At 44.4% G+C, this 144,179-nt stretch overlaps 3 protein-coding genes across 8 annotated transcripts; 2 read left to right on the forward strand and 1 right to left on the reverse strand.

Moving 5' to 3' along the window:
- Nucleotides 1–29,670: 29,670 nt before the first annotated feature.
- On the reverse strand, nucleotides 29,671–82,903 carry RMI1 (RecQ mediated genome instability 1). Of its 3 annotated transcripts, XM_077474855.1 has the most exons (4): nucleotides 82,809–82,903; nucleotides 46,105–46,228; nucleotides 43,323–43,426; nucleotides 29,671–33,932 (listed from the first exon to the last, which is right to left on the reverse strand). In XM_077474855.1, exons 3-4 carry the CDS (start codon nucleotides 43,325–43,327, stop codon nucleotides 32,390–32,392), a joined length of 1,548 nt encoding a protein of 515 aa, XP_077330981.1. In that variant the 5' UTR covers nucleotides 43,328–43,426; nucleotides 46,105–46,228; nucleotides 82,809–82,903; the 3' UTR covers nucleotides 29,671–32,389. The 3 variants fall into 3 exon arrangements, with proteins under 3 accessions (XP_077330981.1, XP_077330982.1, XP_077330983.1); XM_077474856.1 differs by lacking the exon at nucleotides 43,323–43,426; XM_077474857.1 differs by lacking the exons at nucleotides 43,323–43,426; nucleotides 46,105–46,228 and having other exon boundaries at nucleotides 82,809–82,891.
- A 349-nt stretch (nucleotides 82,904–83,252) lies between these two features.
- Nucleotides 83,253–96,986, forward strand: HNRNPK (heterogeneous nuclear ribonucleoprotein K). 4 transcript variants are annotated; one of them, XM_077474858.1, is made up of 15 exons: nucleotides 83,253–83,414; nucleotides 89,720–89,804; nucleotides 89,970–90,067; nucleotides 90,202–90,258; nucleotides 91,160–91,203; nucleotides 92,021–92,093; nucleotides 92,186–92,299; nucleotides 92,440–92,568; nucleotides 92,646–92,956; nucleotides 93,076–93,109; nucleotides 93,546–93,561; nucleotides 93,693–93,757; nucleotides 93,838–94,007; nucleotides 94,672–94,751; nucleotides 96,291–96,986. In XM_077474858.1, the coding sequence occupies exons 2-14, from the start codon at nucleotides 89,756–89,758 to the stop codon at nucleotides 94,709–94,711; spliced, it is 1,200 nt and encodes a 399-aa protein (XP_077330984.1). In that variant the 5' UTR covers nucleotides 83,253–83,414; nucleotides 89,720–89,755; the 3' UTR covers nucleotides 94,712–94,751; nucleotides 96,291–96,986. The 4 variants fall into 4 exon arrangements, with proteins under 4 accessions (XP_077330984.1, XP_077330988.1, XP_077330985.1 ...); XM_077474862.1 differs by lacking the exon at nucleotides 96,291–96,986 and adding an exon at nucleotides 95,377–95,517; XM_077474859.1 differs by lacking the exon at nucleotides 83,253–83,414 and adding an exon at nucleotides 83,997–84,125.
- A 10,502-nt stretch (nucleotides 96,987–107,488) lies between these two features.
- On the forward strand, nucleotides 107,489–110,353 carry LOC143976001 (zinc finger MYM-type protein 1-like). The gene has a single exon (XM_077478524.1). The coding sequence runs from the start codon at nucleotides 107,658–107,660 to the stop codon at nucleotides 110,241–110,243; it is 2,586 nt and encodes an 861-aa protein (XP_077334650.1). The 5' UTR covers nucleotides 107,489–107,657; the 3' UTR covers nucleotides 110,244–110,353.
- The last annotated feature ends 33,826 nt before the right edge of the window (nucleotides 110,354–144,179 follow it).

Genomic DNA, 144,179 nt, shown 5'->3' on the forward strand with positions numbered 1-144,179 from the left:
GGAGAAGAGGCCGGTGGCGAGGAAGAAAGCCGGACTCCTCCGCTAGCAAAAGAGCTACAAGAAGATAGCGGAGGAGTCCGGCAAGAAGACCCCCGAAGACGGAAGACCCCCGGAGCTGTGCAATAAAGTATTTTATCTCGTGTGTTGTGTTTTTTTTTTGTACTTTTATTTTACAGGTGAATGGGTAGGGGTACATTGTACTCCATACTCATTCACATAGGGTGGGGGGCTGGTATCCGGGGGCCCCCTTATTAAAGGGGGCTCCCGGATTCCGATAAGCCCCCCGCCCGCAGACCCCAACAACCAATGGCCAGGGTTGTCGGGAAGAGGCCCTTGTCCTCATCAACATGGGGACAAGGTGCTTTGGGGTGGGGGGGCCGCGCGGCCCCCCTTCCCCAAGGCACCCCCCATGTTGAGGGCACGCGGCCTGGTACGGCTAAGGAGGGGGGGGGGCGCTCGCTCGCCCCCCTTTCCTGGTCGGCCGGGTAGCGTGCTCGGACAAGGGTCTGTTGTGGACATGGGGGGACCCCACGCCGATTTTTTTTGGCGTTGGGGGTTCCCCTTTAAGTCCATACCAGGCGGCGGGGCCAGCGACGTCTCCTTCGCGGGCCCCGCCTACCTGGAGACGCGCTCGAAATGAGCGGACTTTCCTCTGCGTGTGTGGGCGAGTCCGTTCATTTCAAAAGTACGGCGGACTTATTACGCCGTATTAGTCCGCTGAAAAAGTGCCGTGTGTGGGCAAGTAGCCCGTTCGAAAATTCCGACGGACAGTTTGGCGGACGTCCGCCAGACTAAGTACGTCGGACAGACGGCTACGTGTGTACGCGGCTTAACAGACCCTACGGCTTGCCATACACGGAGTAAATTTCTTTTCTGCAACCAAGGATCAGAGAAGACAGTCATTATTGCTAGTGGCTATAGCATTCGCTAGCGATAATCACAGGTAAAACCCGGCACACTTGTTTCACCCAAGTGGATTGATCAACTCGGTACATTCAGCCTGCCCATACATGGTTCGAATCCCAGATTCCTGCTGAATCGGACAAAATTTAAACTGTGTATGGCCAGCCTTAGTCATTCTATCCAAAACCCCCCCAAAAAAATACAATGACTTGCAAAGAAAAAAGGCATATTATCAGAAAATGTCACTTTTACCTTAAGATATGTTATGTTGCAGCTGAATACATCAGGCCCACTACTCCCTTATCACTGAGTTGTAAGTACAACTGTTTTTGATGCTCATACAGGACATCACTAATGATTTACATACAATTAAATTTAATGTATAGCTTGTTGATTTTAATACAATGCACAAAGATGTCTGCTTTTTCAAAATATGATTTCCTGCTGGGAAGGTATAATTTAGCCATATTATGTTCTGTCACTTCTACTTTAGCAGACACTGAGGACCCGCTGAGCAATTACTCCATAACCTTATAATGAAATGCAGCTACCAGCAACTAATTATACTCTGAAGTTGATTAACGTTCATTCCTTAAAACTGAACCACTCTCACTCATCTGCATTGATTTCTAAAAACAATAAAAATGCAAACACATCTGAATAGGAGATGCTGAAATGCTGGAAAATATGTGAATACTAAAACATTAATATGGGATATATTTTATAAAACCTAGAGAAATTGCCAGTAATGACTATTCAGGTTTCTTTTTTCCCCTAGAAATATTAAACATGAAACATGTCACTTTGGACTACTTCACTTAAGTTCTTGCATCTCAAGGCTTTATACAGTATATATAGTAATCTTTGAGATATGCAACACAAAATGACATCCTAATCATCTCAAGAGGGGTAAATGGCTTCTAAGCACACTAGGTAGGGATGAGCAAATGCGCTCATCGATTCACAGGCAGTTTCGCAAAACCTGCTAAAAATTCAGTAAACCCAAACTATTGACAAAAAAGAGGCATATCAAGTCAAGCACTGCCATGGAGGTCATGAGCCAATGTCGAAGTAAACAAAAAAAAATCAATGTACAGCAGGAAGAAGGCCTTTTCATATAGCTTAGGGTTACATTGAAAATATTCAAATCCTTTAAACTACAGGTTTAGGAAATGTGTTAAAGCTGTACATGTTGGTATTTAAAAGCTATGTTCACCGACAGCCTGAGACATCATATTCTGGCAGTGCACATTTGGTTGTGGAATTGTTTTCATTCTTTTAGTAAGTAGCCTACATACACTATATTACTAAAAGTATTGGGGCACCTGCCTTTACATGCATATGAAATTTAATGGCATCCTAGTCTTCGTCCGTAGGGTTCAGTATTGAGTTGCCCCAACCTTTGCAGCTATAACAGCTTCAACTCTTCAGGGAAGGCTGTCCACAAGGTTTAGGAGTGTGTCTATTGGAATGTTTGAACATTCTTCCAGAAGCGCATTTGTGAGGTCAGGCACTGATGTGGAAGGGAAGTTCTGGTTCGCAGTCTCCGCTCTAATTCATCCCAAAGGTGTTCTATCGGGTTGAGGTACAGGCCAGTCAAGTCCCCCCCGCCCCAACTCACTCATCCATGTCTTTATGCACTGGTCCAAATCATTTGGTGGAGGGGGGATATGGTGTGAGGTTGTTTTTCAGGGGTTGGGCTTGGCCCCTTAGTTCCAGTGAAGGAAACTCTTAAGGCATCAGCATACTAAGATATTTTCGACAATTTAATACTTCCAACTTTGTGGGAACAGTTTGAGCATGGCTCCTTCCCGTTCCAACATGACTGCGCACCAGTGCACAAAGCAAGAACCATAAAGACATGAATGAGTGAGCTTGAAAGACATGAATGAGTCCTGACCTCAACCCGATTGAACAACTTTAGGATGAATTAGAGAGGAGACTGCAAGCCAGGCCTTCTCGTCCAACATCAGTGCCTGATCTCACAAATGTGCTTCTGGAAGAATGGTCAAACATTCCCATAGACACACTCCTAAACAATCATTTTGGTAATATAGGGTACCAAAACTATTTGGTAGTATAATGTGATGTTTTTTACTAAGGGATGTGCCAGTTAAAAAAAATAAAAAATAAAAAAAAGAACCCTGCTGACTAGACAGAGCTCTGTATTGTTTACATTCACATAGCTCTGTCCTGTCATCCTCTTTGACAATCAGCAGATGCTGGTGGTCAATCATTGGCTTCTGCTGTGACTTCTGCTGTGGCTTCTGCTGTGACTAATCACAATGTAACACCTACCAGGAAGTGCTGGATCACATACTAGGTACATGATCGAGCACAGGAAAGTCGATCTACCGCCGTAAACCTATGTGATTATCACATGCCTGACGAAGGGGCCTGCGCGGCTCCAAAACATTGCACTTATCTCTGTGATGTGATCTCTTTCATTAAAAGAAACCTTTGGGCGGAAGTTGTCGATCCATGGTGTGCTGACGAATATGTACACGTAAACCTATCTGAGGTGGTCAGCAAGTTATGCACTCTTCTTTCGGATCCCAGCATGTCTACTTATCATGAAATGTTCACATATGTTGTTTTATGGAGGCTTGTTTGCACTACGGCGATGCATACATTTTAAATCCTAATATCCTACAGCTCTGTTGCAGAATTTACATTTTTGATGTTGACTTCATTACCTTTGGTTCTTATTTTTATTTAAGGCTGGGTTCACACCATCACCACATGGCTCTCACAGCAGGGGTCTGGTGCTTCCTGGTTCACCGTTTCAGATCTGATTTCAGCCCAAATTTTGGGCTGAATTCGGACCTGAAACAGACCAAAAGATGCACAGCGTTTTGTGCAAAACGTGCCGGATCTACCATGGAGATATGTGAACCAGCTCCATAGAGAGCTGGTCAAAATCTCCTGCTATTGTGAATTGGATGCAGAGAATCGGCATCCAATTCCTAATGGTGTGAACGCAGCCTTAGATATTTTCTGTCACAATGGCTTTCTGTAGTTGCTTGAAAGCGAAATAAAAATGTATAAATAAAAAAAAAAACGCTCCAGGAACTGCTGTTATTGGTAATATACTTTTTTCCTAAAAAAAATGTATTGCTAAAAAAATAAAGGGCTGGGACAATGCTTTAAGCCTAAATAGATGTTTAATTCAGAGGCACATAGCAGGAGTTTTATAGCTTTGCAGCTGGGAAACAGCATCTAAAAAAAAATTTGTTAGCGAGAGGACAATACACTTTTATACTGATGGTGCCTCAAATTAAGACACATGGCAAGAGTTTTCCTACAAAAAATACAATTATAACTTTGCAGTTGAGATACAGCTATTAATAAAAATATTCTCAGTGTGAGGAAATTTTTAGACTTAATATGCATTACATTCAGAGTTTCCTGCAAAAAAAATTATAGTTTTTCATGACTACTACAAAAAATTTCCAGCAAGAGGTCAAAGTACTTTTAGACCGAATAGGCTCCAAATCCAGAAACACATAGCAAAAACAGAAAAACAGCTGCTAAAAAAAAAAATCACAGTAATATTTTAATGGAATGGGCAGACAGAGACTTCTGACACTGGGCAATACATTTTGTTCCACAATTCCTTGAAAGTCTTGCTATTTCATTGTGCCCTACACATTTTCAAGGTACCCCATGCCAGAAGCAACAGAAAACACTAAAATATAACCAAACCTCCACCATGTTTTTTTTTTTTTCTTTTTCCACCTCAGTAAAATATCCCGAGTAGTGATGGACGAACTTCCGACGGGACGTTTCGCGAACGCGAAACGCGAACGGACACAAACGTTCGCGAAAACGACCGTTCGCCGCGGGCTCCATTGACTTCAATGGGAGGCGAATTTCGCAAACCTTTAGGTCGAATTTGCGGCCACGGGGTAATTATTAGGGGGTAGCACGTAGTCCCACCACCTGGACAATAGCATAATACATGTATGAGGTGAATTTGGGATCGATAACTACAAGCATTTTTTTTTTATTTGGGAAATTGTTCTGACAATTCAGGACTATGGAGCTAATGAAGGCAATGGAGGAGAGGGAAGGTCAGGGACCAGGGTAGGCAAACAAGAGGGTGCAGGAGATACAGAGCACTGACAGCAGCACCGTAATACAGAGCACTGACATCAGCACCGTGACATACAGCGCTGACAGCAGCTCCGTGACATACAGCGCTGACAGCAGCTCCGTGACATACAGCGCTGACAGCAGCTCCGTGACATACAGCGCTGACAGCAGCTCCGTGACATACAGCGCTGACAGCAGCTCCGTGACATACAGCGCTGACAGCAGCACCGTGACATACAGCGCTGACAGCAGCTCCGTGACATACAGCGCTGACAGCAGCTCCGTGACATACAGCGCTGACAGCAGCTCCGTGACATACAGCACTGACAGCAGCTCCGTGACATACAGCGCTGACAGCAGCTCCGTGACATACAGCGCTGACAGCAGCACCGTGACATACAGCGCTGACAGCAGCTCCGTGACATACAGCGCTGACAGCAGCTCCGTGACATACAGCGCTGACAGCAGCTCCGTGACATACAGCGCTGACAGCAGCTCCGTGACATACAGCGCTGACAGCAGCTCCGTGACATACAGCGCTGACAGCAGCTCCGTGACATACAGCGCTGACAGCAGCTCCGTGACATACAGCGCTGACAGCAGCTCCGTGACATACAGCGCTGACAGCAGCTCCGTGACATACAGCGCTGACAGCAGCTCCGTGACATACAGCGCTGACAGCAGCTCCGTGACATACAGCGCTGACAGCAGCTCCGTGACATACAGCGCTGACAGCAGCACCGTGACATACAGCGCTGACAGCAGCTCCGTGACATACAGCGCTGACAGCAGCTCCGTGACATACAGCGCTGACAGCAGCTCCGTGACATACAGCACTGACAGCAGCTCCGTGACATACAGCGCTGACAGCAGCTCCGTGACATACAGCGCTGACAGCAGCACCGTGACATACAGCGCTGACAGCAGCTCCGTGACATACAGCGCTGACAGCAGCTCCGTGACATACAGCGCTGACAGCAGCTCCGTGACATACAGCGCTGACAGCAGCTCCGTGACATACAGCGCTGACAGCAGCTCCGTGACATACAGCGCTGACAGCAGCTCCGTGACATACAGCGCTGACAGCAGCTCCGTGACATACAGCGCTGACAGCAGCTCCGTGACATACAGCGCTGACAGCAGCTCCGTGACATACAGCGCTGACAGCAGCTCCGTGACATACAGCGCTGACAGCAGCACCGTAAGCAGCCCCAGGAGGAAGTCAGCACAGCACAGGGATGGTGTGATCCCCTCATAATAAGAACCCCCAGGAGGAAGTCAGCACAGCACAGGGATGGTGGGAGCCCCTCATAATAAGAACACCCAGGAGGAAGTCAGCACAGCACAGGGATGGTGGGAACCCCTCATAATAAGCAGCCCCAGTAGAAATATGACACCGCTCAACCTCTTCAAAGAGGAGGGTAGGGGCATATAGTACGGTGTGCTTTTTTGGGTCAGGGAAGTGAGCCAAATGAATTAAGAAGGTCTGTGTGCTTGATTCCAAAAATTGTTTATAGACATATACATGGTCTACTGATCACATGTGTTGAATTCCTCCGAGATCCATGCCTCATTCATTTTTAGAAATGTGAGGTAGTTAACACTGTGGTGAGCTAGGCGAGTACGCTTATCGGTCACAATCCCCCCTGCTGCGCTGAACGTCCTTTCGGACAGGACACTGGATGAGGGGCAAGCCAACAGTTCGATTGCAAATTGGGCAAGCTCTGGCCAGAGGTCAAGCCTGCCCACCCAGTAGTCTAGGGGTTCATCACTCCTCAGAGCGTCCACATCGGCCGTTAACCCAATGTAGTCGGACACCTGACGGTCTAGGCGTTCCCTGATGCTGGATCCGGATGACACCTGTCGATGGGTCGGCTGAAAGAATGACCTCATATCCGAAGTCACCAACACATCTTCAAACCGGCCTCTTCTTGCAGGCGCTGTTGGATTGGTACCCGCAAATCCTTCTCTGGGAGTGGGAATTGCTCCTCTGCCAGCGCACGCAAAAGCAGAATGCAGCATTTCTCGAAGCAAGGCCTGGAAGTGCTGCATTCTGACAGCCCTCTGCGACGGCGGTAACATTTCCGCCATTTTGTGTTTGTACCGGGGGTCTAAGTACGTTGCCACCCAGTACTGGTCCTTGACCCTCATGCTTTTTATACGGGGGTCCCTATTAAAACACTGGAGCATGAAGGCCCCCATTTGCACTAAAGTGGAAGCGGTGTGGTGGCCTGGCTCCTGCTCATCATCCAGGATAATGTCGTCCTCTTCATTCTCCTCTCCCCATCCTCGCACAACAGGGATCCCAGAAAGGTTTAAAGCATGCTCTTCTTGCTCCTGCTCATCCGCCCCGGCACCATCCTCCTCTGACTCCTCATCAGACTCCTGTTGTTGACTTGTCTCAGATAGAGTAGCCCCCCCTGGGAATTCATCCAGCATTGCGACTTCCTCATCTTCCCGCTCCTGCTCCTCCACAGCCTGATCAATGACACGACGCAATGCACGCTCCAGAAAGAAGGCATAAGGTACCATGTCACTGATGGCGCCATGGCTGCGACTGACCAGTTTGGTGATCTCCTCAAATGGCCGCAGAAGTCTGCATGTGTCGCGCATGAGCAGCCACTGGCGCGGTGAAAAAAAACCCAGCTCCCCAGAACCGTTTCTTTCGCAGAGTTCATACAGGTAGACGTTAACTGCACGTTTCTGCTGGAGCAGCCTATCAAGCATATAGAAGGTTGAGTTCCATCGCGTCGGGCAATCGCAAATAAGACGTCTGACCGGCAGATGGTGTCGCCGCTGAATGTCAGCAAGGCGAGCCATGGCCGTGTAAGATCTTCTGAAATGGGCCGAGATTTTCCTTGCCTGCCGCAAGATGTCCTGGACCCCAGGGTATTTGACAAGGAATCGCTGCACGACCAAGTTTAAGACGTGTGCCATGCACGGCACGTGCGTGATTTTGCCCTGTTTCAATGCGCTAAGCAGATTGGCACCGTTGTCACACACCACTTTACCAACTGTCAAATTGAGCGGTGTTAGCCACTCATCTGCCTGTGAACGCAAAGCTGAAAGGAGTGCCGGGCCAGTGTGGCTCTTTGCTTCCAGGCACAACAGACGCAGCACGGCATGGCAACGTCTCACCTGGCATGTGGAATAGGTTCTGGGGAGCTTGGGCGGTGCAGTGGAAGAGACGCTAGCAGCGGAAAAGGAGGAGGCAGCTGAGGAGGAGAGGGAGGAGGATGGAGTAGGAGGAGGAGAAGAAGAGTCAGGCCTGCATGCAATCCGTGGCGGTAAAACCAAATCTACACGGGTGCCACGGGTTACATGCTTGACGGCCGTCAGAAGGTTCACCCAGTGGGCAGTAAAACTGATATACCTTCCCTGCCCGTGTTTGCTAGACCACGTGTCTGTGGTCAGATGTATCTTGGCACCGACACTGTGTGCCAGAGATACATTCACTTGCCGCTGAACATGGCCATATAGCTCTGGGATGCCCTTCTCTGAGAAATACTTCCTTCCTGGGACCTTCCATTGTGGTGTTCCAATGGCCACAAATTTGCGAAAGGCCTCCGAGTCCACCAGTTTATATGGCAGTAGTTGGCGGGCTATGAGTTCTGACAAGCCAGCCGCCAACCGTTGGGCAAGAGGGTTATCCGGCGTCATCATTTTTTTACGCTCAAACATTAGGCCCACGGAAGCCTGCCTTTTTGCAGAAAAATGTGAGCTTGGCGTGATGGAAGGTGGAGTGGAGGACAATTGTGAGGAGAGAGGAGAAGGAGAAGTAGAAGACGAGGCTGGACGGTGAGAGCCTGCAGTGTGGCTTTGTGTGTTCCGTTGCTCCCACTGGGCTCGGTGATGGCTGCTCATGTGCCTTCTTAAGGCGGTCGTCCCTAGGTGAGTATTGGGCTTACCGCGACTAACGCGTTGACTGCAAAGATTGCAGATGGCAACGCTATTGTCAGCAGCGGACACGTTAAAAAAAGCCCACACTGCGGAGCCATGTGCCGGTGTCCTGGGAGCGCCAGATGTGACCGTACATGGTCGATGACTCGCTCCTGATACATTTGCAGTCTGCTTTGTCCCTGCTGTGCAATGTAAGTCATTGCTGCTTCTCCTCCCTATCTGCTGGTCCATATCTCCCTCTGAACTCCCCTCCTCTTCCTCTCTTGTGGGCACCCACGTGACATCACTAGACACGTCATCATCAACGTCACCTTCCCCACCGCTATAAGTAGAGTAGGCAGCAACACCGGGGACCAACCTCCTCCTTGGGCTGATCTGGGTACTGGCGTCAGACTGCTGAGTAGCGCTTGTTGCTACCTCCTCTTCCTGATCCAATACCAAGAGTGGCTGCGCATCAGAAATGTCCTCTTGATATGGATCGGAAAATAATTCCAGTGACTCAAGCGGAAGGTATGTGGTGGTGGTGGTGGTGGTCGTGTTGTTGGTGGTAGTGTCTTTGGGGGTGCACATAGCAGAGAGTGAAGAAGAGGGTGCAGATCGAGAGGATGAGGAGGGTGCAGAAGAGTAAGGCTGAGCGAGCCACTCAACCAAGTCTGGTGCATCCTTTAAAGTAATTGAACGCACCTTCTGCAACTTCCCACTTTGGCTCAAGCCTGTTGCTCCTGCCCTACCCCTACCACCCCTGCGGAAGGGCCTGCCTCTTCCTCTGCATGTCATTTTTTAAATGACCCTGTGACAAAACTCTTAGTCCCTATACCGCTGAAGGACTGCTGCAGTATAGGTGAGCGGTCAGCAGTGGTGCACGTCAACCCTATCTATTGTGGACCTATAGCGGTCCTTACAGAACAGCAGACTGTACCGCACTCAAGCCTATGTACCGTAGCACCCTATACCAAGTTACCAGTCCTTATAAGAACTTTTGTGGACCAAGCAGGTTGTGTATTAGTGTTTAGCAGACTGTACGTCAGTCCCTATACCGCTGAAGGACTGCTGCAGTATAGGGCAGCGGTCAGCAGTGGTGCACGTCAACCCTATCTATTGTGGACCGATAGCGGTCCTTACAGAACAGCAGACTGTACCGCACTCAAGCCTATGTACCGTAGCACCCTATACCAAGTTACCAGTCCTTATAAGAACTTTTGTGGACCAAGCAGGTTGTGTGTTAGTGTTTAGCAGACTGTGCGTCAGTCCCTATACCGCTGAAGGACTGCTGCAGTATAGGGCAGCGGTCAGCAGTAGTGCACGGCAACCCTATGTATTGTGGACCGATAGCGGTCCTTACAGAACAGCAGACTGTAACGCACTCAGGCCTATGTACCGTAGCACCCTATACCAAGTTACCAGTCCTTATAAGAACTTTTGTGGACCAAGCAGGTTGTGTGTTAGTGATTAGCAGACTGTACGTCAGTCCCTATACCAATGAAGGACTGCTGCAGTATAGGGCAGCGGTCAGCAGTAGTGCACGGCAACCCTATGTATTGTGGACCGATAGCGGTCCTTACAGAACAGCAGACTGTAACGCACTCAGGCCTATGTACCGTAGCACCCTATACCAAGTTACCAGTCCTTATAAAAACTTTTGTGGACCAAGCAGGTTGTGTGTTAGTGTTTAGCAGACTGTGTGTCAGTCCCTATACCGCTGAAGGACTGCTGCAGTATAGGGCAGCGGTCAGCAGTGGTGCACGTCAACCCTATCTATTGTGGACCGATAGCGGTCCTTACAGAACAGCAGACTGTACCGCACTCAAGCCTATGTACCGTAGCACCCTATACCAAGTTACCAGTCCTTATAAGAACTTTTGTGGACCAAGCAGGTTGTGTATTAGTGTTTAGCAGACTGTACGTCAGTCCCTATACCGCTGAAGGACTGCTGCAGTATAGGGCAGCGGTCAGCAGTGGTGCACGTCAACCCTATCTATTGTGGACCGATAGCGGTCCTTACAGAACAGCAGACTGTACCGCACTCAAGCCTATGTACCGTAGCACCCTATACCAAGTTACCAGTCCTTATAAGAACTTTTGTGGAACAAGCAGGTTGTGTGTTAGTGATTAGCAGACTGTACGTCAGTCCCTATACCAATGAAGGACTGCTGCAGTATAGGGCAGCGGTCAGCAGTAGTGCACGGCAACCCTATGTATTGTGGACCGATAGCGGTCCTTACAGAACAGCAGACTGTACTGCACTCAGGCCTATGTACCGTAGCACCCTATACCAAGTTACCAGTCCTTATAAGAACTTTTGTGGACCAAGCAGGTTGTGTGTTAGTGTTTAGCAGACTGTGCGTCAGTCCCTATACCGCTGAAGGACTGCTGCAGTATAGGGCAGCGGTCAGCAGTAGTGCACGGCAACCCTATGTATTGTGGACCGATAGCGGTCCTTACAGAACAGCAGACTGTAACGCACTCAGGCCTATGTACCGTAGCACCCTATACCAAGTTACCAGTCCTTATAAGAACTTTTGTGGACCAAGCAGGTTGTGTGTTAGTGATTAGCAGACTGTACGTCAGTCCCTATACCAATGAAGGACTGCTGCAGTATAGGGCAGCGGTCAGCAGTAGTGCACGGCAACCCTATGTATTGTGGACCGATAGCGGTCCTTACAGAACAGCAGACTGTAACGCACTCAGGCCTATGTACCGTAGCACCCTATACCAAGTTACCAGTCCTTATAAAAACTTTTGTGGACCAAGCAGGTTGTGTGTTAGTGTTTAGCAGACTGTGCGTCAGTCCCTATACCGCTGAAGGACTGCTGCAGTATAGGGCAGCGGTCAGCAGTGGTGCACGTCAACCCTATCTATTGTGGACCGATAGCGGTCCTTACAGAACAGCAGACTGTACCGCACTCAAGCCTATGTACCGTAGCACCCTATACCAAGTTACCAGTCCTTATAAGAACTTTTGTGGACCAAGCAGGTTGTGTATTAGTGTTTAGCAGACTGTACGTCAGTCCCTATACCGCTGAAGGACTGCTGCAGTATAGGGCAGCGGTCAGCAGTGGTGCACGTCAACCCTATCTATTGTGGACCGATAGCGGTCCTTACAGAACAGCAGACTGTACCGCACTCAAGCCTATGTACCGTAGCACCCTATACCAAGTTACCAGTCCTTATAAGAACTTTTGTGGAACAAGCAGGTTGTGTGTTAGTGATTAGCAGACTGTACGTCAGTCCCTATACCAATGAAGGACTGCTGCAGTATAGGGCAGCGGTCAGCAGTAGTGCACGGCAACCCTATGTATTGTGGACCGATAGCGGTCCTTACAGAACAGCAGACTGTAACGCACTCAGGCCTATGTACCGTAGCACCCTATACCAAGTTACCAGTCCTTATAAGAACTTTTGTGGACCAAGCAGGTTGTGTGTTAGTGATTAGCAGACTGTACGTCAGTCCCTATACCAATGAAGGACTGCTGCAGTATAGGGCAGCGGTCAGCAGTAGTGCACGGCAACCCTATGTATTGTGGACCGATAGCGGTCCTTACAGAACAGCAGACTGTACTGCACTCAGGCCTATGTACCGTAGCACCCTATACCAAGTTACCAGTCCTTATAAAAACTTTTGTGGACCAAGCAGGTTGTGTGTTAGTGTTTAGCAGACTGTGCGTCAGTCCCTATACCGCTGAAGGACTGCTGCAGTATAGGGCAGCGGTCAGCAGTAGTGCACGGCAACCCTATGTATTGTGGACCGATAGCGGTCCTTACAGAACAGCAGACTGTAACGCACTCAGGCCTATGTACCGTAGCACCCTATACCAAGTTACCAGTCCTTATAAGAACTTTTGTGGACCAAGCAGGTTGTGTGTTAGTGATTAGCAGACTGTACGTCAGTCCCTATACCAATGAAGGACTGCTGCAGTATAGGGCAGCGGTCAGCAGTAGTGCACGGCAACCCTATGTATTGTGGACCGATAGCGGTCCTTACAGAACAGCAGACTGTACCGCACCCAAGCCTATGTACCGTAGCACCCTAGACAGACCAAGTTACCAGTCCTGATAAAGAGCTTTGTGGAACAAGTGAGTTGTGAATGATTAGCAGACTGCAGCAGAAGGGCAGCAGTCAAGTATAATATTCTTTCTATATTTGGAAGAAAGAATATTATACGTGTACAAGCCTATTACCGTACCACTGATACCAGTCCTGAAAAGAACCTTTGTGGAACTAATAGTAACAGCAAGTCTTTAAAATTATCCTCACTGCCTGACACACTGCTTCCTGCCTGTCCCTATACAAATTGGCAAAAAAGAGTAGGCTGGAACGATTAGCTGGAACAGCTCTTTTGTGGACCTGATAGTAACAGCTAATGATGATGATGATGATGATGATGAAGAAAGACTAATCTGGCTGAGCTGTCCCTAAAATAGCAGCATACAGCGCTCTGTCCCTTTATCTAAACTGACAAAAGAAACTCAGGCTGCTGACCTAACACCTATACCAGTCCTGAAAAGAACTTTTGTGTACCAAATAGCTAGCGTTTTCTCTGTCCCTACTCCACACAGGATCCTTTCCCTACAGTGACAGAAGAAAGAATGTAAAATGGCCACCGGATCGGGTGTATTTATAGGTTAGGGGGAATGTCCAAGTGTCCATGAGCTGTCATGTCTCAATTGGTTGTCCTGTAACACATGATAAACGTGTCACGAAAGGTTAAAGTTCTTGTATACATTAAACACGTAAGTCCGCCGGGGCGAACGACGGAAAAAGGCGTTCGAACCCGCGGACGGCGAAAGTCGGAAATTCGCCGCGAAACGACCGCCGGGCGAACCGTTCGGCCATCACTAATCCCGAGAGACTTATTTCAACTTTCCCAGTTCAAATTTTGGTCTCTTCTCATTTTCACATCATCACAGTTAAAAAATGTCAAACTTTTTATTTTTATTAATCGTGTGTTTTTAAACTTACGTGCAAAAAACACTACCCCCAAATTTAAACCCCTATCTACCCTACCCCCATATCCCCCCCTCCCCATCCTTGTTTTCTGTGTTCTGTCCTATATTGTCTTCATAACCCATCCTTTTTTTTTCTTTATACTTTTCTGTAGATTTAATTTTTTACAATTTTTGAGTGTAAGTCCAAATTTTTCAATTTTCTCTACTTTCCAGATTTGCCATCTTATTATAGTACTCTATTTTATCCAATCAGTCTCTCAAATCTTGCTTTTCACTGTTTAGCCAGTTTTTCGGAATCGGCCCTTTTGCCGCCATAAGGAGTATCGGCATGATTGTTTTCCTTATCTGCTTCCTTGATTTTTTAAGATACTGAAACAGGCACGTCTGAAAATTATATTCTATGTTTATTTTAGTTATTTCTTTTATAATATTCACTATCTCTTGCCAAAACTCCTTTATTTTCGGGCACTCCCACCATATGTGCAGCATTGTTGCTTTTTGATTACATTTTCTCCAGCATAGTGGAGAGCTCTCTGTTTGATATCGGCTTAATCTTGCCGGTGTCCAGTATCATCTGGCTATTAATTTATAGTTCATCTCAATAGTTTTCATGTCTCGAGTACCGCTGTGGACTGCTCCAATCATCCTCTTCCCTTGTTCTTCATCAATTTTTAGTTAAAATTCCTTTTCCCATTGGTCTAGGTAAGCCGGTCTTCCTTGTCCTTCTAGTTCTGTAAGTATTTCATATATTATAGAAATTCCTTTCTTTAAAGAATGTTGTGTGAGCTTTTCCAAGGGCCTCTTTTCTCCTTCACCTCTTATTGGCATTGGGAGTGATTTTACGAAGTGTGTTAATTGAACTAGATTCCAATCGTTCAATTTCCAACCAGTGTCCCTTTCTATATCCTGTCATGTTTTAATTTTTCCCATCACCCCCACATCTTTCAATTGAGGGGTTTTTATTTTATGAACTGAAAATATCTCGTTTCCAGGTTCAAAAAAAATAGTTTCCTGTAGGTGCCATTAGCGGGGAATTGTACTCCCATTTCTCTCTCCGACATAGTGTATCTCATATTTTAAACACATTTTTAGTCAATATATGTAAATCTTGTCCCAATGTCCTGTATTTTTGTGATACCCAAATATTTTTGTGCAAAGTGCTTCTACTTAATGTGTCTTCTATTTCAACCCATTTTTTTTCACCATTTTCCTTTGTCCATTCTATCATCCTTGTCAATATTACTGCTTTATAATATCTGTATACATCAGGGGTTGCCAACCCACCATTTTCCCTTTTCCTAGTGATTAGTGCGTAGTTGATTCTTGACTTTCTTTTCTGCCAAATATATTTTATCAACATCTTTTTTATAATTCTAAAAAAACTCTGCGTTATCCCTATTGGTAACATTTGAAATATATACATTATTTTTGGTAATGTAACCATTTGGAACAAGTTTATTCTACCTATCCACGACAGTGCTCGAGGGCGTGTCTTCGTCAGATCCGCCTTAACCTCAATAATCAATGGGATATAGTTTGCTTCGTATAATTTCTCTACAGTGGGGGTTATCTTTATTCCCAAGTATTTTAGTTCTTCCCTGACCCATGTGAATGGGAATGCTTTTTGAAGATTCTGAGCCTCTTTTTCTTCCATTCCTATGTTTAGAAATTCAGTTTTGACAGGATTTATTTTAAAATTTGAGAGTTCCCCATATTTTGTTATCTCCTTCAAGATATTTGGCAGGGTCACCTCTGGATTTGTTACGTACATCATCACGTCATCTGCATAAGCCGTTATTTTGTGTTCCTTTTCTCCCACTTTCACCCCTCCTATATCCTGATTATTTCTTAGGGTCGCCAACAATGGTTCCATAGATAGAACATACAGGAGAGCGGGCAGCCCTGACGTGTACCATTACCCATCTCAACTCCAGAGGACAGTCTGCCATTCACCTTTACCATAGCAGAGGGGCCACCATAAAGATTCTTGATCCACTGCATAAATCTTGGCCCTATTCCCACAAATCTAAATGTTTCCATCATGAATCCCCAGTCTACCCTGTTGAATGCCTTTTCCACATCTAATGACAGGAAAAGAGCTGGGGACACATTCTTCTTACGTTTACCTAACATCAAAACTGTTTTTAGACTATTGTCTCTTCCCTCTCTTCCAGGGACAAACCTGGTCTGCTCCGGGTTTATCCAATATGGTATTAACTTTTTTAATCTGGTGGCCAAGATCTTTGCATAGATTTTTATATCCGTATTTAAAAGGGCAATAGGTCTGTAACTAGAGAAGTTGGTTTTATCTTTCCCTTCTTTAGGCATTATCGTTATATATGCTAACAACGATTCTTTCTTAATTTTTTCTTTCTCTCCCAGATTATTAAAATATTCACATAGCTTAGGAATCAGAGGTTCTTGACATTTTTTATAATATTTCATCGTAAAGCCATCCGGCCCAGGGCTTTTGCCAACCAGAGTTTCCTTTATTGCTTGTATTATTTCTTCTTCCGTGATTCTTTTTTCTAATTCTGTTAATTGCTCCGTTTGGGCCCTGGGTAGTTTTGCTTCCTTAACATAAGTTTGAATCTTCTTTGTTCTAATTTCCCATTCTTGGACCGACTTGTCTTTTCTTATTGCATATAATAGAAGTTGAATGCTGCTGCGATCTCTGTTGTTTTGTATACTATTTCTCCATTTTCATTTTTAATCTTCTCGATAAAATTTGTTGACTTCTGTTTTCTCACTATGTTTGCTAAATATTTCCCAGGTTTGTTGCCCCACTTATATCTCTCCTGGGCTACTCTATAATAATTGTTTCTCTCTTCTTCCTCCAGTACTGTCTTCAATTGTTCTTTCTTTTCATTTAACTCCCAAAGAGTTTCCTTTTTCAATTGCTTTTTATGTTTTTGTTCCAGTTCCTGGAGTTCGTTCATAATTCTTGTCTTGGCCCTTCTCTGGTCTCTGGTCCTGCTTCCTCTTAGCACCAATCGCAATCAGTTTCCCTCTGATTACCGACTTATGAGCCTCCCAGATGGTTGTCTTTGTCAAGTCAGGGGTATCATTTTCCCGGAAATTTTCTTCTTCTTCCAGCAGATCTTCATTCAATCTCCACACCACTCCCCCTGGGGATTCTCCTCACAGGTTTAAATTTAGCAATGCTGGTGCATGATCTGAAACTGTTATTATCCCAATTTTTGTTTCAGGGATGTCTTCTAAAATTCGATGTTCTACCATAATATAGTCCAGTCAGGAGTATACTCCATGCACCGCTGAAAAAAAACATGTAGTCCTTTATATTTTTATGTTGTAATCTCCAGGGGTCGACTAATTGGTATTAAAAAAAAAATGTTTTAATATCTTCCGTTGTCTAATTTCTCTCTCTATTGAGGTCGCTGTGCTGTCGATCTTTTGATCCATGGGGAAATTAAAATCTCCCGCAAGTATTAACCTTCCCTGTTTAAATTCGTTTATTTCCCTCAAAATTTTCCCCAGATATGTTTTCGGGTTTTTATTTGGGCAATATATATTGGCCAGTGTGTACTTTTCATTGTTTAGTTTTCCTACAAGAAAGAAGAACCTTCCTTCCGGGTCCACCTTCCTGTTTTGAATTTCAAACCGCATTTCTTTTCCTATTCCTATCGCTACTCCTTTTGCCCCTTTTACTGGTGAATCTCCATAGAACCATGTTGGTAGGGCTCTTGAGCGAATTTTAATATTTGAGTCCTGTGTAATATGTGTCTCTTGTAGAAATACTATTCCCGCGTTATAGCTTTCTAGTTCTCTCAGGATCACATATCCCTTCCTTGGTGAATTTAAACCTCGTACATTATATGACACTATTTGCACGCCGACCTCTTCCTTCATTTCTTTTCAATTCCCTGCACATCCCCCTGGGGGGGCACCTGGAGTCCCGGACCGGGTCCCCCCACGGCGACACGTGGGGCCATCCTGTTTTCTACTTATAACAAGGACAACCATTTTTCTTCCAGGAGAGAACACATAAAACCTCCTGTCTGAGGTTATGGGATACCCTCCACAAATATTAATCTAGTGCTAATTCCATTTCTCGTTACATTTAAACTGGCTGGAAAATCCCAGTTGTACTGTAGTTCTTGCTCTTGCAGGATTTTTAGTAAAGGTTTAAGCTGCTTTCTTCTTCTTAAAGTCTTTGGTGCTAAGTCTTGAAAAATTTGTATGTTATTTCCCTCAAATTCCATTGGTAGGTTCCTCCTCCAATTTTTTCAAATTGCGTTCTTATCTTCTCATTTTCTAAAGCATATAATTACATCTCTAGGTTTTTCTTTTGGAAGGCCTGGTGGTTTTCTTACTTTGTATATTTTTTCCATTTCTAGCGCCTTGGTTCCGTCTTTACCCCCACAGTGGATTTAATAACTTCTTTATTGTTTCTTCTAATATGTCTTCCTGCACCATTTCTATTAAATCACGCATTCTCAATTTTTTTTCGTTCTCTATTCTCTCCATCTTCCATTTCATACCTTTGTTCCTGCTGTTCTTTTTTTATTGCAATTAATTCTCCTCTCAATTCATTAATTATTTCTGTGTGGGCTAACATCGTTGTTTCTACCTCTTCTATTCTGGTTAGCATATGTCCCATATTTTTATGTATGTTTATCATTTCTGCTTTTAATGAATTTTCCAAACATTTTTTCCATATCCCCTTTTGTTGGTAACTGGGAAGGGTCCGAATTATCTACACCTCCAGTAGCTTCAGAAACTCCGTCTCTAAGCTCTTCTTGTTCCATCCTTACTTCTGGAGGTGGACTGCCCTCTGCTTGTTCCTTTCCTTGTCCCCTTTTTTTCTTCCTTTCTCTAATTTCCTGCTGTACTCTGATGTTTTTCTCCTTCTTTTCTCCCTGCAATAAGTATCTACTTATAAGACCCGGGATCAAACTAGGTCCGTAACTAGTCCGTGGCGACTTAGTTGATCCCCCTCCTCTTGTGGTCTTTCCTCTCATTTAAAAAAACACTCGTTATTATTTTCAGAGTATCTTTTACCCCTTTCTGCTCAGAGATTCACTCCGTAATTTTTAACAGTATATCATATGCAGTCTGTATACAATATGTGCCACTTCTATACAGTCTATACAGAAAACACCATTATGCTTTTATGATGTAATAAGCTTAAGTTGTTACTGTTTCTGTTACTTATCTGATTGCTGGGGGTATTTCCAAACCACTGCATGGCATAGGGGCAATCCGGTCTGCATTCTGTGGTTTCTGCCTGTAGTCCTCTGGGCCTGCAGATCTCCTCCGGCCACCTCGGCTCTCCTTGTCAATCCCCGCTGGGCTCTCAATATGCTGAGTACTGCTACATGCCTCTCCGGGCGTTCAATGGTGTCCCGTGCACTCTCACAATCCTCCGTGCTGCTTGTCACCGCATGCCGCCAAGACGCCACCGGGACATTTACATCCCCCAGCGGCCATTCCTACCTCCTACTTCCTCCACCGCAGGACGCTTCCAGGGACAAGGCTGATCCCAAGCGGAGGTGTGTGGAGGTACATGGCGGGTCAGAGGCAAAGGCAGAGGCGGGGGCCAGCTATCTTTCTCGTGCCGCCATCTTCAGCTAGAGAGGGGGGGAGATCAGGTCCTTGCGGCGTGTGGCGCATCAGCATCACGTCAGACTCCTCCCTCATGAACAACTGATGACTACCAGCTCTGAAAGAATGACTCAATGTTGATGTTCAAAGCTTATTTGTCCGCCATGTTTTACAGTAGGTACAGTTTTCTTTTTTTTTTCGTGTGTGAGATGTTTACATGCCAGTACTGTCACGGCTTTAGTCATTATTCCTGTGGCAGTAAAAAGATTACACAACAGTAAGAAAGCCTCCCCAACGTAAAGGGAAACCATCTCTTACTTGTTATAGGGCAGGTTCCCCCATTGGAAGATTTTTCCTCGGTCCCTGTTCAAGTGACAAATAGTAAATTGATTAGCTTCTTATCGCTATCTGTCCCTCCGACAATAGTCGACAGGGGCAACTGTGAATCTCCCCTAGCTGGAGCATAAGAATAAAAACCAAAGTTTCTAACCCTTCTCTATTTAAAATCTAAAATAAGAAAGCTTTGACTATAGCTAAACTTTAGGGTAACCTAAAAATTTGAATATTAGAATGGTTCCACTGTTTTCGCAATTGCATAATATTTGTTTCCTGAGGTTGTTGTATAAAGTGTATCTTAATCTATGAACATAAATGTTGTAGCTTACCACTCATTGGATGTGGCGGCTGAATTTGTTTTCTTTTTTTTCCCCAGTGTTTTTCCCTTTATTGTCACCTCTTGATCCTGCCAGTAAAACACTCTCTGTCTTAGCCCTTGTACACATGGTCGAACATTCTGACAACCAAATCCGTTGGATTTTGTCCAACGGATTTTGTCCGAAACTGTTGCATACACACGGTCGGACAAAGTTGTCGGAAAATCCGATCGTTCAGACCGTGGTGACGTTATTTCGTTACGATGGGACTACGTTCAGGCTAGTAGCCAATAGCTTTGGTCTAGGAATTTGATCTGAGCATGCATGGCACTTTGTCCGATCGGAATTCGCTCCACACAATCGGACAAAGTCCGATCGGATCATGTTGTCGGAAAGTTTTATAGCCCTGCTCTAAAACTTTGTTGGTTGGATATTCCGACGGAAACAGTCCGATGGAGCCCACACATGGTCGGATTATCCGACAACGCGGTCCGATCGGACATTTTCCGTCGGAATGTCCGACCGTGTGTACAAGGGCTTAGAGTGACAAACCTCACTCCCTGTAGTACAATTATAGAGGAGAAGCAGCGTAGCCAATCTAAGCTGCTCTCCTGACTTGAACAACAGAACACTTGCCCCTCTTCGTATCTACATAATAGAGGGGGTGGTTTGTAGTTCACAGAAGTGAACTGGGCAGGGCTGATAACACAGCTTGAAATTTTAGTTCACCGTACCTGAGTCCACAGGAAGATAGGCATTCATTGGATTTCTGGCAGTTATAACAAATTATTTTCAATTACACTTTTAACAGACCAAAAGAGGGCAAATAAAAACAGTCACTTAAGGTTTACATACACTAGGCAATGCCTTAAAAAATATTCATACCTCTTGAAATTTTCCACATTTTGTCATGTTACAACCAAAAATGTAAATGTATTTTATTGGGATTTTATGTGACAGACCAACACAAAGCGGCACATCATTGTGAAGGGGTAGGAAAATGATAAATGGTTTTCAAAATTTTTTACAAATAAATATGTGAAAAGTGTGGCGTGCATTTGTATGGGGCCACTCTGAGTCTAAATACTTTCTACAACCACCTTTCACTGCAATTACAGCTGCAAGTCTTTTTGGGGATGTCTCTACCAGCTTTACACATCTAGAGAATGACATTTTTGCTCATTCTTCTTTGCAAAATAGCTCAAGCTCTGTCAGAATGGATGGAAAGGGTCTGTGAACAGCAATTTTCAAATTTTGCCACAGATTTTCAATTGAATTTAGGTCTGGACTTTGACTGGGCCATTCTAACACATGGATATGCATTGATCTAAACCATTCCATTGTAGCTCTGGCTGTAAATAGGAAGAAACAAGAAACACAGCTCAGGTGGGTGAATACAAATAAATAGGTGAATAAAGTGGATTGAAGGACTCCTCTCAAGGGTGCTAGCCACAGCTGGCCCACCGTACAAACTGCAAAAACAAAGAAACAGCTTCACTCCAAGATGAGGAATATTAGTCCTTTATTGATCCATCCAAGTGACACACCACAGAAAAAACGACATTTAGGGCATCAAGGCAGACATGTTTCACACAGTATCATGTGCTTAGTCTTTGCCCATTGCTGTTGTTTCTTCCTTTTTGCAGCTCTGGCTGTATGTTTAGGGTTGTTGTCCTGCACCCCAGTCTCAAGTCTTTTGCAGACTCTAACTGGTTTTCTTCTAAAATTGCTCTGTATTTGGCTCCATCCATCTTCCCATCAACTCTGACCAGCTTCCCTGTCCCTGCTGAAGAAAAGCATCCCCGCAACATGATGCTGCCACCACCATGTTTCACAGTGCGTATGGGGTGTTTAGGGTGACGTGTAGTGTTAGTTTTCCGCCACACATAGCGTTTTGTTTTTAGGTCTCATATGACCAGAGCACCACCTTCCACATGTTTGCCGTGTCCCCCACATGGCTTCTCACAAACTGCAGACTGGACTTCTTATGGCTTTCTTCTTCCATAAAGGCCAGATTTGTGGAGTGCACAACTAATAGTTGTCCTGTGGACAGATTCAGACACCTGAGCTGGGGATCTCTGCAGCTCCTACAGAGTTATCATCGTCCTCTGGGCTGCTTCTCTGATTAATGCTCTCCTTGCCCAGCCTGTCAGGTTTGGCATCTTGGTAGGTTTGCAGTTGTGCCATACCCTTTCCATTTTCTAATGATGGGTTGAACAGTGCTCCGTGAGATATTCAAAGCTTCTGATATTTTTTTTTTATAACCTAACCCTGCTTTAAACTTCTCCATGACTTTAGGAGAAACACCTGTTTGGTTTGTTATTGGCCTTCATGATGCTGTTTGTTCACTAAGGTTCTCTTAAGGCCCATACACACGATCAGACTTTTTGACAACAAACATGCAAATTAGCTGTTTTGGAGCAACATCCGACCGTGTGTACGCTCCATCGGACAAACTTTTTTGGTTTTCATCTGACTTTTGTTGGCTGTGCGAACGGACAAACTTTCTGGCAACAAAAGTCTGATGGAGCAAAGTCTGATCGTGTGTACAGAAAACCATAGGACTTTTGTACAAAGTGCAAACAGGCATGCTCAGAACCAATGCAAAAGATCAGACAACAATACAGAAGTTGACCAAAGGTGGCGGTAAAGAGCAGAAAAACCACATGATTTGGTGAAAGTTGGCTGAAAAAGTCCTGCTGTGTGTATGCAATACAAGTTCAGGGCCGACGCCCTTTGTACAAAAATCCAAGGGAAAGTTTGTACAAAGTCCTATCGTGTGTATGAGGCTTAACAAACCCCTGAGGGTTCACAAAACAGCTGAATTTATGCTGAGATTAAATTACACACAGGTGGACCCAATTTACTAATTCGTTGACTTCTGAAGGCAATTGGTTCAACTATATTTTAGTTAGGGGTATCAGAGTAAAGGGGGCTGATACAAATGCATGCCATACTTTTCACATATTTATTTGTAAAACATGTTGAAAACCATTCATCATTTTCCTCGAACTTCACAATTATGTGCCATTTTGTGTTGGTCTATCACATAAAATCCCAATAAAAGACATTTGCGTTTTTGGATAAAACATGACAAAATGTGGAAAATTTCAGGGGGTGTGAATACTTTTTCAAAGCACTGTAACCTCCTGATTGCCAAGAATTAGCACCAAGGACGCTGTCATCTATGACAAAACACGTAGGGAGGAGCAATGTGCTGACGTCACTGCGGACTATGGGCTGCATTGTGAGCCGGCCGGCTTGTCTGTTCTATGCGATTTCTATTGATGTAAGTGCAACATCCATTTTTATATAAAATAAACCCCAAGATTTTTACACTATGGAGGTTTATTTATTTCTGGGAACCCCTCTGCGATCGATTCCCTGTGGGCGGTGGAGGCTTAAACAGCGTGATCCACCTGGATGATCAAAGGCCCCAGCTGAGTTTATAGCCACAAGTGTCTTAGAGCTTATGTAACAGGAGGTCTCAGGAGCTGGTAAGCGGCCATTCTATGAGGTGGAGGTTCCTTTTTCTCTACTGTCACAGCCATGGTGAAGTTCAGACATCCACAGTCAAAGAATTATTTGGAAATCATGTCACCTTATGGACTTGTTTTTTCTCATTAAGACTTTTCACCACTCCATTAATAATATCATTTTCTTATTTTATCCCCGTTTTATTTGGCTTACCTCTGATATACTGCCTGCAAAACTACAGTGTTAGCGAGATCAGGACTGATCTCTGCTAGCACTAGCAGTGCACAAGCAGCCCCTGGTTGCTAGCCAGGAGCCCTTTTCCCATAGTTGCTAGGTACCTGTAAAGTCAATGCCCAAAATGTAAAAACAAAAAAACAAACAAAAAAAAAATACTAGGGAGGAGGTGTACAGGATTCTGAGAATGACAAATTAGAGAGAAGGGAAGGCCTCACTGTCAGGATCAGGCTCAGAATATGAACCTATAGAAAACAGCAGCACACTATGCTAGAAACACATAATTATGCACAGATGCAGCAGGGCGTAAGTACTACCACTGCACTACTTTTTGGTGATCTGGCAAGCACTAGCAGCGTAGTACATCCTAGCCTTTTAGACACCAGCACTGCAGTATTTTATGGTGAAGTGGCGAGCACCAGCACTGCAGTAAAAGCTGGTGAGGTAACTAGCACTAGTAGCCTAATGCACCTGCAGCCACCATGAATTTTAGCACAGGCCAATAGAGCCCATAGTAGCCTTGCAAACCCTAATTGGTAACCCCAGAATCAGCAGCACTTGGTATACCTCCATATATAGCCCAGCCTGGGGCACAGGTGTAAACAGCAAACCTAACAACGCCCCTTGACTTTAACAGTTTTTTTTTTTTTTTTTACCAAAGACCTCTATACTTTGATTGTGGACCAAATGAATGATTATGCCTTTGTGTACATCAGCACCAACCAAAATTCATACCTTTCCAGGCCCTTCGAGTGGAAACCTATGAGAGTTTCTGAATTTAAAAATACTTTGGGCCTAACACCTAACATGGACATTACAAAAAAGACATATTGGTTCACAGACCTGATTCATCATATGCCCGTGTTTTCTGCTGCAATAGCCAGGAAAGGATATGAGATAATAATGTGTTTTATGCATTTCAATGACAATAACCTCTGTTGTCCCCAGGGTGACCATGACTGGGATCGGCTCCACAAGATTCGGCCCCTCACAAATTACCTGTCCCAAAAATTTGCAGATGTGTATACTCTCCAACAAAACATCTGCATAGACGAGTCCCTTGTACATTTTTCTGGCAGGATTGCAATCAAGCGATATCTCCCTAGAAAGCGTGCCAGATATGGGATCAAAATGTATAAGCTCTGTGGGAGGGCCATAGGCTATGCATACCACATTTGAATTTATGAGGGAAAAGGCTGTCAAGTGGGGCCCCCTGGATGTGCAGACTACATTGGGAGCAGTGGTAAGATTCATCGTCCTTGTTCTAAATGGCATCATTTGTACGTTGACAACTTTTATGCAAGCATCTCACTTTTTAGACATATGATCCTTCAAAAAATTGGCTGCTGTTTCACCATGCAGGGGCTTCCCTCAATGGTTTGTTAACAGAAAGGGGGAACTTGCGGAACTACTAGCAGTAAAATGTAAGGAAAAACGTGATGGATTCATCCCGTTTTCCATTTACCCAGACACGACAGTTCAAATTCACACGGCATCCGGTGTCGTTCAAAAGCTTCCCTCTGCGTCTGTGACTATAATCTAAATATGGGACCAAATGATAAAGCTGTATTTAACCTCCTGTGGAGCTAGATACTGGTACAAAAACATGTATTTATTTCAAATGGCTCTATACAAATTTGCTGGTTATTTATTAATCTACTAGAAGAATTGGATCCTTCCTAAAATTTCAGGAAGTGATTGTGTTAGTCCTTTTGTATCCAGAAGACGCTGCGGCCCAAAGCCTGAATACAGATGCAGTTAGCCGGCTACATAAGAGGCATTTTTCATATGTCCTCCAACCTACCGACACAAAAGACCCCAAAAAGATGTAGTGTCTGTGGTAAATGTGAAATAGGACACTTGTTCTTTGTCCCTCCTGTCCTGACCAACCTGGTCTTTGCATGAAGGACTGCTTCTGTTGCTACCACACCGTTTTAAACTATTAGTATAAGGTACAACAGGGCACAGTAGAAGGGTCAAAACAATTCTGCACAAGAAGGGTCTCTAAAGCTGTTAAGTTATCAGCAAACTAGAGACCCTAACATTAAAGGCTGGAGAGGTTATTGTTCTGAAAAGTTAAGTTACAAAAAAAGTTAAAAATAAAAGCCTGTGGGCTGAATGAAAAAAAGAACATTACACGCATGCCCAACATTAGAAACATGTTCTTCATCCACATCGATCAATGTGAATGGGGGACTCTATTAGGTTATTCTTTTTCATTTAGTCCACAAGCTGAACGAAAAAAAGAACATTACATGTACCATGCATTCATAAAGTATTCAGAAACTCCTAATGCTGGCCATACACGTAAAAAATTTTAAGGCCCTAAAATACCAGGGCAGTTTAGACACCCTGCAAATGGGGGTTTAAGTGTGTGTTCCCTCAGTGTGTCCTAACTGTATGGGGATAGGTTTGACTAGGAGAGGAGACATATAGCTTTTCCTACTCCTCTGACAACACATGGATTTGTGTGTTTACACACACAAATCCCCGTGCTGGCGCTCGTGCGATTGCATGTGGCCGGCGGCAATCGTGCCCATGAGCCACACGCATCGGTTCACCCGCCGTGTGGCGCTCGTGCATGCGATCACATGTGGCTGTCGGCGATCGCGCCTGCCAGGTTCGCGCAGAGGGTCCCCTGCCGTGCAGCGGGCGCACGAGCCCTCTGGTGACCGAGGAGGACGTACCTTTTGCCCAGGGGAGCCATTCTATCGCAGTGTATCTGTGTGACATGGTCGGGAACCGGGTAAGGATTGCAGGGGAGAACTCAAGTGTCAGGGGGGACTTCCACTTTAATGTTTGAATATAGTAGTATTTTATTTAGAGGTGGACATTTGGTCACATATTTGCACTTAAGTGAAGCGCCGGTACCTTATACAGTGACTACAAGTAGTATTCAACCCCCTGCAGATTTAGCAGGTTTGATAAGATGCAAATAAGTTAGAGCCTTCAAACTTTAAACAAGAGCAGGATTTATTAACAGATGCATAAATCTTACAAACCAAAAAGTTATGTTGCTCAGTTAAATTTTAATAAATTTTAAACATAAAAGTGTGGATCAATTATTATTCAACCCCTAGGTTTAATATTTTGTGGAATAACCCTTGTTTGCAATTACAGCTAATAATCATCTTTTATAAGACCTGATCAGGCCGGCACAGGTCTCTGGAGTTATCTTGGCCCACTACTCCATGCAGATCTTCTCCAAGTTATCTAGGTTCTTTGGGTGTCTCATGTGGACTTTAATCTTGAGCTCCTTCCACAAGTTTTCAATTGGGTTAAGGTCAGGAGACTGACTAGGCCACTGCAACACCTTGATTTTTTCCCTCTTGAACCAGGCCTTGGTTTTCTTGGCTGTGTGCTTTGGGTCGTTGTCTTGTTGGAAGATGAAATGACGACCCATCTTAAGGTCCTTGATGGAGGAGCGGAGGTTCTTGGCCAAAATCTCCAGGTAGGCCGTGCTATCCATCTTCCCATGGATGCGGACCAGATGGCCAGGCCCCTTGGCTGAGAAGCAGCCCCACAGCATGATGCTGCCACCACCATGCTTGACTGTAGGGATGGTATTCTTTGGGTCGTATGCAGTGCCATCCAGTCTCCAAACGTCACGTGTGGTTGGCACCAAAGATCTCGATCTTGGTCTCATCAGACCAGAGAACCTTGAACCAGTCTGTCTCAGAGTCCTCCAAGTGATCATGAGCAAACTGTAGACGAGCCTTGACATGACGCTTTGAAAGTAAAGGTACCTTACGGGCTCGTCTGGAACGGAGACCATTGCGGTGGAGTATGTTACTTATGGTATTGACTGAAACCAATGTCCCCACTGCCATGAGATCTTCCCGGAGCTCCTTCCTTGTTGTCCTTGGGTTAGCCTTGACTCTTCGGACAAGCCTGGCCTCGGCACGGGAGGAAACTTTCAAAGGCTGTCCAGCCCGTGGAAGGCTAACAGTAGCTCCATAAGCCTTCCACTTCCGGATGATGCTCCCAACAGTGGAGACAGGTAGGCACAACTCCTTGGAAAGGGTTTTGTACCCCTTGCCAGCCTTGTGACCCTCCACGATCTTGTCTCTGATGGCCTTGGAATGCTCCTTTGTCTTTCCCATGTTGACCATGTATGAGTGCTGTTCACAAGTTTGGGGAGGGTCTTAAATAGTCAGAAAAGGCTGGAAAAACAGATAATTAATCCAAACATGTGAAGCTCATTGTTCTTTGTGCCTGAACTACTTCTTAATACTTTAGGGGAACCAAACAGAATTCTGTTGAATTGAGGGGTTGAATAATAATTGACCCTCTGAATAAACTTTTCACTATTTAATAAAAAATTAAATAAAGAAATAACATTCTTTTTTGCTGCAGTGCATTTCACACTTACAGGCTGATCTACAGTCCAAATGTCACAATGCCAAGTTAATTCCGAATGTGTAAACCTGCTAAATCTGCAGGGGGTTGAATACTACTTGTAGGCACTGTACATTTTGCTCGTCAAGCCTTACCATACTCTACTAAAGGAAATTGCTTTCATTTCTGTCTGTTGTTGTTGGGAGAGGTTCCCTTAATCCCTGCCTGGTAAAACATTGTCAGCCAGCAGGACAAGAAGGAACTCTCTTCAAAAGAGCCCCCAATAGCAATTTAAAATGTTTAGGCTGGACATATACTTTACCAGAATTTTGTTTAAATCTGCATATTGGGGGGGGGGGGGGAATTCAAATAAACACCAGAGTCAATCTCAACACCCAAATTATTTAGAAATCTTCCAATTTTGTATAAGGAGCCAGTACTCACTTTCCTGGAGCCCCTACACTGCCAGTCCAACGAAAATTCCTGTGCAAGTTCAACTAAGGAGGCTAGAATGTACACAAAACTGTGCACACTCTCAAATATGATAGCACCTGGGCATAACATTTTTACCAAAGGGGTTGTAAAGGTTTGCATTTTTTCACCTTAATGCATCCTATGCTTCAAACAACGGACATTTAGGAGTAGTTGGGAGTTTTTTTCAATTGCCCCTGAACTCTCTGTTATCTTATCAGTACATGTACACAGGGTCGTTTACAGTCGTTTCTAGGCAGTTGAGTTTAGAGGCATTTTTTGGAACTCAGCTCAGAAGCGCAAAGCGCTTCTAAATGCGGTAACTCACGTTTTGTTTACAGTATTTCTTTTTTTTAACACTTCTAAATGCAATCTCACCAAAACGCCACTAAACATGGCATGTAAACGCAGCAAAACAGACGTTTTAAACATGGGTTACTATTTGTCAAGTTAAATCGTTCAGGAGAGTTTGTAAAAATGTCCCGTGTATATGAAGCCTAACACCTCTAAAACCTGCACCTTTAAAAAGGAAGCAACAAAAGGGTCTATATTTCTGTCCTCTCAAGCTCATTTTAAGGCTGCATTCACAGGAGCGTTTCAAAGTCATGCGTTTTTTACCGCGATTTTGTTCCAGTCACCAATGTAAAAAGCAGAAAAGTGCCTGTAATCTGCCCCAAGGAAGCCCATGTTCTTTTTTGAGCTTAGGGTGTTTTTCAGCCATTTTGCTTTAGGTGACAAAATGCTCAGATGTGAACAGGTGCCATTGAAATTAATGGGATTTTGCTTGTTGGGCATCCTTAGAATTTGCTACAGTTATTGGTTGAACTAGATGGACTTGTGTCTTTCTTTCAACCAGAAAAATATATGCTAAAAGCAGCTGCCACTAATCAATTTTAGGACAACTAATGATCTTCAAAATCAGTACAACATTATCACAACTCCATGCAGTTTACCTTTACTTATGATTTTTTTTTATTTTTTTTTGATGTTCAGATTCAGGTCCATTAAGAGTATAAAGATAGTGGAAATGATATGATTTAGTAAGCGGAGAGCCACGTACAGAGAATGACTGCCAAAAGCAAAGGAATACAGAGGGCATGTATCTTTATTGTGTGTATCTTTAATTTATACTGTATAGAATATACATTTTTATATATAAAAAACAAACAAAAAACAGTACAATATACTATTATCCATCAAAATAGAAAAACGACTAGTGTAGAAAAACCTATGAATTATAGGTAATAAACAGTAGTCTATTATTATACAGTGAACTTTGCACTCATTAATTTGGTCTGGAAGCTACATATTATCATGAGCCAAGGTACATCTGGCACGATAACATATTTAATGAAAACCCTTAGTGCTAGTTCACACCAGATGCAGTTCCGTGCACTTTTTTTCTTCATGAAAAATGCATGCAGTGTTTCCCATGTATTCCTATGGTTCTAGTTCACACCAGTGCAGTCAGTTTCCAATCAGTTTCCGGTGCAGAAAAAAAAGCGCATGCTGCATTTTTTCTGCTTAAAACTCTACGGAAACCTAGCAAATGATATAAAAAACGCACTGGAACTGCGTGTGGTGTGAACTGTAAGCAAAAACTGATCTTGAAGGTATGCGGAGTGCATTTTTGCGGTGTGAACTGGCCCAGTGCATGCACAGTGTATTCTATGAATTCCAATGGCTCTAGTTCACACCAGTGCAGTCAGTTCCGGACAGTTTCCGGTCAGTTTCTGGTGCAGAAACTGACTGGAACAGACTGCATTGGTGTGAACTAAAGCCATTGGAATACATGGAAAACACTGTGCATGCATTTTTAGTGCATAAAAAAAGCGCACAAAACTGCATCTTGTGTGAACCGCCCCTTATTGTTTTACCACTACGTTTTATGCAAAGTGTATTCAGAAATATAGGCAATACTGTTTTGTTGCATACTGCATGGTATAGGTAAAATATTTTTACATTACAGCACCATGCTCAACTAACGAGGACTAACAGATGTATACATGAAAACTTAAGTGTAGTGTGCGAATGTAAAATTTCAACTACTCTACTTTTTAAAGGAAATTGTACTTCAGGAAACATGAAAGCTATGGTGTTTAACAGGTTTCCAAAGCAAACAAAAGAAAAACGTAAGAAACTCCAGCATTCACATCAGTGTAATTTAGAGCTTTCCTATGTGAGAAAGCTTGTTTCAAACCAAATGGCTTTTAAATATTGTGTTTCAGCAATTTAATGCAGATGCCAGAACTTGATCACTTTTATAACAGGTCATTTTATTGATCGGTATCAGGAAAATTGCCTTCCTTAACAAACCTAGTACAATTAAATCCCAAATGTTAGGCGCTAAATCTAAATTTGACAGCCTGGGCATTTGTCCAAAGAAAGAAAAACAACATGATCAACGGTGCAAAATCTTTGGAACAAGCATCTTTTTTTTTACAAATAATTGAATGTTAGGGTGCCCATAGAACTGGTTGACAAAAGCACACAATGCAACAAAATTTGATACACATTTCTGATAAGGCCATGTATGAATTAATATCTTCTGAATGTTGCAAGCACTAATCATACATATTATGGTTGCACTGATACCATTTTTTATCGACAAGAACAAGTACTGATACTTTCGATCAAGTACTTGCCGATACCGAGAACCGATACTTTGCAATGCGATGCGATTTGCTTCCATAAAAAACGAATGAGCGCAAACCGCACTGCAAAGAATCACATGCGATTTGAACAGAATTGCAGTGCGATTCCTGTCCGAATCACATGTGATTTCACCCACCGCTGTGTGTGTGAACCCAGTATAGAGAAGGAAGTGCCATCTAGTGCAGCAATGGGCAGTTTATTAAAAATTCTATAACAAAAGTTCATATGCTATCAAATCCAAATCTACATAGTGGTCCTGTCAATGATAGAAAACCATGGCCACTGGAGAAGTTCTGGGACCCCTGTGGGTATAGGGCGGAAGTGATATATAGGCAGGTCTGCCCCCAAGCTGACATCACTTCCACACTATACCCATAGGGGTCCCCGGAACTTCTCCTCCAGTGGCTGTGGTTTTCTCTCAATGGCAGGATGGGGACACTATGCAGATTTAAATTTGGACTAGATATGTAATTTAATGCGAGTTGTTATAACATATTTATTTAAACTGCCCATTGCTGCACTAGATGGTGCTTTCCTTTCTATACTGGGTCCACACACATACACACACACACACACACACACACACACACACACACACACATGCACACAGCAGCGGTGGGGGAAAATGCATGCAGATTCATACAGAAATTGCAATGAATTCCTGTTCCAATCGCATGCGATTTTTTTGCAGTATGATTTTTTTCCCATTTTGTATGGACGCAAATCGCAACACAAAGTATCAGTTTCAGTATCAAGAACATTTTCACGAGTACTCATGAAAATACTCGGTATCGGAATCCCTAATACACATGGTTTCTCCAACCTGTGAAAATTTTTGCTTACTGATCATTTCCCTTTGTTACGGATGGTACATTCAGGATACCTAAACAGCGTTTCTAATTTAGGCTAAATTCTGGAGAAGGCTCCAGCCATACAATTTAAGCTAATGAAAATACAATCTGGTCATTTAAGGAGATCTTGTAAAAAATTGAAGATTTGACATATGTCCTATCAAGCAGCCCCTGTGCTGCATATTTGTTGGGAGTCTAAATGATATTATACATTCAGACTGTGAAATGTGCGTCTAGCTTTACATACTATACAGATTATTATTAAAAAAAAGGGGGCTACAAATAAAAGGAAAACACACATTATATGTTTACCCGTCTTATTAATAACAATCTAGTTTCATCAGTGACATCCTCTAAAGCCACAACTGTTGGGGGTTTGCATAAAAGTGTCATTATCCCACAGAAGTCAGTAAGTTCTGTTTGACATTTAAGAATTCCAGCCTTAAGTCTGCTCTGCTGTGTAGGATCCTTTTTAAGTTTTTTCATCTCAGGTACTGAAAACCCTATAAGCTTTGTAAGGACATCATTACTGATTTCAACATCCAAGTAACCAGTTCCATCAGATATCTTGGCCTTTACGCTCCATAAGCCACTGCTGCTTGTGAGATTTCCAATAAGAGTCACAATAAAGGCCTTTAGCTTTATCTGTTTGCATGTACCACTTTTGTCATTAAAGAGAACAGACAAATAGGTAAACGGAGGACTATCCAGCTTAACGGATACAGTCTGACTGGTAGATGGCACATTTGGAGTGATAGCTGTAGGAGTACACCCTTCTGAAGAGGCATTCAGATTTCTATTTATAGTCTCTGTGTAATCCATAGACATCTCCTCTAATTCTCTCTGAATTTCTTCCTCCAAAAACAAATCATCGTCCAAATCATTCACTTCCTCAAAATCGTCTCTTACGATAACCTGAGCAGGTTCATTAGAAGTTGGAATATAGGGCTGTCTTGTGCTTGGCATAGGTAATTCCCGGTCCTGCAATGAAACACTTGTGATGTAACTTGAGCTATCACTTCTACTATGATAACCACTTTCGGGAATTGTGTTGTTGTTGAGTGATAATTCATCATTATCATCAAGGCTTGCCAACAAATCTTCATCTGATAATCCTAGTGCTTGCTCTATTACATCCTGTTGCCTTACTGCACTCTGAGCTTGCCCAGACGTCCTCTGTGGCACAGTGTTATCCTCTATTCCAATCAGTCTTGAAAGAACTTTTACTTGTGAATTCTCCTCTGAAAGAGCTTCTACTTCTCCTCCAAGTACTTTCACATTATCCGGTTTAAGCAGCAGGACGCCCAGGCGACAACAAATAGTACCCTGTAGCAATATCTTGGTGCCTGGTGGAAGCCCAACATGAAGAGCTGGTACAGACTGGTACTCCATCCCTTGAACATTTTGTGTTCCATCAGTCAGCTGCAGCATGAGCATTCGGGTTGGTTTTGCTTCCCATGGCTGCTGTGTTACTTGGGTTTTAGCAGTAACCTGCTCATTTCCATCGCCTTGTCCTCTTAAATTTTGAAGCTGTGAATATGCAGGTAGGCTGACATCAACCAAGGAATCTATTTGTACGGCATAAAACCCACTCAGTTCAAATTTTTGAGAATCCAAGATACCAGCAGGTAATACAGGGAAATCCAAATCTCTTAAGTCTGCAAGAAGCCATTGCTCAAAAACTTGTTTATTAATCTCAGCCTGAGAAAATGAAGAACCACCATTTTCCTCCAGAATCCAGTTAATGCAAGCTTCTAACCAGGGATCTGGCACTTTAACATGCCAAGTAGATGACAGCCATGTTTTGACTCTTGAAGCATATGTACTCATTTTTGTTGAAAACCTAGAAAAGGAAAATGAGAGCTAGCATTAAAACTTTAAAAACAGTTATTTAGCAAATTAGTAAAACTACTATATCTTCTTTATTTTTCCCTAATATATTAAAGGGGGTTGTAAAGGTGGGTTTATCTTAGTGCATAAAGCCTTCCGTGTGTAGCAGCCCCCCTAACACTTACCTGAGGCCCCTCTGTGTCCAGCAATGTCCATGAGTGTCTCAGCCATCCGAGATTCTCCTTCTTGATTGACTGAGACACAGCAGCGGCGCCATTGGATACCGCTGCTGTGAAAGTCAGCTAGCCAATCAGGGGAGGGGCCAGGTCAAAGCTTCGTGTCTGAATGGACACCGGGAGCTGTGAGTCGGCTCGGGTGCCCCCATAGCAAGCTGCTTACTGTGGGGGCAGGGAACAGGAGAGGGGGACCAAGATCATAGAAGAGGGACCCAAGAAGATGAGGATCAGGGCTGCTCTGTGCCAATCCACTGCACAGAGGAGGTAAGAACAACATGTTTAATATTTTTATAGGAATAAAAATTAGACTTTACAATCACTTTATTTTAGACATATTTGATTCATTAATCTAGTTTCTTGGCTTTTGGTGGTATTCTATGGAAAAAAAGAGGTATCGTTTGTGGTCATCTCCTGGTATTCTCCATACATTCAAATGAACATAAGCCTAGCTGCTCAGTTATTGGTTGTTTTAACCCTCAAATTTTCCTGTGAAGTTACAATTTATTTAAAGTCAAAACTTTTTTAGTTATGGATAGAGTAGGGAAGGGTTAGAACCCCCGTTACCTAGTACCCTGCTGACAACTGTTACTGGGACTGAAAGCGAGAGAGATTCCCATATTTGGAGATGACACCATTACAAAAACAGAAGGAATATCTTTCGACTGGGACACTTGTTCAAGTGACCACACTAAGAGGGGACATGCCTTAAAGCTGTATTAAACCCAAAAAACAAAAAATGTAATATATTGCAGCTTACCAATTATTAGATGTGGTGGCTGCATTAGTTTTCTTTTTTGGGCTTTTTTTACCCGTTGTTTTTACCTGATGATCTGGTCAGTATGCATGTCCTGTATTACAGTGCCTCCACTCTGGATGAAGGAGCTCAGAGGCACTTTTGGACAGCAGCATTCCTAATCTGGGGGGAGGGAAATGTTAGCTGTACTAGCAAATTTAAATACACTAGCAAACTGAAGCTGAACTCAAGCTAACACTTTATAATCAGTTACACCAAATAGTTTTGCAGTACCTGATCACTGCCACACCAGTTATATCTGCTGTCCTGGTGTTCCAGGGCCTCCGAAAATGTGATAGGTAATTTGAAAAGGAGATATTTAACCACTTCAATACCGGGGGAACTTTCCCGCACTTTGAATTGCGTGGTCATGCAACACTGTACCCAAACTACATTTTTATAATTTCCTTCTCACAAATAGAGCTTTCTTTTGGTGGTATTTGAAAGTTTTTCTTTGTTTCAGTTATAAAATGTGGTTTTCTCCTCCACTGAGGGGCATTGATGAGTTGGTACTGTTGTGTAGAATTGATCGGCACTGATATGCAGCAATGACCTCATCATCCCGGTACCGTTTTTTTTCCAGCGGGCGATTGGCTATCCAGCCATAACAACCGATGCGGCTAAAAGCCGCTCGGCTGTTATGCGGGAGGAGCGGGAGGGGATGTTCCCCCCTCCCGCCGCTGTTACCGGTGCTCCCGCTCGATCGGGAGCACCGATTCCACATCCGCTGCCTCTGACTGCTGGGGAGGAACTGGAACGAAGCCATAATCGGCTTCGTTCCAGTATCCAAATAGTAAACACGGAAGCGACGTCATGACGTCACTTCCCGTTTACTCGGCTGCCAATGGCGCCAGTTTTAAAAATAAATATGTAAACAGTGTTCAAATCACACATGGGAGGTATCACCGCGATCGTCAGAACGAGAGCAATAATTCTAGCACTAGACCTCCTCTGTAACGCTAACCTGGTAACCGTAAAAAAAATTTAAAGCGTCGCCTATGGAGATTTTTAGGTACCGTACTTTGTCGTCATTCCACGAGTGCGTGCAATTATAAAGTGTGACATGTTTGGTATCTATTTACTCGGCGTAACATTATCTTTTACATTATGCAAAAAAATTGGGCTAATTTTACTGTTTCGTTTTTTTTTTTAATTCATGAAAGTGTCCCTTTTCCCAAAAAGTTGCATTTAAAACACCGCTGCTCAAATACCGTGTGACATAAAATATTGCAACAATCGCCGTTTTATTCTCTAGAGTCTCTGTTAAATATATATATATATATAATGTTTGGGGGTTCCAAGTAATTTTCTAGCAAAAAATATGGATTTTAACTTGTAAACACCAAATGCCAAAAATAGGCTTAGTCATGAAAGGGTTAAATACTACCAAAAGAAAACAATTTGTCTCAAAAAAAGATAACAATTTTATTTGGGTACAGTGTTGCATGCGGGAGTAATTGTCATTCAAAGTGGGTCAGTGCTAAAAGTTGAAAATTGGCCTGGACTGCAAGGAGGTGAAAGTGTGCAGACTTGAGGTAGTTCATTCCTGCACTTTAAGAGTTTTTTTTTTCATAGCCCAAGCCACCCACCAGCGTTAATTTACCAAGCATTGCCTTCAACATAGTAAAAGTGTTAAAGGAGAAGTAGAGTCAAAGCTCTTTCGGTCCTACTTCTTATGTGGGGCACCAGAGTGCACTTGGTTCTGCACTCCAGTTACTCAGATTCAGCCAACAGCGGGCTAAAGTCCGCTGCCAGCTGACTTCACTCAGCCAGTCCAGGCTTTGGAGGGATTACGACTAATGTTGTAATCTTGATCATTGTTCAACATAGAGACTAGACTACTTTTGCTGTTGCAGGGTCTTCTACTTCTTGCCAAAGGCAAAGGCACTGCAACACTAAGGTAATGTCCAACAAAGTCTAACCAAGAAAGCAATCCAAACTGACTCAAGGCAGGGACCCACAATGAATCCCCAGGTACAGACACATCCTGGTAGGTGGGGCCCAAGTGGGGAGAAGAGGCCACTTTGATCAGACTAATGGATCCAGCCAGGGACTAACTGGTCCAGTGAGACAATATGGAAGTCTTGCTCAGAGCCCAGGCTCACAAAAATAGAAAAAGGTTATGAGATGCAGAGGCTATCCTGTTAGAGGATTCCACCAATGCCCTACACACCCCTGAAGACTCTGACTGCCGACAAAGGATTCAGTGGCACACAGGTTGTTGACCTTTTTTAACGAGGGTTGTAATAAATAATCTTGCCAGCCGGAGACAGGTAGCTACTATCTATACACACCTGCAAGACATTACCCATCTGAATCCGGCAGCTGTTAGGCCCTTTAGAAGGGTGCTGTCCGCAAGGGTCCAAAAAGCTGACTCTTGTCAAAGTAGGTCATCTGCGCACCCCACAATGGGGGTGTCGGGAGAGGGCACTAGGGTGAACACAAAGGCTGATTGTTCCAAGTAGTAGTAGTACATCCGAAGGATTCTGAGGGGTCAGGTCCCTGTTTAGGTAAGGGACAGCCAAAATTGGTCCTGGGAGACACAAAAGGTTAGAAGTCCTTCTGAACAGGGGAGGGATGAGCTTATCAATTGGGGGGTGATGCGGGAAGCTTCAAGGTATTTTCAGTCTGTATACAGGAAGAAACAAAATAGCAAATGTAGTAGAAAGGGTTTTGCGACTGTAATTCCGCGTACACATGTATCAGACTATCCGACGGGCTTAGTCTGGCGGACAAACCGCCGGACTTTCCGAACAAGCTACCTGCCCACACACGGTACATTTTGAGTGCGGCTCCAGGTAGCCAGGACCAGCGAAGGAGGCGTTGCTAGCCCCGGCACCTGGTATGGACTTAAAGGGAAATCCCTACGCAGAAAAAACGGCATGTGGGTTCCCCTCTAGGTCCATATCAGACCCTTATCCGAGCACGCTACCCGGCCGGCCAGGAAAGGGGGTGGGGATGCCGGACTTTTGGGTAAAAAAAGTCTGCCGGAGCCCACACGCGGGCGGATTTTCCGGTGGACTCAAGTCCACCAGACTTTTCCACCGGATTGTTTGATCGTGTGTACGCCGTTGATGTTGATGTCAACCCTATAGCAATATGGGTCCCAGGTTTCAGATTATAGGCAATGGTTTCTTATGGAGATACCTGGTAAATGCCCCCAGAACCACCAACGCTGTTTTCTGTGTGTCTTAGTGAAGACAAGTTTTATCTGTGCAGTGGCAATGCAATTAGTTCCAATGTAAGGCAAGGCCTCATGTATTCTTCATGATACACACAAAGCAGTAGCTAGGTGGACAGAAATGGCTAAATCACTGTAGGCAGGCAGTGGAAACAGACTGGAGATCCATGTGGTGCTTCAGGAGAAGGAACAGTAGCAAAATAGTGTTTCTACAAGGCTGAATTTCCAAATGGCAGCAATCCTCTGATTGGCTGAGGTGGAGATGCGGGCTGATGACGTCACACTCTCTCCAACTAGGACAATCAGAGCAAGCTTTGTATTCATTCACAGAATACAAAGCAATCCAAGAATGGCTGAGCACAGCTCAGACTGACTTATTTTGTACCAGGCATGAGAAGTCTCTGTCTCACAGTTGGAACCCAGCACTGTGAAATGTAAGTAGCTAAAGCTACATAACAGTTCATACAGTGCTTAGGGCCAGTGCAGCGCTTAGTGAAGGCAATAGTTTGTTTGGATCAGCTTAGTCCAAACAAACTATTTGAAGTGACAGGAATCATGGATATCAGCTTTAAAATGTTTCTGTTTGACAGTGTTCTAAGCTCCTATATCTGACAATATAATCTGAATGTTTTTACGTTTTTTGTGTTCCTCAATGGACAAGCAAAAAAAATACGACCAAAAGAAATCTCTATTTGTGAGGGGAATAAAAAGAACAACTTTATTTGGGTACAATGTCGCGCGTCCACACAACTGTCAGTTAAAGCAGCGTGGTATCGCAAAAAATGGCCTGGTCATGAAGGGGGGGGGGGGGTAAACCTTCCGGAGCTGAAGTGGTTAAGGACACAAGGCTTTTTGTCAAGCTTATTACTTTAGCATTCAAAATAGGTGCTCACACATACTTATTTTATTCATGCTATTTTCACCTTAAAAATATATATGCAATATAATTTGTTTTTCAGTTTTCTAAAAAAAAAATGCATACCTTTCAGTATTTCAAATATGAACCTCAAGGGTAAAATGTAATGCTCCCATCAAACCTGTCTTACAACTTTGCTCAAAGTTAACACCTTTGCACTTAAAGCGGTTGTATATTGTTTTTTTTAACTTTTACCTACAGGTAAGCCTATAATAAGGCTTACCTGTAGGTTAAAAAAATATCTCCTACACCTGTATGGTTTAGGAGATATTCCCCTTGCACACGGGATTTTCGGCTGAAAGCCCGGCAGACGCCGCACTTTGCCGGAAAGAAATCTCCCACGCACATGCGCGGGAGTGACGTTATCGTGGCTCCGGCCACTCACAGAGCCGGAGCCGCGATACCCGGAAGACACGCCGAGGAAACATGTCAGCTCCCTCAGCGTGGATCGTCGGAGATATCAGGGCCTCGTTCTAAGATAAGTATTTCATAATAAGCTAGTATGCGGTGCATAATAGCTCATTATGCCTTTTTCCTTGCAGGTCAGAAAAAAAAATTTCAGTGGGTTTACTCCCGCTTTAACAAGTGCTCATACAAAAGAACAATGTCATTTTAATATTGAAGGCGATTCACAGTAGCAGAGCTAATTTAAAAAGACAAATTTAAATGGGCAATATCAAAAATTCCCCAAAGTTTTTTGATAATAGTTTTGGACTTTACTGGCATGGAAGGGAACACACTATGATTCATAAAAACATACACCTTTTTTTTAGTACAATAATGCAGTAAAATCACCTAAAGACCATAGTAAGTCAGTAAGAACAATTTGTACTTGTTACAATATATTCAAACAAGCGGCTGGTTGCCTTTTAAAAAAATCTGTCATGTGGAAACAAGTCCTCTTGTGTCAACACATTTCCCATTTCTCCTTCAGGATATGGGAAAGATAGCAGTGGTAACTGAACAAGTAGAAAAAAGATCCTTACAATTTACAACCAACATGATTATATTATTGAACTACAATAAATTGAACTACAATAAACGTATTCATTTCGCACCTTAAAGGGGTTGTTTTTTTTTTAAAATAACATATCATACTTACTTCTACTGTGCAGTTAGTTTTGCAGTGTGGCCCCGATCATCATCTTCTGGGGTCCCCCAATGGCACTCACGGCTCCTCCCCGCATCGGTAAATCCCCTAGTCCAGCATTTGCGTCCATAGACACAGAATGCCGGACTCTGCCCCGGGTCATTGGATTTGATTGACAGCAGTGGGAGCCAATGGCTGCACTGCTATCAATCTATCCTATCAAGAGCCAAGACAATGGGCAGAGAGGTAGAGGATGCCTCGAGCACACAGGTGAGTAAAACAGGGGGCTGGTCAGTGACCGAATGTTTTTTCACCTTAACCGGTTCCTGACTGGCTCATGCAGATTTACTGTGGCAAAATCCTGTATATATACAGGTTTTTCTTTAAGAGGCGCCAGAGGGAGCGCGCTCGCTGCACGGCGGGGGACCCAATAACAATGGCCAGCACGGGGATTTGTGTGTGTAAACAACCCCTTTAAGTGCCTGTGCATGGTAAACATGTAGGATACCAAGGAGGGCCAAGGGAGTTGGCAGGCCATAGAATCGCCATATAAATAATAACATTGTACTCAAATAAGGCATGACCACATTTCAGACGACGTCTATGAGGACGAAACGCGTCGGGACTCCACTGCAGCTAAAAAAAAATTGAAAAAGCGCTTGATCCATTGTACAAATGTGAGTTTGTTACTATATTTTTTATTAAAAAATTATTTTTTAAATGGAATTACACTATATGGCCCCATTTTCTTATTGCATGTATCCAACAATCTGAGCTGGATCATATAGAGGGAGATAATCTATTGTTCTGTATATGAGTGGAATGATCGTTTTTGAAGTTTTCCTGGGGAGCCTAACCTTGTGAATGTGAATCGATCTAAACTACACAAGCCTGTTTGATCCTCCGAATGTATATTCGTTTGGGTCAAATACATCTGGTAAGCTCGTATTGCAAACGGTGGTGGAATTGTCACGTGGTGTCTGCATGATTTTTATATTCAAGGATGGTGGAATGAGAATACGACCTTACACGTGGAATTTGATTGTCTTACACTAAGAGACTGTGTTGATTTCTACTTGGATCATTGAACATTCCCATTTTTTGTTCACTAATTAACACAATTATATATACAAATATTTTTATTTGTCATCATTTCAAATGATTGGTTTACATAACATAATCCTGGTGTATATCTAGTTTTATGTTTTTATCACAAAGAACACCGTTGAATTTTTGATAGGTGGCACATGAGCTATGTCACTTAGTTTTGTTTTATTTTTTAGCGCTACACTTTTGTATTGAATGTTTAGGTTTTTCACAATGAGCACATTTCAGACCACTAAATCAACTTTAATTTCCAATATGTAAAGATGGATGGATAATCAAACCCACAGACAGACCACCATACCAACAACAAGGGGGCCACAAAAGCCCCATACACACTATCAGATTATCTGCTGAGTTTTTCCTTTAGATTTACCAAAACCATGTAGTAGAAGGGCCTGCCTGATTGCATACACATTGAAACTCCTAAGGTTTGTCCTCATATTATATGGTTTTGGTAAATCTGAAGGAAAAACTCAGCAGACAATCTGATAGTGTGTATGGGGCTAAAGTCTACTCTACAAGGTGCATAAATCTAAAGCAATGGATCCTGTTCTCTTAAAGCATGTTAAACAGCACAGTGCTTGTGCTGTGTCATTTGGCCCCCTGTATCACCGGAAATACCCGGCTGATCCTGCCAGTTTCTACCCTCCCTTCTGTACACTGACCACAGTATATCAGCTGCTGAGCCCTGACACAGTGCTCAATGTACGTGCCTCCGTCATACTCTGCTATCTACAGCTCTCCCTGTGTTTCCCTCTGTCCTCCTCCCCCCACGCCTACCTGCCTGTCAGCTCTCATTAGCGCCACTCTGCTCCTATCCCAACTGCTTCAAAACGATCTCATCTTTATATCATCCCCTCTGTCACATAAAAAGCTGTGTCCTAGTGCCTGTGCTTTATATATATAAAAAAAAAAAAAAAGCAGATTTCTACCAGTTTTAACACGGGGAGAGCTGAGGGCCTGCATTCATGTGATCGCTGGAAGACACTGGCTGTTAAAACAGGTAGAAATCTGCTTTTTTTTTTTTTTTAATAAAGCACAGGCACTAGGACACAGCTTTTTATGTGAATGGTATAATAATCAGTTAGTGGCTTAACCACTTCAGCCCCGGAAGAGATGGCTGCTCAATGACCAGGCCTTTTTTTTGCAATACGGCACTGCATCGCTTTAACGTCCTTTTTTTACCCCCACAAATACAGCTTTCTTTTGGTGGTATTTGATCATCTCTACAGTTATTTTTTGCGTTATAAACAAAAAAAGACAGAAAATTAAAAAAAAAAAACACATTTTGTACCTTTTGCTATAATAAATATCGCCTTTTTTTCTTTTAAAAGCTATTTTTTCCTCAGTTTGGGCCAATATGTATTCTTCTACATATTTCTGATAATAAAAATTGTAATAAGCGTATATTGATTGTTTTGCGCAAAAGTTATAGCGTCTACAAAATAGGGGATAGATTTATAGCATTTTTATTATTTTTATTTTTTTACTAGTAAAGGCGGTGATGTGCGATTTTTATCAGGACTGAGACATTATGGCGGACAGATCGGACACTTGACACATTTTTGGGTCCATTGGCATTATAACAGCGATCAGTGCTATAAAAAAGCACAGATTACTATGTAAATATCACTGGCAGGGAATGGGTTAACTGTGTTAACTAGGGAGTGATTCCAATTGTGGGGGTATGGGACTGCCTGGGTGAGAAAACCGATCGTTGTTCATACTTTGTATGAACAGATTGCTCTCCTCACCCCTGGCGGCATGGAGATCTGTCTGTTTACATTCACAAATCTCCATTCTGTCTCTGTGTGGAGCGATGACGGGTGCCCAGCAGTCATTGAGAGGCATGCGTATTGGCTCCGGCATCCCAGGCACGTGCACCCCCTAGTGGTAAAAGGCGAACCGACAGTTACGTTGCTTCGCCCAGGGGAGACAACCTGCCGCAGTACAACTGCGGCAGCTGGTCGGGAAGGGGTTAAGTGGTTAAGCCACTCAAACCTGTGTACACCATCAGCACTGCCTCCTATTGTAGTATTATCCTCTGTGTGTGATTTATAAAAATAAATGCTGCAAATACCTCATTCCACTGCCGAGCTTGCGATCACATGACTGGCCAGCTTTCTCATTTCTTCCTCTGACAGATGCAGCGGGCGGGGCCAAGATTCCTCTGCTGATATCAGTCTGGAGGGGAGTAGGAGAGAGCTGACTGGTCATGTGATTGCAATTTCAGCTCTTAAATGAGTTATTTACAGCATTTATATTCTTAAATCATTCACGGGGTGACACTGCAATATGAGGCAGTGCTGATGGTGTACATAGGTTAGTGTTATGGGAGCAGCGGGGGGGGGGGGGGGGCGGCTCACATACAGACAGAGGGGAGGAGGACACAGGAGCAGAGAGGAGAGCAGATAGCAGGCTGCTGATGACAGAGGCACGTAAATTGACCACGGTGTCCGGTCTCAATAGCCATGATACACCATGGTCAGTTTACAGAGGGGTGGGGAGAAACTGGCAGGATCAGCCAGGTTTTTTAGGTGTTACAGGGGGGCAAATGACACAGGACAAGCACTGTGTCATATAACATGCTTTACCTGGTTCCAGACCCAGTTATACTGCGGCAGGTTGGCTCTCCTGGGTGAGGCGTTGTAGCTGTACATTGAATGCGTGGCCGCCTAGGGAACACGCACCCGCAGCGATCGGATTTGCTTCAGAACCTATCAGTCTCAAGGGCCATGCCAAGGGTTTCTGGCCTGGACCTGGTGATCGGTTCTGGTGAATGGGACCTATTACGGTTTCCAAATTTAAGACTTTCCGGGGCCTATCCCTCCTTATGGGCAGAACGTCATATTGGTCCACTGACCCAATTCATCAAATACCCGTGTTCTCTGCTTGCATGACCAGACATGATATGAGCAGATCCTTCGATTTATGCACTTCAACGTCAATGAACTCTGTCGTCCCTGGGGTAACCCTGGATTTGATCGGCTCTACAAAATTTGGCCCCTCGTAAACCACTTCAACCAACAGTTTGCAGCCTTGTTTACTCAAAGTTGTCTGTTGATGAGTCCCTGATTACATTTTCTGGCTGCTTGTCTATCAAACAGTATCTTCCCAGCAAGCATGCCCGATATGGGGTCAAGATGTATAAGCTCTGTGACAGGGCAACAGGCTATATATATAGTTTTAGGATTTAAAAGGGAAGAGATAGTCACGTGGAGCCGGAAAACTGCCCAGACTACATAACTGGTACAATAGCTGGTACAATACGTAAATCAGCGACTCCGGCGCTGTAGGAGGGGATTTCACCACCACAGTTAAAAAAAAAAAAAAAAAAGAGAGAGAAAAAAAGAGCATATATGCCACCCATCAATCTTTTTTTTTCATTCAGCCCACGGGCTGCATGAAAAAAACATTACAATAGATGCCCAACAAGGACCAGCAACGTACTGCTATGTTGCTGGACTTTGAGTGGTTATACTAGAATGATGCCTGCAGGTTCAGGTATCATCTTAGTACCATTCTTTACAGCCAGAGATCGGCTTCCATGTAAAAGCAATCCTAGCAGCTAATTAGCCTCTAGACTGCTTTTACAAGCAGTGGGAGGGAATGTCCCTCTCCCGCCGTCTTCTATGGTTTTCTCTGGCTCTCCTGTCCCACCAGGGAAGTCGAGAATGCAGCCGGTGGTTCCGCTAGCTGACCATAGAGCTGACCAGAGACCAGAACGGCTCCAATCATCTCTATGGCCTAAGAAACTGTAAGCTACGAGCATTTCATGACTTAGGTTTCGCTGGATATAAACAGCGCCATTGGGAAATTGGGAAAGCATTTTATCACACTGATCTTGGTGTGGTCAGATGATTTGAGGGCATAGGAGAAATCTAGGGCCTAATAGACCTATTTTTTTTTCTTTCTAAAAAATAAATAAAATAAAAAAAAAGAGTACCTGTCACTACCTATTGCTATAATAGGGGATATTTACATTCCCTGAGATAAAAATAAAAATTATAAAAAAAATAAAAAAAAGAACAGTTTAAAAATAAAATTAAAAAGCAAAATAAATAATTAAAAAAATAAATAAAAAGCACCCCTGTCACCCTGTGCTCTCACGCAAAGGCGAACACAAGAGTCGGTCTCGTGTCATATGTAAACAGCAATTTCACCATGCATGCGGGGTATCACCGCGAACGTCAGATCGAGGGCAAAATTTTAGCAGTAGACCACCTCTGCAAATCTAAATTGGAATCACCTCCAGCATCACAAGCTGCTCAGACAAGTAAAATCATGTTAGGGTGGGCTTCCCCTTTAACCTTGAATAATGGTCCTAGAATTATCCTTATCACTCTGACATGGGCAAAGCAAATCCAGAAGTGACGTTATACATGTGGCATCCGGGATCTTACTAGGTAGAGGATATTCAGTAAACAGATGTTAACTGGTCTTTACACAACGACACCAATCTTGTGAGTCCTAGGCCCGCAAGTTGGACAGCGGGGCACAGGATGCATGGCAAAAAAGCCATGTTTCCAAGGGGGGTCAATGAAAGCGATTGGGCAGTTGTAGAGCCTGCTGCCACCAAAGTATGCCATACATAATGGGTGCTCAACATATGGCCCTTGGGCAGTTGCAGAACTACAATTCCCATGAGGCATTGCAAGGCTGACAGTTACAAGCATGACTCCCAAAGACAGAGGCATGATGGGACATGTATTTCACAACAGCTGGAGGGCCATATGTCAAGCACCCATGCCAAACACTGATGTCGGTAAAGCCAAGCTCTTTTCAAAGCAAGAACACCTATCTTCTATAGCTGATTGCCGAAGCAACAAAAACATTTTTTCCTAAACGTCCTTTTTACTTACGTGAAGCTGCAGAGAGGGGACCAGTACCCAAGATGCTAATGTTCAGCCGAAACAATCCCAGGAGACGGAGATGAGTATTGAAGGCTATATCTTGTTTTATGACAGGACAAGGTGTTTGCAGAACCTATCCAGGAGAAAGGCAAATTGTTTACTATTTAGCGTTAAAAATTGGATTTTTGTACTCACCGTAAAATCCTTTTCTCTGAAGTTCATTGACGGACACAGCTCCTTTAATTCTTGACCTTAGGTTATCACGCCACCTTCAGGAGAGAACTAGGCAGAACATGTAACACATGTGAAAACAGCAAGACTGCACAGCACCGCCCAGGGGGCTGTCCCTCTGGCTACCCCTCACCCTGCTTCCTGCATCTCAGTTCGTCAAAAAAACAGTACAAACCTAAATAGAAGGGGTGGGTGCTGTGTCCGTCAATGAAATTCAGAGAAAAGGATTTTACGGTAAGTACAAAAATGCAATTTTCGGTTTCGTTCATTGAGGGACACAGCTCCTTTAATTCTTGACCTTAGGGACGTCCCCAAGCAGTGTAAAAAAACGAGGGGTGGAAACAGCAAAAAAAGAACTTCACCCACAACAAAAGGAAGACCTCAACAGAGGAGTCGCCATCTTAAATGGCCGCCATCAAAACCTGCGGCCAACTTATGCATCAAATGATGTATTTACAACAAACTTGTAGCTTAAAGAAAGTGTAAATTGCAACCTTACACAGCCGCCTGCAAAACCTTGTGGCCAACGCAAGCATCCAAAGATGCGCTTACATCAACTTTGTAGAATTTAGTGAAAGTGTGAACGGATGACCAAGTCACCGCCTTACACACCTGAGAGGCAGACGCTTGATGTCGGAAAGCCCAGGAGGTTCCAATTGCTCTGGTGGAATGAGCAGTGACAGGAAAAGGGGGCACCCGCCCCTTTAAGGCACAGGCCTGAACCATGATATGTCTGATCCAAGGAGAAATGGTGGACGAGACCGCTAGACCGCTGTCGGCATGGTCCTTGAAGGCTGGAGTCCCTTCTACCGAAATCGTGGTTACTTTATCTAACCTGGATACCGGGGGTCAAGGATCGGAGGAGACGTCCATTTTTTCAGGAGGCTCTCCTCAAATGGGTAACACGCCGTCATTCTTCTTGGGACTGAAAAGGCCCGCTTCGGACTTTCCCATTCGTTGTAGATGAACTTATCAAAAGAAGTCAAATACGGAAACAGCAACAAAGGTTTCCAGGACCGCCAACAAAGCGTGCATAGGCACCGCATTTTTTGCAGGTGAGCCGGTTGCAATAGCAGGGATGTCTGGGGAAGAAGTGCCAGTTTCTGACGCCATGCTGAACCTCACACGCCTGCCACAACTTAAGTATTTAAGGCAAGGTACACAAATCCCACCCTCCTAGTTGCTCACAAACTGAGGGGCCCCTCCGCAGGTCTCACCACCCTGACCAAGTGCTGCACTGTGCTGGCGCTGACCGCTCTGCCCTGTTTCAGTCACAAAGTGATCAGAGTGAAAACCGCGCTGTTCTGAGATACACAGACCCAGCACTAGAGGTAAAAACGCACTGAGGCTACAAGTAAATGGCCTCCGGCCATCTTTAGTACAAAAATCCCCAAGAAAATGGCCACCGAACCTTCTAGAAAATGGCTAACAGCCGATACACTGCATAAGACTACAGTAAAACGGCCGCGATCCCTCCTGAGGTAAATTCACTCAGGCACCTCACAGAGCAGGAAAAAAAAAGTGACAGAAAAGCAAAAACAGACCCTAACAGTCAGTGCAGCCCTGCCAAAGCTTGGAGCCCCCAAGGAGCATCCCCGGCCTAGGTACATACAGCGCACCTCATGCCCAGTCACACAGCGGCTCCAGCAGGGGGAGGAGGAATGAGGGATAGGGAGAGAGGAAAGGGAGAGTGAGATACCCCCTAGTCGACCTCCCAGGGAATGCCTAGCTGCTCTATCCTGCCGAGGCAGGGAGAGCCATACTTGCCCTTCCTGACGGGACACATTCCATCACAGACCCATCACCCTAGCAGTACGGGGTGGCTGCTGGCCACGGCATACTGCGACACGGACAGCAGTAGCCCGGTCACATGTGTGTCCCGGAGCATATAGCTCACCGGCCTCCCTTGGAGCAGAAGGGGTCTGTTCTCGTTCGATGGCTAGGCTGGGGAGACAAGGATCTATATTATCCAGCCTGTCACCCAGCCAGATCACAGGATCAAAAATTGTAAAAAAAAAAAAAAAATGAAAAAAAATCCCAGGACCAATGGTCCCCTCAGGGAGCCAGGTCCTTCTACACTAGGCAGAAAAAACAGCTGCAGGAAGCAGGGTAAGGGGTTATAGCTAGAGGGACCGCCCCCCTTGCTGTTTTTACATGTTCTGCCTAGTGGCGTGATAACCTAAGGTCAAGACTTAAAGGAGCTGTGTCCATTAATGAATGAAAGAGAAATAAGGTTTTTGCCCAGAGTTGAGCTTTAAGCTGGGATGTTAATCATTTTCCACATTCAATGGGGTGACATTTTAATGACATTTCTAAAATGTATCACAATCAATGCAAACAAAACCGCTAAAAAAGTACACACATCATTCTTATAGATTAAACCATCCCCAATATAAAAGCATACATTAACCCATGTGCTTGCAAGAAGCCTAAATTATAAACATAATGGAAGAAACAGTATGCATGTCAATGATTGCCCATGTTCACGTAACATGAGCTGTAATAAAAAACAAAAGGGAAACTGATCACTAATAATGCAAGCAAGTAAATTATGTTATCTTCCCGTAACATTTGTTTACCCTCAGGAATGGCATTACAACAGACCTGTAACATGAATGGGAATCTGTGCATTATGTCTGTAGCCAAACTAGGTTTTACTAACACAGTAATTAGTGTGGTAGTCACTGGCTGGACAAAGTGTTACGCAAAATCTGAACAAAGCTTTGTGAACAAACCAGTATGATGCGCATCTCAAAGATTTGTTTGGAGCTGGCCAGGTAGCATAAAGCTGAAAGGCGATTAACCGACAAAAAAGCAAACAAGGGATGCATGACAAATTACCACAGCCATGTTTACCATTTCAACCTGAATATCCTTGCATCAATTTGCACACAAAATGTAAACGCAGGAAATAAATGAAATTTTTCAGTGACTTAAGAGAAAGATAATGATGCAAACACGTTTACAAAAAAAAAAAAAAAAAGAGACGATACAACTTGTGCAAGGACTTGGAGGCTGATAAGGAGGAGTCAGTTTTCAACCACAAATGTAATTTAAAAAAAAAAAAAAAAAACTACTACAGTATGTTTTTGTTTTTACGCTTTTATTATACAAGTACCATTGTAAAAACTGCAGCAAGGTTCTGTTTTCAAAGCAATTTGAGTGTTTTGTAGTGTTTGGTCAAATGAAAGCCAAAATGTGGTTTGATTCTATAGGTTATTGCATACTAATGCTTTGGTTCCACTGTAAAAGCTGAAGGAAGCCCTCTTGCACACTGTTGTCCAAAAACAAATTTTTAGCTATACAGGCTTCCCTCCCCCCCATTCTAAAAGCCAACCATTGTTTTCAATGTACCTTTATACACAGTAGCGTAAACATGCAATGCATGTAGAGAAGTAAAAAAAATGTATATATATACACGCACAGAAATATTTTATGCACATAAAAATGTAAATTTGAAGAGGTTCAAATTCCAATTTGAGAGCTAGAATTTATTATACTTGTGTACACACACACGCACGCATAAAATAAATGTAAGAAATATTGGCCAGGAATACGGACGTTCAAACATCAGTACCATATGAAAGTACCGCAAAGGAGATAAAAGTTTGATAGATCTGCTAAAAAAAAAAATCCTTTTCATGGGAAGTGTTTTTAGGCCAGGGTCACACTACAAGCGGGAGCTGCCAGAGTGCTTTACCACGCCGGCAGCTGTCCATTATCGGCTGCAGTACGGGCAGTGTGGGAAACGATTCAGCAAATCGCGACTCCCTTTTTTTGTTTAGTACAAACTTTATGTGAAGTGTATAAAATGTACACTTTAGTCATGGCAGTGTGCAGTAGTGCAATGCTCTGTGCAGTGCCATGCGGATTCAGTTTGGTGCGCTGCAATAAAATGCAGCATGTCTAACAATTGTTTCCTGTGTGTCCTTGTGTTGATAGGCATTTTATAATGCAGTAAAATGTCTGTCACTGCATATAGTGTGAGTTATGAGCCTTATGGTGCAGCATTACTGCCAGAAGTTGTGTTTCTAAAAGCGTTAAAGATTCAAACTCAACCAGATTTTTTTCTTTTTAAATGAAAAAAACGGACTCATGTTTGGGCTGCCTTGTTGTAAAAGGTATAGACCAGGCATGTCCAAAGTCCGGCCCGCGGTCCAGTTTTGAACGGCCCGCCTGGTGTGCAGCTGGTAGATCAGGGCTGTCAGATGAGCCCGATCCCCAGCACTGTGAGAAGCTCCGTCGGCTTCAAAAGCGAAAGTAAAGTGCAGGGAAGTATGCTGTGCTCTCTGCTTCCCCCTACAGTGCAGTACTCGACTGAATGAGGAAGCTGGAAAGGTAGAGTACTATACTACAAGCTAGATTCCTTTTAAAAGGGGGGGGGGGGGGGGTGTCTGTGTGTGTCTGTGTGTGTAAGGTGCATGTATGTTTAGGGTCATTAAGAAACTGTGGCAAGACTTAAAAATTGCTGTTCATAAACTTTCCAATCTGCCAGAACTTGAACTATTTTGCAAATAAGAATGGGCAAAAATGTCACTCACTAGATGTGCAAAGCTGGTAGAGACATATCCAAAAAGACTTGCAGCTGTAATTACAGTGAAAGGTGGTTCTACAACCCCTGACATGTTCAAAGCTTGGGATATTTTTTTATAATCTAACCCTTCTTCAAACTTCTCCACAACTTTAGGAGAAAATTTACTGACCTGCCTGATATGTTCCTTGGCCTTCATGATGCTGTTCTCTAACAAACTTCTGAGGGCTTCACAAAACAGCTGAATTTATACTGAGATTCAATTACACACAGGTGGACTCTACTAATTGACTTCTGAAGGCAATTGGTTCCACTAGATTTTAGTTAGGGGTATCAGAGTAAAAGGGGCTGAATACAAATGCACTCCACACTTTTCAGATATTTATTTGTTAAAAATGTTGAAAACCAATTATCAATTTCCTTCCACTTCACAATTATGTGGCACTTTGTGTTGGTCTATCACATAAAATCCCAATAAAATACATTTACGTTTTTGGTTGTAACATGACAAAATGTGGAAAATTTCAAGGATTAAGAACACTTTTTCAAGGCACTGTATTTCAATGATTTGATGATGATTAATGATTAAACTTTAGCCCCGACCCAAAATAAGCACACATATGTTTGGCTAATCACTAACTACTACTACTACTAATTAGGGATGCAATGGATCGTCACCGATCCGTGATCTGAACGGGTCACCCTGTTCGGATCGGCACACCCCACGATCCAAGGAGCGCTCCGCTGCCTCGGCTTTGGCCTAGCTCCGGAGTGGCGGCCATCTTTGTACACCCGTACAGCCGTTTATAATGTGATCGCTCCGTCAGATGACATGTCATGACGCCGGTTCCTCTCTCCCCTCTGTACTGATCTGTACAGTGGAGGGGAGAGATCGGATGGCAGAAGCACTGTGGGATGTATCTGTAGTGCCCACAGCGCGCCTCTGTGACAATTGCAGTCACAGCCATCCCTCCATACTCTGCCAATATCCTAGCAATACTCTGCCATACCCTGCCAATACCCAGCCATACTCTGCAATACTCGGCGATACCCAGCCATACTCTGCAATACTTTGTCATACCCAGCCATACTCTGCGATACCCAGCCATAACCAGCCATGCTCAGCCATACCCAACCAATATTACAGTGGGGAAGATGACGTGGATATTACAGTGGGGGAGATGACGTGGATATTACAGTGGGGGAGATGACGTGGATATTACAGTGGGGGAGATGACGTGGATATTACAGTGGGGGAGATGATGTGGATATTACAGTGGGGGAGATGAGGTGGATATTACAGTGGGGGAGATGACGTGGATATTACATTGGGGGGGACGACATGGATATTACAGTGGGGGGGACGACATGGATATTACAGTGGGGGAGATGCATATTACAGTGGGGGAGATGCATATTACAGTGGGGGAGATGCATATTACAGTGGGGACTATATGATGGTGGAATTTTCACAGGTTTTTGTAAATTCAATTATTATTTGCTGATCCAAGTGACTCTGACCCAAGGAGCGATCCGATCCATGAGTTTTTTGATCCGTTGCACCCCTACTATTAATCATTTTTTAACCACTTGCCGACGGTGTTTTGCCAGAAAACTATCCACCCATCGGATAGTGTCTGCCCCGTACTGCGCATGCGCAGTGCTTGTGCAGTAAAGAGGATAAGGAGACTCCAAAAGTCTCAGAAGATGAACGGCGCCTGCGCACTGAGTCCAGATTCAAGCCCCCCCATCCAAGTGGACATGTGGTAGCACTAAGTAAGAGGGCCCCTCGCGGGCTCACTTCGCTCGTCACGCTTCAGGCACAGCCTTGCTTCGTTGGGCAATATTTTATTCTGACTCTATCTCCACTTGGATGGTGGGGGTTGAACCTGAACTTAGTGCGCAGGTGCCATTCATCTTCGGAGACTTTTGGCATCTCGGGCCCTTAAAGAGCCATAGCAGGTGCCCACGCGCTGCATGGTAGTGGATCCGATGCGAATGGCCGGGATGTGTGATCGCCGCGGGCCACCCGCGGTCATGGGCGCGAGAGCCAGAAAGGGGATTTGTGTTCTGACAGGAAAGAAGAAAACACATCTGCTGCTTGTAGTAATCACGAACAGAGATAATGTCTCCTCTCCCAGTCAGTCCCAATCTCCCACAGTAAGAAACACTCAAACACATTTAACCCCTTGATCGCCGCGTTAACCCCCTCCCTGCCAGTGACATTTACACAGTAATCAGTGCATTTTATAGCACTGATCCCTGTATAAATGTCAATGGTCCCAAAAACGTGTCAACAGTGTCCGATCTGTCCACAGCAATGTTGCAGTACCGCTAAAAATCACAGATTACCGCCATTACTAGTAAAAAACTAAAAAAAAAATGTATAGAATATATATGTGCCATAAATCTTTTCCATAGTTTGTAGATGTTATAACTTTTGCGCAAACCAAAAATATGTAGAAGAATACATATTGGCCTAAACTGAAGAAATTTGTTTTTTAAAAACATTTTTTGGGCATATTTATATTTATATATATATATATATATATATATATATTTTAGAGAGAGAGAGACAGACTGTAAATTGGGGTGAAACATAGGACCTTGAGACAGTAGATTGGGGCGACGTGGAAGCGTCCATGGCCCGTCTATTGTCAGTCTCACAATCTCCAGGAACCAGGGCCTTCTGGGCTAGGCTAGTGCCACCAGAATAACTAGAACTCCCTCTCTCCGAATTCTGCACAACAAATGTGGAAGGAGAGGGATCGGAGGGAAAGCATAAACCAGGGAGTACTGCCTCCATGGAACTACCAGAGCATCTGCTCCGATTGCTAGAGGATCTCTTGTTCAGGACACAAACTGCTGTAGCTTGTTGAACCTGGCTGCCAATAGGTCAACTTCTGGCCATCCTCAACATTGGCAAATTTCCTGGAACACCCCTGTGGGTAGGGACCATTCCCCCAAGCAGATCTGCTGGCAGCTGAGATAAGCTGCCTTATAGTTCTCTACTCCCAGGATATGGAATTCAGATAGAATCGGCACATGTCCCTCTGCCCAGGCTGGTATGTGGTTCATCTCCTTCAGACCTGAGCAACTCCTGGTACCGCCTTGGTGGTTGATATAGGCCACTGCAGTGGCATTGTCGGATTAAAAACCCTGATAGGCCAGTCCTGAAGCTCCGCTGTCCAGGACTGTAGGGCTAGATGTACTGCCCATAATTCCAGGACATTGATGGGCAGGATCTGTTCTGTCCTTGACCATTTCCCCTGAGCTGTGGGCCTTTCTAGGGTCGCTCCCAAGACTGAGAGACCAGAATCTAGTCAGTACTCTCCAAGTTACAGGGAGGAATGATCTTTCCTTTCACAGGTTCTGATCTTGCAACCACCAGTTTAGGCTTAAGTGTGCCCAAGGAAAAAAACAACATTGGATAATCCAGGGCTTGTACTCTCCTGTTCCAAGCCAACAAGATGTCTTGTTGTAGAGGCCTGGAATGGAACTGGGCATAGGGCACCGCCTCGAAGGAGAATACCACCCTCCCTAGAAGACTCACACAGAGCCAAATGGAGGGTTGTCTGGTGCGCCTTATCTGATGCACCTGATTCTTCAGGACACAGATCCTTGTGGGTGGCAAGAATACCCTTGCTTGGACTGTATTTAGGCCCAGACCTAAATACTTTAGACTTTGAGCTGGTCTCAAGATTGACTTTTTGATATTTATGATACAGCCCAAGCTTTCCAAATACCGCATTGTGCATGTTAAGCTCTGTTCTAGAGCCTGTAGTGAGTGATCTCTGAGCAGGAGGTTGTCCACATACCCGAGTACCAGGATCCCTTGAGCCCTTAAAAGACCTAGTATAGGTCCTAAGACCTTTGTAAATACTCAGGGAGCTGTAGCAAGCCCAAAGGGTAGAACCACAAACTGAAAATGACATTCCTCTACTGCATATCGCAAGAACCTCTGATGAGTCTGAAAGATAAGTGTAAATATGCATCCTTTATATCAATGAAGGCTAGAAAGTCTCCCATCTGGAGTGAGGCTACTACTGAGCGGACAGACTCCATCCAAAAGGAAATAGGTTCAAGTAAAACCCTGTGCCCCTTTTGGGCACCGGAACCTCTACAATGACTCCCTGATGCACTAAATCAGGGATATGCAAATAGCGATCCTCCAGATGTTGCAGAACTACAAGTCCCATGAGGCATAGCAAGACTGACAGCCGCAAGCATGACACCCAGAGGCAGAGGCATGATGGGACTTGTAGTTTCTCAACAGCTGAAGGTCCGCTAATTGCATATTCCTGCACTAAATGTCTGAAACAATAAGTCTCTTTTTGGACGATCCGAGGGAACGCTGGATCTTAAAAACCTTTGGAGGGGAACCTCCCCGCAACTCCAGCTTGTAACCGCAGGATATAGTGGAGGTGACCCACTAGTCCTGAACTATTGTTCTCCAAATGTCCGCAAAGTGCAGCAGCATTCCCTCCACCCAAGGAGTGGAGGTGTCCCCTCAAAAGGAAGGCTTGGTGCTGGGTTTAGAAGAATTTTGGACCCAGGGCTTTTTCTGGCCCTGGCCTTGTGGCTTGCCCCTGGCCCTAGTGCCCTGTTGGTGGCGGAACTGCCTTAGCGCCTAGACATTTGAGGAAGCAGTCCCCTTTTTCTTTCTTTTTTTTAAATGAGAGACGCCTGGTGCTTTTCTTCACCGGAAGTAGAGAACTCTGCCCTTTGCAAATCTTTTGGATATATTTGTCCAAATGATCACCAAATAAACGTTCCCCATGAAACCTGCCAATAACTTCTTACAAGGAAACTCGGCTGGCCAGTTCTTAAGCCACAAAAGTCTGCACATATGTACAGACAAGAGAGGCAAACGAGAAACCTGCTGTATTGAATCCTTTAAGGCGTTAACAGCAAAACACAGCGCTCGAGGAATATCTGCCTTATTTTCAGGCAGATCATCCTCCTGGTTAGGCATGTCAGGCTGTCTGATCTGATCCTTTATGGACTGGCAGATACCAATTGCTGCAACAGCTGGCTGAATAACTGAACTGGCCAAAGAAAAGCCTTTAATAATGACTCCAATGTCTTGTCAGAGTCTTTCAAGTCCTGTGTGTTATCTACCAGACAAGTCAAGTTCTTGTTTAAGGAAGAGACTGCTGCATCTACGGCTGCCATGCTCCACTTCTTAAACTTTTCATCCATGGGATATAAAAGGGAAAACCTCTTAGGAGGAATAAAAATCCTGTCAGGATGTTCCCAAACAGCATGCAACGCTTGTTCCAACAGAGGGTGTAAGGGGAAAGCCTTTGTGGCCTGAAGAGGCCTCAGGGATCCCAAAGAGGACCTGGGAGGCTCAGTAACCTCTGCAAGAGGCAACTTAAAGGCAGAACGAACCATTTCAGTAAGAGTCAGGATCAAAAGCCTCTGTGATGGAGAGGCAGACACCAATTGGATATCTTCTTGTCCAGATTGCTTGGAAGCAGACTCATCCAACCAGGCCATCCACAGAATCCCGAGCTTTAATCTCTTCCCCATCATCAACCCATTCTTACTCCGAGGAAGGGGATCTATCATGCTTCTTGCCACCCTACGGGTTGGAGGCAATCATGTCAGCAATTATGTCCTCTAAATCAGCTAGGGCTGAGGACAGTTCATCCTTAGTGATAAAAGGTGAAGCAGCAGCATTGACTGTAGGCACAATTCCAGATACGCGCAGTGGCTCAGATTGCCCGGAAGCCTCTGATCCTTCAGGGGATACAACACTAGAGATACGACTAGGTTCATCAAGAACTACTGATGACATAGGTGTGTGCCCTTCCCTGTAGTGTTAGACCACGTTCACACTGAGATGCTTTTCAGGCGCTTTCACTCTAAAAACAGCGCCTAAAAAACTCACGAAAGCTTATTTCCATTAAAATCAATTAATGCTTTCACACTGGGGCAGTGTGCTGGCAGGGCTGTGAAAAACTCCTCTCCATTGAAATTAATGGAAAGATCTTCAAAAGCGCCTGAAAAGCTCTTCAAAAGCGCTGTGTTTTTACTGGCAGTTTAGAAGTGCCTCAGTGTGAAAGTGGCCTTAGTCCCTCTCCTCTTTTTGAAGACATTTTCTAGCCAAAAAATTGGGAAAGTACTTTTGGAGAAAGACTGGAAAGCAATATTTGGGAGAATACATAAATTATCTATAGCAACCAGATACTAAGAAAAGAACTGCAAGATTGCAATAAGATGGTATAGGAGTTCAGTAGTAATGAATATAATAAATAAAAGGAAATTCTGCAAAACTTTGGAGATGCAACATGCACATAGAAAAGGGAACTTTAGAACATATATGGTATAGCTGCTGGAAAATAAGAATATTCTGAGAAAGGATAATGGAAATATACCAAAGGTGACAAGATTAAGGTTAGAACCAGACATATATATTGTGTTATTTTCCTATAAACCAAAGATATTAAAACAAAGGGAGCTATGGTTTTTACAATATATGACCGGGGGGGGGGGGGGGGGGGGCGTGTCCGGATGTAGAAGGGGAAAGACGTGCTGCTGCAGAGCTCCGCCGATCCCGATACAATCCATCGCCATCCTGCATCGACTCCAGCCCGGAGAGCCTCTAAACTCTCCACACCAGTAGCCAGACATCTTTTCCACCAGCCCCAGCAGGAATTGTACAAATCGGGCAGACGGGAGCGTCTCCACGCAGCGGGGACCTGCCGCCATTTTGAGGCCTACAGAGCCTCCGACATCCGCGGGCTCGCGTGCCGCGATCGGCTGACCAGGAGGCGGTAAATTCGGGCAACTCAGTGGCGGCTGTCCCTAGGAGCGTGCTGGGCTGTGTGGGGCCCCCACAGGCCATCAGAGGATCCGTAGCGGCCGATTCCGGGCGCCCGAGGCCCGCCGCCATGTTGCGGCCTACTGTGTCAGGATCAGCCTCCAAGTCAGGTACTGTGGCTTAGCTGGGCAACCTTGCTCTCCCCTGACCATCATCTTTGCCCCAGCCACACCACATTGGGCTGCCTCCCCTGTGCCACACCCTGTGCCCCAGCAGTGCTGGGCTGTCTTTCTTGTGTCACTATCTGTGCCCAGCAATACTGAACTGCCACCCTGTGCTATTATCTGTGCTACAGCAATAATGAACTGTCTCCCTGTGCCATCATCAGTGCCACAGCAATACTGAACTGCCTCCCTGAGCTATCGTCTGTGCCGCAGCACTACTGAACTGCCTCCCCGTGCTAACAACTGTGCCACACTATATGACCACAGTAGCAAAGGTAGTAATAGCTCAAAATTGGAAAAAAATAAATGGACCAACAGTAATGGAGTGGGTATGTGAGATGAACGAACTATATCATATGGAAAAGCAAATAAGAGAAGGATATATTGAAAATCTGATTTCAGAAAGCTGGAAAAAATGGGAGGAGTTCTGTACCTCAGGGAAATTGAAAGAATATATGGGAGAAAAAGGGATGGAGTAAATTTCCAATGTAATTTTCTTTTTTTTTTCTCTTTATAATATGTTGTGAGTTTTATGATTGGTTACATTTTTAAAAAATTATAAATAAAAAGAAATTTGAAACAAAAAGGCAGTACCTTGGTGTAGCCCCTAACCTAACAATCCTGCTAAGCACCTTTAGCCTGCCAAACACCTGGTGACTCACGTGAACCGGGTAAGGAGAAATGAACCGCTGCAAGTTCCTGGTTCAGAGCCTGCTCTGTGTCCCACAGTTGCCTTCTGGAAGCACAGCATGCTTGGCATACACAGCTTAAATAAGTTGACTGTGCGCCAGAACGTTCTGCCCATTAATTTGCCCGGCCCTGGCGAATGGGCGTGTCCGTATGATGCAAATCTTCATGCGCCCAGATAGATGCTACGGCATCTGTGCCGCGAGTGCCATGGCCGCCAAATAACTGCTGAGCCCAGAGGTGCTTTTGCGAACGCACGTGCGCCATGGCGAACCAAGGCGAAATGGCGCGCCGTTGTGCGCATACAGGTAATAACTTGCAAACACCCATAGCTACAGTAGCCCAAAACTCCCCCGTATGGTCACTGCACACAGGTGTCCAGACTCTAGCTAGCTTGACTGATTGTTACAATCACTGGGACACCCCACAATAATAATAAAGGGGTTTCACTTATCCGTCCAGGCACAGGGCAGCTTAGAACTAAGAGCCCGATCTTCACCCTTCACGGAGGGTTCCGGTCACTTGAGGACCTTCAAGGACTGGGTACCCTTTTCATGTTTAGGGTCCACTCCTTTGAACCTGTCCAGCACCCTGCAGGAATGCCTTAGCACTGTAGTGTCCAGGACTCCACTTTGCATCGCAGGATCTTGAGTCTTCTTTGGGTACCATTTATCTAAGCATATAAAGCCTGTGTCAAATGGATCTGATCGGTCAATCCCTTGATTCATTTAAGAACCGTCTGTGAGACTAGAGACCTGGAGCTCAGAAAGCTCAAACTGTTCAATCCACTTTGCAGACACTGGTAAAAAAACTGAAGTACTTCCTGTATGGGAAGAGTTCTATAGGGGATCACTTCTTGTCTAAAGACCTTCGGTCTACCAGGTGTCCATTCACCTGGAGATGAAGTATAACCCAGCAGGTAATGAATATTAGCCTAACTGTGTCCCATGATGTACGAAAAATAAATATATATTTTTTTCAAAATTGTCGCACTTTTTTGTTTATAGCGCAAAAAATAAAAACAGTAGAAGTGATCAAATACCATCAAAAGAAGGCTCTATTTGTGGGAAAAAATTACATTGATTTTGTTTTGGTACAACGTCACATGATCGCTTGATTGTCAGGTAAAGCAATGCAGTGCCGTATTTCAAAAAATGGCCTGGTCATTAAGGGGGCAAATCTTACGGTCTGTAAGTGGTTTATTTCCTGTGTGTTAAAAAGGTTGAGGAAGGCTGGTAAAGGCCCTAGAAACCTGTCCTGTAAAATGGACCTAAATATGTATAAAAGACAATTGTCAACATAATTATTTTTCAGTATATGAGAGCTATAATTATACATATAAATCATATCAATCGTCCAAATCAAAGTTTCGAAATAAACGACAAAAAAAAACAAATGATGCAAAATGAAGAATATTTTTAAAAAAGTACCGGTGATAGATCTAGGACAGAAGAGCTTTAACAAAAAAAAAAAACTACCGTATATACTCGAGTATAGGCCGACCCGAATATAAGCCGAGGCCCCCAATTTACCCCCAAAAAAACTGGCAAACTTATTGACTCGTGTATAAGCCGAGGGTGAGACATGCCTGTCCATCCCTGTGTGTGTGTCCGTCCATCCCTGTGTGTCCGTCCATCCCTGTGTGTCCGTCCATCCCTGTGTGTCCGTCCATCCATCCCTGTGTGTGTGTGTGTCCATCCATCCATCCATCCCTGTGTGTGTGTGTCTCCATCCATCCATCCATCCATCCCTGTGTGTGTGTGTCTCCATCCATCCATCCATCCATCCCTGTGTGTGTGTGTCTCCATCCATCCATCCATGTGTGTGTGTGTGTGTGTGTGTGTGTGTGTGTGTGTGTGTGTGTGTGTGTGTGTGTGTGTGTGTGTGTGTGTGTGTGTGTGTGTGTGTGTGTGTCCAGCCTACCTTTGTCCCGAGCCTCCGTCCCGTGCCTTGCCTCCTTGCCTCCGTCCCGTGCCTTGCCTCCTTGCATCCGTCCCGTGTCGTGCCTTGCCTTGCCCCCGTCCCGTCCCGTCCCGTGCCGTGCCGTGCCGTCCCGTGCCCTCTTCGTCGGCGGCCATTGTAAAGTTCAAAAGCTGCGCCGCCGCCTTCGCCTGTGATAGGCGGAACACTGAATTTCCCAGCAGCCTGTGTTCCGCCTATCACAGACGTCGTATCATCCTCGTCCGTAGTACGAGGATGATACGATGTCCGTGATAGGCGGAACACAGGCTGCTGGGAAATTCAGTGTTCCGCCTATCACAGGCGAAGGCGGAGCCGGAGGCGCGGCTTTTGAATAGAATGGCCGCTGTCTGTCTGCTCGACACGCTGATCGAGCGGGCAGACAGCGATGACTCGAGTATAAGCCGAGGGGGGCACTTTCAGCCTCAAAAAAGAGGCTGAAAATCTCGGCTTATACTCGAGTATATACGGTATATTTTACAGTGAAGCAACTGTATGTAATAAAGTATATTGAACATTTATTTATTTTTGTTTCTTACAGGTTTACTCACCAGTAGGGATGAGCCGAACACAGTTCGGTTCGCACCAGAACTTTCGAACGGACCCCAAATTCGAACGAACGTTAGAACCCCATTGAAGTCTATGGGACTCGAACGTTCGAAATGAAAAGTGCTAATTTTAACGGCTAATATGCAAGATACTGTCCTAAAAAGGGTTTGGGGACCTGGCTCCTGCCCCAGGGGACATGGGTCAATGCAAAAAAAAGTTTTAAAAACGGCCGTTTTGGCGGGAGCACTGATTTTAATGACGATTAAAGTGGGGAAAAAAGTGAAATATTCCTTTAAATATGGTGCCTGTGGGGTGTCTGTAGTATGCCTGTGAAGTGCCACGTGTTTCCCGTGTTTAGAACAGTCCCTGCACAAAATGACATTTAACGGAAATAACACCATTTAAAACTGCTTGCGGTTTTAATGTTATATCTGGTTCCTGCAATATGGTTGAAAATCATTGAGAAAAATGGCATGGGTAGCCCTCCCTGCCCATTACCAGCCTATTTGGGTCTTGTACGCATATTAAGGGGAACCCTGTACCCATATTAAAAAAAGGAAATGCGTGTGGTCCCCAGGCCCTATATACTCAGAACAGCAGTATACAGGCGGTGCAAACAAGACAGGGACTGTGTAGGTTTGTTGTGTTAAGTTGAATCTGTTTGTAATTTTCAACTGGTACATTTTTAAAGTGTAGCTCCAGTCAAAAAAACTATTTTTAAGCTTTTTGGAAAACATAGGGAAGGGTTATCACCCCTGTATAATTTGTTTTGTCGTCCATCTTTTTTCATCTCACTTGCTGTTGTCTCCTTCCGTTTGCAAGTAGGAGATGTTTGTAAACTGGATGTTTGAAAGTAGGGGCCTGCCCTATATGCTCTGCAGAAATGGCGGAACAAGGTGTTGGTTTTGCCACAACATTGTAAGCCCTCAAAGTGACTCTTGGTGGGCGCTGGAGCGCCCTGCTGTGAACGATTATATCAAGAATTGTAATTACATGCCATTGTTGAACAGTGGTAGAAAAATTGACCTTTGGTGGTTGTGGTGCTGGTGCCACAACACTATAAGTCCTCACCGTTACTCTGGGTGGGCACAGGAAGGGGCCCTCCTGTGAAATATTATATCAAGAATTGTAATTACATGTCCCTGTTAAACAGGGGCAGAAAAATTGGGCCTTAGGCACTGGTGCCACCACACTGCAACCTCTCCCATATACTCTTGTTTGATTGCAGGAATTAGCCCTGCTGCAAAGCATTGCATCAAAAATTGTAATTAAACGCCCGTTAAACAGGGGCAGAAAAATTGGGCCTTAGGCACTGGTGCTGGTGCCACCACACTGCAACCTCTCCCATATACTCTTGTTTGATTGCAGGAATTAGCCCTGCTGCAAAGCATTGCATCAAAAATTGTACTTAAACGCCCCTGTTAAACAGGGGCAGAAAAATTGGGCTGATGGCATCAACCAGAACCAGAAATGTTCTTCCAACATATCAGCAGAGGAGGAAGAGGATAGACAATCAACATAACAGGACAGTCACTCAGCATCAGCATAGGCAGTCTTGAAGGGATGTGGTATTTCAAAAAAAATTATTCGGTTACATCAGCTTCAGGTGCTTGGTAGCTGTGGGTGATCCAAGACTGATTCATCTTGATGAAGGTCAGTCGATCAACTGATTCGGTGGACAGGCGCACCCTGTGATCGGTAACAAAGCCACCAGCAGCACTGAAGGTGCGTTCCGAAAGAACGCTGGATGCAGGACAGGCCAGTAGCTCAATTGCATACTGTGCAAGCTCTGGCCAGTGATCCATCCTCAAGACCCAGTAAGCCAGAGGATTTTCGGTGGGAAAGGTGTCCAAGTCTGACCTTGCCCCTAGGTATTCCTGCACCATGTAAATCAGACACTGGCGATGGGTGCTGGAACCGATCATACCTTGGGGCTGCGGACTAAAAAATTGTCTGAAAGCATCAGTCAGACGGCCACCTTCTCCACCGCTCCTTCTGACCGATGCCTCAGCAACACGTTGTCCAGGACCAGGAGTTTGTAACCTCCCAGTCTCTGGGAACGCGTTGCACAGACCTTTCTGCAAGGCCTCCCGGAGATGTCTCATCCTCTGCTCCCTCTGCGATGGCAAGATAAGGTCGGCAACCTTACCCTTGTACCGTGGATCAAGGAGAGTGGCCAGCCAGTAATGGTCCCTCTCCTTGATCCGAAGAATACGAGGATCCTTCCGCAGGCTTTGCAGGATCAGGGAGGCCATGCAGCGTAGGTTAGCTGAGGCATTCGGTCCGGAGTCCTCTGGGTCACTAAGGACAACATGATCCGCAGCTACCTCCTCCCAGCCACGTACAAGTCCACGTGTTTCTTGGGACTGTAAATCATCCCTACAGGACTGCTGCTGCTGCTGCTGAGTGCCAGCCTCCACCTCCATGCTGACACAATCATCCTCCTCCTCTTCCTCCTCATCCTCTTCCTGTGTGATGGGTGGCACAGCAGGAACACTGTCTGGATAAAGGGGGCCTTGAGAGGCAAGGAAGTCCTCCTCTTCCTGCCTCTGTTCTGCCTCAAGTGCCCTGTCCATTATTCCACGCAGCGTATGCTCCAAGAGGTGGACAAGAGGTACAGTGTCACTGATGCATGCACTGTCACTGCTCACCATCCTTGTGGCCTCCTCAAACGGTGACAGGACAGTGCATGCATCCCTGATCATGCCCCACTGGCGTGGTGAGAAAAAAACCAAGCTCCCCTGACCCTGTCCTGGTGCCGTAGTCGCACAGGTACTCATTGATGGCCCTCTGCTGCGTGTGCAGCCGCTGCAGCATGGCCAATGTTGAGTTCCATCTGGTGGGCATGTCACATATAAGGCGGTTCTTGGGCAGGTTCAACTCCTTTTGGAGCTCAGCCAGCCGAGCACAGGCATTAAATGATCGGCGGAAATGCACACAGACTTTCTGGCCTGCTTCAGGACATCCTGTAAGCCGGGGTACCTGCCCAAGAACCGCTGCACCACCAGGTTAAGGACGTGAGCTACACAGGGCACATGGGTCAGTTGTCCCTGTCGGAGGGCGGAGAGGAGGTTGGTGCCATTGTCGCAAACCACCATTCCTGGCTTAAGCTGGCGTGGCGTCAACCACCTCTCGGCCTGCCCCTGCAGAGCTGACAAAGCATCCGCCCCAGTGTGGCTCCTGTCCCCCAAACAAACCAGCGCAAGCACGGCATGGCATCGTTTTGCCTGCGTACTTGCGTAGCCCCTGGAACGCCTACGGAGCACCGCTGGTTCAGAGGACAAAGCACTGGAAGAGGCCATGGAGGAAGAAGAAGAAGAGGGGGTGGAGGAGAGAGGTGTGTCACAACCAATATTAGCATTTTGCAGGCGTGGTGGCGGAACAACCTCCAACACTACTGCACCTTGTCCTGCATCCTTCCCAGCTGCCAGAAGAGTGACCCAATGGGCCGTGAAAGACAGGTAACGTCCCTGTCCATGCCTGCTGGACCATGAGTCAGCGGTAATATGCACCTTATCGCTGACCGCCCTGTCCAGCGAAGGCAAGGACATTGCCTTCCACATGCCGGTAGAGAGCCGGAATCGCCTTCCGTGAGAAAAAGTGGCGTTTGGGGACCTGCCACTGAGGAACCGCACATTGTACAAACTCACGGAAGGGGGCCGAGTCTACCAACTGAAAAGGCAGCAGTTGAAGTGCTAGCAATTTAGCCAAGCTAGCATTCAACCGCTGGGGATGTGGATGGCTGGGAGTGAACTTCTTCTGCCGGTCCAGCAGCTGGGGCAGGGACATTTGCCTGCTATAATCGGACGTGGGTGTACCGCTAGCAGAGTTCCCGGAAGCACTTGGCTGTGACACACCTAATTCTACACCTTCATTCTTCTCAGAGCAGGTTTCAGAGAGGACTGAAGGTCTAGTGGGGTTGGAGATGCCAGCTGATGAGGAGCAAGGAGAGGTCCGCTTTGTTCTTTGGTGTGGGTCTTTGAGGTACGCTTGCCAACGAGCTGCATGGCAGGTCAACATATGTCTGGTCAAGCATGTGGTGCCCAAGCGGCTGATGTTTTGGCCACGTGAGATACGCTTGAGACATATGTTGCAAATAGCAGCGGTGCGATCTGATGCACTCGTCTCAAAAAAGGCCCACACCAAAGAACTTTTAGAATAACGCGCAGAGGCAGCGCCCTGCACAGGCGGAGCTCTGCGGTGTGATTCAGTCGGTGTGCTGCCCCTAAGCTGGCCCCCGGCGGGCATCCTGCTTCGTTGGACATGTGCCTCCTCCTCCTCCCTCCTTCCAGGCACCCACGTGGAGTCAGTGCCCTCATCATCCCCTCCCTCTTCATCGCTGTAGCAAACCTGGCAGTATGCTGCAGCTTGTGGAACATGACTGCCAGATTGCTGTCCTTCTTGAGCATCCCCTCTGTCTGCGCTCACCCTTCCTCTAGCTGAGTGTCATCATCAGAGCCCACAAAACACTGGGCATCCTCCTGGAGCATGTACCCAACACTGTGCTCAAAGAGTTCAGGAGACTCCTCAGGAGGACGTGGTGGGTCTAGGGAAGGAGTCACTGATGATGACATTGAGAGGAGGGAAGACGATGCGTTGGCAGCTGCTTTGCTACTACCCTGAGACTGGGTGAGAGAGGATGAGGAGTCTGAAGAGGGCTTGGTCATCCACTCTACCAAGTCGTTGGCATGTTGCGGTTCAACATGTCCAGCTGCCGAAAAGAAGGACAAGCATGTCCCATGGCCACGTGCTGATGACAATGCACCGCGTCCACGACCAGCACTGTTGTCTCTAGACACAGAGCCTGCTTGCCCTCTTTTATCGGCTCGCGCCTGTCTGCCTCTCCTTGCTGGCCTTCCAGACATGGTAATGGCCTGAAGGGAGTTGGGTAAAACAGCAGTTGGGTAGTGTATATTGTGCTGGAGGCACACAACACCCACTAACTCCTGCAGATGCCTTTATTATAGAACACCAGAGATAAAGGGGTATATACAGATGTATACTGTGCTGTGCTGGAGGCACACACAACTTCCAATAACTCCTGCAGATGGCAAGTGGGCTCAAATAGAGAACAGCTATGTAGGTGGATATAGCGGTATGTACTGGGTACAGAGCACGCACTATCTCCTAACACTACTGGGTACAGAGCACGCAGACAGCACGCACTATCTCCTAACACTACTGACTGCAAGCTCTATTATTAAAGATAGATCACTAGCTATATAGGTGAGGTGAATATAGCGGTGTATACTGCGGTCAGGGCACGCAGACAATAACCAGAGAACACCAGAGATAAAGGAGTATATACAGATGTATACTGTGCTGTGCTGGAGGCACACACAACTTCCAATAACTCCTGCAGATGGCAAGTGGGCTCAAATAGAGAACAGCTATGTAGGTGGATATAGCGGTATGTACTGGGTACAGAGCACGCAGACAGCATGCATCTCCTAACACTACTGACTGCAAGCTCTATTATTAAAGATAGATCACTAGCTATATAGGTGAGGTGAATATAGCGGTGTATACTGCGGTCAGGGCACGCAGACAATAACCACTACACAACAGCAAGATAGAAAATCGGCCGAAAACGATCGGTGTGTACTGTGTTGAAGGTACACAGAACACCCACTGCTTCAGACGCCAACACACTACACGAGTCCGCCGCGATGGCGGCCTTATATAGTGTGGGGCGTGCACTACACAGCCTGAGCTATGATTGGCCACAGGCATCCTGCCTGTGGCCAATCATGGCTCTCCTCGCTGCTGGCGCTGCGATTGGCCAAGCATGCGGGGTCACAGTGCATGCTTGGCCAATCATGAGCCAGCAATGCACTGCGCCATCGCAGTGCATTGTGGGCCGTGAGCGCCACGCAAATTTGACACGAACGGACCAAAATGTTCGGATTTCGCCGAACGGACGAACAGCCAATGTTCGAGTCGAACGTACGTTCGACTCGAACACGAAGCTCATCCCTACTCACCAGTAGCTCAATATGCAATGCAATGGATGCCTGATGTCTTTTGAGCAAATGCAAATTCTTGCATTGTGCCTCACAAATGTCTACCAGTTCTGCAAAACAGTGATTATAAAATATCGTTGTGTGGGAGTCATAATAAAGATGGAATGGTTAAAGCAACAATTTATCCTAGATTTCAATATGATTAAATGTCAGTGTCAAGCCAACAATACCTGTTTAATGGAAATTACTTTTTGATCACGTCTGAAACCCTTTTTGGTCACATTTTCAAATCTTTTTGAACAACTATGCCGTTAACCTCATTAAAACATAGAGAATTTCATAGAAGCCTAGATTTCTCCTCAGCTAATCCCTGTGCAGCATCCAAGCATGCAACAAGGCAGACAGCAGGCTATGCGAACCAAAAACAGATTTTTGCAGCTGCAGATGTCTAGTACAATAAACTGTGTGCGTAGTTTTTGAATAGAGTAGGGAATGGTTAAAACCCCTATCTGTTTTTTTTTGTTGGCTGTGTCCATTGGCAGCTTTGTCCACACACTGTTGTACTTTACTTATATACAAACTATTGATAAAAATGTATCAGTACTACATGATACTGTATAGTGCAAAGGCCAACTCAACTGGATGTATGTTGACCAGACTGCCTAGTGGGCTATATTTATCCATTTAGTCTTCAAATTACAAAGCCCTGCCAGAAAGAGCCAATTTTATGACCGACTTTTCTCTACTGTACCCAAATCTCTTTTTTGCCCAGTGCCGGTGATTGGATAATAAAAAAAGCAGCAGACTGATGGGCTCATTCCGCTCTCTATACTTGCCAGCAGGTTTCCCATCAATGCGCACACTGCAGCACATCCGACTGGCTCCTAGCGTTGGCCATAGGAATTTGAGTTGTACTTCACAGGTAGCTAAAAGAGGCTGATACCAAGTTACATTCAGGTACCTACACCGAAAAATATATAATTTTTAAATATATAACTACATTAAAATGTTTTTTTTTTTAAATCTGTCTGGAGTTCAGATTGAAGTAGAACTATAGGCAAAACTTTCTTTTATTTTGGGTAGAGTAGGTCACATTTTTTCCCCCATCTGTGCCCTATTGCAGAGATTTTACCTCACTTCCTCTCCCATAACCAAACAGGAAGTGAGAGGAAATCCCTGCAAATTAACGGCTTCCCGATCACCATATAGTGAAACGACGGATGGGCGGGAGCAATCTCATTTTGAGAGGATATCATATGACGTCCTCCCATTCTTGGCGCACGGCGATCGTGGTGCATTGTGTCTCTAGGACACAGCGCATCACCAATCACAGTAAAGAGCCTACAACTTAGTCTCTTTACCATATGATCAGCTGTGTCCAATCACAGCTGGTCCCAGAGTAAACAGGAAATGCCAGTTATCATTGAGCTATCAGTGCCGCCCATCAGTGTTGCATATTACTGACTCCTCATCAGTACCCATCAGTGCAGCCTCATTAGTGAAGGAGAAAAATTTATTATTTACAAAATTTTGTAACGGGAACTAAGAAAAACAAATTTTTTCAGTCTTTTTTTCATTTGTTTAGCAAAAAATAAAAAATAAACAGTGGTGATTAAATATCACCAAAAGAAAGCTCTATCTGTCTCAAAAAATGTGTACAGATTTGCATGACCACACAATTGTCATTCAAAGTGCGACAGCACTGAAAGCTGAAAATTGGCCTGGGCAGGAAGGGGATGAAAGTGCCCTGTAGAGAAGTGGTTAAACGAATACCTTGGGGACACCCAGGTCACCAGTACTAGTGCCCCATTGGAAGACTTCCCCTCTATTACTTTTCTGGGGACAACCCAAAATTTGGGGATTTTATTTTACATTCACTTTCAATGATAATGGTAAACAGGACAAATAGAGGTGAATCCCTAATGGGGTACAGACAGCAATAAAAACTGAGAAGCAGCAAACAGCCATAGCCAGCTGCCCAGTTAGTATGCATGGGCCAGGGACTGAAGCCCAGTGAAGAAACCGGCCAGGTGAGGACATCGTTGGATCTTGGGGCAAGTGAGTATCCTTTTATTAAAAGTTAGCAGCTACCGTTTTTGTAGTGGCTGACATATTAGACAACCACCCTAAATATAGAAGTGATCCGAGCAGCTCTACAGCCACCCAATCACTTCTATAAGGTGCGAAGGGCAAGGTGCATGAGGACAAAGCAACATGTTCACTTAATTGCTGCACGCCCAAGCTGCACATACTTTCCCTTAGTTCCCCTGTAGCTTGGTAAAAAGATAAATACCTGCCATATACTACTCTACTTTCCATGGGACATCCCTAAGACTTGGACACTTATGCTGCGTACACACGAGTGAATTGTCCGGCGTACTTAGTCCAGCAAACAATCCGGCGGACTTTCTACCAAACGGACTAGGCCACACACGGACACGCAGAAAGTCTGGCGTTTGCTAGCACGATGATGTACAGCACGTACGACGGGACTAGAAAAAGGAAGTTCAATAGCCAGTAGCCAATAGCTTCCTTTTCGTACTTGCTTCTGAGCATGAGTCATTCTTAGTCCGCCGGACTAGCATACTGACGAACGTATTGTCTGCTGAAACCCACACACGATCGAATTGTCCGATGAAATGCGTTTCGGGACAATTTGATCGTGTGTACGTGGCATTAGACACCTAACAGTATCAAATAGGTCCAGTTGCAGCTTACCCCAGGGGAACCCTCTCTTTGTTCTTGGCAGAAAGAAAAGGAGGATGGTAATACTGTGCAGCCAGTGACTGCACCATTTACATGAACCTTTTTATTCGCACTTCATGGGCAAAGCACATGTTGACTAATAAAAATGACCACAAAAGATACTCACCTTTAGAGACTGACTGAGCAACAAACAGGACTTCGCACTTTTAAAGCAGAGATAAGCATAGGTCTGAGAAACATACTATACTATGCTCACATGAGTGTTTACATGGGCATAAGGTGAACAGATCTTTTAGCATACATCTATAATGGCTTGTGTACTAGGCATTTGGGATCTGCCATTTGTTTATGACTGGAAAGCATTCTGAAAGGATTTCAGGCACAGTGGTTTGTTTAAATCTGAATTGAATAGTACATTGTGGATATAGGGCGGAACTTTCAGTGGCTTTTCCTTTCAATTGCTTTGCATTTTTCTAGATGCAGCCAGTCCCATTCAAATGCATGCAACCTGCTTCTTTTTGTCTTGTACTGCTTTCAATTAGAATGCATTTTAAATTCATGACAAGCATAGCATCTATTTACAATGTTTTTGACAGGTTTCTGCCACCAAGAGTGTGTAAAGACTACCAAACCATGGGCACAATTCCCTAAAGGTTATCGCATGCGTTATGACGGTCACGTGACCACTTAATGCATGTGATAATGAAAATGTAAATTCACTATTGCACGTATACAGTATTTAGCGCAAACACCAAAAACACTCGTTAAATACCGCTTAAAAAGACACTAAAGTCAATTCAAAAAAGGAAATAAATAAATGCATGCATGCAGCTTGAGATCCACGCTATAGCCGAATGACAGCTACAGCGCGAACCTGCTTTGCCGGGACTACGTCTATTGACATCATCCTGGGCGCGCGCGGGGCAAGCTCTGTGATCAGCAAGTCTATGAGACTCGCCTGATCACAGATCGGAGCAAGGGGTCGATCCCGACCCCTTACCACGTGATCAGTTGTCAGCCAATGACAGCTGATCATGTGATCACAACAGAGCCGGTAATCAGCTATTTTTCCTCCTTGCGCTGACAGCGCAAGGAAGCAAAAAAAAAGCCGATCACCAGCGGCCGTGAGAGTGACTTCAGTCCCGATCACGGCGAGCTGGGGCCAGTGCATCAGTGCCCACCTGCCCCCTGCTAGTGCCACCTAAAGTATGGGGAAGTGCCACCCATCAGTGCCACCAATTAGTGCCCATAGCGCCACCAATTATTGTCCATAGTGCCACCCATCAGTGCCCACAATCTGCCTCAACAGTGCTGCACCTCAGTGCCACATATCCATGCCCATCAGTGTCATCTACCAGTGCCCATCAGTGACGCCCATCAGTGCCACCTATCAGTGCCCATCAGTCCCATTTATCAGTGGTACCTATCAGTGCCCATCTGTGTCACCCATCCGTGCCACCCATCAGTGCCATCTTTGCCCATCAGTGCCGCCTTATCTGTGCCCATCAGTACTGCCTTATCTGTGCCACCTTAACTGTGCCTATTAGTGCCGCCTTAACTGTGCCTATCAGTGCCCACCAGTGCAGCCTATCAGTGCCCACCAGCGCCGCCTCATCAGTGCATTTCAATAAGGGAGAAAAATGACCTGTTTGCAAAATTTTATAACAAACTATTAAACATGATTTTTTATTTTTTTTTGTTTGTTAGCAAAAAATAAAACTCCCAGCTGTAATTAAATACCACCAAAAGAAAGCTCTATTTGTGGGGAAAAAATGATAAAAATTTAATTTGGGTACAGCATTGTATGGCCGCACAATTGTCATTCAAATTGCATCAGCGCTGAAAGCTGAAAATTGGTCTGGGCAGGAGGGGGGTTTAAGTGCCCAGTAAGCAAGTGGTTAAAAAATAGATGGGAAAGGGTAAGCTGGAGCAGGTATCACTTAGATTTTAGTCAGGGTTGTTTCTGGAGGCTGGCAGATGGCATAGCAAAGATGATGGAGCCCTTTGAGTCCAGTCTTCTCGACTTTAAAGCAATGCAGAAAACGAGGAGGATAATATCTCAAGTGGTCCTTTTAACCACTTAAGGATCATCCCACGTACATATACTGTGGCAGGGCGGCCCTTAAGCGCAAAATTACGTGCCTGTACATGATCACTTGGATCGACTCTGGGGCACGCGCGCCACACTCAGCTGTGATAGGACACAGTGGGAGCCAATGAGCTGGTCCGGTGGCTGCTGGGACCCGTTGATTGTTCATAGGAGAGGCAGAATGGTGATCTGCCTATGTAAAAAAAGACAGACTGCTGTTCTGTCAGAGAGGGAGAGAGAGAGATCTTGTGTTCCTGCTAATCAGAAACATAGATTGTCTCTCTTCCTCCAGTCAGTCCACCCCCCACACAGTTAGAAAGCACTCCCCAAGAGCACACGTAACCCTTTGATCGCCCCTGATGTTAACCTCTCCCCTACCAGTGATTTTTTTTTCAGCACTGATCACTGTATTTGTGTCACTGGTCCCCAAAAAGTGTCACTTAGTGCCAGATTTGTCCACCACAATGTTTCGCAGTCCCCCTAAAAATCGCTGATTGCCACCATTACTAGTAAAATTTTAATTTCCATGAATATATGCCATAGTTTGTAGATGCTATAACTTTTGCGCAAACCAATCAACGTACGCTTTTTGTGTTTTTTTTTCCCCAAAACCGTCGCTCTTTTTTTGTTTATAGGAGCACAAAATAAAAAACGCAGAGGTGATCAAATACCCCCAAAAGAAAGCTCTATTTGTGGGGGGAAAAAAAAGACATACATTTTATTTGGGTACAATATCGCATGTCCACGCAATTGTCAGTTAAAGCAAAGCGGTGCCGTATCGCAAAAAATGGCCTAGTCAGGAAGGGGGTAAAACCTTCCTGAGCTGAAGTGGTTAAAAGAGGGGTCACACACTGCTGAATCAGTTCACAGATGCTGATATCCTGCAGAAGTTCAGGTTATCCAGTCCATTTATCATGGAACTTTATAACCAACTCAGAGAAGCCATGCCATACCAGCCATGACTAAATTACTGGCTGCCTTACACTTTTTGAAAAAAGCATTATATCAAATGCTTGCAATAAATTACTGCATGGTTTCATGTGGTATTTAGACATACTTCGGAAAGATAACGCATGCAACATTTCAAGGAGAGTTTCTTTGTGAATTACAGTTTTTTTTCTAAACGTTGTGTGTTCAATCGCTTATTGAATGAATTGTGCCCATGTGTTTTTAGGTGACTGATGCCAGAATAGTAAATAATTTGCAACAAAAGCAACCCAGTACTGTCTGTGATATTTTTTTTTATTTGCACTAACATATTTTCAGGACAAGCTTTCTGGGTGAATCTGCTTCTTCTGGGTCCAATTATTGTATTAGTAGGTATTAGTAATGCTTGGACTTCCAAGAAGGGGGTATGCCCCGAAAGCTTGTCCGAAAAATGTGGACGTTAAACCATAAATATAACTGAACTAATGCATACCCTCCAGAGCATACTTGGTATAGCAGAATTTAACCAATGTCCCAGCAGTCAGTTACATTTATGATGTGCATCTAGTTAAAGAATAACATTTAAGTTTGCATGTGTGCCAGTGAAAAGTGCGATATAAATATTTGAGCAGAAGTAGAGTTTTCATTTAATCTAAATAAAGGGAGTTATACAATCCTTTCCTTCCTAGGCAAACTGTCACATTTACAATAACGTAGAGCTGCATGATTCTGGCTAAAATGAGAATCACAATTTTTTTGCTTAGAAGACAACGATTTTCGCGGCATAATATTCTTTGACATTATACAAAAAAAATGGGCTAACTTTACTGTTTACTTTACTTTTTAAATTCATTAAAGTGTATTTTTTCCCCAAAAATTGCTTTTGAAAGACCACTGCGCAAATACAGTGCAACATGAAATATTGCAAGAACCGCAATTTTATTCTCTAGGGTCTCTGCTAAAAAAAATATGTTTGGGGATTGTAAGTAGTTTTCTAGCATAAAATACTGATTTTTAACTTGTAAGCAACAAGTGTCAGAAAAAGGGTTAGTCTTTAAGTGGTTAAAGTGCCCTCATTTACAGACCAAAGTTCATTCCTTTGATCTAAGAATGAAATGTTACTTTGTTTATAGTTATTTCTGATGTTGAGATAAACTTGGCAGGCTGCCTGGATTTTTTGTTTTGTTTTGTCAGCTGTCAGAAGTGAGCAGAGAACTCTCTGCACTTGTTTCATAGAATCGTGATGGGGGGGGGGGGGGGTTGGTAGAATCACATTTAACAATTCTTTAACAATTGTGCACCTCTCTACAAATATTGTATGCCTGAATACTCAGATTTTTGCTTAGGCCAATATATGACTGCTTCTCATCAACTCTAATTTTTTTTTTAATGAAATATTTCATACTGATAAGAAGAGCAGTGAAATAATACAATTTGTAAAAACCTGATTTGATAACAATTGTTTTAAACTTATTTATTTAGCCCTTCTTAAAATGTTCAGAGTTTACTCAATGCTATGGAGATCAGCCCTGAACTCTCTATAGCGAAGTGTGATATATTCAGAGACTGTACAGTTTCCAGAGTACTTGCAGGGAATAAACATCTTCAACTGAGCACAACAGAAGCATTAAAATGCCTCTTGTCACAAAAAAAAAAAAAAAGTGCTCTACAATATTATTCCCAGCTAACAAGACATTAAATACTCACATCCCCTGCTACCTAAAGCACTGAACCCTGCAGTGGTGAAGACAAACCACTGGCTGAAGATTCTGCAGAATTGGGCACATTTAGGAATGTCGGGTTCCTGGTCACTGACTGCAATCAGTGGCTTAATCTGCCTGTCCCCTGACTCACACAGTGGCAGGATTTTGCAAGGTCGTTCATTGGGTGGTTTTGATTTATTACTGCAGAGATCAGAAATGTGGGCAATACAAGTGAGTATTCAATGTCTGGGATAGAGAATAGAGAAAATAACACTAGAAAGGGATGGTAAGTCTCATCCATGCAAACAGCAATAAAATACCCACCCAAGGTTTTAATTATTTTCTGCTATATCAAAATCTAAGAAAATGATTTATTGTGTAAGGAAGGTATGGAGGCTGCCACAGCTGACCCCCATAGTGACCAGCAATCTCAGGCTTCAATACAAGGGTGGACATTCCACTGGTAGACCTTGCAGCTGCACAAAAGCCTACTGGGGTTTGGGGGCCCATTTATACTAGATGTGAAGCCAGCAGGTGCAGTGACCCATCAATCTCTTAAAGCGGGAGTCCACCGGGACTCCGCGTTTTTTTTTTTTTTTTTAAAAGCCAGCAGCTACAAATACTGCAGCTGCTGACTTTTAAAATAGTGACGCGCGCCCGCGATGTCGGCACCCGAAGCCGATCTCTAGATCGTCTGTAAGGTGCTGCCGCTGCCATCTTGGGTATGGGAATCAGGAAATGGAGCCTTTCGGCTTCATTTCCCGGTTCCCTACTGCGCATGCGCGAATCGCGCTGCGCAATAAGGGCGGTCCCCGCTGCCTCTGGGATCTGTGTGTTTCCCAGCAGGCAGCGGGGCACTTGCGGAAAGGGGCGGGCACTTGCGGAAAGGGGCGTAATCTACGCCCCTTTCCGCAGAGAGCTATCCCGGAAGTGGGTGCAGAATACCTGTACTGTACAGGTATCTGCACCCCCCTCCCCCCTGAAAGGTGCCAATTGTGGCGCCGGAGGGGGGGAGGGTTCCGATGAGCGGAGGTCCACTTTAGGGTGGACCTCCGCTTTAAGTAGACCTGAAACATATAAGACTAGTAAGAAGCAGGTGACATCCTTTCTGATGCCTAAACTTTTCTCCTGGTTTGCTCCATTCACACTCAGCATGAGAATAGCCAGGTGATTTAGAGGCTTTTTTTGTACGTTTTTTTTTTTTGAACTGTGTCTTTTTTTCAACCTATGTAACAACTTGTAGTATAGGAGCAGAATCTGGCATTTTTGGCCTGGTAGACTTTTAAAGCATAACTCCAAGTTTACCGGGACTTTAAATACTTCTTTTGGGCCAAGCTAGCCCAAAAATACTATTTCCCTCACCAACAAATGTGCCTGTTGTATAAACTATGTGCAGCATCAGCTACATACAGTATAGAGCACTGTGTCCCAGCAGCAGAATGGGGACTTCCTGTCCCACACCTTGGAAAACATCAAGTTTGGCTGAGCACTTCTCCTTTTGCAGGAAGCTTTCTATTGTATGAATAACAATGCTTCCTCTGAGTAGCTGAGGCAGACGAATGATGTCACATATTTCACCTCAGCCAATTAGATGAAGCTTTGTATTCGTTCACAGAAATGTCCCTATCCTGCTGCTGGAACACAAAACTGAGGCTACACAGTTTATATTATACAGGATTTCTATAGGCCCAACAACTTGTGCAGCACTTTACAGCATGAGGGCAGACAGTACAGTTACAATACAAATCAATACAGGAGGGATCAGAGGGCTCTGCTCATTAGAGCTTACAATCTAGGAAGGAAAGTCAAGTAGAGCAAAAGGAAATAACTGTGGGGGATGATCTGATGGAGAAAATGAAAATACAGTTGTTAGGTGTGGGTAGGGTAGGCTTCTCTGAAGAGAAGGGTTTTCAGGGATCGTCTAAAAGCTAATAGAGTAAGAGATAATTGGACAGATTGGGGTAAGGAGTTCCATAGGATTGGAGAGGCTCTGGAAAAGTCCTGGAGGCGGGCATGGGAGGAGGTGATTAGGGAGCTAGAGAGCAGGTGGTCTTGAGAAGAACAAAGAGAATGATTAGGTTGGTATTTTGAGACTAGGTTAGTGATGTAGCATGGGGCAGAGTTTTGGATGGTTTTTTAAGTAGCAGACACAGAGCAATTGGTAAGGTGGATGAGTCTGGCAGCAACATTCATGATGGACTGAAGAGGTGATAGACTATGTAGAGGTAAGCCAATTAGGAGGGAGTTGCAGTAGTCAAGGCGAGAGATGACCAGGGAGTGAATTAAGAGCTTTGTGGTGTCATTGGAAATGTTGCAGAGGTTGAGGCGGCAAGATTTGGACAGTGATTGGACGTGGGGCTTGAGAGTCCAGGACTACACCTAGGACCTTGGCATGTAGGGATGGGCTTATAGTTATGCCATCGATTTTGACAGAGAGATTAGGGGGTGGAAAAATTAGGAGTTCGATTTTGGGTAGATTAGGTTTGAGGAAGTGGTGTGACATCCAGACTGATATATCTGTTAGTAAATTAGTGATACGTGAGGAGTCTGAAGGAGGGAGCTGAGGGGTAGAGAAATAGATTTGGGTGTCATCAGCGTAGAGGTGGTATTGAAAGCCATGGTAGGCTATCAGCTGACCCAGGGAGGAGGTGTAGATTGAAAATATTAGAGGTCCAAGAACAGAACCTTGGGGGAAACAGAGAAATGAAGAGGAGAGGAGGAAGTAGAATTGTAAGTAACGCTGAAGGTGTGGTTGGATAAGTAAGAAGAGAACCAGCGAAGAGTAATCACGGAGACCAAAGGTATGGAGTTTGAGGAGGAGGGGGTGGTCAACCCTATCGAAGGCAGCAGAGAGGTCCAGGAGTTAGAGAAGAGAATAGTGCCCATTGGTAGATTGTTCGTTTTAGGAGAGCAGTTTGTGGAGTGTTGAGGACAAAATCCAGACTGAAGAGGGTAAAGAAGGCTATTATCAGCAAGGTGGTCACTCAGTTGGTTGTAGACCAGACATTGAAGGAGTATGGATAAAAAGGGGAGCAAGGCAGCTGATGCATCTGTTAGCGAAGAAAATAGTTTGTTTGGAGTAGCTTTGCCAAAATGAACTATTTAAAGTCACAGTAAACATGGAGTTAGGCTTTAACTACTTGCCAAATGTGTTATAGCAGAATAAAGGCTACAGCACAGCCGGCTAGTTCTGGAAGGCTGTCATATGATGGCCTTCCATGATCGCGCCTTCTGTACACCCACTGCTGAGCATAGATTGAGGTAAAGAGCCAATCGGCAACTCTTTGCCATGTGTCCAATCACAGCTGATCATGGATGTAAACAGAAACCATTATCGGCACTCCTTTCCTCGTGCTGCCAGCGTAAGGAAGGGAGAAGAGAGCCAATTACTGGCTTCTGTAAAAGGGACATATACATGTGCTCTGATTATCAGTGCCCATCGGTGAAAGGTAAAAATTACCTGTTTGCAACATTTTATAACAAACCATGAAAAAGTTTGTCTTTTTTTAACATTCAGTCTTTATTTAGCAAAAAATGAAAAAACCCAGTGCCGATTAAATACAGCAAAAATAAAGCACTGAGTGAAAAAACTGATAATTTCTTTTGAGTACAGTGATCGCACAATTGACATTGTAAGTGTAAAAGAGCTGAAAGGTAACAATTGGCCTGGGCAAAAAGGGGGTAATAGTGGCCAGTAGGCAAATGGTTAACTAGGAGCGCCTGAAAAACATGCCTTTTTTAACCACTTTCCTACCGCTGTATAGTCATATGACGCCCGCAGGAACCCTTTGTCCCTCCGGGCGGGCGTCACATAATGTCCTGGGATTCCCTGCATTGTGGAGAGTACACGCCCGCTGCATCACTTGGGACCCGATGTGCACCCGGCGTCCACCGGGCACCCGCAATTGCTCATCACAGAGCAGGGACATGGATCTGTGTGTGTCAACACACAGATCCACGTCCTGTCAGGTGAGAGGAGACCAATCCGTGTGTTCCCATTATAGAGGAACACCGATCGGTCTCCTCCCCTTGCGAGTCCCTTCCCCCTACAGTTAGACTCACTCCCTAGGACACACAGTTAACCCTTTGATCCCCCCCAGTGTTAACCCCTTCCCTGAGAGTCACAGTTATACAGTAATCAATGCATTTTATAGCAGATCGCTGTATTAATGTCACTGGTCCCAAAATATGTAGATGAATACATATAGGTCTAAACTGAGGAAAAAATAATTTAAAAAAATTGGGATATTTATTATAGCAAAAAGTAATAAATAGTATTTTATTTCACAATTGTTGTTTTTGTTTGTTTATAGCACAAAAAATAAAAAACGCAGAGCCGATCAAATACCACCAAAAGAAAGCTCTATTTGTGGGGGAAAAAATAATCAAAATTAAATTGGGTACAACGTCGCATGACCACACAATTGTCATTCAAAGTGTGACAGCGCTGAAATCTGAAAACTGGCCTGGGCAGGAAGGGGGTGAAAATGCCCGGTATGCAAGTGGTTAAGCACTACCATTAAAGCCTATGGGGCCAAAACAAATCTGCCCGGAAAAAGCGCACACACTTTTTTCGAGTCTCACACCACACAATGCTCAGGTGTGAATTAGCCCACTAAGCCTAAAAGGATTCTTTAACTTAACGCTGCCCCTTGGGAGTCATGCAACAAAACAATCATGTATAAATATGGGGTTTACTCTCTTACCCAACACTTAAGAGCAGAATTGATTGCATTAACCCTGTATTTCCTCTGACACCATTTTGCATGAAAAAATTGTCATTCCCTGTCTGATCCTAGTTGTATGATATGAACAGCAGGGGGGAATTTGCTAAAACTGGAGCAGCTGTGCATGTTAACCAATCAACTTCTATTGTCAGTTTGTTCAATCAAGCTTTGGGGGTAGGTTCATGGTAGCCTGCAGGCTAGTGTCAGTATCGGCTCCGGTGGGGAGTGGTGCAATACACATTTGTAACTTTATTTGAAGCGTCATATAGAGACATTTACATCTCTGCACAGTAGGGCGGTGAGTTTCAGTGTCACGTGGTGCCATTCGCTGTACTGTGGAAAAATACAGACATGCTACTTTTGTCCACACTGTACATTACACCAGCGTCATGACAAATAATCACGTCAAAATTGCGGTAAAATGGCAGTAGTGTGAAAGGGGCCTTAAAAAAAAAAAAAAAAAAATCGGAGAAAAATGTTTGTGTTTATCCCTTGTGATCACACCGGAGGAACTATCGGGATTGGCTCTCGAAAGCTGTGTACGATCAGATTATGGTACGATCGATTTGAAAGCAGTATTTGTTGCACGATTTTCTGATTGTGCTTAAGGCTAGGTTCACACCTATGAGGGTTGCGGTTAATGCGTATTCCTGGTGGGTTTTGTGTTTCTTGGCACACGTTTTTTAATGCTTGGTACACATGATGAGATTATTAAACAAATGATGATCTGTTTCTTTTGTTTTGTTTTTTGCATGCTAGTATCATACCAAAGAGGTTACTGAAATTCTCATACGACAGAATAAAAATTTGGACGTGATGTAATGTATTTTCAAATGACAACTGTACCGATTAACCACTTTCAGACCAGACCACTTTTTGCGATTCGGCACAGCTTCGCTTTAACTGACAATTGCGCGGTCATGCGAAGTGGCTCCCAAACAAAATTGACATACTTTTTTCCCACAAATAGAGCTTTCTTTTGGTGGTATTTGATCACCCCTGCGGTTTTTATTTTTTGCCCTATAAACAAACAGTGACAATTTTGAAAAAAAAACGCATTATTTTTTACTATTTGCTATAATAAATATTCCCCAAAAATATATAAAAAAAAAAAATTTTCTCACTTTAGGCCGATACGTATTCTTCAATATATTTTTGGGGAAAAAAAAAAAAGTCGCAATAAGCGATTATTGATTGGTTTGCGCAAAATTTATAGCGTTTACAAAATAGGGGATCGTTTTATGGCATTTTTATTAATTTTTTTTTTTTACTAGTAATGACGGCTATCAGCGATTTTTATTGTGACTGCGACATTATGGCAGACACATCAGACATTTTTGGGACCATTGTCATTTATACAGCAATCAGTGCTATACAAATGCACTGATTCCTGTGTAAATGACACTGGCAGTGAAGGGGTTAACCAGGGGGTGGCAGTGTAGGGGTTAAGTGTGTCCATGGGACGTGTTGCTAACTGTGGGAGGCTGGGCTATGGCTTTCTTAGTGAACACTGATCTCTGCTCCAATCACATGGAGCAGAGATCAGTGTCACTTATTGCTAGGCAGAACGGGAAGATGCTGTTTACATCGGCATCTCCCCAATCAGCCGCCCCGTGAGACGATCGCGGGTATCCCCGCGGCGATCGAGTCCGCGGGACCCATGACCAGACTCACAGGGGTCCCGACCGGTGCACACGCGATGGCAGGGCGGCAAATACAAACGGACGTACCTGTACGCCAGTTTGCCTGCCCGTGCCATTCTGCCGACGTACATCGTCGTGCGCCGGTCGGGAAGTGGTTAAACAAAAATTGTACAGGAAAAAATTGTCAGTCCCTTCGGATAATAATCAGAGGAAACGTGATCGGCTCTCGAAAAGCTGTGTACAATCAGATTATTGTACGATCGCTTCGGAAGTAGTATTTATCATACAATTTTGTGATTCTGTGTACGGGGCTTAGACCCCTTTCACACTGAGGCGGTTTTCGGGAGTTTCAGCACTAGAAATAGCCTATAAACGCCTGAAAACCGCCTCCCATTCATTTCAGTGTGTCTTTTCACACTGGGGTGATGCGCTTGCTCAGTGTGAAAGGTGTCTAAAGGCTAGGTTCACACCTATGAGGGTTGCGGTTGATGCATATTACTGTAAAATATATACAAGTACCCCACGCAACCAAATTTGTGAAAAGGATTAGCAGCTAACACAACAGATAAATTTGTTCCTCAATGTTCACTAATATTTATGGACTTTTAGTTTATAACTTTTACATATTTTATTTGATGTATGGTATTGTGGTTCTAATATATATCCTTCCGTCACATTTCACAATGTGTGTAGTTCAAATGTGGTAGCAACATCATGCTATATAGATTTTCGTTGGTTTTTGTTTCAATATTTATATATATGCACGATTTGGTTATGCAAATCTGGTGAATTTTAGCGCTACACTATATGCACTTTCTTCGATGCATATTACTGCCAAGTTTTGGAAGGTGTTCTCATGTAGGAGAACCAAGCACAAGCACTGCATTTTTGAGGAGTTTCCATCAAAGTCTATAGAACCACAAACACAACCAGCTGCGGGCAAAGAAGTCCCTGAACCTTTCCATAAAATGCAGCAGTTAAAAACACATCGATGTGACCGTAACTCATAGGAAACCAGGTTATGTGGACTGTAATGCGTTTCCACACAACGCATAGATGTGAACAGAACTCATGGGAAACCAGGTTACATGGACTGTAGTACGTTTCCACACAACGCATAGATGTGAACGGAACTCATGGGAAACCAGGTTACGTGGACTGTAGTGCGTTTCCACACAACGCATAGATGTGAATGTAACTCATAGGAAAAGAGGTTACGTGGACTGTAGTGCGTTTCCACACAACGCATAGATGTGAATGTAACTCATGGAAAACCAGGTTACGTGGACTGTAGTACATTTCCACAGAACGCATAGACGTGCATGTAACTCATGGGAAACCAGGTTACGTGGACTGTAGTATGTTTCCACAAAACGCATAGATGTGAACGGAACTCATGGGAAACCAGGTTACGTGGACTGTAGTACGTTTCCACACAACGCATAGATGCGAACGGAACTCATGGGAAACCAGGATAGGTGGACTGTAGTACGTTTCCACACAACACATAGATGTGAACAGAACTCATGGGAAACCAGGTTCTGTGGACTGTAATGTGTTTCCATGCAACGCATAGATGTGAACGTAACTCATAGGAAAAGAGGTTACGTGGCCTGTAGTATGTTTCCACAACACAAATGTGAACCATGCCTAAGTGCTTTCCGTTGGCATTTGTGGCACACTGGGACAAAAGATGGTGTTGTACCGGGGGACCTTTAGTGACTATGTCCACCACTACTTCATATAGGGATGAAATTATCCTATCCCGCCCTGGGACAGCCTGAGAACTGGGATTTACCTCAGACTCAATGTTTGCTGTTACTACTGGGAATCATACACACGTGACTACTAGCAGCGCCTGTACGCACACATGCCTGTCTGTAGACAGCCGGGTGGCATTACAAAACGACAGGGCACTTTCCGTTTATTTAAACGAGAGAAAGGGGGCCCGTATGAGACTCGGTGTAAGGGGTATCCCCGCACCCGGCTCCCGCGCTACACTCACCCGCTGGCTCACACGAGGCGCCAACAGCCAGTCGGCACACGCTGATTGGTGAAAGAGCGCCTGGAGCGCGAGGCCAAGCCACGTTCACCGCGAGATTTCCACCCTCCCCCGCCCCACTACGATCCCTTCTATTGTCCTAGCAACGGACTCGTTTTCCCCCACGGGCTAAACAACAACAGGCGCGCGGTGTACGCCATAACCGAATAAAATATATACCTCGCTTACTCTGTACAAATAATTCGTACTTTAGACTCCCTCACGCATATTTCCAACGCCCATAGAAAACCCTCCCCCACATGTTCTTTTATCACGCGTCTGGGAAGCGGTGTTACGTAAAATCTTTTCATTTCCTCCACCTCGCTAAACATTTCCATTCAACCAAGCTTGAACCACACGGCTGACGGCTCCCTTTCGACGGTGTGGGCGTGGTTATCGTTGATTGGCTTTGCGCGAGGCCAATTGGCCGCCGCCTTTTACCGTCTAGCCAATCAGGGCCGGCGAGGGGAAGCGTGTGCATATTAGCTCTGTAGGTTGCGCCCTTGTGTGGTTTCATCTTGTTCTTTGGCCGCGTTGGTGGAGTGAGCTCAGAAGCGGCGGAGTAGCGAGGTGAGTAACGCGAAGGGGTAGCGGCGGCCCTCTGTGCCCGGTATGTGGGGTGGAAATATTAGAGGGCCTTTGCTTTAGTATAGGAAGGTTGGCTGAGGTTTGTTTTTTATTTTATTTCGGCGTGCGTCACGGCTTCGCTGTTCCCCGAGGCGGCCTTTTGTCTGAGGAGAGCTGTGCGGCGGCGGCCTATTCCGAGGCGACTTGCTGTGAGGTAACACGCGGCTTACCGAGCACTCTTTTCCGTCACTACAGCGAAATAAGTGATATTCCAGCACCATGACTCGGCTAATATGGTAGAGGGCACGTATTAGTCAGGGGACGGGCCTGGTTTTATTACACATTGGGTTGGCGTGTGCAGTATATGAGGGTGTGAGCGGTTGTACACGAGCCGGATGTTTGGCGGGCTTAGTGTGCGCCTTGCCGCCATGCTGTCTATCCGTCTTCTCTCACATAGTCACAAAATGGCTGGTGGCGGAAGCTTGCGGCAGAGGGGCGGGGCCTGTGTGGCCGGTGTCCTGGAGCTTGTAGAGCCCAGACAAAGGAGGATTGGGGAATCGTGACTAGAAACCTGCGCAGCCTGCTGCTTCTTCTCCTATTGTGTGAAGACACATCCTCCCATCGACATACAGCGCCCGGCTCCTCTCTACGCTCATCACCCGGCCGCACGACGTTCATCTCCACATCACAAGCGCGTATTGTGCTGTACGTTCGGTGTGTATATTTACTCGGGGTAAAGGCAGGCGCCATGGGTCTCTGCTCGGCTTTTATATACTATTTGGCCATTTACAGGTCTCTGATTCGATTTGCCTTCAACTATGTAGTGCAAGGGCCTGCCTGATTGCGAATAGATTGATAGAATTTAGGTTTTGCCACCTATTATCTGTGATTTGGTTCTTCTAAAGGAAAACTATGTAATGTATGGCCTTAGATTTCTATGTGTATGCAATCAGGCAGGCCCTTGTACTAAGTTGGAGGTAAATTTAAGGCTGGCCATAATACAAGTTTCCTTTAGGTAAGACCTATTAGACGATTTTGGTAATTCTAAACGAAAATTATATAATGCATAGCCAGTCTTATATTTACCATCATTATATAATTTTCATTTAGAATTACCAAAATCATCTAATACTACTTCAGTAAAGGAAACATGTATTGTCAGCCTAAAGCCCCATATACACTGAGATTTTGTGCTGATTTATTTCCTTCAGATTTACCAAAACCATATAATATGAGATCAAACCTTAGGAGTTTCAATGTGTAGGCAATCAGTCAGACCCTTGCACTACATGGTTTTGGTAAATCTGAAGACAAATCAGCAGAAAATCTGATAGTGTGTATGGGGCTTTAGCTTTACTTCTAAAGATGTAGTGCAAGGGCCTGCCTGATTGCATACAGGTTGAAAGCGTTTAGGTTTTACCACCTGTTGTCAGTTTTAGTCATTCTAAAGGAAAAATTGTACAATGTATTGGCAGCTTTAGATTTAACTATGTAGTACAATGGCCTACCTGATCACATAAAGTGTTAGAATTACCGAAACCATCTAATGAGGTCAAACCTAAACGCTTTGTGTCTCCGGTCAGGCAGGCCCTTGTACTAAATTGAAGGTAAATTTAATTCTATCCATGCATTATATCATTTTCATTTAGAATAGACAACACCATCTGATGAGGGCAAACCTGAAGGAAAATTGTATAATGTATGGTCAGCCTTACATTTACCGTCAACTATGTAGTGCAAGGGCCTGACTGCAAATAGGTTGATAATGTTTAGGTTTTACCACCTATTATGTGAGATTTGGTCCTGCTAAAGGAAAATTTTATAATTTATGGCCAGCCTTAGATTTCTATGTGTATGCGATCAGGCAGGCCTTTGTACTAAATTGAAGGTAAATTTAATTCTGGCCACGTATTAAAGTGGTTGTAAACCCTTACAAACGACTTTGACCTACAGGTTTAAGAGATATTTGCCAAAAGACAGGCCACATGCGCTGTAGACAGCAGCGCGCAGGCGCACTGAGCGCGCCACTGTTAACGGCGTTATGCCGCACATAGAGGCTCCCATGTGCGGGAGTGACGTCATCGCAGTTCCGTCGAATGACAGCGCCAGAGCAGTGAGACCCACCAAGAAGATGGAGGCTCTGTACACAAGGGGAAAGCTGTGACTTTGCTGGCTCCTGTGTCAGTTAAGTGGCACATAATGGACTACTATGCGATGCATAGTAGTCCATTGTGCTTTACCTTTGCAGGGAATCAAAGAGGAAGTAAACCCATCAGGGTTTACTTCCTCTTTAAATAATTTTCATATAGAATTATCAAAAACCATATGAGGGCAAACCTGAAGGAAAATTGTATAATGTATGGTCAGTGTTGGATTTAATGTCAACTATGTAGTACAAGGGCCTGCCTGATTGCTTACACATAGATGGGTTTTATTAATCCTAAAGGAAAATTGCATAATGTATGGCCAGCCTTAGGCTGGTCATACAATTTTTTTCCGAATCAATCTAACAAAGTCAAACACTTTCTTTTGTGTATGCAGTCAGGCCCGGTCCTTGTATGACATGGTTAAAGTGGTTGTAAAACCCTTACAAACCACTTTTTACTACAAGTAAGCCTATACTAAGGTTTACCTGTAGCTACCCTGGCTATCTCCTAAACCTACACGGTTTAGGAGATATCCCCTGTATCAGAATGTGCCAATGTCATCGGCACATGTACACTGAAGCGATGGTAAGTTTGTGCTGTTGCTTCACCTAGTGTGCCATAACCGGTGGCGCATGTGTGGGATTGGCGTTTTGTGTGGCTCAGGCCAGTCACAGCGCTGGAGCCAGTGAAACCAGGAAGTTGCCAGTGGTGTACAGAGACTGCTACGGGGGCATTGATCTAAAGTGAGTATTTCATAATTTGCTAGTATGAGCTTTTTCTTGCAGGTTTTTTATAATGTGGGTTTACAACCACTTTAAAGGTAAATACCCTATACAATTTTCTTCAATTTCTTCTAGTTTTACCTTCAACTATGTAATACAAGGCCCTGCTTAATTGCGTACACATATAAAGTGTTTATGGTTTTGGTAAACATAAGAGAGATTGAATAAGAAAATTGTATAATCTTTAGTTACCAAAACCCATCTAATGAGGTCACACCTAAACACTTTTTGTGTGTATGCAGTCAGGCCCTTGTACTACATAGTTGAAGGTAAATCTAAAGGAAATTGAATTAAAAAAAATTGTATAGTGTATGGCCAGGCTTGGGTTTACCCCCAACGATGTAGTGTAAGGGCCTGCCTGGTTGCTTACAATTTGAATGCATTTGGGTTTGACCTATTATATAGTTTAACCACTTGCCAACCAGCGCATGCCGATGCACGTCGACAGAATGGCACGGGCAGGCAAATGGGCGTACATATACGTCCCTTTAAATTTGCCGCCCTGCCACCGGGAGCGCGCTGGTCGGGACCCGCGATCGTCTCATGGAGCGGCCGAATGAAGAAATACCGCTGTAAACAGCATTTCTCCATTCTGCCTAGCAACTAGTGACGCTGATCTCTGCTCCATGTGATTGGAGCAGAGATTAGTGTTCACTAAATGAAAGCCCAACCCCCCCACAGTTAGTAACACACCCCTAGGAACACTTAACCCCTACACTGCCACCCACTGGTTAACCCTTTCACTGCCAGTGTCATTTACACAGGAATCACTGCATTTATATAGCAGTGATTACTGTATAAATGACAATGGTCCCAAAAATGTCCGATGGGCCCCCCACAACGTCGCAGTCGCAATAAAAATCGCTGATCGCCGCCATTACTAGTAAAAAAAATTAATAAAAATGCTATAAAACTATCCCTATTTTGTAAACGCTATAACTTTTGCGCAAACCAATCGCTTATTGTGATTTTTTTTTTTTACCAAAAATATGTAGAAGAATACGTATCGGCCTAAACTGAGGGAAAAAAATGTTTTTTTATATATTTTTGGGGGATATTTATTATAACAAAAAGTAAAAAATAATGCGTTTTTTTTTAAAAATGTCGCTCTATTTTTGTTTATAGCGCAAAAAATAAAAACCGCAGGGGTGATCAAATACCACCAAAAAAAGCTCTTTGTGGGGGAAAAGGACGTCAATTTTGTTTGGGTGCCACGTCGCATGACCGCGCAATTGTCCGTTAAAGCGACGCAGTGCCGAATCACAGAAAGTGGTCTGGTCTTTGACCAGCAAAATGGTCCGGTCTGAAAGTGGTTAAGACAGGTCTCCAACTGGTGGCCCTCCAGCCTTGCAATGCCTCATGGGACTTGTAAAGAGCAAGACTCCCAAAGGCAATGGCATGATGGGACTTGTAGTTTTGCAACATCTGGAGGGCCACCAGTTTGAGACCCCTGGTGTAAGACAATTCTCTTGTACACTTTTCCTTTAAATTTGCCAAAACTATATGATAAAAGGTCAAACCCAAATGCATGCAAATTGTAAGCAATTGGGCAGGCATTTGTACTACATAGTTTTAATGTATGGCCAGCCTTAGATTTAGCTTAAAACAATTCTCTTGTACAATTTCCCTTCATTTTACCTTTGGTAAATCTAAATGCAGGCCCTTTTACTACATGGCCAAAGTCATAATGAGGTCAAACCCAAAGACAATTGTTTAATGTATGGCTAGCCTTGGATTTACCTTCACCTGTGTAGTGCAAGGGCCTATCTGACTGCATATGAAGTGAAAGGGTTTAATTTAGACCTTATTATATTTTTGGTAAATCTAAAGGAAAATGGTACTGTGTATGGCTAGACTAAAGCTGACCATACATTATACAATTTTCTTTTTCAGTTTCCTTTACCCCTTGTTCACATTGATGCAGTTTGACTGCCATTGATGCAATTTGACATGTGTTTTCAATTGAAATCGCACAATTTCATTCCCACAGTCGGTGTGAACCAGGGCTCTGTTTGTCCAAATATGTGGTGCAAGGGCCTGCCCAACTTGCTTACAAATTTATCGAAGCCATTTAATAGGTCAAACAAAATGTTTTCAATTTGTATGTGTGGCCTTAAATTTGCCTTCAACTGTGGAGTACAATGGCCTGCCCTATTTACAAGTTTAATGCTTTTGGGTTTGACCTCATTATATGGTTTTGGTGAATCTGAAGGTAAATAAATCTCTCCAGCCATTCATTAAACCATTTTCTTATACGGTTTTGGTACATCTAAAAAAACGAATGCTTTTGGGTTTGACCTCATATTGTTCAATTTGTAAGTAATTGGGCAGGCCCTTGTATTTTAAGTTCCATGCGCACTGATGCTTAAACGTAAATTTTTGGGAGTTAGGAGTAAACTGAACATTTATTTTAATGGCCCATAAACTCACCTCTGTGTCCATGGATGTTTATGGGCTGGCCCTAAAATCACGTTCAGGAGGCTGGTTTTATGACCACAAAAACTCAAACGTGGCTCTCCAGTGTTTAATGTTTGCTGCCATTGGAGAGAATTCTTTATTGCAAAAAACAAAACGTTAACTCACTGCAAAGCTAATGGCATTTTTATAATGTCTTCACGTCCAGTGTGCGTGGGGCTTTATAGTTTAATGTATGGCCAGCCTTAGATTTACCTTTACTTATGTAGCACAAGGGCCTGCCTGATTGCTAACAATTTGAAAGTGTTTAGGTTTGACCTTGTATGTGTTTTTTTTTGTGTAAAACTAAAGGAAAATTGTACATGGGAATCCAATGTGTAGCCAGCTTGAGTGCAGAAAGCAACTGTTCATAAGGGAGTTTTATTGTCTGTGAAGGCTCACTCATCTAGCTTGTGGTATGATGCTAGTAGTTTATGTTCAACTGGATATGATTTGTAATGTTAAAACCTTTTTTCCCCTAACCTTCCAAGTAGCATCTTTAAATTCATTGTCTGGAACATTCTGCACCACTTATCACATGGGAGTTGCCATTGAATTTGTCAAGGTGGCTGTTGATTGTCCAACAACATAATAGGAGTAAAGGGTTATTTCGCTTTTTAATTTTCTTTTTAGAAGCCAGATAATGTAAAGCAACTATTACTATAGCACAGTTGGGGTGGGTTTTTCCTTCTGTACTGGTTTTTCTGATTGGACCCTGAACCTGTAATCAGACTTGCAGATTAGAGGGTTTAATGGAGATTGATTCTCATAGGTTAGCAATCCCTTGTACTGTCATCTAGAAGTCCCACCCACCATATTATAACCTTGCCGAGGAAGCTGCTTGCTTGTAGTGTGGGTTTGAACTATACAGCGTGTCTGTCAAAGTAGATGGCAACCATGATCTCTTATGAATTGCACCTTACAGATTGCTGCCACCACTATAAAAGTTTATTGAAGGAAAATGGAGACAGAGCAGGAAGAGGTTGAATTCACAAACACAGAGACCAACGGTAAGGTTTATTTTTGTTATAAATTAACATTTTTTTATTTTTAATGTTTTGTATTGCAGAATTTGGCTATTTTTCTCTAGTTCATATTTTAATTCTCAAACCCTAATTTCGTAACACTTATTCTTAATGTGTAGTGTTCTAAAAAAAAAAAAATTCTTCCTTCAGGTAAACGTCCAGCTGAAGACATGGAAGAGGAGCAGGCTTTCAAGAGATCTAGAAACACAGATATGATGGTTGAACTACGTATACTGCTGCAGAGCAAAGTATGTTTGCAATTTGTAAATGCACATAAATTTTGCAGTTACACATCTGTGACTATATAGATGAAAGTTTATTGGATTTCATTTGTTTTCATGGACTTTGTATTTAACTGTTTTTTTATTTTTTTTCTCCTCAGAATGCAGGGGCAGTAATTGGTAAAGGAGGAAAAAACATTAAAGCGCTTCGGACAGACGTGAGTGTTTTTAACATACCTTGATTTGTTGAATGTATTTATAGTTTTCACAATTTGCAGACCAGGTTCATCATAGGAACATCTTTTAGAATGTACTAGCTTTTAGCACGATAAACTTAGACTATTTAGGAAGCTTTTGTATCAGAACTTGTATAGGTTTGTATTTATTTGCCATGTAAGAGCATTTTTATACTTTGCTTAGGTTTTAGCTATTAAGTTTAAAGTTTTTCAGTAGGTTGACTTATGTGATTAGACACGTGACCAATCTTTCTATATTGTTACCATGCAGCTGCAGAACTTCTAGTAACCCTTGGACGGAGCTATTTTCTTACACTAGTTTTCAGCTTGCATGCTTCAAGTGTAATGTTTGTAAAAATATCAAGCACGTTTTTCTGATGTTAATTACATAAATGTGACAATGTTCTCCTTTTTGGAGAGTTCAGAACCCCTCGTCTGAAGATTGATAGAATGTGTCTACACTCATGAGCCAGCCTGCTTTAGTTAGACTAGACATATGATGCACCTACTGTAGAATTTAAATGCCTTTTTTTAAAGTGCTGTCACAGTAGATAAGTTCTACATTTATTGTATTACAGTATGCCTTAGTACCTTTAAAGTTTAATTGAGAACTGACTCTAGTTTGTATTAAATTAAAATGTATTGCTTTTCCCCCCTTTTCCCTCTCCTTGTTTTTTTTGGCCACATCTCCGTTGCCCATGTACTGGATCGTCTTGCCCCTGCGTTGCCCATCATGGCGGCCCATCTACCCCTGAACGCCCATGTGAAAACCCTGGTTGGCTATGCCCAAAAATGTGCTCGTTGCCCAACGGGCACTTTTCCTGACATCTTCTGAATGCCCATGCCCAATGCCAACATCCACGATCGCCAATGACCAATGCAGTACAATGCCAGTGTTTCAGTCCCAGACAGCAGTGGCCCCGAGCGGTATGTCCCAACAGTTTATGCCTCACTGCCTGATTAGAAAGAGAAATGTATTATAACCTGCCTTTTTTAATATGATTAGTTTTCCCCTACATAGTGTTTTATTTTCTGTCTTCTTTTTCCCATTGAATTTTTTATTTTTTTCCCTCCTCCCCTCTCTTCTTCCCTCACTGATCTTCTACGTAAGTTATGGTCTATGGATCCACTAATTTTGATAGTAAAGGGGAATAAGCTTAGCTTCAAAATGGGTTTTTTTTTTTTTTTTTTTTTCTACATGTAGCTGTTTTCTAAGTGGTTTCTGTCTTCGTGGCCCACCTGACTCCTTCAGCATTGCCTGTTTCATTTTTCTTTTCTAATGAAGTGCTAACTCTTAATCACTCTTCACTTCACTTTTTATGTTGCTTTTTGTGTTTTTTTTTTTTTTTTTTTTTTTTTTAATTCTCTTCAAAGCCCATTAGTATTTCAAGTTTTAAGTGATTTCATCCATATAATGTCCACCAATTGCATTTTCCAACTTTTCCCTGAAATCCGCAATTTTCATTTTAAATAGTAAGGGTTTTCTTAAAAATAGTGGTGACGGGGAATCTGATCGTTTCACTTGTTTCCAGTTCTGTGCCTCCTTTTTGCCCGCTTAATCTAAGTCCTTCCAGAGTCCCCTTGCCTTACCAGCATCTAAATATTTTACTACCCAGTTGCATTGAAATTAGAAGAAAAAAAAACACATGCATGTGTACGTTCGTTGAAGAAAAGCTATTTGATATTTTCTTTCTTGGGTGTTTTTAACATTTTATTTTTGTCCCTTTTCTGTCATGTTGCGTAGTATACTGAGTATAAGTGCAGACATTGAGACAATTGGGGAAATATTGAAGAAAATCATTCCTACATTAGAAGAGGTATTTTTTTACCCACTTGTTTTTTAGTTTTTTTTAAACACCTGTACCATTTAATTTTTAATTATATAAAAATGTTTTGTTCTCTTTTGCAGTACCAGCACTACAAAGGAAATGATTTTGACTGTGAGTTGAGGCTCTTGATCCATCAGTCTTTGGCAGGAGGCATTATTGGTGTTAAAGGTGCAAAGATCAAGGAACTTAGAGAGGTGCGTGTCTATAATTCAGCTGTACTGTACTTGGTGGCTTACTGGCAAATGCAGTTTTTTATGAAATCTCCATATATAAAATGTTAATGAACACAGGCAGTTTAGTTGGTGCAGTCTTTAAACCATTGCTTATTTTACAGAATACACAGACTACAATTAAGCTTTTCCAGGAGTGTTGCCCTCATTCTACAGATCGAGTTGTGCTTATTGGAGGAAAACCTGATAGAGTGGTTGAATGCATCAAAGTCATCCTTGATCTTATATCTGAGGCAAGTTTAAGTTGTAAAGTGGATTTTATATACTTTTATTTTATTATATGTACTCATGAATTATGTCTCGTCTGCAGTCACCTATTAAAGGCCGGGCTCAACCATATGATCCTAACTTCTATGATGAGACTTACGATTATGGTGGTTTTACAATGATGTTTGACGACAGACGGGGCCGACCCATGGGTTTTCCTATGCATGCAAGAGGTGGTGGATTTGATCGGATGCCTCCCGGACCCGGTGGCCGCCCCATGCCTCAGTCGAGACGAGACTATGATGATATGAGCCCTAGGCGAGGACCCCTCCCACCACCTCCAGGTCGTGGTGGTAGAGGTGGCAGTAGGGCACGTAATCTTCCTCTTCCTCCACCCCCACCACCAAGAGGAGGGTAAGTACAGTTTTGTTTTTCAATGTTCAATTTTGTAAAGATATAAAATAAGTATACAGATGCCCGTAAACTGAACAGTTATGGTTTTAGCCATTGTCTTATGAGTTATTTATTTTTAGGGACCGTAGAGGGAGACCTGATTATGATGGAATGGTAAGGAATTTTATTTATTGTTTTTAAGCTTACATTTTGTTTTGGACAGTAAATGCAGAATCTCTTGGAATAATATATATAACAGAATGCTATTAGAGTGCAGGGCAACGCCTCAATTCATACCTATAATTTTGCATTTAAAAAAAATAATGCGTAGCAAAATTGTACTAGTAAAGTACAACTTTAGCAAACCAGTTACGTCGTATGCCCACTGATGAACAAAATGTTCACATGTACCCCATTTTCAGACCCTCTCTGCATTCTGTTCAATATTGAACAAATACTTTCAGAGCTTAAAAATGACTACCATAAAGATTTCTCTAAAATATTTTGCATTTTGTTTGTTGAGTGCAAAGGCATTTTGACCATTTGTCACCTGGGCAAAACTTACTTTTTTTTTTTTTTTTTTTCTTCCCCCAATTTATCTCAACTGCAGGGTGGCTCAGGATATGGTGAGTAGTCCTTTTCTATATATTTTTTTTATATATATAATTTTACGAATTGGAGGGGGGGTACAGGCTTCTCTGGTACTGTAAATACAAAAACATGTGCACACTCAGCATATATTATTTTTCACATGCAGGCCGTGGATCATATGGTGATATAGGTGGACCCGTCATAACAACACAAGTCACAATTCCAAAAGATGTAAGTTTGTTTTTGTTAAAATATATCCAGTTTATTTATATAACTTGTGGCTCACGTGTAATTTCACTCCTGTGCTTTAGTTGGCAGGGTCAATTATTGGAAAAGGAGGGCAAAGGATTAAACAGATTCGTCACGAATCCGGTGCATCTATCAAAATTGATGAACCATTGGAAGGATCAGATGATCGTATAATTACCATCATAGGCACACAAGACCAGATACAAAATGCACAATACTTGCTTCAGAACAGGTGAGTACTCGCATGCTGGGTTTTGCATGTTTTTGTTTACTAAACCTTAAATTTTACAGTCTGTATGTAGTCTTTACTGCCTTAACTTTTTTCCCTTTTTTTTTTTTTATTTAATTTTCCTTCTCTGGTATATACTAATTTTTATAATGCTGTCAAACTAATTTTGCTCCACAAAATTAACAGCTCTACTTTTCTGTCGTGAAACGACTGCAAAAGATTTGTTAAATCAAGATTTTATGAATGTGCCTGTAGATTAATTTTAAATCTAGAAGAAATCAGTGGAAGTTGGTTTAGTTCTGTGTGGAAGACTAGTGATTTTGTTGTTTTTAGATAACGGCAATGACAACAAATCACGGTCTGCCATATGGCACAGACCATGCCTCTACAGGACATGTTACAATGGGTTTTGATTTGATGTCATGCAGCGTTTCACAGCTTTCTCCTATTTACTAACCACTTGTTTTTCTGTTTTATATACAATAGCATGTTTCAGTGTATTTTGTTTTTAATCCCTTTTTTTTTTTTTTTTGGAAATGATACTAACTCTTAATAATCCTACTTAACTGCATTCTAGTTTTTTTTTATATATAATTTTATTTCTCCTAAGCTTTGTGTAAGATAATGCTTTTACAGGTTCTAATGCAAGGTTTTCTTTTTTTTATAGTGTGAAGCAGTATTCTGAAGATTATGCTTATGGGTTTTGACTTCTAAACATTTGAGAGGCACATGCTCAAGGGTTCTAATGTAAGATTCTCTTTTTTTATAGTGTGAAGCAGTATTCTGGCAAGTTTTTCTAAGACTAGTGAAGAATGAAGGAATCCTGCATCTATTTTTTTTTTTCTTTATCTGTGCTTCTGATTTAAAAAAAAAAAAAATTTAGCCAACATTCCTCTGCTTCATAGGTGTATTACAATTGAGGCATAGACAGACTGGTGTTTGATATGTTATGGCCTAGAACTGAAACATAAGATGTGTTTTGGATTTTATTTTATTTTTTATTAGTAGCTGGAAAAATCTGTAAGTGAGGCTTCTTTAAGCCATTTTCATGATCTAACAGTGTTTTGGAGATTGTTTTTAACTGATGGATTTACCTAATCTGTATTTATGTTGAGACCTGCCAGTTATCAGTATCCCACCCAAGTATTGGTGGAGAAACCCATTTTGTAAAAAAAAAAAAAAAATATTTTTAAATAAATTTTAGTGAACTTTGGGTTTGTTTTTTCCTATTTGCCTTCATGTTCTATAGATAAAAATTTGTAGACTTTTGACCTTTAACATGGCTTCACTAGTTAATAAAAAGATCACTTGTTTCCTGCAGCATTAGCCATAGATTCTCCAGGGCTGAACATATTTTTTTTTTCTTTTACAGGGTTAATATATGGCTCTAGCACAGACATTGCTTCAGAAGAAGAAGTGATCAGAGAGCAGTGTTGAAATTTAGCTCTTTGCACTTGAGTTTGGTTGTTTTCCAGTAATTTCTATTCTCACAATAAAACTGTTTTTTTTTTAATGAGGTTGTGTGTTTCTGAACTTTAATTCTCAAATCTAGATCAGATTTTAGATTCTCTAATTTTTAATATAGATTACTCCCCCCAAATATTTGAATATAATTGCTTATTCTGTATTGGAGTGATTTGAGGGTTATACTGCAATTGTACATAGAGCGTTCTTTAATTTGGCACTAAAACACATGGCTGTATTGTGAGACCTTAATGTTTGATTTCCCCATTCCCCACCCCCTATTTAGATTTGAAAAATTAAATGGCCTTGTGGGGTTTGTCAAGTGCAACATATGCTTAACTTCATCACTGCCTGGTTACCTTTTCTTTTGAGTTTAGATTGCCTGTCTTACCACAGAATAACTAGATTGCCTAGATCAGTGATGGCAAACCTCGGCAACCCAGATGTTTGGGAACTAAAATTCCCATGATGCTCATGCGCTCTGCAGTCTAGTTGAGCCTCATGGGAAATGTTCCAACACATCTGGGATGCCAAGGTGTTCCTCCCAATTTAGTAATGTTGCAGTTAACAGTGTAGCATTTGGTAGTGGACAACCTTATTTTTAGGCAGTTACTGCATGTTCTAGGGTCACTAACATAACGGTTTTAACAAGATTATATTTTGGAGACTTTTTTTCTTGGTTTTTGTTCTCCAGGAGTTTAACTGTATTTTGGTTACCTTCCACAACTTGGTAGTCCTGTTTATTTCCTGATTTGGGCTCAGCCATGTGCTTTGTTAATAATTTTATGTATATCCAGAACAAAATATGAATTTCTTTTTCAGGCTTAAGTGGATTCCAAAATATTTTGTTTAGAGCAGCTACAATGAAAAACATGGAATGCTTTCCTCCTCTTTTCGTTGCTTATGGATTACAAACCAAGATCTGGATCTCTGGATGCATTTGTTAAAATTAACCAGAAGCGCTAAGAATCCACAATCTGCGGAGAATACCCCAACTCCAAGAGAATTGTACAGAATTAGTAGAGCTGAATGAATATAACTGCTTTATGTTAAAGATAATTATATTTTTTTTGTTATGTTCCAAGTTTAGTTATGACATGGAGAATGAAGCTCAGCTTAAGCTGTCCTGTGCAGATCTTAATGGGATACCTATTGATCTTTTAAAAAGCAACTAAAGTTAAATTTTTTATTTTTTTTGTATATTTCTTCCAACTTTTTTTTTCTTAATTTAGAATCTTGTGTTTTGTGGGTTTTCCCCCCTCCTGAAATGTCTGTTGCAATTGGGATTTTGTGTTCACTGTAACAATGTGCCGACTGTACACATTGCTGTTTTTATCACTTTTACATTGGTATGTTGTAACTGAAATTGGTCACTTGTGTTAGTGTATTGAGATGACCAGCTGTGCTCTCAGTTTTTATCAATATTAAAAGTTTAAAGGATTTTTTTATTCCTTTAGATGTAGCCAAGTGAGCAGTGAAACATTTGTTTTATTTGACTAAACAGAAATTAAATTTAAACTAGCTGTTGTCTCTTGCCTTCTGTCCAATATGAAAATATCACATTAGCCAGTGCTGTAGATCTTTTAATGGGTAATTAAAGTGTGGTTTTAGTATAATCTTGAGTGCTCAAACAGTCAAAATTTTTTTCCAAGTTGAGTTTAAAAAATAGAGTTGTAGCACTTGCATCAATCTCACTGCCTCTTAAACACATTACCAATGTATCGCTTAAAAGGAAGAAACACAACTAGCTACTGAGTAGCAATATGTGCCGAGGCTCAAACTTTTTTTTTTTTTTTTTTTTTGTTTCAAATGAAAATGGCACATGGCCAAAAAGATAGATGGTTATCTATCATCATAACAAGGTTTTGGTAATGCAGCAAAGGTTTGTCTGAGCACTACATCTAGGCACACTTTGACTTGCATTTAAGTCTTTTTTTTTTTTTTTTTTTTTTAACATGTGAAAAAACAAAAATATTTTAAATACGTGCACCACAGAACATCTTGGACATTTTAACAATTTTGTCACACGGCCACGAAATGGTAATCAGGAGCAATGAGTACTTTATTATTATTAAGCAACTTCACTCGAATACCCCCTTGGCTGCTCTAAAGTAGCACAGTGATGGAATTAAACTTGCCATCCGCCCCTAATTGTTCAGACACACATCTGTTTGATGCCCAGTTTTCTAGGGACATGGGGGGGAGAAATGGTTTGTAAAAAGCTAAATAACACTTCCCTGGGCCTATGCAACAAATCTGTTACCTTGCTGATGCTTCTTAAAGTGGAAGTAAAGACTAAATCTAGATTAACAATGTTGCTTCCCCCAATCCATGCCCATGCTTCATATGGTTTCTAAATGTTTACCTTTTAGTGTACAGTAGAGGACAGACATTCTGCATAGAACAAATTAAAAATGTGTACAGTAACATTTTTATGGATACATAATCCACTTGCATGATCTCTAAGCCCTGTCAGCAAGCAGATTCTGTGGCAGATGAGTGTGCTAAAATTTGTAGGTGCCATTGTGGCTCTGGGTTCAGAAACACCCCCCCCCCATAGCTGCAGCTTGGTAAGAACATGCCTGTGCCAAAATTGTTTCATTGAACTTTTTAATAACCGTGTGGGGTATGCACCTTTAACATCAATTGGCTTTGCCTTTTACTTTTTGAGTGCAGTGTTTTTTTTCTAAGACGTTGACGTGTATAGGAATCTAAACTATTTACCACAATTCGTAAATTCAGTGTAAGCTAAAGAATACTTTTTTTTTTAATGTTAAACTGAAAACTAAAGCCCTTTCTGGTTTAATATTGACTGATTAAAGTATAAGTTTACCGTTTAGAACCTGTTCCGCCCATTTTTAAAGGTTAAGTTCACTCTTACAGAAAATCTGTGATCTTGCACTGGATTCTCTTCCCCCCCCCATTTTCTCCCCGCTGACCTCTTGAGTCCTGTGATCTCCTGCTGTGACACTTCATAGCAGAATGTCTCCTACACGTACCTTTACAAGGTATGTTTAGCATATTAATCTAATTGGTTGGTGCCAAGCAATCAACTCGCATAGCTTGTCAGTGGGGATTTCAAATCCCCAAACTGTTAAATCAGCTATATGATGTGGGTCCTGTGTAAGTTCACCTTATATTTTCATGAAATTGGTGAACTTGTACTTTAAAGTGTACCATGTTCCAGCACTGCCTTGTTGTGATACCAGGTGGGGGGTGCTCTTCCATCACCTGCAGTCAGAATAAAAAAAAATTGGGGCTCTGCCCACGCAACCATGTCATTCATTCAGGGTTCCATGTGTGAACAATACATGAACATACTGTCAGCTTCCAGGGAAACCGGCTTGTAGCTCTCAATGAACTGCAAGGGTGCTGGTGTGCTCTTGTAGTCCATGCTTTTGGCCATTCGGTATCTGCTTCTATTGGAGGGTATGGCACAGGAGCCAGAGCTTGGATCATGTGAGTGGATTTTTTATATATCCATAAACTTTTTTTGGGATTACAGTACACATCTAAATTGTGTTCAATGCAGAAGCTGTCTGTCCTCTATTGTACAATAAAGAAAAGGTAAGCCAGATGCAACATTGTTAATCTATGGGCAGCCTCTCTACACATTCAGGCATTGCACCCATGTTCTTCTGTTTGTAGGTGAATTGACTAAGACCCCTTTCACATGTGTGCTTTTAGTGCCTCTGTGCTTGCAGGATGGTAAAAAAAAGTTCTGCAAGCAGCATCTTGGAGTGGTGTATACACTGCCCTGAAAACGCCCTGCACCTTGAAATGAATGGACAGCAATGCAACATGGATGCTTTTAAACCCTTTGGCTGTTAGCCGGGTGGGTTAAAAGCACTGGCACCATCCCAGTGTGAAAGTAACCTTTAGACTGCAATGTGAAAGATGCACAATTATTTTTTTTAATCAAGGTTAACTTGGCCTTTAAAGATCTATCTTAAAATCAAGACACCTGTCAAGGGGGGCCCCTAATGTAGCTACTTACTAGTTTGACTGTAGGTTCAACTTTGAAAATATTTTACACTATCACCTTCACATTATACTGCCATCTACCGTAAGAGTAGACCATGGCAAGCAACAAAAATCTATGCTAAGCCTAGGTTAATGCCTCCTGGTAGCATGTTTTTGCTAGTGTCTTTAAAGTCTGCTGTTAAAATGAATCTTCTTAATTGTACATTACAGGACACAAGCATTCTTAGACCATGAGTTCTATGCCACTACCTTTTTAGTGCCAGTGGCGAGCTTTGTAGGACTGCCTCTTGTGTATCCATATAACCCCAGCCTCTCCATGTGGCTCCAGATTTATTTTGTGCTAATAGTTAATGGGCCAATTTTCTCTCCATTTCTGTTATGGTCAGAAAGGTCTTGCCTTATGGCTCATTAGTTTCTGGCTAGTTTAACATTGCGGTACGTTTTTGGAACTGGACCATGCAACAGTTGGACTGGCCTGTAATGTTTCTTTCACGCTCTGGGTCCTGCATTCATTGCCAATTCTTGGATATGGAACAATGAGGGAGTTAGCGGCAGGGTGGTCCAGGTCCAGTCCTATGGCATCCAGACCCTGAAGACTTATTTGGGGGCATGCCCACCATGGTGGGTGAAATCTGCACCGTACAAGGAAGGATGATGTTCCTCTTGTACCTTTGCACAACGGTTCCTGGCTATACAAGTCTTGTCAAGTTATTGGTTGGATTTATAATACCATTACATTATGCCCCTTTCTACAAAACACTGCTGTACTAAGCACACAAGCAGTTTTGAAGGTACATGTTCTGGGTTAATATACAATTTACTCTTGTATGTAACATTCTAGATTATACCCTTTTCTCAATTTGGCAGTCTATTCTTTTACCCTATTCCTTTAAGGTTCTCTCTGGCTATGGCCATAGTGCCTATAAGGCTCTTAACTGCACACTTCTGCCAATGACCAAGCTGATTGCTGTCTCACCTGTTGCTCGATATCACAGTGATGCAGCCAAAAGAGCTCAGTTAGCACCTGGATTATTGTAATTCTTACTGGACATGTTCACACACACACACCCCCCCCCCATATTCATTCTACAAGTATTTTACAGAGCAATGGTGGATTGGGAGCAGGAGCACATTGAACAAATGTCGAGAATTATTCTGCAGACCCCGAGGAAACTCCCAGGTTGATAGCAGAACCCATTGGTTCGGGCTTCATTACAGATGCACATGTGGCTTGTCTGACTAAAGCAGAATATGTATGTTGTGTGAATAGGAACAGAATACACACATTACCCTGAATGATGCAGTAGCTAGGTAATTTCAAGGTTTTCTGTAGACCAGGCATCACTAAATGGTGGACCGTGTCAATGCGCTGTCCGGCCCCGCCATTTAAGATCTTTTCTGTTTTCAGCTGCTGCTGCCCACTGGCACTTGTCTTTACAGCGCTCACATCAGAAGTGCAGCACAGCAATGCATGGAGGGGCTGGCCCAGTTAACTGGTTGCAAGAACCGCCCTGCATTCTAACAACCAATCAGTTAACTGGGGCAGGTCCCGCCCTCCATCCATCCCTTTGCTGCACTTCCGATGTCAGCTGCTGTGTAAGGTAAGAGGGTACTGTTATGAAGGGGAAAGGATCAGACACTAATGGAGGAGGGGTGCGCTATATATAAGGGAGGCAGGGCAGGAATGTGAAGGGGATGGGGTTCTCCAAAGGGGGTGAGGACAGTTATGTGAAGGGGGGTGCTATAAAGAGGATGAGGACAGGAATGTGAAGGGGGGCTGGGGATTGCAGTGTGAAGAGGGGTGCTATAAAGGGGTTGAGGACACCTATGTGAGGGGGGGTTGCATAAAGGGAGTGAGGACAGAAATATGAAGGAGTGGTATAAAGGGGATGAGGACAGGAATGTGAAGGGGGCTGGGGATTGCGATGTGAAGGGGGGTGCTATAAAGGGGGTGAGCACAGCAATGTGAAGGGGGGGCTGGGAACTGCAATTTGAAGTAGGGGGTGATATAAAGGGGGACCGCAGACAAGAATTTGAAAGGGGCAGGGGAGGGACTATGATATAATAAAAAGGATTGTGATGTGAAGGATCTGAGGCTAGCTTCACATTATTGCGTACTGGGTGTAGATGGCCCCTCTATTGCAGTCCTTACAATATAAAAAAATGTTTTTAAATTGCACCGTACCAAGCTGCATGGTACTGTGGCACTCACAAAAATGTGCCACATTCGCTATTGTGCAGAGGAGGTGTCATTGAGAGTCAAACATGATTCGGACCTCGGCTGGAAGAAAATTTTACTGACTGGACCTTCATGAATTTTAATTCAATACCCCTGCTGTAGAATAACTTGGGGATATACTCATGAATTATTTTTATTTTTTTTAATTCTCTTGAAAGGTCCTAACAATGGATGCTACCCTTAAGAGCTAGGGAGGAATCCTGGGCAGCTTGTCAATGCAGGGGACTTGGTCAACAGAGGAGTCCCAGCATACAATTAACATCTTGGAGCTCTGGGTGATCCAGTTGTCACTGTACCGATCATAATCTGATGGGGCATCTGGTTGAGGTCTTGGGCAACAACACAGCCATAACGCATATCAACCATAAGAGAGGAACAAGAAATCTCACCGTGACAAGCATCCGGACCTATTCTGTATATCTGTAGCGTGGAAAATTCACAGGTGGTATTTCTCAGCTGAAAGCACCTGGACCCTGTTCCTTTGATGGCGGAGCACCAGACATTGATCTGTCATCTTGGTTCCAAAACAAACTGGACAGATTTTTCTCCAGATACCAGGATCCACTGGTGGTGGCTCTGTGAGAATATTACTCTTTAATCTATGCATTTCCTCCCCTGCTGTACTGAAAGGTTTGGCTTGGAGGGGTTGTCGGTACTGGATGGTTAAGCTGTGAGAATCTGTGAAGGGCAAAATTTGAGGTTAGAATAAATACTGCAAGTACAAGGAAATCTGACCCTTGGCAGATCTGGTTTCCAGCAAAGACCTTAAGCATAAAGTCTGAACTACTCCTGAATGGGATCAAATCAACATAACATATTTCTAACAGCATATAAATACTTAGAATTTTACCTGAATAACACATTTTGCTACTCCTCCCAAGTATGGGGATACCGCGAGTGATACAGTGAGCAGCTACGGCCGCCAGCTGTATCACAGGAGCGTGCCCGCAAGCACTCCACATAATGCGAGGGAGCTCGCATGAAGTTGTGGAGTCCTTGTGGGAGAGCATTGAGACAGCTGCCGAGGGACCCCAGAAGAGCAGGTTCTGGGCCACTCATTGCAAAATGAGCTGCACAGTGGAGGTAAGTATAGCATGTTTGTTATTTTAAAAAAAAATGCCTTTAGTGATCCTTTAACTAGTTGGGTGGTACACCACACAATTGTCAGAAACCATGAACCAGACCGAGACAGAAGTACAATTAAATCACACTTGTTTATTAATAAAAAAATAAAAAGGTAAATAGAGAAAGCGTAGTCAAAGCATAGCCAGAGTCCAGTAACCGGATCGAATAGTCAGCCAGTCCAGAGTTCAATAACCAGATCGGGTAATTAGCCAAGCCAGAAGTCAGGGATCCAAGTGGAGCAACAGCAAGCAGGGTAAGGAGCCAGAAGGGATGTCAGCAAGCCAGTCTTTAAACAGAACCACAGCAGATGGTTTCTTTTGATGTGACCAAGGCAAATGCAGAGATGAAGTGAGCTGGACAGCTTTAAGTAGGCAGGTCAGACAAGTAGGATCAGGAACAGCTGGGTGACTGTGGAGAGAGATGAGAGCTGGCAATTAGCCGACAGCTGAGCAGCCAGCCCAGAGAAGGAAGTGCTAAGCCCTGACTGTACCCCCTCCTCAATGATCCCTCTCCCTCGGAGGGCCACTGGGCTTGAGGGGAAAATGTCTTTGGAACTCACGGAGGACAGGGGCATGTACGTCCGAGGATGAACCCCAGGAGCGTTCCTCCGGATCGTACCCCTTCCAATGCACCAAGTACTGTATGCGCCCACGGAACCTACGGGAGTCAACAATGGATTGTACCTCATACTCTTCATGGTTCTCAACCTGAATAGAGTGAGGACGTGGCACCGAGGTGGTAAATCGGTTGCGGACCAACGGTTTCAATAAGGAGACATGAAACACATTAGAGATGCGTATACTAGGAGGAAGGTTCAAAGCGTAAGCCACTGGGTTAATCCTGTGAAGGATACGGAAAGGCCCAATAAACCGAGGTGAAAACTTCAGTGAGGGAACACGAAGTCGGAGGTTGCGAGATGACAGCCAGACCCTGTCCCCAATTTGGTAGGAAGGCGCAGGCAGGCGTCTGTACCTATCATTAGCATGACGCAAAGCCTCCTGGACTAGACCCAAGTGGAACGAAGACCACGGAGATGCTCCTCTAACGCAGGAATACTCTGCGGAACAAACGAGTCAGGCAACATGGAATGTTGGAAACCATAATTCGCAATAAATGGAGACAATCGGGAGGCAGAATTCAAGGCACTGTTGTGAGCAAACTCTGCCCATGGTAATAAGTCTGACCAGTTGTTATGGTGGTCAGAAATAGTGATGGCCGAACGGTTCGCCCGGCGGTCGTTTCACGGCGAATTTCGGCTGTTCGCGGTCCACCCGTTCGGCGGACTATTGGCGCCATTTGCCCGGTGGACTTCCGTGTTTACTGTGTAAAAAAACTTTGACCTATGATGACACATCCATCATGGGGTACAGGACAGCCAATTGAGACATTACGGCACATGGACACTTGGACATTCCCCCTAACTTATAAATACACCCGATCCGGTGGCCATTTTACATTCTTTCTTCTGTCACTATAGGGAGAGGTTGCTGTGTGGAGCAGGGAGAGATTGCAGTGACCCAAATCGCTAGCTATTTGGTACACAAAAGTTCTTTTCAGGACTGGTATAGGTGTTAGGTGTATATAGGTTTGCTGTGCTACTGATTGTTGCAGCAGCCTGAGCAGAGGCGTAAGTAGGGTGCGGGGGTGCGGGCCACCCCGGGTGACGCACACATGGGGGGGTGTCAGGCCGGCACCCCCCCCCCCCCGCGATTATAGGGGTGGCAGCACTGTGGCAGGGCCGCTGATAGGCCAGCCAGCCATTCACAGTGCGTGCGGTCACGGCCAGCCATTCACAGTGCGTGCGTAGTGTAGTTCCGCCTCCCCCCCCCCCGGCGCCGCGGAGTGATTCCTTCTTGTCTCTCCGCGCGTAGGAGCAGTAAGGCGGCGACTCAGCTACTGAAGAGATAGGGGAGGGGACTGTTTTACTGACCATCCAGAAATGTCCTCCATTACACTGTAAAATGTCTGTAATTTACAGGCTAATTTTTAATTATTCAATCAGCCATTTCCATATGCTCAAACTGTTTGTCCCTGGACCAATACTGGCAATGGCTGCTCAGTATTCACAGCAGGGAGAGTTTTATGAGAAAAGTGTCTTTGGAGGGACAGTCTAGTCTTAAAGTCAAATTGCACTAAGCTGGCTCGAATGAAAATATAAATCACGCACAATGCATTGCTAAATATGTTTTATTGCAAGCGATATAAGTGCCATCTGTCATCAGTGCCACACAGTACCATCTGTCATCAGTGCCATATCAGTGTCATGTGTCATCAGTGCCCCGTATTAGTGCAATCTGTCATCAGTGCCATATCAGTGTCACGTGTCATCAGTGCCACATATTAGTGCCTTCTGTCATCAGTGCCATTTGTCATTAATGCCACCTGTCAGTGTCACGTGCCATGCCATATCAGTGTCACGTGTCATCAATGCCACGTATCAGTGCCATCTGTCATCAGTGTCACGTGTCATCGATGACACGTATCAGTGCCATCTGTCATCAGTGTCACGTGCCATGTGTCATCGGTGCCACGTATTAGTGACATCTGTCATCAGTGTCACGTGCCATCAGCGCCCCGTATTAGTGCCATCTGTCATCAGTGCCATATCAGTGTCACGTGTCATCAGTGCCCCATATTAGTGCCATCTGTCATCAGTGCCACGTATTAGTGACATCTGTCATCAGTGCCATATCAGTGTCACGTGTCATCAGTGCCCGTATTAGTGCCATCTGTCATCAGTGCCATATCAGGGTCACGTGTCAGTGCCACATATTAGTGCCATCTGTCATCAGTGCCACATATCAGTGCCATTTGTCATCAATGCCACCTGTCAGTGTCAAGTGCCATCTGTCATCAGTGTCACATGTCATCGGTGCCACGTACTAGTGCCATCAGTCATCAGTGCCAGGTATTATTGACATCTGTCATCAGTGCCATATCAGTGTCACGTGTCATCAGTGCCCGTATTAGTGCCATCTGTCATCAGTGCCATATCAGGGTCACGTGTCAGTGCCACATATTAGTGCCATCTGTCATCAGTGCCACATATCAGTGCCATTTGTCATCAATGCCACCTGTCAGTGTCAAGTGCCATCTGTCATCAGTGTCACATGTCATCGGTGCCACGTACTAGTGCCATCAGTCATCAGTGCCAGGTATTATTGACATCTGTCATCAGTGCCACGTATTAGTGTCACGTGTGATCATCAGTGCCCCATATTAGTGGCATCTGTCATCAGTGTCACGTGTGATCATCAGTGCCCCATATTAGTGGCATCTGTCATCAGTGTCACCTGTCATCAGTGCCATATCGTTGTCACGTGTCATTGTCCTGGTGCTCCAGGGCCTTAAAAAGTGTAATAGTTAGTCAACAATTTAGATGTGTAATTTATGCTCCTAGAACACGAGATGGCGCTCCCTGCATGTTGGGCCTCTCTAAGTGGCCAGGCTGTGAAAAAGTCCCACACGTGGTATTGTAATACTCAGGTGGAGTAGCAGAATTTATTTTGGGGTGTCATTTGTGGTATACACATGCCATGTGAGAGGAATGACCTATTACAATGACAATTTTGTGGGAAAAAAATCTTTATCATCTTTATCCGGCTCTTGGGACACTATTCCTCTCACTGACGCCAACAATGAGTCACCATTCCTTCCATTGACACCAACAATAGGGCATGATTCCTCCTATTGACATAAATAATGGGGCACATTTCTTCCCACTGACATTAACGATGGGGCATTCCTACCACTAATACCAATGATGGGCGCTATTCCTCCCACTGACATCAATTATGGTGCACTATTCCTCCCACTGACACAACGTTTGGTGCCATTTCTTCCACTCACACCAACAACGAGGCACTATTCTTCCCACTTATACTACTTATGAGGCACTATTCTTCCCACTGACACCAGTTATGGGACACTATTCCTCCCACTAACACCAATGTTAGGAACTATTCTTTCCACGGACACCAATGATGGGACACTTTTCTCCCCACTAATACCATGGATGGGGCACTATTTATTTTCCTACTAACCATAGGTGCTACATATTTTTTTTTTTTTTACTCCCAATGACCACCAAGCCTGAGGCACTGTTTACTCCCACTGATGCAGGGCATTTTCTAACACCACTGGCCACAGCCCCTAAAGTCTGAAGGATAGTGAACCCTTCCTTTTCTTAGAAAGTTTAGAGACCCCCTGCTCTACAGCATTCTACTGTGCTGGAAGTTTCTGATCCTATACAAACTTAAAGTGGAGTTCCACCCACTTTTCCAACTTTGTCGCCATTCCATGAGTGTACGCAATTTTAAAGTGTGACATGTTTGGTATCCATTTACTCGGCGTAACATTATCTTTCATATTATTCAAAACAATTGGGCTAACTTTACTGTTTCATTTTTTTTCTTTTTTTATTCCTTGAAGTGTATTTTTTTTTTACACAAAATTTGCGTTTGAAAGACTGCTGCGCAAATATTGAGTGACATAAAATATTGCAATGACTGTCATTTGCTTAAAATATATATATAATGTTTGGGGGTTCTAAGTAATATTTTTGGTATAAATTCACTTAGAAGGATATTGTAAATTTAAGCTACTGTGGACCCACTTATTAAGTTAAGAGGGTTATGGAGGTCTGGAGAGTTCACAATTTGAGTATAAGCACCAAAAGTGCATGGGTTTTGTATTAAGAGAAGGAGTTGTTTTCTAGTCCACCATGCACAGTTTGCTGGTGCACAACTGCACATATTGAGATTTGGAAGAAGAAGCACTGGACTTTTTAGAGACATGTATTTGTGCTTACGATCAAAGTATATTTTTCAGAAAACACCAATATGAAGCGAAATCGACCTAGTGGGTTTCAGCAACGAAAAATGAAGAAGGCAAAAGAACAGTCAGCTGAGGCAATGTCTGGATCCATTTTAAAATATGTCACACCTTCAACATCTACTGCAGTAGGAGAAAGTGCTGAAGGCATTCAGACTTTTGAATTCAAGAGAGAAATACCAGAAGTATCTTCTCAAGAACATTCATATATAAAAAGGCAAGAGTTGGAGAAGATCGACTTATCTTCAAGCAGTGAGAGTGATGTTGCGGAAGGAGATGCCAGAAGAAGCCTCCCCCAGCAAGACTCTGATGAAGAAGCAGAGCAGACTGATAAACTATCAGTTTATTCTGATGTTGCTGCTTGGCCAGTTACAGTTACAGATGAGTTAAGAGTGGACCTTATTAAGAGGGGAAGTGAACCTTTCCAAAATAGAGATGGGCCTTTCAGTGCTGTTGAAAGACGAGGAGAGAAATCGAAAGGGAAAAGTCGACAGCTCACCACTGCATGGTTCTATAAGGCTCTTCCAAATGGTGAGACAATTCTTAGAACCTGGATGGTGTACTCTCCATCAAAAGAAAGTTTGTTTTGTTTTTGCTGCAGACTTTTTGCGCTTGATGAAAAACTAACTGTAACATCCAGTTTTGTTACCGGGTTTCAGTTGTGGTGGAAGCTGAATCCAAAGGTATCTGATCATGAAGCTTCTGAAAAGCATCTTACATGCTTGGAGAAATGTAAGACCTTGAGAACAGGACTGAGGCTACTAAAATGCATTGATCATGTCCACCAAACAACAGTGGACAATGAGAAAAAGAAATGGAGGGATATTTTGCATCGCCTCTTGGATATAACCTTGTTTTTGGCTCACCAGAATCTTCCTTTTCGTGGTCATAGAGAGATCACGTCATCAGTAAATAAAGGAAACTTCCTGGAATTGGCAGAATTGCTTTCAAATTATGATCCCGTTTTAAAGGAACATTTCATAAGGCTGAAACGTTCTACCGAATCTGGGAAGAGAATGACCTCTTATTTCTCGCCAAAAATTCAAAATGAATTTATTTGTCTTCTGGGGAATCATGTGAAAAAGAAAATAGTGGCTGATATCAAGAAAGCAAAGTACTTTGGGATTCTTTTTGACAGTACCCCTGATGTGTCACACATTGATCAGATGTGTGAAGTGATCAGATATGTTCATATTGAAGGTGATAATGTTGAAGTAAAAGAATCATTCTTGGGCTTCTTTCCTATTGCTGGAAAGACTGCTGCTGAGCTCACAGAAAATATCCTGCAACATATGGAGGAAGCTGGACTGGACATAAGCCTTTGCCGTGGTCAAGGATATGATAATGCTGCAAGTATGGCAGGGATTCATGGTGGTGTTCAGGCAAAGATAAAAGAGATAAATCTCAAGGCTTTGTTTATCCCATGTGCAAACCATTCTCTGAACCTTTGTGGGGTGCACTCTTTTGGAAGTGTTTCCTCCTGTGTTACTTTTTTTGGAACATTGGAGAATGTGTATTTGTTCTTTTCAGTTTCTACACATCGTTGGGAATTGCTGATGGAGAATGTAGGTGTGACAGTGAAAAGACTTTCCCAAACAAGATGGAGCGCTCATTATGATGCTGTGAAGCCAGTAAGGGCAAATTTAGAAAAACTTACTTCAGCCCTTGAAAAGCTGTGTGATCCCAAAGAAAATGTGGACACAAGAGGATCTGCTCAGATGTTGCTGCCTGCTGTATGCGATTTTACTTTTTTGTGTTATCTTTCTTTCTGGTGTGACGTTCTGGGAGAAGTTAATATCACACAGAAGTATTTGCAAACAGTGGGACTCACTCTTGAAAAGTGCATTGTGAAGCTACATGCCCTAAAAGCATTTCTTGCAGGTCAACGATATGAAATTGTGGAAAAGGCAATTCATTATGCAACTACCATGTGTGAGGAAATGGGCATTTCAATGGAGAGAAGAGGGCGAGTAAAGCTCCGGAAAACAATGCCAGGAGAGAAGGCAAAGGATGCTGGTCTTACATTACCAGAGGAAATTAAAAGGGCTATGTTTGAGTGCCTTGATCGGTTTCACCAGGAGTTGGAAATCCGTACAAAGGCAATTGAAAAAATCCTCTCAATGTTTGCTGTTATTCAGCCAAACACTCTGGTTGTTGCAACAGAAAAAGATCTACAGAATTATACTCCAAAATTTACTGAGGTTTTTGATGAATTCTCTAATGAAGACATCTATGTGGAGATTGAACGCCTTCGGAGGCATTTGGAAGCTGCCAAGATCAGTATTGAAGAGGCAAAGAAATGGACGGTTTTGCAATTCCTGCAGTTCATTATTAAATGGGATTTTTGTGAATCTTTGCCTAACTTGTCACTGTGTTTTAGATTCTTTTTGACTCTCTGTCTGAGCATTGCTTCATGTGAAAGAAATTTTTCAAAATTAAAATTAATAAAATACTACTTCCGCTCTACCATGAGTGAGACAAGGTTGACAAATCTGGCCATACTTTCAATTGAACATGAATATGCAAAGACGATTAACTTTGATGCAGTCATTGATGAATTTGCAGAACTGAAGGCTCGAAGGCAGAGGATGTGAATGACTCCTTTCAATATAGACTGAGTGGTCACTTTGGAGTTTGGATCAGTTTTTTTCTTAAAATAAGCAGTATTATCTGTTCAGTAAATGTTATAAATAATTGAAATAAGTTTAAGTACGTTAATAAAAAAAAAAAAAAACATTGGAAAATAAGTTAAGTTCATGGAAAGTTTACAAATTTGTGCAATAAATATTCTTGAGAAAATGAAAAAAAATTGTGGGTGTTTTTTCATTTAAAAGTTGGGGGGGGGGGGCAGGTGTAGGATCCGCCCCGGGTGCCAAACGCTCTAGGTACGCCCCTGAGCCTGAGTGTCTTTTGTCAGTTTAGAGAAAGGGACAGGACGGTGTGTCTGCTGTAGGGACAGTCAGTTTAGTCATTAGCTGTTACTATCAGGTCCACAAAAGTGCTATTCCAGTTATTGTTCCAGTAGCCTCTGTTTTGTCAGTTTATATAGGGACAGGCAGGAAGCAGTGTGTGAGGCAGTGAGAGTCAGTTTAATCAGTAGCTGTTACTATATTAGGTCCACAAAGGTTCTTTTCAGGACTGGTATCAGTGGTATGGTAATAGGCTTGTACACGTATAATATTCTTTCTTCCAAATATAGAAAGAATATTATACTTGACTGCTGCCCTTCTGCTGCAGTCTGCTAATCATTCACAACCTACTTGTTCCACAAAGGTCCTTATAAGGACTGGTAAGGTAATAACCTGGTGTAGGGTGCTATATAAGGACTGGTATAGGTCCACAATACATAGGGTTGAGGCGCACTACTGCTGACCGCTGCCCTATACTGCAGCAGTCCTTCATCGGTATAGGGACTGACGTACAGTCTGCTAATCACTCACACACAACCTACTTGTTCCACAAAGGTCCTTATAAGGACTGGTAAGGTATAGGGTACTACAGTACATAGGGTTGAGTGAGGTACAGTCTGCCATTCTATAAGGACTGGTATAGGTCCACAATACATAGGGTTGAGGTACACTACTGCTGACCGCTGCCCTATACTGCAGCAGTCCTTCATCGGTATAGGGACTGACGTACAGTCTGCTAATCACTCACACACAACCTACTTGTTCCACAAAGGTCCTTATAAGGACTGGTAAGGTATAGGGTACTACAGTACATAGGGTTGAGTGAGGTACAGTCTGCCATTCTATAAGGACTGGTATAGGTCCACAATACATAGGGTTGAGGTGCACTACTGCTGACCGCTGCCCTATACTGCAGCAGTCCTTCATCGGTATAGGGACTGACGTACAGTCTGCTAATCATTCACACACAACCTACTTGTTCCACAAAGGTCCTTATAAGGACTGGTAACTTGGTCTGTCTAGGGTGCTACAGTACATAGGGTTGAGTGAGGTACAGTCTGCCATTCTATAAGGACTGGTATAGGTCCACAATACATAGGGTTGAGGTGCACTACTGCTGACCGCTGCCCTATACTGCAGCAGTCCTTCATCGGTATAGGGACTGACATACAGTCTGCTAATCACTCACACACAACCTACTTCTTCCACAAAGGTCCTTATAAGGACTGGTAAGGTATAGGGTACTACAGTACATAGGGTTGATGGAGGTACAGTCTGCCATTCTATAAGGACTGGTATAGGTCCACAATACATAGGGTTGAGGTGCACCACTGCTGATCGCTGCCCTATACTGCAGCAGTCCTTCATCGGTATATGGACTGATGTACAGTCTGCTAATCACTCACACACAACCTACTTGTTCCACAAAGGTCCTTATAAGGACTGGTAAATTGGTCTGTCTAGGGTGCTACAGTACATAGGGTTGAGTGAGGTACAGTCTGCCATTCTATAAGGACTGGTATAGGTCCACAATACATAGGGTTGAGGTGCACTACTGCTGACCGCTGCCCTATACTGCAGCAGTCCTTCATCGGTATAGGGACTGACGTACAGTCTGCTAATCACTCACACACAACCTACTTGTTCCACAAAGGTCCTTATAAGGACTGGTAAGGTATAGGGTTGAGTGAGGTACAGTCTGACATTCTATAAGGACTGGTATAGGTCCACGATACATAGGGTTGAGGTGCACTACTGCTGACCGCTGCCCTATACTGCAGCAGTCCTTCATCGGTATAGGGACTGAGAGTTTTGTCACAGGGTCATTTAAAAAATGACAGGCAGAGGAAGAGGCAGGCCCTTCCGCAGGAGCAACAGGCTTGAGCCAAAGTGGGAAGTTGCAGAAGGTGCATTCAATTACTTTAAAGGACGCACCAGACTTGGTTGAGTGGCTCACTCAGCCTTACTCTTCTGCACCCTCCTCATCCTCTCGATCTGCACCCCCTTCTTCACTCTCTGCTATGTGCACCCCCAAAGACACTACCACCAACAACACCACCACCACCACATACCTTCCGCTTGAGTCACAGGAATTATTTTCCGATCCATATCAAGACATTTCTGATGCGCAGCCACTCTTGGTATTGGATCAGGAAGAGGAGGTAGCAACAACCGCTACTCAGCAGTCTGACGACAGTACCCAGATCAGCCCAAGGAGGAGGTTGGTCCCCGGTATTGCTGCCTACTCCGAGATCTCTACTTATAGCGGTGGAGAAGGTGACGTAGACGATGACGTGTCTAGTGATGTCACGTGGGTGCCCACAAGAGAGGAAAAGGAGGGGAGTTCAGAGGGAGATATGGACCAGCAGATAGGGAGGAGAAGCAGGAATAACTTACATTGCACAGGAGGGACAAAGCAGACTGCAAATGTATCAGGAGCGAGTCATCGACCATGTACGGTCACATCTGGCGCTCCCAGGACACCGGCACATGGCTCCGCAGTGTGGGCTTTTTTTAACGTGTCCGCTGCTGACAATAGCGTTGCCATCTGCAATCTTTGCAGTCAACGCATTAGTCGCAGTAAGCCCAACACTCACCTAGGGACGACCGCCTTAAGAAGGCACATGAGCAGCCATCACCGAGCCGAGTGGGAGCAACGGAACACACAAAGCCACACTCCAGGCTCTCACCGTTCAGCCTCGTCTTCTACTTCTCTTTCTCCTCTCTCCTCACAATTGTCCTCCACTCCACCTTCCATCACGCCAAGCTCACGTTTTTCTGCAAAAAGGCAGGCTTCCGTGGGCCTAATGTTCGAGCGTAAAAAAATGCCGTGCTGCGTCTGTTGTGCCTGGAAGCCAAGAGCCACACTGGCCCGGCGCTCCTTTCAGCTTTGCATTCACAGGCAGATAAGTGGCTAACAGCGCTCAATTTGACAGTTGGTAAAGTGGTGTGTGACAACGGTGCCAATCTGCTTAGCGCATTGAAACAGGGCAAAATCACGCACGTGCCATGCATGGCACACGTCTTAAACTTGGTCGTGCAGCGATTCCTTGTCAAATACCCTGGGGTCCAGGACATCTTGCCGCAGGCAAGGAAAATCTCGGCCCATTTCAGAAGATCTTACACGGCCATGGCTCGCCTTGCTGACATTCAGCGGCGACACAATCTGCCGGTCAGACGTCTTATTTGCGATTGCCCGACGCGATGGAACTCAACCTTCTATATGCTTGATAGGCTGCTCCAGCAGAAACGTGCAGTTAACATCTACCTGTATGAACTCTGCGGCAGAACAGGTTCTGGGGAGCTGGGTTTTTTTTTTTCACCGCGCCATTGGCTGCTCATGCGCGACGCATGCAGACTTCTGCGCCCATTTGAGGAAATCACCAAACTGGTCAGTCGCAGCCATGGCGCCATCAGTGACATGGTACCTTATGCCTTCTTTATGGAGCGTGTATTGCGTTGTGTCATTGATCAAGCTGTGGAGGAGCGGGAAGATGAGGAAGTCGCAATGCTGGATGTATTCCCAGGGGGGGCTACTCTATCTGAGACAAGTCAACAACAGGAGTCTGAAGAGGAGTCAGAGGAGGATGGTGCCGGGGCGGATGAGGAGGAGCAAGAAGAGCATGCTTTAAACCTTTCTGGGATCCCTGTTGTGCGTGGATGGGGAGAGGAGAATGAAGAGGACGACATTATCCTGGATGATGAGCAGGAGCCAGGCCACCACACCGCTTCCACTTTAGTGAAAATGGGGGCCTTCATGCTCCAGTGTTTTAATAGGGACCCCCGTATAAAAAGCATAAGGGTCAAGGACCAGTACTGGGTGGCAACGTACTTAGACCCCCGGTACAAACACAAAATGGCGTAAATGTTACCGCCGTCACAGAGGGCTGGCAAAATGGAGCACTTCCAGGCCTTGCTTCGAGAAATGCTGCATTCTGCCTTTGCGTGCGCTGGCTGAGGAGCAATTCCCACTCCCAGAGAAGGAGTTGCGGGTACCAATCCAACAGCGCCTGCAAGAAGAGGCCGGTTTGAAGATGTGTTGGTGACTTCGGATATGAGGTCATTCTTTCAGCCAACCCATCGACAGGTGTCATCCGGATCCAGCATCAGGGAACGCCTAGACTGTCAGGTGTCCGACTACATCGGGTTAACGGCCGATGTGGACGCTCTGAGGAGTGATGAACCCCTGGACTACTGGGTGGGCAGGCTTGACCTCTGGCCAGAGCTTGACCAATTTGCAATCGAACTGTTGGCTTGCCCCTCATCCAGTGTCCTGTCCGAAAGGACGTTCAGCGCAGCAGGGGGGATCGTGACCGATAAGCGTACTCGCCTAGCTCACGACAGTGTTAACTACCTCACATTTCTAAAAATGAATGAGGCATGGATCTCGGAGGAATTCAACACATGTAACCAGTAGACCATGTATATGTCTATAAACAATTTTTTAAATCGAGCACAGAGACCTTCTTTCTTCATTTGGCTCACTTCCTTGTCCAAAAAAAGCACACCGTACTATATGCCCTTACCCTCCTCTTTGAAGAGGTTGAGCAGTGTCATATTTCTACTGGGGCTGCTTATTATGAGGGGCTCCCACCATCCCTGTGCTATGCTGACATCCTCCTGGGGCTGCTTATTATGAGGGGCTCCCACCATCCCTGTGCTATGCTCATTATGAGGGGTTCCCACCATCCCTGTGCTATGCTCATTATGAGGGGCTCCCACCATCCCTGTGCTATGCTGACTTCCTCCTGGGGCTGCTTACAGTGTAGGTGTCAGTGCTGTATATCACGGTGCTGATGTCAGTACTCTCTATCACGGTGCTGCTGTCAGTGCTGTATATCACGGTGCTGGTGTTAGTGCTTTATGTCACACTGCTGATGTCAGTGCTCTCTATCACGGTGCTGTTGTCAGATGACTCTATCACGGTGCAGGTGTCATTGCTGTATGTCACGCTGCTGATGTCAGTGCTCTCTATCACGGTGCTGCTGTCAGTGCTGCATTTCACAGTGCTGGTGTTAGTGCTTTATGTCACGCTGCTGATGTCAGTGCTCTCTATCACGGTGCTGTTGTCAGATGACTCTATCACGGTGCAGGTGTCATTGCTGTATGTCACGCTGCTGATGTCAGTGCTCTCTATCACGGTGCTGTTGTCAGATGACTCTATCACGGTGCAGGTGTCATTGCTGTATGTCACGCTACTGATGTCAGTGCTCTCTATCACGGTGCTGCTGTCAGTGCTGTATTTCACGGTGCTGGTGTTATTGCTTTATGTCACGCTGCTGATGTCAGTGCTCTCTATCATGGTGCTGCTGTCAGTGCTGTATATCACGGTGCTGGTGTTAGTGCTTTATGTCACGCTGCTGATGTCAGTGCTCTCTATCACGGTGCTGCTGTCAGATCACTCTATCACGGTGCAGGTGTCATTGCTGTATGTCACGCTGCTGGTGATCATCTCCTGCACCCTCTTTGCCTACCCTGACCTTCCCTCTCCTCCATTGCCTTCATGCGCTCCACAGTCCTGAATTGCCACAACAATTTCCCATATAAAAAAAGAATGCTTGTAGTTGTCGATCCCAGATTCACCTTATACATGTGTTATGTCATTGGCCATGTGGTGGGACTATGTTTGCACAGCTATTAATTATTTTGTGGCTGCAAATTTGACCTGTAGGTTTGCGAAGTTCGCCTCCCATTGAAGTCAATGGGGCCTGCCGCGAACGTTCCGGTTCGCGAACTATCGGCCGCGTTCGCGAAACGTCCCGGCGGAAGTTCGTCCATCACTAGTCAGAAATATAGCAACGGAGAAATTGCTCCAAGGACTGATTGGCTCGCTCTGCGGCCCCGTTAGACTGTGGCTGATATGCAGAAGAGAAAGCAAGCTGGATTCCCAACTGTGTGCAAAAGGCTTGCCAGAACTGGGAGACAAACTGACTGCCCCTGTCCGAGACAATCACCTTGGGCAGCCCATGTAAGCGAAAGAGCTAAAATGGAAGCCAGTTCCTTAGAAGTAGGCAACTTTTTATGTGGAATACAATGACACATCTTTGAGAACCGGTCAACCACCATAAGGATAACAGTGGTGCCTTGAGAGTTGGGCAACTCCACAATGAAATCCATTGATAGGTGGGTCCAGGGCCTCTCTCCATTGGGTATGGGTTGTAGGAGGCCCACTGGAAGGTGTCGTGGAGTCTTACTCTGAGCACACACGGAACAGGCAGCTACGAAGGCAGTAACATCAGCCCGTAGACTAGGCCACCAGAACTGTTGGGAAATGGCCCAAATGAGTTGATTCTTCCCAGGATGGCCAGCTGCCTTGGGAGAATGGTAAGTCTAGAGCACGGCAGTATGGTGACTCTCTGGGACAAAGCATCAGTCACAAGGTTTCTCAGGAGGAGCATGGACCTGAGCAGCAAGAATTTTGTCACCCAAAGGAGAAGTAAGACTGGTGCGAACCGTAGCCAAGATATGATCAGGAGGAATCACAGGAACTGGTACCGACTTGGAAGGGGAGGAAAATTGTCATGACAAGGCATCAGCCCTTACATTCTTAGTAACGGGTAAGAATGAGACAATGTGATTAAAACTTGACAAGAAAAGAGCCCCTCGCGCCCTTCTGGGAGAGGCGCTTAGCCTCAGACAAGAATGTAAGATTCTTATGGTCAGTGAGAATAACAACCGGCACAGTGGTACCTTCAAGGAGATGTCTCTATTCTTTCAGGGCTAAAATGATCGCCAATAGCTCTCTGTCACCAATCTCATAATTGCACTCAGCAGGTGACAATTTCTTGGAAAAATAGCCACATGGATGCATAGCGCTCTCAGAGTTAGGACTTTGAGACAGAAGAGCGCCAACTCCAGTCTCAGAAGCATCAACTCCTAGGATAAAAGGCAACGTAGGATCAGGATGTGCCGACACAGGAGCAGAAAAAAAGGCAGCCTTGAGAGTCTCAAAGGCCTTAATGGACTCTGGAGACGAACTCTGTGGGTTACCGTCCTTTCTTTTTTTTTTTCTTTTTTTTTTGCTACTTCAGCGAATTTTTCCACGAGGCCCCAATCAACTTTACGTTCATTTAGTTTTCCTCGTCTTCACATCATTGTAGCTTTGTATTTTGATTAGTATTACAAACGAAGACCTTTATTCAATATCAGGAAACAAAATATGACAAAACTATCCAATCTAATTGTGCAAAACTATCTCTCTCCTTCTTCTTTTTTGGAATTTATGAATTTTATCTGGTGTAGCATACCATCTAGAGATGCATTTATAATTCATTTCTGCTGTATAGCTATCAGCTGCCGATCTATGAATAAGTTTAAACATTTTTCCCTGTGTGCATTTATCACATTGTGTGCCTAATTCCTTTTCCCATTTCTGTATAAAGGGCGGGCTCTCCAGCTCCCCCCCCCCCCCCTCGGTCAGGAGCCCATACAGCCTAGAGACGATCCCTTTAGGGTTATCTGTTGAGCATAACTGCTCCAGAGGCGATAGCTCATTTTCCATTCTCAATGGCTGCGGTAAGCTCCCAACAAAGTGGGCCAGCTGGAGGTACCGCCACCCGTCTATTTTTCCTATTTCTCCTTTGTGATTTAATTTGTGCAATGGCAAAATCCTCCTATTTTTTATAATGTCTTTTATTTGTACCTTCTCCTTTTTTAACCAACTCCCACTATTAATTTTTAACCCAGGAGGGAAATATTCATTCTCTTTTAACTCTATAAGTGGGGAATTATACTGACCATTCAGTTTCTTATACACCCCGTTCCAAACCTTAAGTGCATTTTGTGTCAAAACATTTGTGTTCGGGTCCAGTGTTCTATACTTTGGTGGATTCCACACTATCTTATTCAACTGTGCCTTACTAAAAGTGTTTTCTAAGTTAACCCATCTTTTCCCCTTATTATTTTCCCTTACCCACTCTACTACTCTCGACAGCACAATCGCTTTATAATATTTTTGGATATCAGGTACCGCTAATCCCCCTTTTTCCTTGCTTTGTTTTAATATAGTAAAGGGTACTCTCGGTTTCTTATTATTCCAGATAAACCCTATTAGCAAAGACTTCATCTTAGTGAAATAATACTTCGGTACCGCTATAGGGATCATCTGAAATTTATATAAAATTTTTGGCACAATGAACATCTTTAATGCGCTAATACGTCCCATCCAAGTTAGTGATCTATTTACTAATCTATTACTTTCTTTCTTAACTTCATCCAATAAGGGGATGTAATTTAATTTATACATTTTCTCTATAGAGGTCGCTAGTTTTATTCCAAGATAATTCAATTCCTTCCGCCAGGGAAATTCAAACTCTTTTTGGAGCTTACATTTTTCCAGTTTACCCGTATTTAAATTTAATATCTCTGATTTTGCTTGATTGATCTTAAAATTCGAAAGTTGGCCGTAATGTGCTACCACTTCCATTAATTTGGGCATAGAGATACTAGGTCTACTAATGTAGAATAATACATCGTCGGCAAAAGCAGCCAATTTGTGTTCTTCCTTTCCTATTTCGATTCCCTGAATCTGTGAATCATTGTGAATCGTGGCAAGCAGTGGCTCTAGGGACAGTACAAACAAAATGGGTGATAAAGGGCACCCCTGCCTCGTTCCGTTTTTCATCTCAAAAGGTAAAGACAATATGCCATTAATCTTGACCCTGGCAGTCGGGTGGCTGTATAGTGTCCTAATCCTATTAGCCATTTTAGGGCCCACTCCCATTGTTCCCAATGTCTGAAACATAAAGCCCCAGTCTACCCTGTCGAAGGCCTTCTGGGCATCAATCGACAGGAGTAGACTGGGGCTTCTCCTCTCACCCACCTGGGACAGAAGGAGCGCAGTTCTCACCCTATTATCCTTTCCCTCCCGTCCTGGTATAAAGCCCACCTGGTCCGGATGTATCGGTGAACTCATCAAGGCCTTCATTCTCCCTGCCAACACCTTAGCAAAAAGCTTTGTATCGGCATTGAGCAATGATATAGGCCTATAATTAGAACATATCGTCTCGTCCTTCCCCTCCTTCCGAATTACGGTTATAGAGCTGAGACAGCCTCTTTACTCATTTCATATTCTACGCCAAGTCCATTCATGTAACTACATAGATACGTAATTAATATTTTCTTATACTTCTTATAATAATATAAAGTAAACCCATCCGGGCCTGGGCTTTTCCCCGTAGCTGAATCCATAAGTGCCTTGTTTAATTCCTCCTCTGATATGGGTCTATCTAACATTTCCTTATCTAACTCCGTAATTTTTTGTTTTCCAGGAACTCTTCCCTTTTCAATTCGTTTTCCTCTATCGTCAGTCCCTCGGACTGATCTACTGAATATACTTTCTTATAGTAGTTTTTAAATATTTCCGCTATCTCAGTTGTTCTAAAAGCCATATCCGCTTTACCTGATTGGATCTTTTCTATGAAGTTCCTAGATTTTTCCCTTTGTAGACTTCTTGCTAAATATTTGGTAGGTTTATTCCCCCCATAATACCTTTCCTTGGCTCTTTGGCTGAGGGTTTTTTGGGTTTCTTGTTCCATCAAGGTTTTCAATTCATCCCGTTTAGTTATTAATTTTTGAAGGATCGTTTTATCTTGATTCAAATATTGTTTATGTTGTTTCTCAGCTATATAAATTTCCTCCAATATAGTTCTAATTTTTTCTGATCTCTCTTTTTTCTTCCTAGCTCCCCAAGATATCAGGATCCCCCTGATATAGGCCTTATGGGCCTCCCATAAATTTTGCCTAGATATATCCTCCGTATCATTTATCGCAAAATATTGTTCTAGTTCTTTCCCAACCCATTCTCCTACCTCCGCATCCTGGATTAATCCCTCGTTCAAACGCCATGTAAAAGGTATCCTTTCATCCCCCCTTATTAACATCTTCATCCCCACCGGGGAATGATCAGATAATGTAGTTATCTCAATCCTAGTCTCTACTACCCTTTCTAAGATTCTATGGTCAACAAAAATATAGTCAATCCGGGAGTACGTCCCGTGTACAGGGGAATAAAACATATAGTCTTTCTCATTTGGGTGTTGTACTCTCCATGCATCCACTAATTGGGACGCATGTAGTTTTTGTTTGGTTCTTTTTAGTTGTACCCTACTAGTCCCCTGTACACCGGACGTACCATCTAGTCCCGGTTCTATACAAAAATTTAAATCGCCCATCAAAATCACCGACCCTCTCTTAAAATCCATCAGCTTGCCCAAGATATTAACCAAGTATTTTGCAGAGTCGCGATTGGGTGCATATAAATGAACTAGGGTACACTCCATCTCTCCCAGTTTACCTTTTAAAGCTAGATATCTTCCCTCAGGGTCAACCAATCTATCTTCCAATTTAAACTGTATCTTCCTTGCAAACCCTATGGCCACCCCCCTGCCTCTATTTGTTATTGCATCTCCATAATACCATACTGGTATTAGTATTTGCTTCATGAGAGAAATGAGTTTCCTGTAAAAAAATTACCTCGGCATTATAACGTTTAAGCTCCTTTAGGATCTTATGCCTCTTACTCGGCGTGTTCAGCCCTTTGACATTATATGTCATAAAATTTATAACTGACATCTAGTATCTCCTTTTCTTGCCATGCAGATTCACCTTTCCCCTTCTAAAGTGCGATTTATTCTCTTTCCCCGCATAGATTTCTCCCCCCTCCTTCCCTCCCAACTCCCCCTCCCCTCCCCTGCCCCCCCTCCCTGACCCATACTCTGCCTTCAACTCGCTGATGGTTCTATACAACTTAACCATCGTTGAGTCTCCTCGCCAGGGCAAGCTCGTACATGTGTCTCCTCCCCCTCCCGACCCCCAAAATAAGGGGGGATCGAGAGGGGGGAGAGAAGCCCACCGGCTTTCGCCACCTCCGACTCATCCCCCCCACCCCCCTAGAACCCCACCCAATCCTCATCCCTCCATCCCGGAAGATCCGGCACCTGTAAACCCAATTATTTACAAAAATCGTCTAATTCCTCCGGGAATCTCAGTCTTGCCGACACCCCTTCCCCAAAACCAATTAAGCATGCCGGGAACCCCCAGTTATATCTGATATTTTACTTCTTCATCACCTCCAATAATGGTTTTAAAAGCCTTCTCCTAATCAGAGTCTCGGGAGCCAAGTCCATATATATTTGCAACTCTATGCCCTCGTATCGGGGTACCACTCTCCCCCTCAACTTCGCCCATATGTCCGCTTTATCCTCATAAAACCTGAATCTCACGATTATATCTCGGGGTCTACCCGAACCGTTATTTCTCAGTTGGCCGATCCGATGTACTCTCTCAATCACGGGAAATTCTTCCTTCCCTTTATCCAGAAATGGACTAAATATTATTTTAATGGTTTTATTTAGATCTTCCCCTCTAGATTCTGGTACCAATCGAATTCTCATGTTTTGTCATCGGTTGCGGTTTTCTTGGTCTTCTAATCTATATAATAATCTCCTCTGATTTTGCTGAGAAAGTTTAGCCATTTCCTTCAATTTCATGACCTCCTGGGCCTGGTTGTCTAATCTTTCCTCCGTCGCCTCTACTCTTGTTAACAGGTGCCCCAAATCTACCCGTAAAAGGTTAATATCTGCTTTCATAGAATTTTCCAATCGTGTGAGCATTTCCATCAAATCGCCTTTTGCTGGTAATTGATCCTCTGATTTTTCTTCCTCCAATTTACTTATTTCTGTGTCACTACCATTTAATGATTCTTCTATGGACTGGTCTGGGGTCTCCCCGGGTTTTTCATCCCGTCCCTTCCTCCTCACCGTCTTAAGGTGTTGTTGTCTGATTCCTTCCTGATTTCTAGGACTTAAACCTTGTGTCATGTACTGTTTTATTGAACTGTCGTTCCCTCTATCCTTTGAGGTTTTCGGGGGACCCCCCTTTATTTTACTTGTGGATTTGCTCATAATAACTTCCTTTGCCTTTCTTATTCGCTTCCCCAGTTTCCCCACCAGTGGGTGTCTATCTCCTTCTTGGCCAGAGGGGACCTTTTCCCTTTCCTTACTTATACTTTCTCTCCTGCTTGCAGTCTTTCACAACTATTTACTGTTGGACTCAATGTCTCTCTCGCTGGGGCCACCTTTATATTCCTGGTTTTCCTGGGATCACTTTTTAGTAAAGCACTGGTCATATACTTCCAGTATCCCCTTCTTACCCCCAGTTTCTGGGCCACAGGGTTTTAACAAAATACAAAAGCAGTCCTCATATAGATTCACCTCCTATATTCTTACACTTTTGATGTTTAAACTTCTACTTCCTAGTTCTGTTATTAACGAAAGTATTTTACCCATCTATACGAAATTTTATATTTTCACCTATGGGGAAATACGAAACGTCTGATTCTTCGGCAACCCCTTAGAATCGCAAGCAGCTTTTAACATGTTTACTAGGTCCTTTCCTCTGTCCTTTCTTCCGTACCCTCCGCAGGGGGGATCCCGGGCAGTGATATTAACTAAAGTCCTTCAATATTTTCCATTATGACGCAATGAAAACATAGGCCTTCACCCGGGCACCATTCACTTTTACAGGTTTCCCTGCTTTTCCAGATGGCCCTCTCCAGACCCCCTGTCCCCGCTACTCCTCAGTGATAGGACAGTCCAATAGAATTTGTATGTATAATATATACTCTCAATCCTCCTGGGGGAGTATAAATGCCACTGGGAAATCCATCAACTGATTCCATAAAATCGCGAATGTCCCACAACCTTCTTCTACATTCATATAATCAGATATTATTCATTATTCCCAGGCATTTGTAAACAGTAAGAACCCATGTCACTAGCACTTCTCCTTTAAGGGACCGCACAGCCTAGTCTCCTTCACAGACATCAAAATATCAAAGTTCTTACCAATTCCATCCAGTATTAGGAATAGTTCCCCAACTTCTCTCAACAGGTATCTCAACTCTTATTGGATTCCGTCATACCTTTTCCATTCTGCTCTTCCAAAAAACTTCTAGTGTCCAGGGCTTGCTTGTCTTTGTTGTCCCTCAATCAGCGGAGCAGACATCTAGCGGAGAATCTGTACAACAAACGAGGGAGGGGGGAATGGGGAAGGGGGGAAGGGGTGGAGCGAACGAGCCAGCAGACACCTTACCGCTACGGATACTCCCGCTGTTATTACTCTCCTCGGTCAGTTGGTACAGTACCGGCCATACGTCCGGAAATGCCGGGGGGATTTCTCCTCTCGGGGCCGGTTTGGGGACCATCAGCATCCCGCCTGGAGCCTCTCACACTCCGGCGCTGCCTGATCCTCGTGGTCCCTCTCAGGCTTCCGCAAACACATGCCGGCTCCTCCCTCCTGGTCAGAGGTCACGTCAGCTCGTCATGACGCCGCCCCCAGCTGACTGGTTTCTATACAGAGCTGTTACCGTCCTTTCTGATCATATCAGTCAGGGGCTTGGCCAGAGACGAGAAGTTACAAATAAACTTCCGGTAGTAGTTGGCAAAGCCCAGGAAACACTGCAGAGGACGTAAACTTACGGGTCGAGGCCACTGTAAGACTGCCGAAAGTTTCTCTGGGTCCATTGAAAAACCAGCAGTGGAAATCCCATAGCCCAGGAATAACCTGTTCACAATGGAACTCGCACTTCTCCAGTTTATAATCGAGATTGTTCTCACTTAGTTTCTGAAGCACACGACAGACATTTGTGTGGTGGCTCTCCAGGGATTTGGAAAATATGAGGATATCATTGAGATAAACCACCACACATAACTGCAACAAATCTCGGAGGACATTGTTAATAAATTCCTGGAAAACTGCCAGGGCGTTACAAAGGCCAAAAGGCATTACCAGGTACTCATAATGGCCTGTTCTGATATTAAACCCAGTTTTCCACTCGTCGCCCTCCTTAATGCGCACAAGATTGTATGCCCCTCTCAAGTCAAGGCGGTCAAATAACTCTGTAATCAAAGGAATCGGGTAGGCATTCTTAATCGTGACACGATTGAGACCCCTATAATCTATACAAGGTCTCAGTTCACCGCTCTGCTTCTTCACAAAGAAGAAACCAGCAGGAGACGAGGATTTGTGGATGAAACCTCGAGAAAGTGCATCTGCAACATACTCCTCCATGGCCTTATCCTCCAAGACCAACAAAGGGTAAACCCAGCCACGAGGATTTATGGAACCAGCCTGAAGGTCAATTGCACAATCATAAGACCGGTGTGGAGGCAAATTACCGGCTTGACCTTTGTCAAAGACATCGCTGAAATCACGGTACTCCGGCAGGGAGGAGAGTGAAGAGGTGCACAGGATCTTGGATACCTTCAGGAAGCATGTCCCACGGCATTGTGGTGACCAGGAGAGAACCTCAGCACGGAGCCAATCAAAAGAGGGGTTGTGCCATTGTAACCAAGGATAACCAATAACCAGCGGAAACCTGGGTGAGGAAGTAATTTAGAATTGGATTATCTCATGGTGAAGAGCCCCTACGGCCATGGTCAATGGCACAATCTCATAAGTCACATGGGCAGGCTGTAAAGGTCTCCCGCCAAGAGCCTCAATGGCAAGTGGAGTGTCACGCAGCTTCAGTGGAATTGAGTGCTGTGAAACAAATGCAGAATCAATGAACAGGCCTGCAGCCCAGAGTCGAGTAGAGCCTGTATCTCGATGGATGACTCAGCCCAAGAAGGATGACCGAAACCAGGGGCTTTTATCCTTCTGGATAACTGGGCACCAAACAACGCCACCTAAGGTCTGTCCATGACAGGACCTCAAGGTTCGGGCATTCCCTGGACGGGTAGGACAAGACTTCAAAAAGTGACCTGTCTGGCCACAATAAAGGCACAATCTCTCCCTCCTCCTAAAGCCTCTCTCATCCGCAGAGAGACACGTGAAGCCCAAGTGCATGGGTTCATCTTCACTGACCGACTCGGTACCAGGAGGCATGGGAGGTGAGGGAGGCACGGGTGGGACTGCAAAGCTCGGAGGCAAACGTACAGGAGGCTTCCGCAAGCGCTCTTTCAAATTAGATCTTTCTCTGAGTCTTAAGTCAATGAGGATGGCAAACGAGATCAAGCTCTCCAGCTCAGTGGGTATATCTCGGGCTGTTATCTCATCCTTGATGGAATCCGAGAGACCATGAGAAAAAGCAGCCATGAGGGCCCCATTGTTCCAAGCAACCTCTGCTGCCAGAGTACAGAATTCAATGGCGTAGTCAGCAACAGTTCTCGTACTCTGTTTGATGGACATGAGGCACTTGGCAGCAGAAGCGGAGCGTGTGGGAACATCAAATACCCTTTTAAAGGAGGCCACAAAGTCAGGGTAACTCAAGCATCTCCCATAGAGGGTTTGCCCAGGTCAAGGCTTTCTTTTAGAAAGAAAAGATATCACGAAACCTACTTTGCTTCTGTCCGTGGGAAACGCCTGGGGCAGCATTTCAAAGTAAATCTCAACCTGGTTGAAAAACCCTCTGCATTGGACTGGATCGCCCCCAAATCGATGGGGAAGTGGGGCAGAACCAGACATTACTCAAGGTGGGTCCCTACACAGAGATTGGCGCAGCAGCAGGGGTGGCCTGCAACTCAGGTTCTACCGGACCAGCCACAGTGGGGGATTCCAGGTGAGCCGCGCGACTCAGGAGCGTTTGTAACGCTATGGCAAACTGATCCATACAGTGATCTTGCTCATCCAATCTGGAAAAAAATATTACCGACAAGTGGATTGACTGTATCTCCTGAATTCATGGCGTTCGCCTACTGTCAGAAACCATGAACCAGACCGAGACAGAAGCACAATTAAATCACACTTGTTTATTAATAAAAAATAAAAAGGTAAATAGAGTAAGCGTAGTCAAAGCATAGCCAGAGTCCAGTAACCGGATCGAATAGTCAGCCTGTCCACTGTTCAATAACCAGATCAGGTAATCAGCCAGGCCAGAAGTCAGGGATCCAAGTGGAGCAACAGCAAGCAGGGTAAGGAGCCGGAGGGATGTCAGCAAGCCAGTCTTTAAACAGAACCGCAGGAGATGGTTTCTTGTGATGTGACCAAGGCGAAGGCAGAGATGAAGTGAGCTGGACAGTTTTATGTAGGCAGGTCAGACGAGTAGGATCAGGAACAGCTGGGTGACTGTGGAGAGAGATGAGAGCTGACAATTAGCCGACAGCTGAGCAGCCAGCCCAGTGAAGGAAGGGCTAAGCCAGCCCTGACAACAATAAATTGTGCATATATATATTTAATAATAACAAAAAAAAATTCTGGACCCAAGACATTATTAGACATATAACATAACATTACATAACACAATTATTGAAGTGCTAGAGGCGGACTCCTTTAGCTATAGATATCTAACAATAAAAATGATAACCAAAATATGGAAAACAGTTAAAAAACAGATGGGATACAATGGTTTAACTGAATACACCCCCTTTGGAGCAACAGCAACTTGCAGAAAATCTACCTGATAGGAAAACCTAGAGAATGGGAAATAAAAGGCTGAGACAACTGTATGTGGGTAATACTAGTAAAAAGATTTTCAGACTTGAGACGGGAATTTAATATACCGCAATGTTCATTTTATACCTACTTACAGTTGCCCTTGAAGTCCAATTTAGGAAACAATCCTTAAAATGGAATAAAACGCCCCTTATTTAAAGTATACTCCAGGTAGGCTCCACTAAGGGTCTTATATCCAAAATATATGGACAGATAAGCAAAGAAGCCAACACTGGATGGAAACTCCGCAACAAAAGAGACAGATGGGAAGAGGAAATAGGGGCAATAACACAGGAGCAGTTGAGAAGAATTCCAGAGATGGGAACGATGGTATCGATCTCACCCCCGCAGAAGATATCCCACCTGATGTTGATAAATAGAGCTTATTACACCCCCAAGCGATTGTTTAAGTTTGGCAGAAGATCTGATGACAAATGCCCCAGATGCCAGGGGACTGGCGATCTCATACATATGGTGTTGAGATGCCCCAAGCTGTTCTGATATTGGGAGGGCTTAATACCATGAGCGACATATTTGGAATAACACTGGAGATGGATGCTGCACTATGTATACTGGGGTATAGGAAGGAACGGGGGGAGGGGAAGAGTACTACAATTGCAATATTAAGATGCTTGTTTCAAGCTAGGAAAATTAATGCAACTAGATGGCAGTCGAGTGCACCCCTTACAGTAAGAGACTAGATCAGGGTAATAAATTAGACCATCTGTAAAGAAAGAGCAGTGTACACAAAAAGAGGCAATCTCAAGGAATTTGATAAGATGTAGAGGCTCTGGCTGAAAAAAATGGGTCACCCTCTATAGAATGAAAAACGAATAATAGAGCTGGAGAACAACCAAAATAGATAAATTGACAGGAAAAGGATACACTAGATAAATTAGATGTAATAAGTTTTCTAATCTTAATGTAAATCATGCAAAATGAAAAAAAACGGTTGAGAGATTCGATCTATGAATTCAATTATGAGATCACTTGAAGGGTAATGGGTGGGGCGAAAAAGAGGAGAGGGATTAAGGAGGAATGCTAACTGTATAATATTGGAAACAGGTGAAGCGAGAGGGATAAAAGTGCTCCTTGATCCTCTTGGTCTTTATCTCTCATTCTACTCTTTCCTAGTATAATGTGTTTTCACTTTTTGCTTATTTATTAATCTTATTGTGAAGATAATGTCTATTTTTTTTAATTTTTTTATTGAATTGTTAAGAATTGAAAGAAAATGTAATAAAGAATAAAGTAAAAAAAAAAAATTCTTCTGAGCCCAAGACATGATTAGCCACATAACAAGTCACTTCCTGAAATAGGGATTGACTGCAAGCCCCCACCCACATCTCTTAATGTAGGAGACTGCCATGGTGTTGTCTAGCCTTAAGAGCACAGATGCTCCCTTCATCAGATAATGAAAAGCATGTAGGGAGCAGAAGGCTGCCCATAGCTCCAGAATATTCTACACAATCCTGTGAGAGGGAAAACTCCATCTGCCATCTGCCCTGAGCTTTTTCCGACAGGCAATGAGTGCCTTATACTGTGTTGCTGCCATCCGCAGTGATTGCCACACAGGCTATGAAGGTAATGGAGTGGAGTGAAATCCTTCTCTAGAGGCAAATAAATGGTACACCTGACTGTATCAAATTGAGCCCGAGGTACACCAGAGACTAAGTTGGCACCAGGGGGCTCTTTTCCAGATTCAACAGCCAGCCGAACTTGACCTACAGCGAACCGAAGGAACCTCTGAAAGTTTTCCGCTATGGGTACATGAAAGTACATTTGGTTGAATTGCTTATTAAATTGTGAACAGTGTCTACATTTTAAACTTTCCCTTTGCGATGGAATTGTTCAGGTGCTTAAGGTGGTCTATGACAGGCACCCTGCACTACCAGCGATTCTACATAAGATAGGAGTAATTGCTTCTTTTCCTCCGAGTGAGGTAAAGCTGTCGGAACAAATCAGAAATGATGAAGGGCTTCTAAAGGAAGCCTTAGAAGAAGTCCCAGCATCCTCTAGGACTGTGACACCATAATGGGCGGGGACATCATCCGGCGATGTCCCTATATAAGTCGCCGCACGCCCGGTCCCCGTCATTGTGAGCGGAGGGAGCGACGAGGCAACATCTGAAGAGAAGAACAGAAGATAGCGACAGAAGACGGGGCCACCGCCTGTAAAAGAGCTAGAAGAAGGCGCGGTGGCCCAGCAGAAGAACCGAAGAGGGGGACAAGACCCCAAAAGTTGGAAGGAGAGGCCGGCGGCGAGGAAGCAAAAGAGCTAGCAGAAGATAGCGGAGGAGTCCGGCGAGAAGACCCCCGAAGACGGAAGACCCCCGGAGCTGTGCAATAAACTATTTTAACCCTGTGTTGTGTTTTTTTTGTACTTTTTTCACAGGTGAATGGGTAGGGGTACATTGTACCCCATACTCATTCACATAGGGTGGGGGGCCGTTATCCAGGGGCCCCCTTATTAAAGGGGGCTCCCGGATTCTGATAAGCCCTCCGCCCGCAGACCACGACAACCAACGGCCAGGGTTGTCGGGAAGAGGCCCTTGTCCTCATCAACATGGGGACAAGGTGCTTTGGGGTGGGGGGGCCCGGCCCCCCCTTCCCCAAGGCACCCCCCATGTTGAGGGCACGCGGCCTGGTACGGCTCAGGAGGGGGGGCGCTCGCTCGCCCCCTCTTTCCTGGCCGGCCAGGTAGCGTGCTCGGACAAGGGTCTGATGTGGACCTGGGGGACCCCCGCGCCAATTTTTTCAGCTTTGGGTTTCCCCTTTAAGTTCATACCAGGTGGCCTACCTGGAGACGTGCTCAAAATGAGCGGACTTTTCTCCGGGCGGGAAAAGTCCGTTCATTTCGAAAGTACGGCGGACTTGCATACGCATGGCCGGATTGTCGGCCGAAATGCAAGTCCGGCGGGAAGATTGGAGTGCAAAACTACTTTCTAAGTCCGCCGTACTTTCAGGTAAAAAAAAGTACGCCGGAGGGTACACACGGGGGGATTGTCCGGCGGACTTGTTTGCCGGACTTTTCCACCCGATTGTTTTATCGTGTGTACGCGGCATTAGAGAAATTCACAAAACATGGCCTGTTGGGGGGTACTTGAAGACTGACATTGAGATCTACTGCACCAGGGCACTTTATGTGTGGACTGTTGAGACCCTATTTACCTAATATATGTTTGTGTATTTTTTAATGTATCAATGTTTATAGAAATTTTATAACACAGAAGTTTATTGTTACTCATTGGCCCCATTCACAATTGAACGTAGCGTTTTTTCTGTGTTTTTACCGCGATTTTGCTGTGGTTTTTTACCGCATTTTGTGCAGGGCAAAAGGACACCAAAGTAAAAAGAAGAAAAATGCCCAAATCTGCCCGATTTGAGCGACAAAAAAGGGTCCAGAACTTGTTTGAGCTTCAGGCGTTCAGCTTCAGGCAACATGGAGGGGAGATGTGAACCATCTCCATTAAGAATAATAGATTTTTTCCCCTCCAGCGTTTTGTAGCTTCAGGCTTCAAACTACAAAACGCTCAGATGTGAATGGGGCCTTAGTGCTAGCAGCAGCCTCACTATATATATATATATATATATATATATATATATATATATATATATATATATATAGGAATAAGTGGCAGTAGCAGTGCACAACATATTTATCTAGCTGTTTCCTAAGTGCCGCATTTGCAGGAAGTAGATCCCTGCACCTTTGCAAAACCGCAGCCTCATGGAAAGCACCATGCGTGTTTTCATATGCATGGAGGTTAGTGTTGCCACCTCATCCCTTTAAACCCAAACACATATGAATTACACAGGTTCTAAGGCTAATTTAATGCAGATAATTCACCAAGTGAGTTTAACTACCACCTTAATCAACCACAGAGCCTATGTAATTAATATGTGTTTGTTTTTTAAGGGATGAGGTGGCAACCCTATTGGGGGTTCCATTAAAGATTAAAGTGTCGTGACTCGTGAAAGGTAAAACATTTTTTTTATAGTTTTGGACAGAGTGGACAGGAATTAGAATAATTGTCAGGTTTTTATTGCTGTCTGTGCCCCCCTCTATTTGTCATGTTTACTGTTATCATTAAAAGTGAAAGCAAAAGAAAATCCCAAATTTTGGGTTAACATTAGGGATTCGCACCAGAACTTACCGAAAATTCATGCGAACTTTAGAACCCCATTGAAGTCTATGGGACTCGAACGTTCGAAATAAAAAGTGCTAATTTTTATGGCTAATATGCAAGATATTGTCCTAAAAAGGGTTTGGGGACCTGGCTCCTGCCCCAGGGGACATGGGTCAATGGCAATTTTTTTTTTTTAAACTGCCGCTTTTTCGGGAGCACTGATTTTAATGACGATTAAAGTGAAAAAAAGTGAAATATTCCTTTAAATATCGTGCCTGGGGGTGTCTATAGTATGCCTGCAAAGTGGCACGTGTTTCCCGTGTTTAGAACAGTCCCTGCACAAATTTGATATTTAATGGAAAAAAAGTAATTTAAAACTGCTTGCGGGTCCTATATACTCAGAACAGCAATATACAGGCGGTGCAAACAAGACAGGGACTGTGTAGGTTTGTTGTGTTAAAGGGGTTGTAAAGGTAAATGTTTTTTCACCTTAATGCATTCTATGCATTAAGGTGAAAAAAACATCTAAGCCCACGTACACACGGTCGGAGATTTCCACAACCAAATCCGTCGGATTTTGCCCGTCGGATCTTGTCCGAAACTGTTGCATACACACGGTCGGGCCAAGTTGGCGAAAAATCCGATCTTTCAGAACGTGATGACGTAATTTCGTTACGATGGGACTACGTTCAGGCTAGTAGCCAATAGCTTTGATGTAGGAATTTGATCTGAGCATGCGTGGCACTTGGTCCGATCAAAATTCTCTACACATGATCGGAATATGTCCGACCGGCCCAGTTGGTCGGGAAATATTTCCAACATGTTGGAAAATTGGGTCCGACGGAGATTCGGACGGAATCAATCCGATGCATACCACACACAGTCGGATTATCTGACGACACGGTCCGATAAGACGCATTCCGACAGATTATCCGACCGTGTGTACAAGGGCTGACAGCGCCTGCGCCCCCAGTCCCCCCCCTTTTACTTACCTCACCCCTCAAAAGTCCCGCGCTCGTCCTCGACTTCCTCTTCACCGCTCAGCCTGGCCGCTGATTGGCTGGAGTGGATGGATGGAAAGCAGCGTAGCCATTGGCTCGTGCTGCTGTCAATCACATCCACTGACGCGGAGCACCAGGAGGCGGGGCCGTGTGATACAGCGAGCTGCTATAGCCGCCGGCTGTATCACGGGAGCGCGCCCGCAAATGCTTCTCACCATGCGAGGGAGCTCCCATGAACGTGAGAAGCACCTGTGGGAGGAAGCAGAGACAGCCACCGAGGGACCCCAGAAGAGCAGGTTCGGGGCCACTCTGTGCAAAACGAGCTGCACAGTGGAGGTAAGTATAACATGTTTGTTATTTAAAAAAAAAAAATAAATTAACTTTACAATCCCTTTAAGTAGAATCTGTTTGTAATTTTGAACTGGTACATTTTTGAAGTGTAGCTCCAGTCAAAAAATCTATTTTTAAGATTTTTGGAAAACACAGGGAAGAGTTATCACCCCTGTATAATTTTTTTTTGCCATCCGTCTTTTTTCATCTCACTTCCTGTTGTCTCCTTCTGTTTGCAAGTAAGGCCGCGTACACACGGGCGGACTGTTCGCCCAACTTTGTCCGCTGAACAGTGTTTGGGCGGACAGTCCGCTCGTGTGTGGGCTTTCAGCGGACAGTTTCAGCGGACAGTTGGACGGACAAGGTTTTTCGGAATTTCCGAAAAACTGTCCGCTGAAACCTTGTTTGAGCGAACAGTCCGCCCGTGTGTAGGCTTGTTCGTCAAACAAAGTTGCGCGCATGCTCAGAAAGGATTTTCACGCCGAAAGCTATAATGCAGTGTATAGGACGTCGTATTTTTCGTCCCGTCGTACGTGCCGTTCACGTCATCGCGCACGGTTTCAGCAAACTGTTCGTCCGTCGTGTGTGGCCATGTCCGTCCATGCTAAGTTTGAGCGGACTGTTTGCCGAAACTGTTGGACGGACAAAGTTGGGCGAACAGTCCGCGCGTGTGTACGCGGCCTAAGAGACATTTGTAAGTTGGATGTTTGAAAGTAGGGGCCTGCCCTATATGCTCTGCAGAAATGGGGGCCTAAGGTGTTGGTGTTGCCACAGCACTGTAAGCCCTCAAAGTGACTCTTGGTAGGCGCTGGAGCGCCTTGCTGTGAACGATTATATCAAGAATTGTAATTAGATGCCATTGTTGAACAGTGGTAGAAAAATTGGGCCTTTGGTGGTTGTGGAGGTGGTGCTGGTGCCACAACACTATAAGTCCTCATAGTTACTCTTGGTGGGCGCAGGAACAGGCCCTGTTGTGAAATATTATATCAAGAATTGTAATTACATGCCCCCCATTAAACAGGGGCTGACAAATTGGGCCTTAGGCACTGCTTGCTGGTGCCACGACACTGCAACCTCTCCCAGATACTCTAGTTGGAGTGCAGGAATGAGCCCTGCTGCAAAGCATTGCATCAAAAATTGTATTACGTGCCCCTGTTAAACAGGGGCTGAAAAATTGGGCCTTGGGCACTGGTGCTGGTGCCACGACACTGCAACCTCTACCAGATACTCTAGTTGGAGTGCAGGAATTAGCCCTGCTGCAAAGCATTGCATCAAAAATTGTATTACATGCCCCTGTTAAACAGGGGCTGAAAAATTGGGCTGGTGGCACTGGTGCTGGTGCCATGACACTGCAACCTCTCCCATATACTCTATTTGGAGTGCAGGAATGAGCCCTGCTGCAAAGCAGTGCATCAAAAATTGTAATAACACGCCCCCATTAAACAGGGGCTGAAAAATTGGGCTGGTGGCATCACCCAGAACCAAAAATGTTCTTCCAAGATATCAGCGGGATCATTGAGGAGGAAGAGGATAGTCAGTCAACATAACAGGACAGTCACTCAGCATCAGCATAGGCAGTCTTGAAGGATTGTGACATTTCCCAATTTTTTTTTCGGTTACATCAGCTTCAGGTGCTTGGTAGCTGGTGGTGATCCAAGACTGATTCATATTTATGAAGGTCAGTCGATCAACTGAGTCGGTGGACAGGCGCACCCTGTGATCGGTTACAAAGCCACCAGCAGCACTGAAGGTATGTTCCGAAAGAACGCTGGATGCAGGACAGGCCAGTAGCTCTGTCACGTACCTTAAGGCAGAGCCCGGAGTGCAGGGAGCGACCTCTCATAAACCTCTGACTCGGGAGGCCCTGGTAGAGATGACAGGGGCTTGGGAGCACAAAGGAGGACAAGCGCCTGACTGGGTGGCCGGTGTAGAAGGCAGGAGACTGCTGGTAGTAGGGAGGTGTCCTGTAGCCCAGCAGCAGGAGGTAGATGACAGCAGGATGCAGCAGGCGGTACCAACCGGAAGCAACGGACAGCAGGGATGTGCCTTGTAGCCCAGTGGCGGAATGCAGACCGTGGGCAGAATGCAGCAGACAACAGGGAGGAGTCCTGTAGTCCAGCAGCGGGATGCAGGTGGCAGCAGGATACAGCGGACAATGGGAAGGAGTCCTGTAGTCAAGCAGCAGGATGCAGGTGGTTGCAGAACACAGCAAAAGGCACCGGCCGGATACAGCGGAGAACAGGGAGATGTTCTGTAGTCCAGCAGTGGTAGGCAGGTAACTGGAAGGTTGCAGAGTAGTTAAACAGTCCGGGTCAAACGCAGGTGAGCAGATCAGGTACCAAAACGAAATCTAAGAGAATAGTCAGGTTCAGAAGCCAAGGTCGGGGACAAGCAGAGAAGTCAGGAACAGGCCAAGTTCAATACGGATCAAGTAGATTCGGATACAGGGTAGCAGAGTACAGAGGAACGCTGTTGATCGGGCAGCAAGACAGCAAGGCAGAGATCCTCTTTAAATAGCGCCATTGGCGCCAATTGCCATCAAGACAGCCGCCGATCACGCTATTGGTTTTCCTGCGCACAGGTAGTCTTCTGACCCTCACACAACTCTGACGTTTGTGGAAAAGGTTTTCCTGACATTGCCCCCCTCCAATGGGCAGCCTCTGGATTCCCAACTGGGTCATCTTGCCCGGGGGAGATCTCTTGAAGGCCAGAATCAGTCTCTTGGCGTGGATATTAGTCTCTGGTTCCCAAGAATTCTCTTCTGGCCCATACCCCTTCCACTTTACCAGATACTGGACTTGGTTGCTTCTCCTTCTGCAGTCTAAAATCGCTTCAACCTCAAGTTCCTCCTCACCGTTAATTAATACAGGTTCAGGGGGACCGACATTCCGATTGGTGAAGGGATCCTGGACTGAGGGTTTTAGGAGGGCCACATGGAACACTGGGTGGATATGAAAAGATTCCGGTAGTTTCAGTTCATAGGCCACGTTTTTAATCTTCCTAGTTACCGGGAAGGCACCCACAAATTTCGGACCCAGTTTCCTGGATGGGCATGCCAACTTTAAATTCAGGGTAGACAGCCAGACTAGATCCCCAGGTCTTAAATCAAGCTCCCCTCTCCTCTTCTTGACAAATGCCACATTGTTACGTTCCTGGGTCCTTGCCATTGTCTCTTGAAGCAGCTTGTTATTTGTGCTGAAAAAGTTCAAGGTTTCCTGGGCCGCCGGAACTGTGCATTCTGGAATATTGTTTGATAGGAACAGAGGAGACTGATTAGTTGCAGAATGGATGGAGTTATTGTAGGCAAACTCGGCGAGGGGTAAAAGGGATACCCAATCGTCTTGAGAGAAGGAAGAATAGCACCGCATATATTGCTTGAGGGTCTGATTTATTTGTTCGGTCTGGCCGTTAGTCTGGGGATGGTAGGCAGAGGAGAACGAAAGGTCAATTTTCAGGGACATACAGAAAGCTCTCCAAAATCTAGATGTAAATTGCACCCCCCGATCGGAAACAATGTTTGCAGGTATACCATGGATTCTTACTATTTCCTTAATGAAGACCCTTGCAGTCTCAGGGGCAGAGGGTGTACCCTTCATAGGCAGGAAATGAGCCATCTTGGAGAATCTGTCAACTACCACGAAGATAGTGGTGCAGTCTTCCGATAGTGGTAATTCAACAATAAAGTCTATGGAGATCATTCTCTGTGGCCTTTCCGGAACAGGGAGCGGGTTCAGCAGCTCCCAAGCCTTGGTCTTGCTACCCTTGTTCTGGGTACAGGTGATGCATGACACAACATAAAGCTTGCAATCTCTTAGCAGCTGGGGCCACCAGAAGGTGCGTTGAAGGAGTTCGGCGGTCTTGTGTACACCAAAATGGCCGGCCAGTTCGTGGTCGTGGCAGGATTTAAGGACAGCAACCCGTAGTTGTTGAGGTACGAAGATCCTGTCCTCATGCCATAATAAGTCATCACTGGAATGTAAGGTAGTGTTTGATGGATGAGGAGACGACAATGAGGCATGCTTGATTTAGGGTCTCCCTGTAGCATAAGGAAGTTTCCGGGTGCAAGAATGGTATCTGGTGGTAGAGAAACTTCGGGTTCACTGAACATCCGAGACAGCACGTCTAGTTTGGTGTTTTTTGATCCAGGCCTATAAGTAATATGGAATGAAAATCTCGTAAAAAAGAGTGCCCATCTGGCCTGGCACCTCTTAGCAGCCTTCAAGTATTCTAAATTCTTATGGTCTGTGTAGACCAGAATGGGATGAGCCGCTCCCTCCAGGAGGTAGCGCCACTCTTCAAGTGCGGCTTTGATGGCGAGCAGCTCCCTGTCTCCGACATCATAGTTCTTCTCCGCTTCGGACAATTTGCGTGAGAAGAAAGTCACCGGATGCAATAGGGCCTTGGGGCCTTGTCTCTGGGAGAGTACTGCTCCCACTGCTATCTCCGATGCGTCAACGTCTAAGATATAGGGCAGCGCAGGGTCAGGATGCTTCAGGACAGAGGCTGACACAAATTGTTTCTTTAGAGAGGTGAAAGCACCTTGAGCTTCCGGGGACCACTGGAACCTGGTGCCTTGTCTGGTCAATCTTGTGATAGGGGCGATGATGGTAGAGAAGCCCTTGATAAATTTGCGATAGAAATTTGCAAACCCCACAAAACGCTGAATTCCTTTCTTATCTGTGGGAGCTGGCCAGTCCAGGATGGCGGAAACCTTCTGCGGGTCCATCTTGATTCCAACTACTGAGATAATCAGCCCCAGAAACTGGATGCTGCTACGTTCAAGCTCGCACTTCTCAGGTTTCGCGTACAGGCCGTGTTGACGAAGCCGAGTTAGAACTTTTCTGACGTGTTCCCTGTGAAAAGGGAGAGAGGGGGAGAAGATCAAGATATCATCCAAATACACTATGATAAACAGGCCAAGATAGTCTCTGAAAATATCATTCACAAATTGCTGGAAGGTCGCAGGAGCGTTGCATAGCCCCGAAGGGCATTACAAGATACTCAAAGTGTCAGAAGCGGGTGCGGAAGGCAGTCTGCTATTCGTCTCCACTTCGGATACGGACCAAATTGTAGGCTCTGCGAAGATCCAGTTTGGTGAAAATAACAGCTTGTCAGGGAAATAGGCGCATCCCTATGCGCAACCTCGCAAGGTACGTTCGTGTTAACACGCGTCAGCGCACACGGAGGCGCAATGTGTTTCCAAAACGAACGCCCGACGTTATGTCTGATCGAGCGTGCGTACGCGATGGTGGTACGAACGCATAAACGTTACATGTCGTAGGCGTACGAACGCTATGGCGCACACGACGTGACCTAGGCACCTCGCCTATTTAAACGTTCACCTGACAGTGCTGCATCGCTGGATTATCGTCAGCTTCTCCTGTGTACCTGTGTCCGTGATTCCTGCTGTCTGATCTTCTGTGTACCGACCCGGCTTGTTTGACCTGCTCCTGTTGTTCTCCTGGCTCTTACCACTGGCTTGTACCCGACGTCCCTTGTCTGCTTCCTGCACACGATCTCGGCTTGGCTTGGACTCCTATTCTCCGGTCTTCAGCTCACGACCCGTTGCTCTGACCTCAGGACTGATCTTCTGTGTTTGACCCCCGGATTGGCCTTGACCCTGCTATTGGACTTTCGTTTATCCCTCTCTTGGACTTTCCAAGCACGGTTGCCCTCGGAGACTTGTTTTACTCAGCTCCTGTCATCTGCTGCTGCTACCAGGCAACCTGTGCTACTGTGGGCACTGCATCCCTGTGTCATCTTCAGGGTTGTGCTGCACTCGGCCGCAAGGGGAGCCCTCTCAGCATCTCGGCCTCCCTCCAGATTCTGACAGTAGGATTCCGAATCAAGAGACTTGTCCAGTTGTTTGACCGTACAACCCATACCCAGTCCAGTTCCTAATATACCAGCAGTTTACCAGGAATTTAAAGATGTTTTCGACAAAAAGAAGGCAGATACCTTACCTCCACACCGCCCCTATGATTGCCCCATCGAGTTATTACCGGGGGCTCCCATTCCCTTTGACCGGATATTTCCCCTTTCTGAAACTGAACTTGAGGCCCTGAGACAATATATAGATGAGAACCTGGCAAAAGGATTCATTCGTCCCTCTTCATCCCCTGCCGGTGCAGGCATCTTCTTCGTGGAAAAAAAGGACAAGACTTTAAGACCATGTGTGGACTACAGGGAATTAAATAATATCACTCTTAAAAACCGCTACCCACTTCCGCTCATCCCTGAACTCTTCCAAAGATTCCGCACTTCACGTATCTTCACCAAACTTGACTTACGTGGAGCTTACAACCTTGTCCGTATCCGGGAGGGGGACGAGAGGAAGACGGCATTCAGAACGAGATTTGGGCATTTCGAGTATTTAGTCATGCCATTTGGATTGTGCAATGCCCCAGCAACTTTTCAGCATTTCATTAACGACATCTTCCGGGAGCATTTAGACCACTTTGTTGTCGCTTATCTTGACGACATTCTTATTTTTTCGACCACTCTGGAACTTCACAGAGTGCACGTTAAGAAAGTACTATGTATCCTTAGAACACATGGATTATTTGTTAAGGCCGAAAAGTGCGATTTTGAAAAGGAATCCATTCAATTCTTGGGACTCATCATCACCACAGGTGGAATTACCATGGACCCCCAAAAGGTGAAGTTTATCCTAGACTGGCCCGCTCCTTCTGACAAGAAGGATGTTCAGAGATTTATTGGTTTTGCAAACTTCTACCGAAGATTCATAAGGAACTTCTCCACCATTGTAGCACCCATTACTCAGACCACTCGTCAACATACCAAGTTCCATTGGTCCACAGCAGTGCAGTCCGCCTTTGACCAGCTCAAGACCCTCTTCACTACCGCACCAATCCTGCAGCATCCAGATCCCGCCTTACCCTACGTGCTGGAAGTTGACGCCTCAGAGGTGGCCACAGGAGCGATTCTATCCCAACGTCGAGGCTCCAAGGCATTACTGCATCCCGTAGCTTCTCACGAAAGATGAGTTCCCCAGAGAAAAACTACGATGTGGGGGATCGGGAACTTCTAGCGATTAAAACCACTCTCGAAGAATGGAGGTATCTCCTGGAAGGTGCCGCTCACCCCATCCTAATTTTTACCGATCATAAAAACTTAGAGTACCCCCGCGCGGCCAAACATCTGAGACCCCGACAGGCCCGATGGGCTCTATTCTTCTCGAGGTTTAATTTCCACATAACCTATCGCCCAGGATCAAAGAATAGCAAAGCAGATGCTTTGTCCCGAATGTTCCCAGATACCCCGGAAGGAATCCCACCCAGTACAATTTTGTCCCCCCCAAAATTTCCTACTAATCCAACCAGATCTAAGATCTTCAATTGAGCAGGCCTCTAGCCAGTGTACGGAAGCTGAAGTTTCTTCCCTGAGAAGCCAAGAAGGGCTTCTATGGCATCAAGATAAGATTTTTGTTCCCCAGCAAGCCAGGTTACTTGTATTAAAAACTTTTCACGACCATCAACTAGCTGGCCACTTTGGAGTCCGGAAGACAATTGACCTTGTGCAGCGGTCCTTATGGTGGCCTACCCTAAGATCAGACTGTAAAAAATACGTTGACTCCTGTACAACCTGCCAGCGTAACAAGGGGTCTAACGCCAGATCCTGGGGCCTGTTAAGGCCGCTGCCGGTCCCGGAAAAACCTTGGAAGGAAATCTCCATGGATTTTATTGTAGAGTTACCTCTCTCAGAAGGGTTTACGACCATCTTGGTGGTGGTAGACCGTCTATCCAAAATTGCGCATTTTTTGCAGATGAAAGGAACTCCCTCTGCCTTGGATACAGCAAAAACTTTTATAAAGGAAATTGTCCGATTACACGGAGTACCTGACAACATTGTATTGGATAGAGGGGTACAATTTACCTCCAGGTTTTGGAAAAATCTCTGTAAGTTACTTTCAATTGGAATATGTTTATCCTCGGCCTATCACCCACAGAGTAACGGTCAAACTGAAAGAACCAACCAGACGCTTGAACAATATCTACGATGCTTCTGTTCTTTTTCCCAGGATGATTGGGTTTCCTTGCTACCTTGTGCAGAATTTGCATATAACAACTCAGTGCACGCCTCTACCAACCAATCACCTTTCTGGGCAAATTACGGATTCCATCCTTCATTTTTGCCTAATACCATTCCTGAATCCTCCGTCCTGGCAGTTCAAGACAGAGTGAACCTCATTCAAGCAAACTACCAAATGCTTCAGGATACCATGAAGAAGGCTCAGGAAGAGTACAAGAGACATTACAATAAAAGGAAGAGAGTTAACCCTACCTTTAAGATGGGGACAATGTGTGGCTCTCAGCAGTGAATCTTAAACTGCCATGTCCATCCCGGAAATTGGGACCTAAATTCCTGGGTCCTTTCGAGATTAAACGTGAAATTAACCCCGTAGCATTTGAACTTGTTTTGCCTGAATCTTTCAGAATCCACCCAGTGTTTCATGTTTCTCTTCTTAAACGTGTCATCTTCAGTCCTTTTTCAGGGAGAGAAGAAGCGCCCCCGCCTCCGGTTCAGGTTGGAGATGAAACTGAATTCGAAGTTGAGTCTATCCTTGACTGTCATCGGAGAGGTAGGACAATCCAGTTTCTAATTAAGTGGAAGGGGTATTCTGCTGAAGAGAATTCTTGGGAACCTGCAAGTTATGTACATGCTCCTAGGCTTATATGCAGGTTTCGCAGCCGTCATCAAATGGGCTCGTTTAGGCATCCGGAGGCTGCCCCTTGGGGGAGGCACTGTCAGGGAAATAGGCGCATCCCTAAGCGCAACCTCGCAAGGTACGTTCGTGTTAACGCTCGTCAGCGCACACAAAGGCGCAATGTGTTTCCAAAACGAACGCCCGACGTTACGTCTGATCGAGCGCAGTGGTGGTACGCACGCATAAACGTTACACGTCGTAGGCGTACGAACGCTATGGCGCGCACACGACATGACCTAGGCACCTTGCCTATTTAAACGTTCACCTGACAGTGCTGCATCGCTGGATTATCGTCAGCTTCTCCTGTGTACCTGTGTCCGTGATTCCTGCTGTCTGATCTTCTGTGTACCGACCCGGCTTGTTTGACCTGCTCCTGTTGTTCTCCTGGCTCTTACCACTGGCTTGTCCCCGACATCCCTTGTCTGCTCCCTGCACCCGATCTCGGCTTGGCTTGGACTCCTATTCTCCGGTCTTCAGCTCAGGACCCGTTGCTCTGACCTCAGGACTGATCTTCTGTGTTTGACCCCCGGCTTGGCCTTGACCCTGCTATTGGACTTTCGTTTATCCCTCTCTTGGACTTTCCAAGCACGGTTGCCCCCGGAGACCTGTTTTACTCAGCTCCTGTCATCTGCTGCTGCTACCAGGCAACCTGTGCTACTGTGGGCACTGCATCCCTGTGTCATCTTCAGGGTTGTGCTGCACTAGGCCGCAAGGGGAGCCCTCTCAGCATCTCGGCCTCCCTCCAGATTCTGACACAGCTTTTCTGAGTCTCTGAAATAATTTGGGTACCAAAGGCAGTGGGTAACGGTTTTTGACTGTAATTTTATTTAAGTTCCGATAATCTACACAAGGGCGTAGGGAATGGTCTTTCTTCTCTACAAAGAAAATCCCTGCTCCCGCTGGGGAGGTAGAAGGGCGTATAAACCCTTTTCTCAGATTATCATCAATGTGGGTCTTGAGAGTCTCTAGTTCCAATTCCGTTAAGGGAAAAATTCTCCCAAAAGGGATCTCGGCTCTGGGGAGGAGTTCAATCGGACAGTCATAGGGTCTATGGGGAGGAAGCATTTCTGCCCCCTTTTTGCTGAACACATCCAAGAAACTGTGGTAAACCTCTGGAACAGACTGGCGAGTTTCAATATCAGTCTCCAGACACATTAAGGAGGAAGAGACATCAATTGCTTCCTGCAGGCAGTGCTGACGGCAATAGGGAGAAGGGAAGCTAATACTTCCAGTAGACCAGTCAATTTGCGGGTTGTGTGCCCTGAGCCAGGGCATACCCAGTATAATGGGGAAAAGGGGAGATTCGATAATGTTCAGGCAGAGTAGTTCTCGATGGTTACCGGAAATAGTGGCAGTCAAAGGAACGGTCTCTTGTGTTACAGGCCCGGATTTGATAGCCGATCCATCGGCAAGATGTACTGACAGTCCCTTCGCCCTGGGCCGTAGAGGAACTAGGAATTTATGGGCAAAAGACAAGTCCATGAACCCGCTGCACACTCCAGAGTCAATTATTGCGGTGACTTGAGTATTCCCTCCTGGAAGCTGAAGAGAAATGGGAATAGCCAGGTGAGAAACATTATTAAGCACAGCAGAAGACAAAGTAGAGTGCTTACGGAGCTTGGCGGGACAAGTCCTCACATAGTGTCCGGACTCCCTACAATATAGTCACAGGTTGTTGGCCCGCCGGCGTTGTCGTTCTTTGGTGGTGAGGGATGGTCGGAGTAAGCCCAGCTGCATGGGCTCAGGAGCGTCAGCCGTGGGATGTGCAGGAGGGTTAGGTACACGGGGTAACATCCAAACTGGTCCGGAAGGACCGGCCGTACGTTCTGCTTTTCATTCCCTCAGGCATCTGTCTATCTGGATAGACAGGTTGATAAGGTCTTCAAGTGTTGCTCGAATGCCGACCCGGGCCAACTCATCCTTTAATCGTTCAGAGAGTCCCATGCAAAACTGATAACATAGGGCGGCGTCGTTCCAGTTTGTGTCGGAACTCCAGCGCCTGAATTCAGACGCATAGTCCTCTGCCGCCCTACGGCCCTGCTGGAGTGAATATAATGCCGCTTCAGTGGTAGCCACTTGTTGTGGATCCTCGTAGAGCAGGCCCATCGCTTGGAAAAAGGTGCTCAGGTTGTTAAGGCATGCATCCTTTTGCTCCAAGAGGCAGTGGGCCCATGCCTGGGGCTCACCCAGTAAGAGGGAGATGACAAAACCCACCTTGGTGGACTCAAGGGAAAAAGTTCTGGGTTGTAGTGCAAAAAAAAGTTCACAGGCGTTACGGAATGCCCTATATATGCTGCGATTTCCAGAGAACTTTTCTGGAGTCTGGAGTTTTCTGGAGGCTCTGGAGGCATGATATCCACTGAAGGTGCAGAAGAAGTTCCCAGTACGGTAGGGGCCGTGGTAGATAAGGCCAGGCCAGGTCTGTAGTCCAGCAGCGGTAGGTAGGCAACTGGCAGGTTGTAGTTAAACAGTCCGGGTCAAACACAGGCGAGCAGATCAGGTACCAAAACGAAATCCAAGAGAATAGTCAGGTTCAGAAGCCAAGGTCGGGGGCAGGCAGCAAGCAGAGAAGTCAGGAACAGGCAAAGTTCAATATGGATCAAGTAGATTCGGATACAGGGTAGCAGAGTACACAGGGACGCTGTTGATCAGGCAGCAAGACAGCAAGGCAAAGATCCCCTTTAAATAGCGGCATTGGCGCCAATTGCCATCAAGACAGGCGCGTGCGCGCTCCCGCGCACGCGTGCACCGCTGAACGCGCTATTGGTTTTCCTGCGCACAGGTATTCTTCTGACCCTCACACAACTCTGACGTTTGCGGAAAAGGTTTTCCTGACAAGCTCAATTGTATACTGTGCAAGCTCTGGCCAGTGATCCATCCTCAAGACCCACTAAGTGTCAGAGAATCACCAGACTTCAACGTCGGCACTTCCCCGTGCGCCTGCGGGGAAGAGTGGCACAACGACGCACGCATAGGCGTGATACAATACAATGTCGTACGCG

Source organism: Lithobates pipiens, unplaced genomic scaffold (assembly GCF_037356315.1).
Source record: "Lithobates pipiens isolate NorthernLeopardFrog02 unplaced genomic scaffold, aLitPip1_a1.2 Scaffold_13, whole genome shotgun sequence".
Classification (NCBI taxonomy): Eukaryota; Metazoa; Chordata; class Amphibia; order Anura; family Ranidae; genus Lithobates; species Lithobates pipiens.

What these genes read in the sequence shown, in the direction of transcription:
- LOC143976001 (XM_077478524.1), top strand. Translation starts at nt 107,658, where the DNA reads ATGAAGCGAAATCGACCTAGTGGGTTTCAGCAACGAAAAATGAAGAAG.
- HNRNPK (XM_077474858.1), top strand. Translation starts at nt 89,756, where the DNA reads ATGGAGACAGAGCAGGAAGAGGTTGAATTCACAAACACAGAGACCAAC. An exon ending in CACAAACACAGAGACCAACG is followed by an intron (nt 89,805 to 89,969) that starts GTAAGGTTTATT and finishes TTCTTCCTTCAG; the next exon opens with GTAAACGTCCAGCTGAAGAC. An exon ending in TCATTCCTACATTAGAAGAG is followed by an intron (nt 92,094 to 92,185) that starts GTATTTTTTTAC and finishes TCTCTTTTGCAG; the next exon opens with TACCAGCACTACAAAGGAAA.